The sequence below is a fragment of the Elephas maximus genome, chromosome 23 (genome assembly GCF_024166365.1).
Source record: "Elephas maximus indicus isolate mEleMax1 chromosome 23, mEleMax1 primary haplotype, whole genome shotgun sequence".
NCBI lineage: Eukaryota > Metazoa > Chordata > Mammalia > Proboscidea > Elephantidae > Elephas > Elephas maximus.
Genome location: NC_064841.1, coordinates 8,127,058 through 8,271,236, shown reverse-complemented (window position 1 = coordinate 8,271,236; position 144,179 = coordinate 8,127,058). Strand labels below are relative to the sequence as shown.

At 38.1% G+C, this 144,179-nt stretch overlaps 4 protein-coding genes across 4 annotated transcripts; all 4 read left to right on the top strand.

Moving 5' to 3' along the window:
• The first annotated feature begins 18,991 nt into the window (after nucleotides 1-18,991).
• LOC126066410 (arylacetamide deacetylase-like 2) lies at nucleotides 18,992-39,764 on the top strand. Its single transcript, XM_049867439.1, has 5 exons — nucleotides 18,992-19,261; nucleotides 20,154-20,376; nucleotides 23,527-23,596; nucleotides 26,348-26,519; nucleotides 39,162-39,764. The coding sequence occupies exons 1-5, from the start codon at nucleotides 19,226-19,228 to the stop codon at nucleotides 39,762-39,764; spliced, it is 1,104 nt and encodes a 367-aa protein (XP_049723396.1). The 5' UTR covers nucleotides 18,992-19,225.
• A 22,323-nt stretch (nucleotides 39,765-62,087) lies between these two features.
• AADACL2 (arylacetamide deacetylase like 2) lies at nucleotides 62,088-87,109 on the top strand. The gene is made up of 5 exons (XM_049867438.1): nucleotides 62,088-62,317; nucleotides 64,943-65,165; nucleotides 70,105-70,174; nucleotides 71,905-72,076; nucleotides 86,507-87,109. Exons 1-5 carry the CDS (start codon nucleotides 62,177-62,179, stop codon nucleotides 87,107-87,109), a joined length of 1,209 nt encoding a protein of 402 aa, XP_049723395.1. The 5' UTR covers nucleotides 62,088-62,176.
• Nucleotides 87,110-92,958: 5,849 nt separating this feature from the next.
• Nucleotides 92,959-100,995, top strand: LOC126066223 (arylacetamide deacetylase-like). The gene is made up of 3 exons (XM_049867094.1): nucleotides 92,959-93,096; nucleotides 99,903-100,125; nucleotides 100,985-100,995. Exons 1-3 carry the CDS (start codon nucleotides 92,959-92,961, stop codon nucleotides 100,993-100,995), a joined length of 372 nt encoding a protein of 123 aa, XP_049723051.1.
• A 16,738-nt stretch (nucleotides 100,996-117,733) lies between these two features.
• Nucleotides 117,734-129,573, top strand: AADAC (arylacetamide deacetylase). Its single transcript, XM_049867469.1, has 5 exons — nucleotides 117,734-117,930; nucleotides 120,759-120,981; nucleotides 123,957-124,026; nucleotides 127,210-127,381; nucleotides 128,977-129,573. The coding sequence occupies exons 1-5, from the start codon at nucleotides 117,793-117,795 to the stop codon at nucleotides 129,571-129,573; spliced, it is 1,200 nt and encodes a 399-aa protein (XP_049723426.1). The 5' UTR covers nucleotides 117,734-117,792.
• The last annotated feature ends 14,606 nt before the right edge of the window (nucleotides 129,574-144,179 follow it).

Below are 144,179 nucleotides of genomic sequence, written 5' to 3'. Positions count from 1 at the left end.
CATACTTGATGCCGGCCAGATGTCCAAGGAAACTCCCCTTTAACCGATTGGCTACTCACAGCAGATCCCATCGTGGGGTGATCACATATCAGATTTCAACAGGGAAGTCACCACAACCATCGCAGGTCTGCCAAAACACTGAAAATCATGGCCCAGCCAAGCTGACACACAATCTTCACCATCACACAAACTAAGACATACAGGTTCATGTCTTTTATCAGTTTTGGAAATTTCTCATTCATTAACACTTACTTTGCTTTTTCTCCATTTCTACTCTCCTATCCTTGTAGAAATCCAATTAGACATATATTTGACCATTTGCTGTCATGTACATGTCTCTGGTGCTTTGTTACATTAAAAAAAAAATTCTGAATTTATATGATTCAGTGTAGGTAATTTCTATCAGCATGTCTTCAAGTTTTTTATTTTTTATCTTCAAGTTTACCGTCTTCTTCTGAATCCACCCAATGAATCCTTAATTCCAGCTACTGTATTTTTGAACACTAGAATGGCCATTTATTTTCTTTTCTCTGATGGAGTCATGATTTCTTAACATATTTTATCTATCTTTTTCCCTGCCCTAATATATTTAATATATTTAAAATAGTTATTTTATTTCTTGAGTCAAAACTATCCCATGAAGTCATTTTTTTTTTTTTTAACTAAACAACAATTTAGCTCAATAAATAAAGACTATCTGGCTTGAACATCGTGCCCTATTGAAGAATTACCTATATGAGATTGCAACAGTAACTCTAAAGCACAGATGAGAACTTTAAGGGGCAGATAGTTTAAGTTAACAGTGGTGAAAACAGTGGGGCAGGGAGAGTGAGAATGGTGGCAAAATGTGAAGACTTTAACCTTTGTCAAGGAACTGTACATGTAAAAATTGTTCAACAGGTATGTATTTTGTTGTGTTTATTTTCACCAAAAGAACCCGAAGTTATTTTAATATCATTTTGCTGCTGTTAATTCAAACATCTGAGTTATTTGTGCACCCGCTTATACTGCATTGTCTGTGCGTGTGTATATACTAGGCATTGCCTTTAGAAGAATTATAGAAACAGAAGTAATTTTTGATTTTTTTTTTACAAAGAAAGGGCACATCCTTACCTATAGTTTGCAGCTCATGTGAATGACTGATCACTTCAAACCAATCAGAAATTGACCTGGGTTGTGGCTGGGTGGCCTCTGTTTCTGAAGTTTTGAGACTGAGCTCTGTCTCATGCAGTTGGAAGACTCATTTTTGTTGTTTGTTTAGCATGAATTTGATACACAAGTGCTGTGAAACAATGGTCATTACTGCAGTGCTTTCTCACCTGGCTAAAGCCCCTCTTGCCATTCCATGTGTGAAAGTCTCGTAGAAAACACTGCCAGCCAAGCAGGCAAATGTCGGCATTTAAGGTCCTCCTGGTTTTAATCAATCACACAATATCATGTCTTTGCCCAGAGTGCTTTCCAATGGTGTAAGTACTTAAAATTCCAAATGCAGAAGGTATGAAAAATTTCTATTTCTCTTTTCTGAAGGCATTCTATCCTGGAGAAAATGTGCAAAAAAGAGCTTAGCTGCCTGAATGGGAAGAGGGGCAGGGCCAATGAGGGAAAATTTCCATGTAAAGGTGAGATGACTGGGAAGGCAGAGAGCACACAATTGGGTTAATACTTCAAAATGTTGACTATTCATTTTACTCATGTTGGGTTGTTTATATTTTTCTTGTTTTCAGCCTCCTTATCCTTTTCCATCCATATAGTTTTTATTCCTTAACAGTTTCAGAAGAGTTGCCTTGTTTCCTGCCAGTCTGTGGTTTGGATAATCAGGTAAGGTTGCAGTAAGAATTTATGGCACAGGAATAAAATAGCTATTAGAGCAACAATAGCAGCAACTTCTGCTGTAAAATTAGCAGAGAAAATTGGGAAGGGCACCAAATGAACAAACCCACCTACGACAAAATTGTGCTCATGTGGAACCTGTACGTGGATCAAAAGGCAGTCGTCAGAACAGAACAAGGGGATACCGCGTGGTTTAAAGTCAGGAAGAGTGTGCATCAGGGTTGTACCCTTTCACCACACTTAGCACATAATCCAGAAAGTTTTTCACACGGAGTGTGTAATTAATTCCTGGACCATTTACTGTTATCACTGATAATCTTGGATCTGAACAACAGCTCACTGTTGCTGATGTTATCATATTACTTCAGATATTTTGCAATCTCCCTTCATCCTATTACTTATTTGTTGGTGTATATGGAGTGACATTTAATCATTCCGGCACAGACAATAGGAAAAGAATATCATGGGGTGCAAAATTCTGTGCTTTGGACTGGCCTGTGTCCTTTTTGCTTATTGCTTTATACACCCATGCCAGACAACCTTGAAGAACCCTGGAAAGTAGCCATCATAGATGCTGCTATAAAGACTACTTCATTTGTGGTAAGATTTCCCTCCACCCTCTTTCATGATATTGGACTGTCTTGTTATGGGTCCAAATAAATTTTCAATTAGTATTTTTTAAAGAAACTTTGGTTTTCTCTTAGAATAAATCAGCTAAATAGTATTAATATGTTTAATTTAATTAATCCGTGAATATGTTTACTTGTAAATGTGCAAAGCAGGAGACGCAACCTTTGCTAATAAGAGCCTATGTATATGAAGATAAAGACACCACTTATTGTGATAAAAATTTAAAAAATAATATTGTCTAAAAGGAATGTTTTGGAGATTGTTAAAAAAAATTAGATTTGACATTCCTGAGAAAACTTAGTCTCAGACATTCTCTTAAACTTGTAAGGGTTTGAGGGGCAAAGGGAGACCCAATGCTCAGGGGACACTGAGCTTCTTTTAAGGGGGAAGAAAAATCTGGGAACAGTTAATAGTGCTGAGACCTGCAAGGGTCCCAAGACCACACTTTTAAATCCACTGCTCCTGTTTATCTTCAATTGTAAATTGCAAGATTTTAGATTTTTTTTCCCCTCACTTGTAGTATTAAAAAACCAAACCAAACCCGCTGCTGCTGAGTCAATTCCGACTCACAGCAGAGAAGAACTGCCCCATAGGGTTTCCAAGGAGTGCCTGATGGATTCAAACTGCCAACCTTTTGGTTAGCAGCCATAGCGCTTAACCACTATGCCGTCAGGTTTTCCAGTTTGTAATATAAGGTGTGGTTTAAGGTTCATGTAAAAAGTGGTCCTTTGTAAGGCACGGTGTAGTTTCTATATTCCATTCTGGAGATCTTTCAGTATACTAGGCTTTCTGTAATATGTGCCTCCTTTTATTCCCTACTAACCACCAACAAATAAGGAAGACCAAAGAAGAACTGATGCCTTTGAATTGTGGTGTTGGCGAAGAATATTGAATATACCATGGACTGCCAACGAATGAACAAATCTGTCTTGGAAGAAGTACAACCAGTAGTTTTTGAGCAAGGTGTTGTTCGATTTCCATGTATTTGATTTTTTTTTTCCTTGATTTTTCTATTATTGATTTCTACTTTTATGGCCTTATGGTTAGAAGAGATGTTTTGTAATATTTCGATGTTTTGGATTCTGTTAAGGTTTGCTTTGTGGCCTAATATGTGGTCTATTCTGGAGAATGTTTCATGTGTGTTGGAAAAGAAAGTATCCTTGGCTGCTGTTGTGTGGAGTGTCCTGTACATGTCTATAAGATCAAGTTGGTTGTTGTTGCATTTTAGATCTTCTGCGTCTCTATTGAGCTTCTTTCTGTACGTTCTATCCTTCACCAAAAGTGATGTGTTGAAGTCTCCTACTATTATTGTAGAGCTGCCTGTTGCTCCCTTCAATGCTGTAAGAGTTTGCTTTATGTATTTTGGAACCCTGTCATTGGGTGCATAAATATTTATTATGGTTATGTACTCCTGGTGTATTGACTCTTTAATCATTATACAGTGTCCTTCCTTACCCTTTGTGGTAGATTTTGCTTTAAAGAGTATTTTGTCAGAGATTAATATTGCCACTCCTGCTCTTTTTTGATTGATGTTTGCTTGTTACATTTTTTTCCATTCTTTGAGTTTTAGTGTCTCCGAGTCTAAGGTGTGTCTCTTGTAGGCAGCATATAGAGGGATCGTGTTCTTTTAATCTGTTCTGCCACTGTCTGTCTGTCTATTGGTGAATTTAATCCACTTACAGTCAGCGCAATTATTGATAGGTTTTATGTTTAGTGCTGTTATTTTGGTGTATTTTTGTGTGTGTTGTTGACAGTTTTTTGTTCTACTTAATTTTCTGTGCTGAGTTGTTTTTGTTTTATGTATTTTCTCTTCATCTTTCTCGTTGTTGATTTTGAGTTTGCTGCGTCTTTATGTTTTTCATGTTTTTTGTCTTGATGTGTAGGATTGTTAGTTTCCTTTACAGTTACTTTAATATTTACCTCTATTTTTCTAAGTTTAAACTAACTTTTATTTCTTGATATTGCCTCGACTTCCTCTCCCTATGAAAGTTCTATGACTACATTATTTAGTCCCTCTTTTTTGTTTTAATCTTGTCATCTTTTACGTATTGATGTCTCTGTTTCCTTATTTTCAGTGTTTTAGCTTTATTTTTGTGACTTCTCTATCTGGGTTGAGATCTGGTTTTTCTGTCCTGTTTTCTAGCCTTGGGTTGTTATCTAATGTTATTGATTTTCTAACTGGAGGACTGTCTTTAGTATTTCTTGTAGTTTTGGTTCGGTTCTTACAAATTTCCTAAACTTCTGTTTATCTGGAAATGCCCTAATTTCTCCATCATATTTGAGAGACAGTTTTGCGAGATATATAATTCTTGGCTGGCATTTTTTTTCCTTCATGGCTGTATATATGTCATCCCATTCCCTTCTTGCCTGCAAGGTTTCTGCTGAGTAGTCTGTGATTAGTCTTAATTGACTCTCCTTTATAGGTGACTTTTCGTTTATCCCTAGCCACTCTTAAAATTCTCTCCTTATCTTTGGTTTCGGCAAGTTTGATTTTAACATGTCTTGGTGACTTATCTTTTAGGATACGCTGTGTGGGGTTTGATGAGCTTCTTGGATAGATATCTTCTCATCTTTCATAGAATCAGGGAAGTTTTCTGCCAACAATTCTCTCTGTATTTTCTGTTATCCTCCCCGTTCTGATATCCCAATCACTTTTAGGTTATCCTCCTTGATAGAGTCTCACATAATTCTTAGGGTTTCTTCATTTTTTTTAATTCTTTTATCTGATTTTTCCTCAAATAAGTTGGTGTCAAGTGCTTTATTTTCAATCTCACTAACTGTGACTTCCATTGCCTCAGTTCTGCTCTTATGACTTTCTACTGTGTTGTCTAATTCTGAAATTTTACTGTTAATCTTCTGGATTTCTGTTTGCTGTCTCTGTGGATTCTTGCATTCTGTAAATTTGTCATTTATGCTCTTGCATAACCTTCTTAGGTTGTTTTGTCTGTATTTTCCTTGAGTTGGTCTGCATTTTGCCTGATCTCCTTCCTGATATCTTGAAGAGCTCTGTACATTAATCTTTTGAATTCTGCTTCCAAGAAATTATCTTCCTCTGGTTGGTTTCTTGGGTCTTTGATCTGGTCACTTCCTGAAGCCATCACAGTCTGCCTTTTTATGTGATTTGATATTGACTGTTGTTTCCAGCCATCAATAAGTTATTACATTTATTTAATGTTTGCTTACTGTGTCCTAGCTTCTTGTTTTGTTTTGTTTTGGTATGCCCAAATAGGCTGGTCATATGAGCTACTTTGATTATCAGAGTGTTTGAAGCTCTAAAGCCCTGTCACCAGGTGGTTAGAGCTGTTACTAGGTATGTGAGCCCAGGAGTCTGTTTACTTTTCTTGTGTGGATTCAGCTCAGGTGTTCAGGTTGTCAGTTACTGAGTGCATGGTGCAGGGCCTCACCTATAGTTCTAGATCGGCAGGGGTGATTGCAGTAGGCACAGGTATCTGGCTGCAGTAGGGGGTCATGTGCTGAGTAAGGCAGGGGACTGATGGCTGCCCCTGAGTGCCTGGGTGGAAGGCATGTCCTTGTTCTCTACAGCACATAGGTTGGTGGGTTTTGCAGCTGGACTTTTGGTATTTTAGGCACCCACTGCTGTTGGCTGTAAGGACTGGGAGGTGCCACTTATTCTCAGACCACTGTTGTGGGTTGGTAGGTGGCATGGGTGGAGCTGCCAGTCCTCTGGCCCCTGATGTGGGTAGGTGAGGACCCTGTTTAATGGGCAGGGTGGTGTCAAAATATCACAAATCTGCCATTCTCCCTTAGGTGTTGCAGTTGAAAGTAGACTTCAGGCATATACCCTGTTGTACTGTACTAATGAGCCTACACTGTTGAAATGGGCCCACACAAATCTAGGGAGGGGTGAAAGGCATTCAAACTCTGTGGACCCCTTAGGCCTGTGCCTAGCAAAGGGGTTGTGCCTGCCCTGAGTTCCTGGCTTAGGGGAGCCGGCAGATTATTTTTTCCAGTTTGTTAATTTGTTCCCTCTCTAAAGTCAGGAGAATGGCTCGGGATGTGCAACGGGTCCTACTTCTGGCCCAGGGGGTGCAGCAATTGCTGAAGCCAGACCAGGACCTGGAGCAGAAGAGGGGAGGGGCAGTTAAATTGGAGAGAGGTACTTCCCAAAGAGGGGAGCGTTTTTTTTTGATGCATGCAATAGGTTAAATGCTTGTACTTACCTTTTGCTGATTCGGTGCCACTTCTCCCTGGCTCCAGAAGCCTGAGCCGACTCTCAGCTGCTCGGTTTCTTCTAAAGTGGAAAAAATGCCCCAAGCACTACTGCTTGCATCGGCCCGTGTGCACCAACCAATCCAGCCTGCAGGGTGCTGGCCAGATCAGGTTTGGCAAATCCTTGCTGCCATTGAACTGTCTCTCCCTCCCGCTTCTACTCAGTCTGACTCCTCAACTTTGTCTTTGATGTTTAGGGTTCCTAGATTGTCATAGGTAATCGATTCACTTGTTTCTTTAAGGGTCTTTGTTGTAAGAGGGACCACAGGAAGTGTCTGACTACTCTGCCATCTTGGCCCTGCCTCACCCAAAATAAATTATTGACTTATGCATTTGATTATATATATTTGTATGTATCTAAAAAAAAACTTTTTTCTTTATAGGAGCCTTGATGACCCTATGGTTAGGCGTTTGGCTGCAAACCAAAAAGTCGACAGTTTAAATCCACCAGCTGCTCCTTGGAAACCCTATGGGGCAGTTCTACTCTGTCCTATAGGGTCACTATGAGAGTTGAAATTGACTCAACGACAATGGGCTTGGTTTTGGTTTATATATGTATATATATGCACTATAGATATACATGCAATTGGAAACGGAATATTGAGAGAATCATTTAAGGATTATGCTAGTAACTGATCAATCTCTACCTGTTCTTGTCATGACTGAATTACAGTAACTCAAGTGATTCCAGGAGAGATATTAATATTTAATATATGTCAGAGAGGCAAACATCAGAGTTCTTGACAAAATGGTCTAGAAAAAATTTCAAACTGTAATTACACATGTATGAGCTTTGGAGCCCGTGAGTCAGATCTTGGGAGTCTACTCGATCCCCTTGTTGTTCAATTTTTTCACCTGTAAAATGGGAAATCTAGCACATGTTATAGATTGCTAAAAAATTGGAGGATGTGTGTTCCAAAATATTGCTTAATAGGGTCTATATGGTAATTTTTATTATTCAGAAGAGAGCTTGTCAGTATTGGCTCCATGATAGGAACTATGAGAGAAGAGAAGCAAACCAATCTGCCAAAACTCTACTTCTAAAAACTAATTTTAAAATGACACATTTACTAAGTTGAAAGAATATTCAACCTGATTATCTTCAACTGGAGCCCTGTGGCACAGTGGTTAAGAGCTCAGCTGCTAACCCAAAGGTTGGCAGTTCGAATCCACCAGCTGCTCCTTGGAAACCCTATGGGACAGTTCTACTCTGTCCTGTAGGGTCACTATGAGTGAGTAGGAATCGACTGATGGAAATGGGCTTGGGTTTTATCTTCAACTTGCAATAAAAATATACAAGAATATATTAAGTATGTATTAATAATGTAAAAAGCTAAAATTTATTGAGCAATTACAATGCATCTGGTCTTATTTTACTGTTTTAAATGTATTAACTTATTTAATCTTTACAACTACACTTTGAAGAAGTGGCTGTTATTATACCCATTTTATAAATGAGGAAAACGAGGCACACGAAGTAAGTAAACAAAGGTAATGCGGTTAATAAGTTGTAGAATTGTACTCAAACCCTAACAATTGAGATGCAGACTCTCATTTTTTAAAAATCATTGCACCTATTTTTAAATTTACATACAATAATATTCAATTGAGCCCTGGTGGCGCAGTTGTTAAGAGGTAGGGCTGCTAACCAAAAGGTTGGCTGGCAGTTCGAATCCTCCAAGGGCTCCTTGGAAACCCTGTGGGGAGTTCTAGTCTGTCCTATAGAGTTGCTATGAGTCAGAATTGACTTAACAGCAACGGGTTTGGTTTAGTTTCATTTTGGGTGTATAGTTCTATGAGTTTTGACATATCCCTAGATTGATGTAACCACCACCACAATCAATATATGGAAACATAACTCCCAAAACCACCTTCATGCTGCCCATTTGTGGTAAACACTTCCCCCACCCTTAACTCCTGGTAATCACTGATCCATTCTATGGCCTTATAATTTTACCCTTTCCAGAATGTCAGATAAATGGAATCATATTGCATGTGGCCTTTTGAGTCTGACTTCTTTCACTTTTCACGATCCATTCAAATGTAATCCGTGCTGCTGAGTGTATCAAAAGTGTACCCCTTTTTAAAGCTGTGTAGTATTCCATTGTATAAAAAAACCACAGCTTATTTGCCCATAATAACCCATTGAGGAATATTTGGGTTGTTTATAATTTTGTGTGGATGTGAATAAAGCTAATAAAACATTCATGTACAAGTTTTTGCATGAACATAAATTCTCATTTCTCTGGAAAATGCCTGGAATTAGATTTGCTGGGTCATATGATAAGTGTGTAGTTAACTATAGGATCGATATGAGTCAGAATCGACTCGAAGGCACACGACAACAGCATATTTAACTTTAGTAGAATATGCCAAACTGATTTCCAAATTAGCTGTCCCCTTTTGAATGCACACTTATTGCCATTGTATGTTTTCTGTGCAAATGTGTATGTTCAAATCTTTTGTTCTTAAAAATTGAGTTTACTTTCTCTTTGTTGAATGTTGCAAGTTCTTCATATTCTCAACACTAGTCATTTGCTAGATAAGTGACATACAGATATTTTCTCCCAGTGATTTCTTTTTCCATTCTTAACAAGTGACTTTTGCAGAGAAGAACATTTAATTGTATTGAAGTCTTATTTCTTTTCTTCTTTTTATGTCAGACCTAAGAACTGTTTGCCTAACCTAAGATCACCAAGATTTTATCTTATGTTGTCTTCTAGAAGCTTTGTAACTTCAAATTTTAGATTTATTTGTTGGATCCATTGTGAGTTAATTTCTGTGTAAGGTGTGAGGTATATAGATTAAGGTACATTTATTTTTTGCATATAGATGTCCAATATTTCCAACACCTTTCGTCGAAATGTCTACCTTTCTTCCTTAAATTGCACAGCACCTATATAAAAAATAAAGGGACATATTTGTATTGATTTATATGTAGACTTTATTCTCTTACTTTGATATAGGAGTCCAGCGTTTCACTAATATTACACTGTCTGATGACCATAAGTAAGTCCATTAATAAATCTTGATATCAGGTTTTGTGAATCCTCCAACTGTGTTCTTCATTTTCAGAACTGCTTTGGCTGTTCTAATTCATCTTCCTTTCCATAAAAAATAAAATAAAATCAGATTATTGGTATCTATAAAAGTTTCTAGGATTTTGACTGGAATTAGGTTGGATCCATAGATAAATTTAGAAAGCACTGATATTTTAACGATAGTGACAATATTGTCATTTCATGTAAAAAATTCCAATCCATGAACAATGCATATCTCTCCATTTATTTAGTTCTCTGTTGATTTCTTCCATCACTGTTTTGCAGTTTTCAGTGCACAAATACCAGACTTATTTCATGATATTTATAATTAGTTAAAAATTTGGTGCTGTTATGATTAGTAATAATTTTAAATTTTGAGTTCCAATTTTTCATTATTAAATCAGAATTACAATGATTTTTTTTTATATTGACTTTGTATTCTTTGACCTTACTAAACTCATTTATTCATTTTAGGAGTTTTTTGTAGACCCTGATGTATTTTCTCTATGGACAATTACGTTGGATAGGAATAAGAGCTACTTTTATTTCTTTCTTTCCAAACTGTTTAACTTTTTTTTGCCTTATTGCACTGGCTATGATTTCCAGAATTATGTTGACTAGGGGTGGAGAGTGCAGGTATTTTTGCCCTTTTCCTTCTCTTAGGGGAAAGCATTCATTCTTTCACCACTGAATATGATATTGTTTTAGTTTTTCTGTAAATGTCCTTTATCAGGTTAAGGGAGTTCCCACTATTTTAAGTTTGTAGAGAGATTTCATCATGAATACGTGCTGGATTAAGTAAATTCTGCATCTATTAAGAGGATCATGTTATTTTTCTTGTTCAGTTTGTTAGCATGAGAATTACATTGATTGGTTTTAAAATGTCGTACTAGTCCTGCATTCTTGTGATAAACATAACTTTGTTGTGATGTGTTATCTATCCTTTCTGTATATTTTTAGATTGAATTTGTTAATATTCGTTGAGGATTTCTGCTTCTATATTAGTTTATAGTTTTGGGTTTTTTTGTGGTAATGTCTTTCTGATTTTGGTAATAGGATAATACTGTTTCAATAAAATCAATTAGATAGTATTTTTTTGTGTTTTATTTTCTGCAAGCTATTTTATAGATTTTTTTATTGAATTGGTATGATTTTTTTCCTTAATGTCTGGTAGAATTTGCTTGGGAATATTTCTGGGACTCAAGTTTTCTTTTTGAAAGTTTATCTTCTGCAAATTCAGTTTCTTTATAAAACAGAATATTCAAGTTATCTATTTCTTGTTGAGTAAGTTGTGGAAAGTTATTTGTTTTAGTGTTCAATTTTTATTTTTCTATTACTTTTTTGGCTATATTTTTATACTATTTGAAAAATGGTATTTCTACTACGTAGAACATGCACTCCCAACTTTTCACGTCTTACAAAGGTTTAATAGTTTAGCTTCTTAAGTAGGACATAGATGTTTTAAACTATGACAGTCCCCTTACCATTAACCCTTTGCGTTATAGATGTTTTAGGTATTGTACATTAACCCTTCCCAGGCATATTAACAATTTTTTTTAACAGTAGTAAATATTTCATATTGTTTTAGCCCAGAATATTAACCTATTGTATTTTCCTGGTTGTTCGTCCGTGATTTCTGAAGTTTTACTTTCTCTGGTATAATTTCATAGCATTTCTTTTTACCACATGTCTGCTGGGGATGAAATTGCCAAGTTTTCTTCATTTGATGATGTCTGAATGTTGCCTACATTCCTAAAGCATATTTTCACTGCATATAAAATTCCAGAGTGTCAAGTCTTTTCTTTCCGTACATATTTAACTGTTATGGTTTGAACTGTATCTTCTCAAAATATATGTTGAAGTCCTAATTACAGTACCTGTGAATGTGATTCTATTATGAAATATGTTTTCTTTTTATGTTAATGTGGCCGTACCAGAGTAAAGTGGGTCCTAAGCTTAATCCCTTCTGAGTGGTATCTTTAAAGGGGAGCATAGACACAGAGAAACACACACACAAAGAAAGACGTCATGTGAAGACAAAAGCAGATATGTCTTCACGGATTGCCAGGGTCACCAAACACTAGGAGAGAGACCCCCCAGAAGAAATTAACTATGCTGAGATCCTGATTTGGACTTTTGGACCCCAGAACCGCAGGAAAGTAAATTTCTGTTCTTTAGAGCCACCACTTTGTGACATTTTTTGTTATGTCAGCACCGTTGTTGTTAGGTGCTATCAAGTCAGTTCCAACTCTTAGCGACCCTATGTACAACAGAAGGAAACACTGCCCGGTCCTGTGCCATCCTCACAATTGTTATGTTTGAGCCCATTGCTGCAGCCACTGTGTCAACCCATCTCTTTGAGGATCTTCCTCTTTTTCAATGACCCTCTACTTTACCAAGCATGATGTCCTTCTCCAGGGGCTAGTCCCTCCTGATAACACGTCCAAAGTATGTGAGAGCAAATCTTGCTATCCTTGCTTCTAATGAACATTCTGGTTATACCTCTGCAGTGCATTGTATATTCAACATTATTCACCAACACCATAATTTGAAGGTATCAGATCTTCTTCAGCCTTCCTTGTTCATTGTCCGGCTTTCACATACACATGAGGCAATTGAAAACACCATGGGTTGCATTAGGTGCACCTTAGTCCTCAAAATGACATCTTTGCTTTTTAACACTTTAAAGAGATCTTTTGCAGCAGATTAGCCCAGTGCAAGGCATCATTTTATTTCTCGACTTCTGCTTATATGGGTGTTGACTGTGGATCCAAGTAAAATGAAATCCTTGATGACTTCAATCTTTTCTGCATTTATCATGATATTGCTTATTGGTCCAGTTGTAGGAATTTTTGTTTTCTTTATGTTGAGGTGTAATCCACACTGAATGCTGTGGTCTTTGATCTTCTTTAGTAAATGCTTTAAGTCTTCTTTACAGTACAACAAACTGACAGACACATAGTGAGTTTATGTCAGCACTAGTAACTAATACTTCAACTCTTGTGTGGTATCCATGTTCTCTCATGAAAAATCGGCAGTCCTTTTAATGTTCCCATGTAGGTAATGTGGCTTTCTTTCTCTGGCTACTTGATTTTTTTCCCCCCTTATCCTTTTTTTTTTGTTTTATCATAATTTTTCTGGGGGTAGTTTTCTTTGACTTTATCCTGTTTGGGGATTGCTAAGCTTCCTGAATCTGTAAATGATATTTGTCTCTCAATAAATTGAGAATATTTTCAGTAATTATTTCCCCAAATATCTTTTCTGAACCCATCTCTTCTTTCTCCTTGGGCTCCAATGACATAAATGTCTGACCTTTTTTTGCCCCATAGATCCCTGAAAAATCTTTCATTTTATTTCAATTATTTTTTTCTACATTTTAAAAATTGTATAATTGGTTTTGATCTATCTTAAGTTCACTGACTTTTCTCTCTGTCATCTCCATTCTGCTATTGAGCCCATCTAGGAAATTTTTTGTTTCAGATATACACATACATATTTTTTTCAGTTTTAATATTTTCCTTTGGTTCAGTTTTACACTTTTTATTTCTGTTTTGAGAATTATTTAATAAATTGCAAGAGTATTCATCTTATTTCATGGAGGATGGCTAAAATGTCTACTTTAAAATTCTCGTCTGAGGTTTCCATATATAGATTTTCTCAAGTTTGGTATCTGTTGATTACCTTGTCCATTGAAAAATGTTTTCATTTGTCTTGTTTTTTTAATATCAATTGATTATTGATTGTGTCCTCAACCTTTTGAATACTTTGTTGTGAGACTATGGATCTCTTTAAATTTCTCTGGATACTATTTCCTTAATTTGTTTTGGAAAGCGATCAGTTGGGCTATCTTTAGATTGAAAGATCTGCCTTTCTGTGTGTAGGCAGTTGTTCCAATGTCAATTGAGTTTTCTATGCATTTTAATGCTGTGTTTGCTCAGGGACACACCACTCAGGTGTTAGTCTAGGGATTTGGCACTGGTTTATACTGCAGTTCAGTTGTGAAAGCCTTTTCCAGGCTTTCTAAATACTTCTTAACACATGCACAGTTTTCAGATGAGCCCATGACTTAACATTTCTCATTTACAGAATTAAGGAATACCCTTCTCCAGCTAACTCCTCTCTGTGATTTTCCCTATACTCTCTAGATCCCATGATTCTTTTTCTTCTTTCTGTGTTTCAGTGCTTCTGAACAGAAAGAGTATTTTACTTAGAGTTTAGTCACCCATGAATAGGTGCAGTTCCACATAACTGGGCCCAGCTTCGGGGTGGAGCTTTGAAAAAAAGAAAAAAAAAAAAAAAAAAAGGAGGACTCCTTCAAGCTCTTTGGACAACAGAGACCACTTTTTACAGTTTCTCTGATCAGAGAGATAAGTCTTCCCTCAGGGTTTTATATTCCTGCACCTTCGCCACTGTGAACAAACAGTTCTGCAAATGGAGCATAATGGGAGGGAAAAAGAGAGAAAATAAAGGAAAATAAAAGGTGAATTCTCCTGGTCCCCACCCACTGCATTCTGGTGCACAGGATAAGTGTTTCCTGGGCCTCTGTTGAGAATAGTGGATTTCTCCTGGAGTATTTCCTTTTGGTTCCCAGTGTGAGGTTGGAATCAGCCTGCTCTCAGTTCAGGCTATAAGACAAAAGAGAAAAAAACGTGACACTCTCCTTCTTTTATGGATCCTTACTTGAGTTTTGACTTCCTTCTCCAATCCAGCTTCTTTAGCTTATTTTTCAGAGTCCCCAAGTAGTGTCTTTTGTATTCTTTGAGAGATTTTTTTTTAGTTTTAATCAATAGGAGGGACTTGCTTCAGTGAGCTTACTCCATGTTGGCCAGACTGAAAACCACCGGAAGCTATAATTTTAACTACTACATTATGAACAAGAAGAAATAATGTTTACCACGAGTATATTATCCAAGATTTCAAGAAGAATAAATTAATGAGAAAATATTAAAATTTATAAATATATTTATAGAAAGTGCATTTATACCTTTGAACATATTTTTTAAAAAATCATATAAAACTACAGTGAATTAGAATTTTTTTACTCCATGAGTATATTCTTCGGCAAATTTCCTTTGAGAAGTTGATTATTCAATATTTTGATTCAAGAAAAATGGATTCAGAGTTTATGACTGTCCAGGAAACAAAGTGAATAATTTATTGGATCTACATTCAAAATGTTTTTCTCAAACAAATGAGTAATTAATAAATAAATGAAGTGAGGGAAGGAGAAAATTAGTATCTTCTTCCATTTCTTGCCAGAACCTTGAGTCTGACAATTCATTTCATCACCTGAATTGTCTGACTTTTGTCTGATAATAAGTGTAACTATAATTGAAGTAAACAACAAGTGGAGGTAAAATAAGTAATATATTTGGAGCTTGTGTTGAGAGCAAGCTGAAAATCAGCAGGTGGATTATTAAAAAGTGAAATAACTCACCTCCTTCATTTCCCAAATGATTCACATCAAATAAATTTTCATTACATCTTCATTTTCTCTGTGCGCGTCCTGCAGTCGTATCTCATTAGTCTGCTTCAGAGTGACCTGGAAAACCTATCTGGATAATGGGCATGTAATGTTTATCTGCAGGCCTTTTGACTGGGGACTGTTTTGGCACGGCATAAATTTTTCCCTTTCAATATTTGGAACTCCAGCTATTTGATAAAACTCCTCTCCTTACACTGTGGAAGAACTTTACCTGTTATGAGGGCTTCCAGGATGAAATTAGGGTCAAGCAGGGGGTGAGCGATGAGGATGTTTGCTGCCTATGTTATTTGGATGAAAACGTTATTTTATATTTTGTCATCAGTATTTAGATGTGTCTTCTTCAAAATTCTGCCTCGAAAAAGATTGTGGAAAATATTCTTGTTTCTAGAAAAAAACCATCCAATCCAGAGGAAGAATATTTATAAACCAAAGGTGTTAAAAAAATTAACATTTAATGACAGAAAATAATTAGATGTTTTAAGATAGAATGAAAGATATGTGTTAGAAACTAAAGGCAATATGTTTGAGGAAGTATTAAAATAACACCTTAAGGAGGATCTTGAAAATTGGTCTGAGGAGTTAAATTTGCTAAGCCTGGCAAAGCAAATTCCCAAAGTTTTGTGACTAGATGAGTGACAGAAGCCAGAAAGACAGAGACCAGCTATAATTTTCATTCCTGGTGCTGCCTTTATCTTGGGAAGTTGTAGTAAGTAGATTATGCATCTAAAAGAAAAAAAAAAAAAAAAAAACACCCCCTGCCGTCAAGTACAGTCAAACACATAGCTACCGTACAGGACTCAGTAGAAGTGCCCCATAGGGTTTCCAAGGAGCAGCTGGTGGATTTGAACTGCCTACCTTTTGATTAGCAGCCATAGCACTTAATCACTATATATTACATTATATATATTCTTATTCAAGTATATTATATATTCCTAGTTGGCAGACTTTGTTGGTATAAGATATTACTTATATTTGTGTGTATGTATATGTATAATGGCAGGGAGACAGTAGACCATATCAGAGAGGCAGTCTGGTATCAGAAAGTGCCATCAGCCAAATGTGAAGGTCTTTGCTCAGGCACTGCCTGAAGTTATTTATTTATTTGACCTTGGGCACATCATTTCAACATTTAGGTAACAGTGTTTTTTTAACTATGATTAGGAAATTAGACTAGGTGTTCTCTGAGGCTGCTGTCAGCTCTAACAGAAGAGAGAAACTCTTGAGTCAGGCACATCATTTATAAAGAAGGGTGTTTTGAAGAACAGTTCTTTCTGGAAATATTTTATTCTGCCTCCATCAATATCACAGATAAAACATGGCATCACTAGTTTTGCAAATGACAATCTTTCATTACCTAAACCAAAAGCCAAGCCCATTGTCATCGAATTGATTCCGACTCATTACGAGCACGTAGGACAGAGTAGAACTGCCCCACAGGGTTTCCAAGGAGCAGCTGTTGGGTTCGAACTGCCAACCTTTTGGTTAGCAGCCAAACTCTTAACCACTGTGCCACTAGGGTTCCATTACCTAGTAATGTGAAAAGAGACAAACCTCTCAGTTTAGCACTAAGCCCTCCCGGTGTATTGATTTTTTCCCAGAACAGGCTATATTATGTAAAATTTTTTGGTTTTGTTTTGTAGTGACAAAACAAATAAATAAATAATTTGAGAGAATAACAATAACGGAATTGAAGGAAAGTTGAAGTTCTAGTCTCCACAGAAGTCAGTAGCCTGGAATAAATGGTGTCTACTTTTTTTTTTTTTTTACAGGGTGCAATTGTGGGTATAATTATTCTCCAATTGTTTTCGTTCTTTTTGTCTTTCTTCTTGAGATTCAGTTTTCACAGAGGGTGCACTTGAGGTGTCTAGTTTGGATATACTTCTCAACTCTTGCTCGTCTCCTTGCTCAACTGGTCCACCAAAGTCTTCAAACAATGGAGAGGTGAGAGACAGTAGTTTAAGCTGAATTGGAACGATGTTACTAAAAGAACGGGTACTTATGTTTTAAAAACAACAGGAGTCTATTATATGAAACTTTACATCATCCCTCAGATCTAGCCTATTTCTGAGCCCCAAACACCAGTTTTGGAGATTGGATGTTGCCATATACTTTATAAATGCTTGGTATATATATGTATATGCATGTGTGTGTATATTTCAAATATGAGTGTGTTTTAAGTTTAATGGTACTTTAAAGATACTTAAAAGTGTCAGTATGTCAAAATGGCTGCTTCAAGGCCACATCCCATAAAACATGTCATTTCTCATGCATTATTCCTCATTTAACAGTTCTAACCTTAGTAATTTTTTCAAGTTCAAAGTCAAGTTTTCCTTTCTCAAAATCTGTTCTAATTGCTCTATCCCTTAATAATCTCTTTCTTTTGATTTCTTTCAGTGTTTTTTTTTTTTTCTCTTTCACATAATCTAGGAATAATTTATATGTAGTTGTTGTCGTTAGGTGCCGTCCAGTTGGTTCCAACTCATAGTGGCCCTATGTACAACAGAACAAAACACGACCTGGTCCTGCGCCATCCTCATGATCATTGTTATGTTTGAGCACGCTGTTGCAGCCACTGTGTCAATCCATCTCATTGAGGGTCTTCCTTTTTTTTGCTGACCCTCTACTTTACCAAGCATGATGTCTTCCAGGGACTAGTCCCTCCTGATAACATGTCCAAAGTATGTGAGATAAAGTCTCATCATTCTTGCTTCTAAGAAGCATTCAGGCTGTACTTCTTCCAAAACAGATTTATTCGTTCTTTTGGCAGGCCACGGTATATTCACTTTTCTTCACCAACACCACAACTCAAAGGCTTCAATTTTTCTTGAGTCTTCATTATTCATTGTCCAGCTTTCATATGTGTATGAGTTGGTTGAAAACACCCTGGCTTGGGTCAGACACACTTTAGTCCTCAAAGTGACGTCTTTGCCTTTTAACACTTTAAAGAGGTCTTTTGCAGCAGATTTCCCCAATGCAATGTGTCGTTTGACTTCTTGACAGTTGCTTCCGTGAGTGTTGATTGTGGATTCAAGTAAAATGAAATCCTTGACAACTTCAATCTCTTCTCCATTTATCATGATGTTGCTTATTGGTCCAGTTGTAACGATGTTTGTTTTCTTTATGTTGAGGTATAATCCATACTGAAGGCTGTAGTCTTTGATCTTCATCAGTATGTGCTTCAAGTCCTCTTCACTTTCAGCAAGCAAGGTTGTGTCATCTGCATAACACAGGTTGTTAATGAGTCTTCCTTCAATCCTGATGCCCTGTTCTTCCTCATAAAGTCCAGCTTCTCGGATTATTTGCTCAGCATTCAGACTGAATAAATATGGTGACCATCAATTGCTCATATGCAAGTTCAAGTTGAAGCTGAAAAAAATTAGAACAAGTCCACGAGAGCCAAAGTACAACCTTGATATATCCCACCTGAATTTAGAGACCATATCAAGAATAGATTTGATCCATTGAACACTAATGACTGAAGACCAGAGGAGTTGTGGAATGACATCAATGACGTCATACATGAAGAAAGCAAGAGGTCATTAAAAAGACAGGAAAGAAAGAAAAGACCAAAATGGGTGTCAGAAGAGACTCTGAAACTTGCTCTTGAATATCATGTAGCTAAAGTGAAAGGAAGAAATGACAAAGTAAAAGAGCTGAACAGAAGATTTCAAAGGGCGGCTCAAGAAGGCAAAGTGTAATAATGACATGTGCAAGGACCTGGAGTTACAAAACCAAAAGGGAAGAACACACTGCATTTTCAAGCTGAAAGAACTGAAATAAAAATTCAAGTTCGAGTTGCAACATTGAAGGAGTCTATGGGTAAAATACTATGGGCAAATACAAGGTTGCTATGAGTCGGAATCTACTGGACAGCACCTAAGAACAACAACAACAAGGGCAAAATAATGATACAAGAAGCATCAAAAGAAGGTGGAAGGAATAGTCACTGTAAGAAGAAGAATTGGTCGATATTCAATCATTTCAGGAGGTAGCATATGATCAAGAACCAATGGTACTGAAGGAAAAAGTCCAAGGTGCACTGAAGGTATTTATATGGAGAGGAGCGTATAAAACACTGGCTGAGAAAAACGGGGCTTAGATCTTGCTTTGACACTTACTAGCTGCCCAACTTTGGTCAACAACTTGGACTCTTTGAGCATCAGTGCCCTCAATAAATGTGCAGTACCATTCTATTGTCCACATGGTGTTTCTGGTTACCTTTTGCACGAGCTATTCAGTGACGTGTTACAAAGCTGTTAGAAAGCTTGACAGAAATACTAAACCAAAACCAAACCCACTGCCGTCGAGTTGATTCTGACTCATAGCGACCCTACAGGACAGAGTAGAACTGCCCCATAGAATTTCCAAGGAGTGCCTGGCAGATTTGAACCGCCAACCTCTTGGTTAGCAGCCGTAGTACTTAACCACTACACCACCAGGGTTTCCAGAAATACTAAAGAGAACTTTAATTCAATGGGATAAAATGACAAAGTTATTATTTCTTCATGTCTTTTTAAGGAAAAGAAAAAGAACTTATTTGTCGTTGAAAAAAATGGATATTCAGGCTACTAGTAATGTGATAACCAGATGATTTTTAAATTCTTGAATTAAATTGAATGACTAATGGAATAATATCAAAGTATTGGAAACATGTATATAAAAAGTGGTATAAACCTGTTATTTCTCACATAACATGTCAGATAAAAGTTTACATTTCAGAGATAACTAGGCCAGACATGAAACAAGCTGCCAGTAAATTGATGACTTTAAAGGAGATTTCCTTTATTCTAAAAACTACATATGAGATTTCTCTAGAAGCAACAATAATGTGTCTTTTAGGATGTACAATAAAACCTATAAACTTTTATTATTTATTCTTTTTGATTTTTTGTTATTACAAATCAAAATGTTCAATATTTTAAATCTTGTTTTGACAGGCTACGTTATTTGAAAATATAGGTCTTATGAGATATGAAGAATTGTTTTCCATGTTACTGGAACTGGACTACACACAACCAATTTCAGATGAAAACATCACAGTGACTGATACAACCTTTAGTGATATTCCAGTACGTTTGTACTTCCCAAAGAGGGAGTCAGAAACCCCGAGACGAGCTGTAATTTTTGTTCATGGTGGAAACTTTGCTTTGGGAAGTTATAGTAAGTGGATCATATATGTTACATTGTATATATTCTTATTCAAATATATATTTATTATTGGCAGACGTTTGTACCCTGGTGGCATAGTGGTTAAGTGCTACAGCAGCTAACCAAAGGGCCAGCAGTTCGAATCCGCTAGGCGCTCCTCGAAAACTCTATGGGGCAGTTCTACTCTGTCCTGTAGGGTCGCTATGAGTCCGAATCAACTCGACAGCACTGGGTCTGGGTTTATGTTTGTGCGTATGTGTATGTATCTTGGCGGGGAGAGAGTAGACTCTATCAAGCAAGGTTCATATATATTTCTCGATACACATCTGGCAAACAAAATAAAAAAAATTAAATGAGATTTTCATTTTGAAAAAAAAAAAAAAACTTTAGTACTAAACAAGCTTTTATTAATTGGCAGTGTAGAATGTGAAGTTTAAGGAGTAAATGTGAAACTTAAGTTTATAATTACCGAAGGACCTGACTTTAGGTTCAGAAAAACTGAAGTCGAGAAGATGCTTTCAATGTTGTATCAGAAGTGATGCTATTTGTAATTTCCAAGTAGCACACACATGTTGAAATTGTAGACTGTGAAGCAATCATACTTATAATGTTGAGGGTTAGAATTCAATGCATGATTTTAACAAAATGAAAACATAAAATAGGACTGTGTATCAGTCTTAAGGTCTATGTTCCTTTCTTATTTACTCGAGATCACATTTCCTTCTATTTCATTAGTTGGTTTTATCAGTATTTCTCTTACCTTCTTCTACCTTCAAACTTGTCCTCTCTATGACTCCTAAAGACACACAATCTCTTCAATATTAACCTTTCTTGGTTCAACATCCCTCTTTGTACTTAGTGGTCTATCATCAATATTCTTCCTTTCTCTGACTAATTTCTTTAAACTGTAGACTATTTTCCCTCCTCTTTAATTAATTCTTCAAGGCATAAAATTTGCTGCACTAGAGGATGACCTCTCTCTTCTGCTCCCTTGGTTTCTATACAACAAATTTCCCTTTGACTTCTTTAGGCCTTACCCCTTCCTTTCTTTTGTATCTCCCCCTTTAAAACAAAACAAATACAAGCCCACTCACGAACACAGGTTTTTCTGTCTTTACGTTTTATAAATGTTTATGTTCCTCGGTATCCCTTTCTTTAGTTTGTGAACCTACATGCTCTTTTATCTAGACCCGTATCCTCTCCAACCCTACATCACCCCGAGGATGCTGTCGTCCAGCTCTATATCTCCAACTCTAGTAATATTCCTGAGTTTCCATTAATATATGCAACTGCTGATGAGGCTACCACCTGGATGAACTGAAGATAATTCAAGCTTAACATAACAATACAGAATTTACCATCTCTACCTTCAAAGAGTTTTAGAGAGAGAGAGAGAGAAAAAAAAAAAGCAAACAAACAACAAAAGCAACAAAAACCAAGCCAGGAAAAGGCTTTTCAGCTTGTATTCTTTCGGTAAATGACCACAACGGTCACTTACTTATTGTCCCTTAGCGTCTATATTTCGTAATCAATTCTGTATGTCCTGCTTCCAAAATAGCCTCTTTTCTGTCCGCACTACAGTCGTTTAGCCCATCATTAGTTATGATTTAGATTCCTTTATAGTGTTTCTACTCTTTATTCACCGCTTCCTCTTCTATTTCACACTCTTTCTGATTTTCCCATTATATACGCAAACAGGACCATATAACTTCTTATGGAATTCTTTAGTAACATCCATCCATTTCTTAAAAAAGAAACCCTTAGCGAAGCATCTAAGTTATGATAACTTACCTATACCCAAATTGTCTCACTTTATACCCCTTCTCCCCTGTCAGTTTTTTGTTTAAACTGTGCTTAGTTACATTTATTTTCCTGAGTTGTCCATGCATTCTCATAACTGTTTGTCTTTGAATATATTTTTCCTGAATTGACATTCTCCACTTGAAGGCCATCACTGCATCCTTTATCTTTGAATCCCTGGTATCTAGCAGAGTGACTTCTACATAATGAATGTACAATTAACGTCTTTTTAATGCATGAATAAATAATGAATGACTGAGAGGAATTTTAGCATAGATTTCCAATGGGAATATTATCACAAAATTTTGCATGAACCTTATCTATCCACCATTTAAAAATATCCAGTAATTAGATTTGATCAATAATTAATTTCTATTTCAGGTACTAGAATGGCGTTATTATCCTGTACCCTGATTTAGATAAAAACCTAAATTTTCACTTCTTATTTTACATGTCTATTAAATATTAATATTATTAAATGTTAAATATTAATTTTTACAGGTAATTATTGTATGAGACTTCAGTTAGCAGAAAACTCATTTTGTTTTCATTACACACAGAAGTATTTCTGACTGTTAGATTACTATCCCTATCATTGATTAGGACTGATATTGACCAGTAGTTTACAAAAAAAAGTACTACGGTTGAACCTCTGAATACATGAAATTCATAATGCTCATCTCAATTCCAGAGTTCTTGTGTATTCTAAGCAGATGGAACTTTTGGGAAGCCATGGTAATGAGTGTTGCAGGTTTAGAGAGTCAATACGTACACTTAGTTTCTTCCTCTCTTTAGTTCTGCAACAGTTGAGATATAACAGGATTCACTCAGGCAAAGGTCTAAATATTGTGCTTATTACTAACAAATCTTTGAAGAATGTGTCCTGAGCTTTTGATAATGGATCATCTTTGAATTAAGGACACTTAGTCATAGTTACTACCAGTACTGCACAAAAAAAGGCCTGCTCCGTTTGATACTAGCTGTATGCAGAGCAGAACATGACACATCAGGGCTATCCTTGGTGAACAGTGCCCTCTGAAGTACACCATACAGTGAACCTGGAAGGAATGTTCTGGTGGAAAATGAAGAGGTCAACAGGACATGCTGAGCTTCTCCCATTGTCACCAATCAGAGAAGTCACGTCTTTGACTTTGGTTAGGAATGATTTAGTAGATAGAGGATTCGGCAGTTCTTGTTACTCTTATGGAAGCTCCTTCAATGGTAAGAGAGGTCGGGAATATAGATCCTTATTTAGCACCAATGAATCACAATCCATAGGTCTACCACATTTCACAGGTGTGGGTGGTTTTCCATTCTGTTTATTTGTAGCGTACACCTTTATATTTATTTCTTTCATTCCAGAGCTCACATCCTATGACATGCTGAACAGATGGACGGCAAACAAACTTGATGCTGTTGTTGCGGGAGTGGAGTAAGAGAATTATTATTATTATTTTTTAATACTGTGATTCTTACTCTCATGACTTAGAGGTTTAGTTTCCAAATTAAGTCATCCAAGCCTCAAAAAAGATTGGGATCTTAGCAATTTTTGGTGTATTACGATGTTTTTTATTGACATTATAATGCCCATAATTCCTCAAAGGGGCCCAGTTTCTCTTTAATCTCTGACATAATAGAGACTTCTGAGAGGCACTTGGAGTGAGCATGTTTGGCAACGCAGCTGTGATAATCTCTAGGGACATAAATTTGAGGCCTGGAAGGACCTAACTTAATCCCCAGGTAACGTACTTAGAGGGAACTTAGTTACCTATTACGCATTTGGGATGTTGAGTTTTGTTTGAACTGGTAATTAAAAAAAAAAGAAAAGATTAGTTAGATATAGATATATTCTTGGTTGTAGGAACATCCGGTAGCAAATGTTGGAGGCATCTAAAAATTTTAAGTCACTCTCAAAATGAGAGATCTCAGATGCTATTGATATTTGCCTCAGTTTCCAAGAATATATCAGCAAAACTAGTACATATCCAGTATGATGTGGAACTACATAAATGTACTCTGTACTTCCTAAGCTATCATTCTCAGGATAGAGTTTTTTTTTTTCCATCCAAAACAAACCAAACGCAGTGCCGTCGAGTCAACTCCGACTCATAGAGGCCCTATAGGACAGAGTAGAACTGCCCCTAGAGTTTCCAAGGAGTGCCTGGTGGATTTGAACTGCCGACCCTTTGGTTTGCAGCCGTGGAACTTAACCACTACGCCAGCAGGGTTTCCAATAAAAAAACCCAGTGCTATCAATTCCACAGTGCAGGAATATACTTACAGACTTCTAGCCCAATACTGAAAAGAGGACATAGTGGAATTTCTTGACTAAATTAGAGCCTAGGGAGGTCAAATAGAACACGAAACGAACCAGTGCTATCCTAGTCATGATTACTGCTTTAGAGCAACCAAAAGAACTCATTATATCTTCACAGACACTTCTACTTTATAATAACTGGGATGTTCTCCCTTTCATTTTATAGTTTTGCCTAGTATACTATATCATTTCAACCATACTTTTTTAAAAGTGGTGATATATGCAGGTACCTGATTTAAGGGTTCTAATAAAAAAAAAAAAATTTTATTTTTTTTATCACTTACTTTTTCGGCTCTGGTGGCACAGTGGTTAAGCGTTTGGCAGCTAACCAAAAGGTCGGCAGTTTGAATCCACCAGCTGCTCCTTGGAAACCCTATATGCGACAGTTCTACTCTGTCCTATAGGGTCACTATGAGTCAGAATCAACTTGATGGCAATGGGTTATCACTTACTTTTAAATCAGGTACACGCATATATCACCATTTTAAAAGTATGGCTGAAATGATACAGTATATTAGGTAAAACTATAAAAAGAAATGGAGAACATCCCAGTTATTATAAATCAGAAGTATCTCTGAAGACACGATGAGTTCTTCTGGTTGCTCTAAAGCAGTAATAGTGACTAGGATAGTACTGGCTTGTTACGTGTTCTATTTGAGAGTTCTGTCACTTACTTGGAAACCTTGGTGGCATATAGGTTAAGTGCTATGGCTACTAAGCAAAAGGTCAGCAGTTCAAATCCACCAGGTGCTCCTCGGAAACTCTATGGGGCAGTTCTACTCTGTCCTGTAGGGTCACTGTAAATCGGAATCGACTTGACGGCAGCAGGTTTTTTTTTTTTTTTTTCTTTAATCACTTACTATATGTGTTGATTTTTACACTAGATAATGTTTTAGTATCAGTTACATTTTTGATATGTTACCTTGTTTAAATCACACTATATTTCAGATATTTTAGATATAGATTGCAGTATGACAAATTGCAAGGGCCCTGTGGTCAACATTTAATGTTTAGTATTGATATATGAAAAATTCACCAATTCTAATAGACATTGAGATTACTACTATAGATTAAAAAAAGACAACCCAATTGAGGTGCATTCCTATATTAGAAAAAAAAAAAAAAAAAGAAGGCTTTATATATAAAAACCCCATAGTGTTTCCAAGGGGTAGCTGGGGGATTCAAACTGCCGACATTTTGGTTAGTAGCCAAGCTCTTAACCACTGTGCACCAGGGCTCTCTCTCTCTCTATACACACGCATGTATATTTGTAACATGGTTGTACACACTGAAATATGCTATAATAATTTTCCCTACAAATTAAAACAATTAGGCAAGCTTCTTTACTTTATCAAATGTTGTTTATATTTCAGTTATAATTTGAATCAAGTTTTCAGGTAGTGCCAATGACACAAAGTGAAACATACGATTTTGTAGAATTTTGGCATAAATGAATTTCTAATGTATCATCTACAAATTATTGGTTCTCCAATTTGCTGCTTGTAAAATCCCTTGTGCCCTCCCAACAATTGTTCTGAAAATTTTCGTGTCACTGGTTTCATCTAGAATCTGAGGAACGACGTCGGAAATTTCCACTACTAATTTCTGTTTAGATGAAACTTTTACACACAATTTTATGCATTGACTAGACAATGTCTCCCATTTCCTCATAGACCCAAGATTTAAACATCATTATATCAGAATTTACTTTTCATTTTTGAGCAAATCAAGGTTTGACTGGTATGAGCAGTAAACCCTGCCCCGATTTTGTTCGATAGATTTGACGGTTAAAATGAGAAATACCTGGCCGTATATGAGCAATATTTAATCGTAAATATTTTGTTGCTTTTTTTTCTTTCTTTTAAGTTATCGACTAGCTCCTAAATATCAATTCCCTGTTGCTCTGGAAGACGTCTTTGCTGCAGTTAAGTTCTTTTTACAAGATAAAATTCTCACAAAATATGGAGTGGATCCCACCCGAATCTGTGTTTCAGGAGACAGTTGTGGGGCTTCATTTGCAACAAGAGTGATTCAACTGGTATGTTTTATGTTTTGCATACGTTTACGGTACACACACTTATAATAATTCTAACACAACCGAATTATTTTAGTTACAATATTTTTATTGCTCTTATATTTTAATATGTGAAAAGGGAGGAAAACAAACCTTCAGTCATTTTTGCATAATTTTACCTTTAGATAAATGTTGCTTTGTAGGCATTGGAGCTATAATGCTAAAAAAAAGCTCTTACTTATCCTGCCAATTTTAAGAAACAGTTCTCTATGTTTCAAAATTACCATTTAATATGACAGCTGTCGTTGTTATCTTTAGGTATTTTATAATCTGCCAAGCATTTGAGAGTATTGTAATCCCTTTTATGTACCATGTAGAATGCCATCACATAACATGTGGGCCAAGTATCATGCTCATATGGAAGAATCATTATGGTAACAGAAGGTAAAATTGGTCTCATGTTAAAATCCTTGCTGTGTGCAGTTAAATATTAACTTTCCAAATAGTTAATACATTTGCGAACTAGATTCAGTCCATTACATAATTTCCAACTCCCAAACCGCTGTTTCCATACAAGGAAATTAGCAGAAGCAGGTGGGTACCATTTTTTTTTTTTTTAAATAACTTTTATTAAGCTTCAAGTGAACGTTTACAAATCCAATCAGTCTGTCACATATAAGTTTACATACATCTCACTCCCTACTCCCACTCGCTCTCCCCCTCTTGAGTCAGCCCTTTCAGTCTCTCCTTTCTTGACAATTTTGCCGGCTTCCCTCTCTCTCTATCCTCCCATCCCCCCTCCAGACAAGAGTTGCCAACACAATCTCAGGTGTCCACCTGATATAATTAGCTCACTCTTCATCAGCGTCTCTCTCCCACCCGCTGACCAGTCCCTTTCATTTCTGATGAGTTGTCTTCGGGGATGGTTCCTGTCCTGTGTCAACTGAAGGTCTGGGGAGCATGGCCGCCGGGATTCCTCCAGTCTCAGTCAGACCATTAAGTTTGGTCTTTTTATGAGAATTTGGGGTCTGTATCCCACTGATCTCCTGCTCCCTCAGGGGTCCTCTGTTGTGCTCCCTGTCAGGGCAGTCATCGATTGTGGCCGGGCACCAACTAGTTCTTCTGGTCTCAGGATGATGTAGGTCTCTGGGTCATGTGGCCCTTTCTGTCTCTTGGGCTCTTAGTTGTCGTGTGGCCTTGGTGTTCTTCATTCTCCTTTGATCCAGGTGGGTTGAGACCAATTGCTGCATCTTAGATGGCCGCTTGTTAGCATTTAAGACCCCAGACGCCACATTTCAAAGTGGGATAGGGAATGATTTCATAATAGAATTATTTTGCCAATTGACTTAGAAGTCCCCGCAAACCGTGTTCCCCAGACCCCCGCACTTGCTCCGCTGACCTTTGAAACATTCATTTTATCCCGGAAACTTCTTTGCTTTTGGTCCAGTCCAATTGAGCTGACCTCCCATGTATTGAGTGTTGTCTTTCCCTTCACCTAAAGCAGTTCTTATCTACTGATTAATCAATAAAAAACCCTCTCCCACCCTCCCTCCCTCCCCCCCTCGTAACCACAAAAGTATGTGTTCTTCTCAGGTTTACTATTTCTCAAGATCTTATAATAGTGGTCTTATACAATATTTGTCCTTTTGCCTCTGACTAATTTCGCTCAGCGTAATGCCTTCCAGGTTCCTCCATGTTATGAAATGTTTCAGAGATTCGTCACTGTTCTTTATCGATGTGTAGTATTCCATTGTGTGAATATACCACAATTTATTTACCCATTCATCCGTTGATGGACACCGTGGTTGCTTCCAACTTTTTGCTATTGTAAACAGAGCTGCAATAAACATGGGTGTGCATGTATCTGTTTGTATGAAGGCTCTTGTTTCTCTAGGGTATATTCCTAGGAGTGGGATTTCTGGGTTGTATGGTAGTTCTATTTCTAACTGTTTAAGATAACGCCAGATAGATTTCCAAAGTGGTTGTACCATTTTACATTCCCACCAGCAGTGTATGAGAGTTCCAATCTCTCCGCAGCCTCTCCAACATTTATTATTTTGTGTTTTTTGGATTAATGCCAGCCTTGCTGGTGTGAGATGGAATCTCATTGTAGTTTTAATTTGCATTTCTCTAATGGCTAATGATCGAGAGCATTTTCTCATGTATCTGTTGGCTGCCTGAATATCTTCTTTAGTGAAATGTGTGTTCATATCCTTTGCCCACTTCTTGATTGGGTTGTTTGTCTTTTTGTGGTTGAGTTTTGACAGAATCATGTAGATTTTAGAGATCAGGCGCTGGTTGGAGATGTCATAGCTGAAAATTCTTTCCCAGTCTGTAGGTGGTCTTTTTACGCTTTTGGAGAAGTCTTTAGATGAGCATAGGTGTTTGATTTTTAGGAGCTCCCAGTTATCGGGTTTCTCTTCATCATTTTTGGTAATGTTTTGTATTCTGTTTATACCTTGTATTAGGGCTCCTAGGGTTGTCCCAATTTTTTCTTCTATGATCTTTATCGTTTTAGTCTTTATGTTTAGGTCTTTGATCCACTTGGAGTTAGTTTTTGTGCATGGTGTGAGGTATGGGTCCTGTTTCATTTTTTTGCAAAGGGATATCCAGTTATGCCAGCACTGTTTGTTAAAAAGGCTATCTTTTCCCCAGTTAATTGACACTGGTCCTTTGTCAAATATCAGCTGCTCATACGTGGATGGATCTATGTCTGGGTTCTCAATTCTGTTCCATTGGTCTATGTGTCTGTTGTTGTACCAATACCAGGCTGTTTTGACTACTGTGGCTGTATAATAGGTTCTGAAGTCAGGTAAGGTGAGGCCTCCCACTTTCTTCTTCTTTTTCAGTAGTGCTTTGCTTATCCGGGGCTTCTTTCCCTTCCATATGAAATTGGTGATTTGTTTCTCTATCCCCTTAAAATATGACATTGGAATTTGGATCAGAAGTGAGTTAAATGTATAGATGGCTTTTGGTAGAATAGACATTTTTACTATGTTAAGTCTTCCTATCCATGAGCAGGGTATGTTTTTCCACTTAAGCATGTCCTTTTGAATTTCTTGTAGTAGAGCTTTGTAGTTTTCTTTGTATAGGTCTTTTACATCCTTGGTAAGATTTATTCCTAAGTATCTTATCTTCTTGGGGGCTACTGTGAATGGTATTGATTTGGCTATTTCCTCTTCGGTGTTCTTTTTGTTGATGTAGAGGAATCCAAGTGATTTTTGTATGTTTATTTTATAACCTGAGACTCTGCCAAACTCTTCTATTAGTTTCAGTAGTTTTCTGGAGGATTCCTTAGGGTTTTCTGTGTATATAATCATGTCATCTGCAAATAGTGATAACTTTACTTCTTCCTTGCCAATCCGGATACCTTTTATTTCTTTGTCTAGCCTAATTGCCCTGGCTAAGACTTCCAACACGATGTTGAATAAGAGCGGTGATAAAGGGCATCCTTGTCTGGTTCCCGTTCTCAAGGGAAATGCTTTCAGGTTCTCTCCATTTAGAGTGATATTGGCTGTTGGCTTTGCATAGATGCCCTTTAGTATGTTGAGGAATTTTCCTTCAATTCCTATTTTGGTAAGAGTTTTTATCATGAATGGGTGTTGGACTTTGTGAAATGCCTTTTCTGCATCAATTGATAAGATCATGTGGTTTTTGTCTTTTATTTATGTGATGGATTACATTAATGGTTTTTCTGATATTAAACCAGCCTTGCATACCTGGTATAAATCCCACTTGATCAGGGTGAATTATTTTTTTGATGTGTTGTTGGATTCTATTGGCTAGAATTTTGTTGAGGATTTTTGCATCAATGTTCATGAGGGATATAGGTCTATAATTTTCTTTTTTTGTAATGTCTTTACCTGGTTTTGGTATCAGGGAGATGGTGGCTTCATAGAATGAGTTGGGTAGTATTCCGTCATTTTCTATGCTTTGGAATACCTTTAGTAGTAGTGGTGTTAACTCTTCTCTGAAAGTTTGGTAGAACTCTGCAGTGAAGCCGTCCTGGCCAGGGCTTTTTTTTGTTGGGAGTTTTTTGATTACCGTTTCAATCTCTTTTTTTGTTATGGGTCTATTTAGTTGTTCTACTTCTGAATGTGTTAGTTTAGGTAGGTAGTGTTTTTCCAGGAATTCATCCATTTCTTCTAGGTTTTCAAATTTATTAGAGTACAATTTTTCATAATAATCTGAAATGATTCTTTTAATTTCATTTGGTTCTGTTGTGATGTGGTCCTTCTCATTTCTTATTCGGGTTATTTGCTTCCTTTCTTGTATTTCTTTAGTCAGTCTAGCCAATGGTTTATCAATTTTGTTAATTTTTTCAAAGAACCAGCTTTTGGCTTTGTTAATTCTTTCAATTGTTTTTCTGCTCTCTAATTCATTTAGTTCAGCTCTAATTTTTATTATTTGTTTTCTTCTGGTGCCTGATGGATTCTTTTGTTGCTCAGTTTCTATTTGTTCAAGTTGTAGGGACAGTTCTCTGATTTTGGCTCTTTCTTCTTTTTGTATGTGTGCATTTATCGATATAAATTGGCCTCTGAGCACTGCTTTTGCTGTGTCCCAGAGGTTTTGATAGGAAGTATTTTCATTCTCGTTGCTTTCTATGAATTTCCTTATTCCCTCCTTAATGTCTTCTATAACCCAGTCTTTTTTTCAGAAGGGTGTTGTTCATTTTCCAAGTATTTGATTTCTTTTCCCTAGTTTTTCTGTTATTGATCTCTAGTTTTATTGCCTTGTGGTCTGAGAAGATGCTTTGTAATATTTCGATGTTTTGGACTCTGCAAAGGTTTGTTTTATGACCTAATATGTGGTCTATTCTAGAGAATGTTCCATGTGCGCTAGAAAAAAAAGTATACTTTGCAGCAGTTGGGTGGAGAGTTCTGTATAAGTCAATGAGGTCAAGTTGGTTGATTGTTGTAATTAGATCTTCCGTGTCTCTGTTGAGCTTCTTACTGGATGTCCTGTCCTTCTCCGAAAGTGGTGTGTTGAAGTCTCCTACTATAATTGTGGAGGTATCTATCTCGCTTTTCAATTCTGTTAAAATTTGATTTATGTATCTTGCAGCCCTGTCATTGGGTGCATAAATATTTAATATGGTTATGTCTTCCTGATCAATTGTCCCTTTTATCATTATATAGTGTCCTTCTTTATCCTTTGTGGTGAATTTAAGTCTAAAGTCTATTTTGCCAGAAATTAATATTGCTACTCCTCTTCTTTTTTGCTTATTGTTTGCTTGATATACTTTTTTCCATCCTTTGAGTTTTAGTTTGTTTGTGTCTCTGAGTCTAAGGTGTGTCTCTTGTAGGCAGCATATAGATGGATCGTGTTTCTTTATCCAGTCTGTGACTCTCTGTCTCTTTATTGGTGCATTTAGTCCATTTACATTCAGGGTAATTATAGATAAATAAGTTTTTAGTGCTGTCATTTTGATGCCTTTTTATGTGTGTTGTTGACAATTTCATTTTTCCACATACTTTTTTGTGCTGAGGCGTTTTTCTTAGTAAATTGTGAGATCCTCATTTTCATAGTGCTTGACTTTATGTTAGTTGAGTCGTTACGTTTTTCTTGGTTTTTATCTTGAGTTATAGAGTTGTTATACCTTTTTGTGGTTACCTTATTATTTACCCCTATTTTTCTAAGTAAAAACCTAACTTGTATTGTTCTATATCGCCTTGTATCACTCTTCATACGGCCGTTTAATGCCTCCTGTATTTAGTCCCTCTTTTTGATTATTGTGATCTTTTACCTATTGATTTCCATGATTCCCTGTTATGTGTGTTTTTTTTTTTTAATTAATCTTAATTTGTTTTTGTGATTTCCCTATTTGAGTTGATATCAGGACGTTCTGTTTTGTGACCTTGTGTTGTGCTGATATCTGATATTATTGGTTCTCTGACCAAACAATATCCTTTAGTATTTCTTGTAGCTTTGGTTTGGTTTTTGCAAATTCTCTAAACTTGTGTTTGTCTGTAAATATCTTAATTTCGCCTTCATATTTCAGAGAGAGTTTTGCTGGATATATGATCCTTGGCTGGCAGTTTTTCTCCTTCAGTGTTCTGTATATGTCGTCCCATTCCCTTCTTGCCTGCATGGTTTCTGCTGAGTAGTCAGAACATATTCTTACTGATTCTCCCTTGAAGGAAACCTTTCTTTTCTCCCTGGCTGCTTTTAAAATTTTCTGTTTATCTTTGGTTTTGGTGAGTTTGATGATAATATGTCTTGGTGTTTTTCTTTTTGTATCAATCTTAAATGGGGTTCGATGAGCATCTTGGATAGCTATCCTTTCGTCTTTCATGATGTCAGGGAAGTTTTCTGTCAGGAGTTCTTCAACTATTTTCTCTGTGTTTTCTGTCCCCCCTCCCTGTTCTGGGACTCCAATCACCCGCAGGTTATCCTTCTTGATAGAGTCCCACATAATTCTTAGGGTTTCTTCATTTTTTTAAAATTCTTTTATCCGATTTTTTTTCAGCTATGTTGGTGTTGATTCCCTGGTCCTCCAGATGTCCCAGTCTGCATTCTAATTGCTCAAGTCTGCTCCTCTGACTTCCTAGTGCGTTGTCTAATTCTGTAATTTTATTGTTAATCTTTTGGATTTCTACATGTTGTCTCTCTATGGATTCTTGCAACTTATTAATTTTTCCACTATGTTCTTGAATAATCTTTTTGAGTTCTTCAACAGTTTTATCAGTGTGTTCCTTGGCTTTTTCTGCAGTTAGCCTAATTTCATTTGTGATATCATTAAGCATTCTGTAAATTAGTTTTTTATATTCTGTATCTGATAATTCCAAGATTGTATCTTCATTTGGGAAAGATTTTGATTCTTTTGTTTGGGGGGTTGGAGAAGCTGTCATGGTCTGCTTCTTTAAGTGGTTTGATATGGATTGTTGTCTCCGAGCCATCACTGGGAAACTAGTTTTTCCAGAAAATCCACTAAAAAAAAAATGCAGTCAGATCCTTATCAGAGTTCTCCCTCTGGCTCAGGCTATTCAGATGTTAATGAAGCCGCCTGGGGAGGGTGGGGGAGGGAACAGAGAGATAGGAGAGTAGCACCTCAGAATATAGCCAGAGTTGCTTGTCTTGCTTGGAATGACTATTATATCTGAGATTCCCGCGGGCGCGTCGCCTATGTGTGCTGGCTGTGCGGAGATTGCCCCCGGCGGGTCTGGCCCGCTGGAGTCACGGTCAGATCCTCCGCTTCCAGCCCCACGCCCAGCGTCAAGGCTCCCCTACTGGGATGGTGCACTCTCGACTCCAAAATCAGTCGCTGCCTCCCGGGGACTTCTCGTCCCTCCAGCCGCGTGGCCTTGCCGCCCCGAGAACCAGTTGGGCCTCCTCCCAGGGTTAGTTCAGATGGGTGGAGCAGGTCCCTGTGCTTGTGCCGTGACCGAGTGTCCCGGCTGGGACGCTGTTCTCCCCGCTCCAATACCAGTCGCTGCCTCCCAGGGACTTCTCCTACCGGCTGCATCCCACGCCGCCCGCGCGACCCGGCTGGTCCCCTTCCCGGGGTTAGTTCAGGGGGGTGGAGCAACTCTCTGTGTTTATGCCGTACCTGCGTCCAGTCCAAATCCCTGTGGGACGGTTCCCCGGCTCAGACGCTGCTCTTTCTGCTCCAAGACCAGTCACTGCCTCCCGGGGACTTCTCCTACCGGCTGCGTCCCACGCCGCCCGTGGAACCGGCTGGTCCCCCTCCCGGGGTAAGTTCGGGGGGTGGAGCTGCTCTCTGTGCTTGTGCCGTACCTGACTGGTACGCTGGCTCCAGGCTCTGGAAACAATCGCTGCTTCCCCGTATTAGTTCATTCTCTGTCTCTAAATCTGTGTTTGTTGTTCAGGGTTCGTAGATTGTTATGTATGTGATCGATTCACTTGTTTTTCCGTGTCTTTGTTGTAAGAGGGATCCGAGGTAGCGTCTGCCTAGTCCGCCATCTTGGCTCCGCCCCCTCTGTTCGGGTACCATTTTTAATGAGCGTGCTGACCTCTACATGTCAATTAGATGTGATCTTCTTAAAAGTTAGTTTGCAATTCTGATTCCACCTTTCAGTAAAAATAAAACAGAATTTAAAAAGTCATTCACCGTGGTGACTTTTTGGCATTTGATTTAGCTTTTAAGAGGAGGACAGTAAGTCCTAAATCCTGTCCCTCCCCCCTAAGTCTTTCATGATCTCAGAGCTCCCCCCTTGGTTCTAAGACTTGAGGGCTTATGTGTCTTCAAGCAGATGGGCAAGTTGGGTTTTGGTCATGGATTAAAACCTTCCCTGTCTGCACCTGGGAAAACCTTCAGCAGCAACAAAGGGAGAAGTGGAGAGGGAGTTCAGGAGATGGACTTTCAACACAGAGAATAAGACAGATGATGTCTAGAAGAACTTTCCAAAGAACAAAGCAGTGAAGACTGTGGGGTGTGGAGATAGATTCTATGTTCAGTAATTCCTAGGTCTATGGGCAGAAGTTCTCCATATAATAATTTTAAAATAAACTTTTTTTTTTTTTTTTTTTTTTTTTAGTATTTTGAAGGTGATTTCAACAGAGCCAATACTGTTCATTAACGCTCTCTCAATGAGTGCTTCCATATTTAAAGATAACTTCCTTTCTCATTAACAAGTAATAAAATTCTGGCTAAATTAATAACAGAAAATCTTAATATAACCACCCATACAAAGCTCATCAACAGGGCAAACTTTTGTGCATTATCTTATTGTTCTATTTCATGGCATCATCATCACACAGAGGCTCAATAGGATGAGAAGCTTGATTAGCTAATCTCCAGAGCAGGAAGTGTTTTGTTTGTTTACATTTAGAAAATTTCAAACTAATGACTGGTAAAGCCTTTTTTTTTTTTTTAAATGTTTTTTCATTATTATTATTTTTTATTGTGCTTTAAGTAAAAGTTTACAAATCAAGTCAGTCTCTTATGCAAAAACTTATATACACTTCTCTATGTACTCCTAACTGCTCTCTCCCTAATGAGGCAACACACTCTTCCTCTCCTCCCTGTATTCCTCGTGTCCGTTCAACCAGCTCCTGTCCCCCGCTGGCTTCTCATCTTGCCTCCAACAGGAGCTGCCCATGTAGTCTTATGTGTCTGCTTGAGCCAAGAAGCTCACCCCTCACCCGTATCAATCTTGTCTTTTAAAAAAATTTCTTCTATTACATTTAAGAATAAAAAAAGCTTTAATTTTTAGGAATTTGATAGAGTTATTTTTGAATATCATGTACGTATTTCTTCTCTATATGATCTGTTCTACTTCTGAAATTATTAAGGCTCTAATATCTGTGTTATTCACATTGTGTTTTTAAATGTGCTTTAATATCTTGTAGAATTATTGTCCCCAAATCATTGTTCTTATTCTTTTAATTTGATATTTATCATATTTTTTCATTTGCCACACCACATCAGACTTCACATATGCCTCTTCAGACAAAAATGGAGCTAAGGCAATTGTTCGCATGCTCATTGTTGTTATTAGGTGCCGTCAAGTAGATTCCGATTCATAGCACAACAGAACAAAACACTGCCCAGTCCTGTGCCGTCTTCACAATTGTTACTATGTTTGTGCCCATTGTTGCAGTCACTTTGCCAATCCATCTTGTTGAGGGTCTTCCTCTTTTTCACTGACCCTCTACTTTACCAAGTATGATGTCCTTCTCCAGGGACCATCCCTCCTGATAACATGTCCAAAGTATGTGAGATTTAGTCTTGCCATCCTTGCTTCTAAGGAGCATTCTGCTTGTACTTCTTCCAAGACAGATTTGCTCATTCATGTGGCAGTCCACGGTACATTCAATATTCCCTGCCAACACCACAATTCAAAGGCATCAATTCTTCTTCTGTCTTCCTTACTCATTGTCCAGCTTTCGCATGCATATGAGGCGATTGAAAACACCATGGCTTGGGTCAGGAGCATCTCAGTCTTCAGAGTGAAAAGGTCTTTTGCAGCCGATTTGCCCAATGCAACTCATGTTTTGATTTCTTGACTGCTGCTTGCATGCTTGTTGATTGTGGATAAAAGTAAAATGAAATCCTTGACAACTTCAATCTTTTCTCCATTCATTGTGATGTTGCTTATTGATCCAGTTGTGAGGATTTTTGCTTTCTTTATGTTGAGGTGTAATCCATAGTAAAGGCTGTGGTATTTGATCTTCATCAGAAGGTGCTTCAAGTCCTCTTCACTTTCAGCAAGCAAAGTTGCCTCATCTGCATAACACAGGTTATTAATGAGTTTTCCTACAATCCTGATGTCCCATTTTTCTTCATAAATCCAGCTTCTTGGATTATTTGCTCAGCATACAGATTGAATAGGCATGGTGAAATGATACAGCCCTGATGCACACCTTTCCTGACTTTAAATCGTGCAGTATCCCCTTGTACTTTGAAGAACTGCCTCTTGGTCCATGTGCAAAATTAAGTATTCTGGAATTCCCATTCTTTGCAATGTAATCCATAATTTGTTATGGTCCACACAGTTGAATGCCTTAGCATAGTCAATAAAACACAAGTAAACATCTTTTTTTTTTTTTTTAAACATCTTTCTGATATTCTCTGCTTTCAGCCAAGATCCATCTGACATCAGCAACGATATCCCTGATTCCAAGTCCTCTTCTAAATCCTGCTTGTTCTGGCAGTTCCCTGTCGATATACTGTGCAGCTGCCTTTGAATGATCTTCTGCAAAATTTTGCTTATGTGTGATGTTAATGATATTGTTTGATAATACCTGCATTTGGTTGGATCACCTTTCTTGGGAATAGGCATAAATATGGATCTCTTCCAGTTGGTTGGCCAGGTAGCTGTCTTTCAAATTTCTTGGCATAGACAAGTTAGCACTTCCAGCACTGCATCCGATTGTTGAAACATCTCAATTGATATTCTGTCAAATCCCGGAGACTTGTTTTTCACCAATGCCTTCAGTGCAGCTTAGACTTCTTCCTTCAGTACCATCGGTTCCTGATCATGTGTTACCTCCTAAAATGGTTGAATGTTGACCAGTTTTTTTTGGTATAGTGTTCTGTGTATTCCTTCCATCTTCTTTTGATGTTTCCTGCATTGTTTAATATTTTGCCTGTAGAAGCCTTCAGTATTACAACTCGAGACTTGAATTTTTTCTTCAGTTCTTTCAGCTTGAGAAATGCTGAGTGTGTTCTTCCCCTCTGGCTTTCTAACTCCAGGCCTTGCAAGTCATTATAATACTTTACTTTGTCTTTTCGAGCCACCCTTTGAAATCTTCTCTTGAGCTTTTTTACTTCATCATTTCTTCCTTTTGCTTTAGCTACTGGGCATTCAAGAGCAAGTTTCAGGGTCTCTTCTGACATCCATTTTGGTCTTTTCTTTCTGTCCTGTCTTTTTAATGGCCTCTTGCTTTCTTCAGGTATGATGTCCTTGATGTCATTCCACAACTCGTCTGGTCTTCGGTCATTAGTGTTCAAGGTGTCAAATCTATTCTTGAGATGGTCTCTAAATTCAGGTGGGATATACTCAAGGTTATACTTTGGCCCTCATGGACTTATTCTAATTTGCTTCAGTTTCAACTTGATCAGTAATTGATGGTCTGATCCACAGTCACCCCCTGGCCTTACTCTGACTGATGATATCGAGATTTTCTGTTGTCTCTTTCCACAGATGTAGTCAATTTGATTCCAGCGTATTCCCTCTGGCGAGGCCCACGTGTACAGTTGCTGTTTATTGTGGTGAGGAAAGGTATTTGTAATGAAGAAGTCATTCCTTGGTCTTGCAAACTTCAATCATGCGATCTCTGGCGCCGTTTCTATCCTCAAGGGCATATTTTCCAACTACCGATCTTTCTTCTTTGTTTCCAACTTTCAAATTCAGATCACCAGTGATTATCAGTGCATCCTGAGTACATGTTTGATCAATTTCAGACTGCAGAAGTTGGTAAATATCTTCAGTTTCTTCATCTTTGGCTTTAGTGGTTGGTGTGTAAATTCAAATAATAGTCGTATTAAGTGGTCTTCCTTGTAGGCATGTGGATATTATCCTATCACTGACAGCGTTGTACTTCAGGATAGATCTTAAAATGTTCTTTTTGATGATGAATGCAACACCATTCCCTTTCATGTTTTCATTCCCGGCCTAGTAGACCATATGTTTGTCCAATTCAAAACGACAAATACCAGTCCATTTCAGCTCCCTAATGCCTAGGATATCAATGTTTATGCATTTCATTTCATTTTTGACAATTTCCAATTCCCTAGATTCATACTTTATTCATTCCAGGTTTCAATTATTAATGGATGTTTGCAGCAGTTTCTTCTCATTTGGAGTCTTGCCACATCGGCAAATGAAGATCCCCAAAGCTTGACTCCATCCATGTCATTAAGGTCACTCCAGCCTCTGTCTCTAACTTCATATCACCTTCTCCTCTCTGTGTGTGTCAAATCTCCCATGCCTCCCTCTTAGAAGGAGACATGTGATTGCATTTAGGGCCCACTCAGGTAATGGAGGATAATCCCCTCATCTCAAGATTCTTAACCACACCTGCAAAGACCATTTTTCCAAATAAGATAACATTTGTAGGTTCCAGGGCTTTGTGAGGCCATTATTCAGCCTGTTCTGGTATTGCTTCAATTTGTATGCCTTTATTTACCTCATAAAGATGGAAGTAAACCTTTCTCTCCCAACGTTTAGAAACTTTTGTATGACTTACTTCATTTTTCAGATGAAGAATAATCCAGAATTCAAAATTAAAATTAAGGCACAGGCTTTAGTTTACCCTCAGCTACGGACACTTGATTTATACACACCATCTTTTCGAGAAAATGAGCATGGTCCATTACTGTCAAGGGATATGGCACTTAAAATTGGATGTCTATATTTGACCACGGATGAAGTGTGTTTCCGGGCACTTAAAGCAAACCAACATATGCCACAGGGATCAAGACATCTGTTCAAGTTTGTCAACTGGAGTATCTTCCTTCCCGAGAAATACAGAAAGAACCAAGTTTATACTGAACCTATTCTTAGAAGATTTGACTTCTCACATCCAGGACTTATGGATGATAGGTTATCATCCTTGTTGGTTAATGATACCCTGCTACAAAATTTGCCATTAACTTACATCCTTACCTGCCAACATGATGCCGTAAGAGATGATGGCCTTATGTATGTCACACGGCTTCGAAAAGTTGGAGTTGAAGTTGCTCATAACCATATAGAAGATGGAATCCATGCAGCAATATCATACTTGGGACCACCATTTTATTTACATCTAGGAATTAGAATAAGAGATAAGTATATTAGTTGGCTAGACGAAAATCTATAAATTCTTCTTACAGACTAAATATTTGGCCCTTACTTAAACTTGTAGCAAAATCATCCTTAAAGGTAGGTGAGATCACAGCATTCATTGTTAATAACTGATTATTCATCCAAGAAGTTCCTTAGTCTACTACACTTGGGAGTTGGGATTATTTACTCTATTATTTTGAACTTCTGGAGTGGCAAAGAGCTTGCCCTCACAGGGGCTACATAACTACCTAGATACTTAAGCTGATGAGTTCCAGATCGACTGTGATGATGGGACCCAAACTCAGCCTGCATCAACTTCACAACCAAAATATGTTCTGACTGTGTTGACGTTCCTGTGGTATTGCTATTTGTGTGGTGTTCTTTCCCCTGTTCTGTGTCTTTTCTTAAAGATAAGGAAATTTGCTGCTGTGATTGTCCAATTGTGTTATGGGTGTGTGATTGAAAATCTGATCTCAAAACACATTTTGTTTGTCTGCAGCTTGATGTTTGCCTTTTGGTTATCACAACATATAATCTTTTCTTGAATCCTTAAGCAGATTTCACCATAGAAAGGTCTTCCCTGAAGTTCGAAGACTGAGCTATTGCATCAACTCCAGGACCTATTGATTAGTGTTTTCTTTGCTGTTGGTTGTCCCAGAATATTTGTGAAACTATAATATCTTATGCAACAAGCACCTGGCTGTTTCATTTATAAAACAGGATGGAAATTGTGCTACTCATCTTTAAACAGAATTGACAAAAATCATTTTCCTGAATTAACCACTAATCAGACTGATCATGTGAGTTGGTAGTGTTTATGTTCAAGATTTGCTTTGTAAACATCATTCACTAGGAAAGGTCTCTAGGCTAATCCCAGCATACATGAATGCATTTGCTTATTGATTTATTTACAAAACTCTTAAGTATGCTTTATAAGTATTCAATTTCAAAGAATCTACAAACATGGACAAAGGGTGAGAGAATGGGGCCATTTTCTCATTCATAATGGAAATGTTTTGAAGTAAATATTCATAGAGGATTGAAAGTAAAAAAGTATGCCAGAATTAATTGTGTTTTGTTTAAATCCATCATCATTCAAATGATCAATCTGTCTTACCATTAATATAAAAAAATAAGCTTTGATAGTCTTATTATAATATGTAGCATATTTCCACAGATACTTTTAATAAAATATTAAGCAAAGTGCTTGTGACAGTGTAATTTTGTACACGTTATATTTTGGATCCAACCGAATGTGGAAATTACCGAACAATATCATTAATATCACATGCAAGCAAAATTTTGCCGAAGATCATTCAAAAGTGGTTGCAGCATTATATCAACAGTGAGCTGCCAGAAATTCAGGCTGGATTCAGAAGAGGGCATGGAACCAGGGATATCATTGCCAATGTCAGATGGATCCTGGCTAAAAGCAAAGAATACCAGAAGAATGTTTACTTGCATTTTATTGACTATGAAAAGGTATTCGACTGTGTGGATCATAGCAAATTTATGGATAACATTGTAAAGAATGGGAATTCCAGAAAGCTTAATTGTGCTCATGAGCAACCTGTGCATAGATCAAGAGGCAGTTATTTGGCTAGAATAAGGGGATACTGAGTGGTTTAAAGTCAGGAAAGGTGTGTGCCAGAGTTGTATCATTTCACCATACCTATTCAATCTGTATGCTGAGCAAATAATCTGAGAAGCTGGACTTATGAAGCAGAACAGGGCATCAGGATTGGAGGAAGATTCATTAACAACCTGCGTTATGCAGATGATACAACCTTGCCAGCTGAAGGTGAAGAGGACTTGAAGCACTTACTAATGAAGATCAAAGACCACAGCCTTCAGTATGGATTTCACCTCAACATAAAGAAAACAAAAATCCTCACAACTGGACCAATGAGCAACATCAGGATAAACAGAGAAAAGATCGAAGTTGTCAAGGATTTCATTTTACTTGGATCCACAATCAACAGCCATGGAAGTAGCAGTCGAGAAATCAAAAGAAGCATTGCACTGGGCAAATGTGCTGCAAAGGACCTCTTCAAAGTGTAGAAGAGCAAAGACGTCACCTTGAAGACTAAGGTGGGGCTGACCCAAGTCATGGTATTTTCAATCTCATTGTACTCATGTGAAAGCTGGACAATGAATAAGGAAGACTGAAGAAGAATTGATGCCTTTGAATCATGATGTTGGTGAAGAATATTGAATATACCCTGGACTGCCAAAATAATGAACAAATCTGTCTTGGAGGAAGTACAACCAGAATGTTCCTTAGAAGCAAAGATGGCAAGACTGGGTCTTACATACTTTGGACATATTATCAGGAGGGATCAGTCCCTGGAGAAGGACATCATACTTGGTAAAGTACAGGGTCAGTGGAAAGAGGAAGGCCCTCAATGAGATGGATTGGCACGGTGGCTGCAACAGTGGGCTTAAGCATAACAACGCTTATAAGGATGGTGCAGGACCAGGCAGTGTTTCGTTCTGTGGTACATAGGGTCACTATGAGTTAGAACTGACTTGGCAGCACCCAACAACAACAACAACAACAACAACATATTTTGGATATAGGTATGGAATTAACAGTTTACTTTCTTGTCTGTGTAAAGCAAAATATAAATGATACCTTTTCCTGTATAGAATACGAATACCAAAAACACAAAAACAAAACCTGTTGCCATCGAGTCAATTCCTACTCCTAGCAACCCTATAGGACGGAGTATAACTGCCCCATAGGGTTTCCACCTAGTGGATTTGAAGTGCTGACCTTTTGGTTAGCAGTCATAGCTCTCAACCACTGTGCAACCAGCACACAAATAGTAAATGAAAATATACATTAAAAAGTCATTTTTGAAAATATAAAGAGTAAAAGGAGGTAATATTAGCAATAAAAAAGGACACATTACCAGACAATCAGTAGAAAGAAATAGAATTAAATGAGTCGTGCATGTAACTCGAAGTTTAAAAACACAGAGGAAGTACACCAGTGTTAGTTGCAGCACTTTTCATAATAAAATAGCCAAGTGGTGGAAACAACCGAAAATCCATCAGCAGATGAATGGATAAAAAAAATGCAGTATACACATACAATGAGATATTATGTAGCCATAAAGAGACATGGTGTTCTGATGCACGCCACGACATACATTAACCTTGAAAACATTATGATGAGCCAGATAAGTCAGTCACAAAAGGACAAATACTGCATGAATTCGCTGATGAGAAATAAATATATAGAAACCAAAGCTAATTAGTGGTTACCAGGGATGGGAGGGAGGGGGAAAGAAGGAGTGTTCTTTTGCAGGGCATTGAGTTTATGTTATGGTGGTGGAATACTTTAGAAAAGGATAGTAATAATGGTGGCACAACAGGAAAAATGGAATCAATGTCACTGAACTGTAAATTTGGAAGTTGTGTGGGTGAATGTTTCGGTGTGTATATTTTCACCACAATTGAAAAAAAAAAATGGAAAGAGGGATAAATTTTCTAGCCAGACATAAAAGGGTCATAAAAGAAGCCGAAATGGAAAAAAATAGAATAGAGTGATTAGTATAGAAGTTATTGGAAAATTAAGAGTTTTTTAAAAAAGACACCTGGTGAATTCATAGCCAAGTTTACCTAATGTTGAAAATCTGCTTATATAAGTCTTTATGAGAGTATTTGGGTGAAATCAAAAGTTGAAGGCTATGGAGTTTATTTTATGAATTCAGCATAACTTCCATACCAAACCATGATAATGATAATAACACAACAACAAAAACGCTATTATAAATATAAATGAAAAAATCCATATAAAACTTTATTAAAGAGAAATCAATAATAAAGCAAAAGAATGATACACTATGATCAAGCTGGGTTTATTTCTGAAATGTCAGGCAGAATCAATTATAAAATATATCCAATAACCAATTATATTTTTAAAAAATCAAAAAGAAAAAACAATATAATTAAACCAATAGATGATGAATAAATATTTGATAAAATTCACTCTATTCTAAATTTAAATACAACCCTAAAGAAAATGGATGGGAAAACCTAAATATTAAAATGTCTAATTTTCAATATCCAACAACAAATCTATCCAAAATGGTGAATCACTAAGCAATTTCAACTAAAATCAAGATACATATATATATTTAAAAAACGCCTGTTATCACCATTGCAAGGAGCCATGTTGCTTAAAACGCTAGGCTGGTAATCAGAAGGTTGCGGATGGAGCCCATCAGCTGTCCCAAGGGAGAAAGATGTGGCGGTCTGCATCTGCGAAAGGTTTACAGCCTTGGAAACCTACGGGGCAGCCCCACCCTGTCCTATAGGGTTTCTGTGAGTGAGGAATTGACTAGATGGAAATGGGTTCAGTTTTTTGGGGTTTTATTACCATTACTCTTTAATGTTAACTTAGAAGTTGCAATAAAAATAGGAATTTAAGATAAGCAAATATCTTATGTAAACAATGAGGGAAGAAAAAGATAAAACGATCCCTTTCGGCTATGCCATCCCTGTGTGGGTGCTACACATGGTTAATTTGCTTGTCTGTTAACTGAAAGTTTGGTGTCCACTCAGGCTCCTCAGAAGAAATGCCTCGAGTCTATTCCTGGAAAATCATTCATTGAAAACGCCGTGGAGGACAGTTTTACTATGACACGCACGGGGTTGCCATGAGTCGGAATCGACTTAATTGCAGCCAGTGGGTTCCCTAATGTTGTTAATGCTTATTTACAGAACTTTAGTTAAAATGTATATGAGTTAACAAGGGACTTTGCTAAGGTAATTCAACTGCAAGTTAAATATAAAGAGATGGATAATTAGCTGATAAGAACTGCTTTAGGTGAAGGGAAGGACAACACTCAATACATGGAAGGTCAGCTCAACTGGACTGGACCAAAAGCAAAGAAGTTTCCGGGATAAAATGAATGCTTCAAAGGTCAGCGGAGCAAGGGCGGGGGTTTGGGGACCATGGTTTAAGGGGACTTCTAAGTCAATTGGCAAAATAATTCTATTATGAAAACATTCTGCATCCCACTTTGAAATGTGGCACCTGGGGTCTTAAAAGCTAACAAGCGGCCAACTAAGATGCATCAATTGGTCTCAACCCACCTGGATCAAAGGAGAATGAAGAACACCAAGGTCACATGACAACTAAGAGCCCAAGAGACAGAGAGGGCCACATGAACCAGAGACCTACATCATCCTGAGACCAGAAGAACTAGTTGGTGCCCGGCTACAAGCGATGACTGCCCTGACAGGGAGCACAACAGAGAACCCCTGAGGGAGCCGGAGATCAGTGGGATGCAGACCCCAAATTCTCATAAAAAGGCCATACTTAATGGTCTGGATGTGACTAGAGGAATCCCGGCGGTCATGGTCCCCAAACCTTCTGTTGGCACAGGACAGGAACCATCCCCGAAGACAATTCATCAGACATGAAAGGGACTGAACAGTGGGTGGGAGAGAGATGCTGATGAAGAGTGAGCTAATTATATCAGGTGGACACTTGAGACTGTGTTGGCATCTCCTGTCTGGAGGGGGGATGGGAGGATAGAGAGAGTTGGAGGCTGCCAAAGTTTTCACGAAAGGAGAGACTGGAAGGGCTGACTCATTAGGGGGAGAGCAAGTGGGAGTAAGGAGTAAGATGTATATTAACTTATATGTGACAGACTGACTTGATTTGTAAACGTTCACTTGAAGCTCAATAAAAGTTAAATAAAAATAAATAAATAAAGAAATAAATAAATTCTTCCGTGTTTTCTATATAAAAAATAAAATAAAGAGATGGGGTTTGTCTATTCCAGCAATGCAACCTAAAAATTACATTAGAAAGTATTCCATTAACAACAGAAAAAGTAAAATTAATAGGTAAGAGTTTCAAGAGAGGATATAAATCATTTTAAGAAACAATAGCATCTTTTTGAAGGATAAAAAATGAGATATGGAAAACTAGAAATACATATGATGTTCTTAGACAAAAAGAAACTATCATAAAAAGTCCATTTCTTGCTGATTTCACAAACATATACTGAAATTCATATTCAATCTTTTGCTGAGGATTTTGTCTTTATTGTTTTAGTGTTGGATAAAACAATCTTAAAGGTTATGTTGTTGTTAGGTTCTGGCTAGTCGGCTCCAACTCGTAGTGACCCTGTGCACAACAGAAGGATACACTGTCCTGTCCTGCCCCACCCTCACAATCATTGCTGTGTTTGAGCCCATTGTTGCACCCACTGTGTCCATCCATCTTATCGAGGGTCTTCCTCTTTTTCACTGGCCCTCTACTTTACCAAGCATGATGCCCTTCTCCAGGGACTGGTCTCTCCTGATAACATGACCGAAGTACTTGAAACAAAGTCTCACCATCCTCCCATCTAAGGAGCATTCTGGTTGTACTTCTTCCAAGACAGATTAGTTCATTCTTCTGGCAGTCCATAGTATATTCAATATTCTTTGCTAACGCCATAATTCAAAGGCATCAGTTCTTCAGACTTCCTTATTCATCATCCAGCTGTCACATGTACATGAGGCAACTGAAAATACCATGGCTTGGGTCAGGCACACCTTAGTCCTTAAAGTGACATCCTTGATTTTTTAACACTTTAAAGTGGTCTTTTGCAGCAGATTTGCCCAATGGAATATACTGTTTGATTTCTTGACTGCTGCTTCCATGTTGATAGTAAGTTCAAGTAAAATAAAATACTTGACAACTTCAGTCTTTTCTCTGTTTCTCATGATGATGCTTACTGGTCCAGTTGTGAGGATTTTTGGCTTCTTATGTTGAGATGTGATCCATAGTGAAGGCTGTGGTCTTTGATCTTCATCAGTAAGTGCCTGAAGCCCTCTTGGCTCTCAGCAAGCAAGGTCATGTCATCTGTATATCCAATCCTGATGCTGCGCTCTTTTTTATATAGTCCAGCTTCTCGGATTATTTGTTCAGCATACAGATTGAATAAACATGGTGCAAGGATACAACCCTGATGCACACCTTTCCTGATTTTAAACCACACAATGTCCCCTCGTTCTTTTCCAACGACTGCCTCTTGGTCTATGTACAAGTTCCTCATGAGCACAATTAAATGTTCTGGAATTCCCATTCTTCACAATATTATCCATAATTTGTTATGATCCATACAGTCAAATACCTTTGCATAGTCAGCAAAACACTGGTAAACATCCTTTTAGTTATAAAAAAAAAAAGCTATAAAATAGGGAAGGAAAAATCTTGAAAAATAGTCAAGAAACTTCTTCAAAAGAAGATCACTAGGATTGATTGGCTTTCCCAGAAATCACAACATTCAAGGCGATGAGAAAAGGAAAAAACACATTCAAAAACAAAATTATTTTGCAACCAGGTTACGAATGAACATGTACACATGAATTTTTAGAGGTTTACTTATGTTTCTCTAAATCCGGTTGTACAAACACATTGTCAGAGTTTCCTATGCACTAGTTTTTGACACCTGTGCTGGTATAAACAGATGGACCAGAAGGAGTACATTTCCAAAGACAGAACACAGGGCTGCCACATGTGTCTGAGAAAGTTCTAATTATAGCTTGGTACCGTTCAGTGAAATCCCAGCAAGTGTATAGGTAGTTTCAGCCATGAGATAGGTGTGCCTCAATCCACATCCAAAAAATTCTTCATGAGCCCGGAGACGTAACTTACTACCTTTCCTAGCTCCCGGCTTTGAGGGAAGCAAATGATGTGAATCAACACACCACCTGATGCAGCTCTAGAGTCACAACGGACAGGAAGGTGACTTTGCAGATTGCCTCATGTTCAGAATGAGGATACATTTTATCAAGATGGACAAACGAATCTTTACAACAGTCATCTATGGAGCACTGTGAAACCAACATGTCCCATCCCAATGAAACACATAAAGGGATGTCAAAAGTTCAATCCTTTTTTTTTTTAATATCATGGTCCCTGGTTTTTGGCAGACACTTTTTTGCAGACAACACTGTAACAGGTACTACATATCTGGACATGCTCATGGAGTCATTGGTCTCCACAGCTGCAGGAAACTCTGGCCACCTCAGTTTTCAACAGGATATGTTTTCCGCTCACTCTACCACGTAGTGAGATCTTCTTCAATGAGTGTCGTCCATAGGCCTGGATATGACATTTTGTATAATGTTGTCCTTCCTCCACAACAGTGGCTATTCAGATCCCCTGACATCACAACATACAGCTTTCTGTGGGGATACGTCAAGAGCCTCGTTTTTATACAACTATGTGTTGAAGTGTTGAGTAAATAACGGAAGGCAGTGTGATCCCAATGCCATAGAGAACCTGGGATGATTTAGGCTCTTGTGCTTTGGCATTCTCTCTGACATGAAGGGCACATGCTAAGCTGATTCCGACTCATAGCAGCCCTGTAGGACAGAGTATAACTGTCCCATAGAGTTTCCAAGGAACAACTGGTGGATCTGAGCTGCCACCCTGTTGGTTCACAGCCATAGCCCTCAAGCACCACGCCACCAGGGTTTCCAAGTATGATGAGCTTATAGGTTTAACTCTGATAGTTTCTTTGTAAGTTGGGCTTTGACTACACATTCACATAGGATACAGTTAGAGAGTAGTAAATTTATAAAGCTGTTTAATATTTTTGAATTATTCTGTAATACGAAGTTACATAACTCTATCAGTATTGGTTCAATCTGGGAAAAGACAAATATAAGCAGTGAAATAGAATCCAAGTGTACACAATAAATTATTAAAAATATTGTGTAATTCTGAATAACTTTCTGTTTGGGAGAGACAAAAGTAGAAACCAATTTTGCTTTATAAACATAATATTCTGTAACTACTAGTGATGTTAATAATTTACCAAGAATAAATAAAAATATGGCAAGAAGTCTTAGAAACTGAGTCTGCCTGACTTGCCCTATGGTGATAACCAGGTAGTGACTTCCATTGCTCTTCCTAAGATTGTCCCTGTGCAGGCAATATAAAGCCTCCTACTGTTGACGCCCCATTGAAAAAGACCCTCATGGGAAGTCATGGTCTTCAAGCATCTCTGAAGGAGCTGGCCTATGAAACTTAAAACCTGTAATGTATATACATATACACATATGATTATATACATACATGTATATATGTACATATAACCCAACCCAGTGCCGTCAAATATATATACAAATGAAAAAATATTTCATAAAAATGGAGTGCAGTTCTAAGATCCGCTTCCAGAAATGTAATGGTTGGTTCAAGGTGGTATAAGCATATTATTAGATATTACCAAATTTTCTTTCCTATGAAATGAACTATTCGAGTCTTTGGTTTCCTTATTTCTCTTTTACTCTGGATGAGTAGAGGCCAATAGCAAAAATTGTTAATTTTGACAGAGTGTAATTTATCAGCTTATCTATTTTGTTGACGTTTGCTTTAGGTGTGTATAAGAATCCATTGCCAAATTTGAGGTCATGAAGACTTATGCCTGTTTTCTTTCAGGAGCTTAATAGTTTTAGCTCTTATATTTAAGTCTTTGGTTCACTTTGAGTTAATTTTTGCATGTGGTGTGAAGGAAGGGTCCAACTGAATTCTTTCACATGTGACGACTCATTTATCCCAGCACCATTTTTTGAAAAGGCTATCCTTTCTCCTGTGGAGTAGGCACGGTGCACTTGTTGAAAGTTTGATTTTAACCTGGACTTCGAATTTAATTCCATTTATGGGTATAACTACCATAAGCCAGCACTATACTGTCCTGATTACTGTTGCTTTGTATTAAGTTTTGAAACTGGGAGGTTTGAGTCCTCTAACTGTATTCTTCTTTTTCCAGATTGCTTTGGATATTCTGAGTTCCTCGCAATTCCATATGAATTTTAAAATCAGCTTGTCAGTTTCTACAAAGAAGCCATCTTGGATTCTGATAGGATTGCACCAAATCTGTAGATCTTTTTAGGGAATATGGTCGTCTTAACATATTACATCTTCCAAACCATGAACACGGGATGTGTTCTCATTTATTTAGATCTCTGATAATTTGTTTCAACAACGTTTTGTAGTTTTCAGAGTAAAGTTATGCACTTCTTTTGTTATATTTATTCCTATTATTTTTGATGCTATTGTAAATTAAACTGTTTTCTTTAATTTCATTTTTGGACTTGCAGTGCAGAGACATGCATTGGACTTTGTAAATTGATATTGTACAGTGCATTCTTATAAGCTAGTTTATTATAGCTAATAGTTTTTAATTTTTATGTATTTGGGTATAGATTCCTTTCGACTGTCTATATACAAGATTGTCATTTAGAGTAGAGATATTCTGTTTCTTTTCTATTCTGAATGCCTTTTATTTCATTTTTCTTGCCCAATTGAACTGGCTAGAATATCTACTATAACGATGAATAGTAGTGACAAGAGTGTTATTTTTATCTTGTCCTGATATTAGGAGGAAAGTTTTCAGGCTTTCACCATCGAGTATGATGTTAGCTGTGAGTTTCTCATATGTGCTCTTTACCGGTTTGAGGATATATCTATTACTAGTTTGCTGAATGTTTTTATAATGAAAGAATATTGTATTTTTTGTCAAATGCTTTTTCTTTTTCTATTGAGATGATTATGCATTTTTTATTCTATTGATAGGGTATGTTTACATTCTTGATTTTCCTATATTAAATCAATCTTATTTGGTCATGGTATGTACTTTTTTTTTCTTTGTCGTGTTGTTGGATTCAGTTGCTAGTACTTTGTTGAGGATGTTTGGCAACCAATTTACAAGAGATATTGTTGTTTTTAGGTGCCATGAAGTTGGTTCTGACTCATAGCAACCCTGTGTACAACAAACGAAACACCGCCTGGTTCTGTGCCATCCTCACAATTGTCGTTATGCCTAAGCCCACTATTGCAGCCACCGTGTCAATCCATCTCGTTGAAGATCTTCCTCTTTTTCCCTGGCCCTCTACCAAGCAAGATGACCGTTTCCAGGGACTGTTCCCTCCTGGTAACATGTCCAAAATATGTGAGACAAAGTCTCGCTGTTCTTGCTTCTAAGGAGTACTCTGGCTGTATTTCTTCCACGACAGATTTGTTCATTCTTTTGGCAGTCCATGGTATATACAATATTTTTCTCCAACACCACAATTCAAAGGTGTCAATTTTTCGGCCTTTCTTATTCACTGTCCAGCTTTCACATAGGAAACCCTATGTGTAGTGATTAAGTGCTACAGCTGCTTGATAAACAAAAGGTCAGCAGTTCGAATCCATTACGTGCTCCTTGGAAACTCTACAGGGCAGTTCTACTCTGTTTTATAGGGTCACTATGACTATGAATCTGAATGACTCAATGGCAGTGGGTTTTTTTGTTTTTTTTTTTTCTGGCTTTCACATGCATATGATGCGATTGAAAACACCATGGCTTGGGTCAGATGCACCTTAGTCTTCAAGGTGAATCTTTGCTTTTCAACACTTTAAAGAGGTCCTTTGCAGCAGATTTGCCCAATGCAATGGGTCTTTTGATTTCTTGACTGCTACTTCCATGGGTGTTGATTGTGAATCCAAGTAAAATGAAATACTTGGCAGCTTCAATCTTTTCTCCATTTATTGTGATGTTGCTTATTGGTCCAGTTGTGAGAATTTTTGTTTTCTTTATGTTGAGGTGCAATGTATACTGAAAGCTGTGGTCTTTGATCTTCATCAGTAAGTGCTTCAAGTCCGCTTCACTTTCAACAAGCAAGGTTGTGTCATCTGCATAATGTAGGTTATTTCTGTTTAGGGTTGAATAATGTTTCAGTGTCTACATATAGCACATTTTATTTATTAATTTATTTGTTGGTGGGCTCTTGGATTATTTCCACTTTTTGACTATTGCGAACAATAATCCACTGAATATTGGTGTACTAGCATCCACTTGAATTTTGGATTTCAGTTCTTTTTGACTTGGTGAGTTGTATCATAGTTGTATGTTCAACTTTTTGAGGAACTGCTATACTGTTTTCCACAGCGGCCGCACCGTTTTGCATTCCCTCCAGTAAAAGATGAATGGATAAGAGTTATAATTTTTCCACATCTCCACCAATACTTGCTGTTTTCCATTTTTCTGTTATCAGCCATAATGTTGAGTTTGAAGTGGTATCTCATGGTGGTTTTGATTTGTATATCGCTAATTAATAATGACAGTGGGAGAAAGATGTAGCAGTCTGCTTCGGTAAAGATTACAGCCTTGAAAACCCTATGGGGCAACTCTTCTTTGTTATACAGTGTCCGTATGAGTTGGAATCAACTCAGTAGCAAGAGGTTAATGACTAATGATAGTAAGCATCTTTTCATGTACTTATTAAAGATTCGTGTAATTTCTTTGGAGAAATGTCTATTCGAGTACTTTGCCTTTTTAAAAATTAAATTGTCTCTTTGTTGTTGATTTGTAGAAGTTGTTTTCAGGTATTAAATCATTATTATTAAACCTTTCTCAGATATGTACTTGTTTTTGCTTAGCTTTTAAGAACAACAGGTGTCTACTATATGGAACTTTATGTTATCTCTCAGACCTAGCCTATTTCCAAGCCCGAAACCCCAATTTTAGGGGTTGGATGATGCTGTATGCTTTACAAATGCTTGATATATGGACATATGCATCTACATGTGTGTGTGCGTGTATTTCTAAATATGTGGCCTAGGAAAAACATGTTTAGACCTTAATTTGCCACTTACTAGCTGCCTAACTTTGGTTAGAAACTTGGGCTCTTGGGCATCAGTACAAAAAAAAACCCCAAAACCCACTGCTGTCGAGTCGATTCCGACTCATAGCGACCCTATAGGACAGAGTAGACTGTGCCCTTGATAAATTCTGTATAGCATTCTATTGCCCACACAGTGTTTCTGGCTACCTTTTTCATGAACTATTCAGTGACATGTAACAAAGCTGTCAGAAAACTTGCCAGAAATACTAAAGGGAACTTTATTTCAATGGAATAAAATTAAAAAGTAGAATTTTTTTCCATGTGTTTTTAAGGAAAAGAAGGAGCTATTTGTAGTTGAAAAACAATGGATATTTAGGCTACTACTGAAATGGTAACCAGATACTTCTTAATTTTTTGAATTAAATTGCATGACTAATGAAGTAAAGGCAAATTATTGGAAATGCGCATATAAAAAGAAGTATAAAATCTGTTGTATCCCAGGTAATTTTTCAGATAAAAGTTTATAGTTAAGAAAGAGCTAGACAAGATATAAGATAAGCTGCTAGTAAATCGGTGGCTTTTAAATCAGATTTCTCTTATTCTGACCACTATATATTCGAATTTCTCCAGGAGCACAATGTTTGTTAGGACGTGTGATACACCTGTGAATTATTATCATATTATTTATTCTTCCTTTTTGATTGCACATTTGTATGCATTGGACGCTATTAGGAATCAAAAAGTTTAATACTTAAACTTTGTTTTTTTGCTTTGACAGTGTAGGTTATTTGAAAATACAGGTCTTATGAGATACGAAGAATTTTGCTTTTCATGTTAATGGATCTGGACTATACACAACCAATTTTGGATGAAAACATCAGCGGCTGATACAACCTTTAGTGACATCCGGTACATTTGAACTTGGCAAGAGGAAGACAGAGACCACCTGCCAATTTTACTGATGGTGGTGCCTTTGTTTTGGAAGTGGTAAGTGCATTTCATATGTGCATTTTTTAAACAATATTGTATATATATATAATTGGCAGAACATTTATTGATAGAAATATCACATATTTGTCAGTATGTGTAGGTATCTTTGCAGAGAGATAATAGACTATTTCAATCATGGTTCATATATATTTCTTGATACACAGCTTGGCAAATAAAATTTTTAAAAATTAGATGAGATTTTTGTCTTGAAAAAACTTTAGTACGAAATAAACTTATATTAATTGGCAGCATAGAATGGGATGTTCAGTAGTAAACACGAAACCTAAGGTTATAATTACTGATGGACCTGATTTCAGTTCAGAAAAACCAAAGTAAACATGGTCCTTTAAATGCCAAATCAAAAGCAATGCTATTTGTAACGACCAAGTAGCAAACACATGTTGAAGTTGTCAACTGTGATGCAATAATACTCAAAATGAGAGGTTAGAATTCAATGCATAAATTTAACAAAAATAAAATAAAATAGACGTGTTTAATTTGCCTTAAAGTCTATGTTCCTTTCTGTTTTTTGGAGATGATTCCAAGAGGTGCACTGGAGTGGCTAATACACACAATACACACACACACTTTCTTCACACACACACACACACACACACACACACTTGCTTTTAGACTGCCAGTAAGTATCTTGGGGTGACCACATGGCACGAAGTAGAAAGGCTATTTCACTAGCTATTGAGAGAATGTAAGAAGCAAATGATAATACTCCTTTCCTCAAAGAACCTACAGCCTGACTCAGTGTACCCAGAATTTTGACTCCATGAGCTGTTAACATTTTAAAACAGACATGAATGCTACTGAAATCAAGTAGATGGTCAACTTTTATTTTGCCAAGTAAGCACATCCAATTATTACTACATTTTTAGAGGTGAAGAAATAAACAGAGATTAAGTAGGTTGTTTGAAGTCCTACTGTTAGTTAGTGGTGAGTCCAGTAGTCTAACCTAGGCCTGGCATCAGGACCCACTGGCTTAACCATCACACACACTGTCTGCAATGAGCAGCCCAACCACGCCCTCAGCATGGCCCCAAAATGTTGCCCGTTGTATGTAGTTTGCACATGTCCTCCATATCAATGACATTTCTAAACCTTCAGCACTCTTGCAATCTGCCTGCCTTCTTCAACCCCTCCCCTCATGCTTTCTTATAAGTTGATGTTCTGACTCATAGCAGTCCCATGTGACAGAGTAGAACTGCTCATAGGGCTTTCAAGGCTGTAATCTTTACTGAAGCACATCTTCTGGTCTTTTTTCTGGCAGAGTCGCTGGGTGGAGTAGAACTGAACATTTCAGTTAGCAGCTGAGTGCTTAACAGTTGCACCACCACAGCTCCTTAAAAAATTATTGGCACCATATTAAGCCTTATCTTTCTTATTTCTACTATCGAGAAAAAAAATTTTTTGTCTTTTGGCAAAGTTTAATAGCTCTAGTTTACTTGAGATCATATTTCCTCCTATTTCATTATTTGGCTTTATTAGTATTTCTGTCTTATTCTTCTGTCTTCAAATTTGTCCTCTCTATTGGAGCTCTGGTGTTGCAGTGGTTAAGAGCTTGGCTGCTCACCAAAAGGTCAGTAGTTCAAATCCTCTAGCTGCTACTGGAAACACTATGGGACAGTTCTACTCTGTCCTATAGGGTTGTTACGAGCCAGAGTCGATTTGATGGCAACAAGCTTGGTTTTTGGTTTTATTGACCCCTAAAAAAAAAAAAAATATGTTGCAGTCTCTTCTACCTTGACCTTCCTTGACTCCATATCCCTCTTCTAGTTAGTGCCTACCATCATACTCCGTTTTTCTCAGACTCATTTCTATAAACTGTAGACTCCATTTTCCCCTCTTCGATGAATTCTTCAAGCCAGAAAATCTGCTGCATTAGAGAATGACCTCCCCCTTCTGCTTCACTGAACTCTCTGCTCCCTTGGTGTCTATGGAGCATATTTCTCCAATACTTCCTTCTGCCTCACCTTTCACTACCTTACCATCTCCCTCTTTAAAACAAAACAAATAAAACTACTCATTCCAGCACACATTACCTGTCTTTATATATAAGTGTTAAAGTTCCTCAGTACTCCCTTCATTAGCTTGTGATCCTACATGCTCTTTTATCTAGACACCTATTCTCTCCAACCGTGCCTTACCCCCAAGCTGCTGTCAGCCAGCCATGTATTTCCAAATCTTACAAAATTCCTTAGTTTCTATTAATATATGCAACTGTTGATGAGGCAACCATCTGGGTGCATTACAGATAATTCAAGCTTAACATTACCAGACAGAACTTATCATCTTTACCTTCCAAGAGGTAAAAAATAAATAAATAAAAATAAATGAACATAACAATCAAGCTAAGAGAATGCTCCTCGTCTGTGTTCTTTCAGTAAAAGGCCACAATGGTCACCTCCTTATTATGTCTCAGTTTCCACGTTTAATAACCAATTCTGTGCATCTTCCTCCCTAAAGTACCTCTCCTTTCGGTCCACACTTGAGTTTAGCCTGTCATTATTTATCGTTAGAGTTCCCTTATGTCGTTTCTTCTCTGCCCACTCACCACTCACTCTTCTGTCATACTTTCTGATTTTCCCTTTAAAGTATGCAAATCTGATTACGCAATTTCTTACTGAATTCTTCAGTAACATCCATCATGTGTTGAAAAAGAAATCCTTAGCATAGCATCTACATTCTGATATCTATATTCCTATACTACCTCGCTTTGTACCCTTTCTGTCCTCAGAATTTTTTTGTTTAAGCTTCACATAGCTACATTCATTTGCCTGAGAGCTCTGTGCATTCTCAAGACTTTGTCTTTTAATATATTTTTCCTGCATTGACCTCCCATATCTAATGGCAGTCTTCAGAGCCTTTGCTTTTAAATCCCTAGTACCTCACAGAGTGTCTTCTGCATAATAGATGTCCAATCAATGTATCTTGAATGAATGAGTGTATATTGAATGGCTGAGCAGAATTTTGGCATTGACTTCCAAACAGAATGTTATCACAAAATTTTACTCTACCTTTTTTATCTTTCCACCTCTCTTAAGTACACGGTAATTAGATTTGCTTCATAATTAATTTCTGTAAGGCATGAGAATGGCCAGTGTATCTTGTCCCCTGAGTAGACAAAAATATACATTGCCACTTCTATTAAGAAAGATGTCTTAAAATTTATTTGACATCTGTTAAATATTAACGTGCTTAAGTAATTATTATCTGAGACTGGTAAGGGGAAAATCTTGCTTTTAATTACACATAGAAGTATTTCTGATTATTAGATTAACATTCCTTTCACTAAAAATTAAAATGATGTTGGCTAATAGTTTCTGATGCATGTTACAACATGGATGAACCTTGAAGAATTATGCTGAGTGAAATAAGTCAATCATAAAAGACAAATATTATATGGTATAACATATCAAATGACAAGAATAAGCGAATATATGAAAACAAATGGTTACTAGTGGCTACCAAGGATGGGGGGGCAGGGAGGAAGATGGGGAACGATTCCTTGGGAAGAACTGAATTGCTGTCTATGATGCGGGAAAACTGGCATCAGCTAAGGGTAACGGATACACAACTTCACTTTTGTAGCCAATATTATTAACCTATATATGAGGGAGACATAAAAAAAAAAAGGGAAAAATGGCAAATAGAAAGTTATGTATAATCTTACAACAAAAAAAAGTCAAAAAAATAAAAGATGTAGCTTTCAATACTACATAAGAACAAATAAACACCGCATGGGAAAAATTTTCTTGGTTCAAAGGTTTAGGGGCATGGTTTTGTGGGCCTTTCCAGTCAATTGCCCTAATACCGTATTTTTAGGCAAATAACACATACCTTCTATGTTCGTTTGCCAACTGTTCCCTTTCCCCGTGAGGTATTTTCATAAGTGTGCTATGCTAATTTTTTTTTTTACAGAAACACATTTTTTAAAAAATTGGCACAGCAGCGCTATGAAAATACCTTACAGGTGGAGAGAGCAGTTGGCAAACAAACATAGAAGGCTCAAGTTATTTATGTAAATATATGGTAATGTTTTTGGAGTTTCTGTTCTACTTCTTAGTTCAGTGAGTAATGCCTGTGGTGTCGAAAGCTTGCCAGTAGCCACCCAAGATACAACGATTGGTCTCAATTTGCATGGAGCAACAGAGAAACAAGGTGACCCAGGGATTGAAGAAGGAAATGGTCTGCAGTTCTACAGCCTTCATGAAGGAAACCTGTTGCCATCCAGTCAATTCTGACTTGTAGTGACCCATGGGACAGAGTAGAACTGCCCTCATAGGGTTTCCAAGGAGCGGCTGGTGGATTTAAAGTGCTGACCTTTTGGTTAACAGCCATAGCTCTTAACAACTGTGCCACCAGGGCTCCAAACTACAGCCTTGTTTTTCATGAGACCAGAAAAAATGAATGGTGCCTGGCTACCGTTACTGAATGTTTTAATCAAGGACCCAATATTTGAATCTTGATCAAAAGGAAGAAAAAATGTGGAACAGAAGTTTAAATTCTTATTGGAAACCAGATTTACTGGATACATTGAGACTGGAGGAACCCGCAAGTCTGTATAGCCTGGAAACACATTCTAAGCCTTGAACCAAAAATATCCCGTGAAGTTATCTTTAAACTAAACAACAGTTTAGCTCATTTCATAAAGAATGTTCACCTTGAGCATTGTTCTCTGTTAAAGGTTTATCTATATGAGGTTAAATGGACAGCAGTAACTAGAAACACAGACGACAACTTTAAGGGGCAGAGGTCTAAGTCAACTGCGGTGAAACAATAGGGGCAGAGACGGGGAAAATGGTGACAAGGTGTGGAGACTAGAACCATTGTCAGTGAGCTCTACATGTAAAAACTGTCTAATGGGTGTATGTTTGGTTGTGCATATTTTCACCGAAAATAGATAATAATTAAAAAAGTCTATTAAAAAATAATAATAATAAAACAGTAGCTGAAATAGAGACTTTTTTTTCTGACAAAATAATATTATACCAAGGAAGTGAGAAAAATAACCACCAACACAGAATTCCATACTTTCTGCAATATATTCTTTCAAGAATTATGGTGAAATAAAGATATTTTCATTCAAATAAAAATGAAGAGAATTTTTCACCAGCAGACACGCAATAAAAAAATTAAATTAAAAGGTGTTCTTCAGACATAAGTAAAATGATCCGAGATGAAAGCTCAGAGATACAGAAAAGAAAGAAGAGTAGGTGGGTAAATACTGGTGAATATTTTGTTTTGTTTTTCTCTGAAACTGCTTTTTATTAAGCAGCAAAGCGGAATTGCCACACAATGTTTAAATGTTTGTAAATTAGGTCACAAGAGGGATGCAGAATGTTTGCAGCATGACTGGTATGTATTCAGGCCAGAGATTGATTTCTTTTGACTGGAAAAACAAACAAACAAACAAACAGACCTGACATTTCCTGAGCATACCATTAAGAGATCAAGATTCATGCCCACGATATAAATATGGAAGCCGTGGTGGCTTAGTGGTGAAGAGCTTTGGCTGCTAACCAGAGGCTGGCAGTTTAAATCCACCAGGCCCTCCTCGGAAGCTCTACGGGTCAGTTCTACTCTGTCCTATAGGGTCACTATGAGTCGAAATCGACTTGAGGGCATCGGGTTTGGTTTTTTGGTTTTATGTAAATACAGTATGGTGTTACCCGGACTAAGATAAAATCCTAAGCCAATTCCGACTCGTAGCAACCCTGTAAGGCAGAATAGAACTGCCCCAGTGGGGTTTCCAGGAGAAACAGACTGCCACATCTTTCTTCTACTGAGCTTCTGGTGGGTTTGAACTGCCAACATTTTGGTTAGTGGCCTAGCGCTTAACCACTGCACCACTAGGGCTCCTTTGTACTGCTTTAGGAGGGATCAAAGAAGTGGAAAGTGATCTATCCCACCTGTTAGAATCACAAAAAGCTACAGAGAAGAGAGTGAGCTGAAAATGAAAAGTGGACAAGGTACTACACGAGGGAATGGAAAGAGGAAGAACACGAGGGGCAAGTTCCAGGCAGGGAGATGTGACAAGCGCCCCAGAGGCCTCCTGTGGCTTGTTGTTTTAGCAGCTGAGGTTACCTGGATTATAGGGTAAAAGAGGAAGACACTGTGCAGATAAAATTGGAAACATGCAATGCCCTCCTTAGGAATTTGGATTTTATCTTGGAGGAAAAAGGGGAAAATATCACTTACCCTTAATGGTGTTTGAGATTGTCTGACCTGGATTAATTAAATAACAGAGCTGAGGTGCAGGAAGGGCCATCCAAGACTCCACAGATATTATTGACTGATAACAACTCCATGTGGTGGAAACGGTGGGGAAGCTAAAATAAGCATACTTTGTCCTTAACTATTTGCACGGTGTTTCATAGCCTCACACCAAAAGCCAAACTTTGGGCAATAGCTACCATGTGCATAAAAGCCTTACCCTTCTCTCATTTAGTGAGGAAAACAGATAACGGCTGAAGCCAGCTATCAAACAATGCACCTGACCATTCCTGAAGGTAGGTAAAGTGCCTTAGCTATTGGGACTGTGAGTGGATGGCATCAGTTTTATCCCTCCTTCGTATCATGTATCTGATCTGTTCTTATAAACAACATGGCGGCCAGGGGGACATGACTGATGCCTAAATAATACAAGATCTTCGGAGACACCAGGACTGGACCTAGGGAGCTGCAACATGGGACAAAGTCTTTGTGTGTTCTCTCTTCATCTGTACCCCTCTCCCCAGCTCCCCAGACACTGGACCTTAGACTGCCATCTGGGGATCTAAAGCCCCCCGAGATCCCTCTACACAGATATGTGTCTTCCTGAGGGTCCCATGCCCCCAAAGTACCTCTTTTTCTTAATATCAGCAATATACAGTAAAACCTGAGAAAGCCAGAACCCAAGTAAGGCGGAAACCTGTTAGAGAAAGAAAGAAAACTCAAATATTTTCCATTAAGGTGAGTGATAGAAAAGTGGTAAGACTGCATGCTGTCAAAGGCGGAAAACTTGTGAGACTGAGAAAAACAAGGCCATCCCATCGAGTTCCAGCTATCACAGGAATACTCACTGTAATATTAACAATAGCGACAACAATAGCTAATATTTCTTGAGTATTTACTGTGTGTCGGGCAAACTGCTATAATCTGATTAAAATAATTCAGTCATTACTTCATATATCTCCACCCATCTTTCCAAATAGGAGAAAATTAGTATCAACCACAGGATATCCAGCTTTTGAAATATTCCAGACACCTTCTCTAAACTTCTTGAAATATGTGTTCTTTTCAGCATAGCTCCTAAATAATTCCGATTAAAATCTCCATCTTTATATTGCTGCTATTGTTGTTGTTAGGTGCCATTGAGTCAGGTTTGACTCGTAGTGATCCCATGTAGAACAGAAGGAAACATTGTGCCATCCTCACAATCATGGCTATGCTTGAGCCCATTGTTGCAGCCACTGTTTCAGTCCATCTCATCGAGGGTCTTCCTCTTTTTTGCTGACCTCTGCTTTACCAAGCATGATGTCCTGCTCCAGGGACTGATCCCTCCTGATAACATGTCTAAAGTATGTCAGATGTAGTCTCACCATCCTTGCTTCTAAGGAGCATTCTGGCTCTACTTCTTCTAAGACAGATTTGTTCGTTCTTCTGGTAGTCCTTGGTATATATTCTTCACCAACACCATAATTCAAAGGCATCAATTCTTCTTCAGTCTTCCATATTCATTGACTAACTTTCGCATGCATATGAGCGGATTGAAAACACCATGGTGTGGGTTAGGAACACCTTAGTCTTCAAGGTGACATCTTTGCTCTTGAACATTTTAAAGAGGTCTTTGACAGCAGATTTGCCCAAGGTAATGCGTCATTTAATTTCTTGACTGCTGCTTCCGTGGGTGTTGATTGTGGATTCAAGTAAAATGAAATCCTTGACAACTTCAATCTTTTCTCCATTTATCATGATATTGCTTATTGGTCCAGAGTGAGGATTTTTGTTTTCTTGATGTTGAGGTATAATCCATATTGAAGGCTGTGGTCTTCGATTTTCATCACTAAGTGTTTCCAGTCCTTTTCACTTTCAGCAGGCAAGGTTTGGCCCAAAGCTCAGTCCACCACAACAAGTGAATTAGTAACCAATGGTAATGACATTAGCAGGATGCCATTGGTTGTGGCATTGGGTGGTAGTGCAGTGGTTAAGCGCTTAGCTGCTAACCAAAAAATGTCAGCAGTTCAACCCCAACAGCAGCTTCATGGAAGAAAGAGAACCTGCTTCTGTAAAAGATTTCCAGCCTTGGGGGTCCTGTGGGGGGGGGTCCACTCTGTCCTCTAGGGCTGCTGTGAGTTGGAACCATCTTGACTGCAATGGGGTTTTGATTTTAATGGGTTTACTGGCATTTGACTAAATATTAGTTAAACCTTTTTTTCCCCCCAAGTTCTTATAAAACGTGCAACCAAATAATCATGGAATTTTACTTCACAGCTTACTGATTTATCATTAAAAATGCCCTCATTAGGTTCTTATTTAGCAATAGTTAGTTGTTATGGGTTTGGCTATGATATTACAGGGTGAAGAAAGACTGTAGGCATTTTCAATTCCATGACAATAAGACATGAGTAATCTGATGAATTACAACATCTCTTTCAGACAATCTATATTTCAAAACAATTTACCGCTGACTCAGAAATTTTTGAATTGGAAATTAGCTTCATGTTCTAAACTAACCACATCACCTGAGAGTGTCCTCAGTCTACATTGGCTCTGCTACTATTATTCAGTATTCATTGAAAAATACAATCTCTACACTCAGAAGAGGCTGCAACAGAGATGGTGGGATTCAAAGCACTCTGTTTTGGACTATTTTGTATCCTCTTTGCCTCTCATATTTATACACCCATTCCGGACAACATCGAAGAAAGCTGGAAAGTAATGGTCTTAGTTGCAGGTGCTAAAACTTGTACATTTTTGGTAAGATGAACTTTTTTTTTTTGCTCTTGGGATTGTCTTGTTGTCTAAGTATGAGTACTTGTGCACTTTGTATTAATTACAATTTTGAAAGAACCACTGTTTGTTCGTTAGGATAAATCAACCAAATGACATTAAGTAGAAAAAAAAAAAACACTGCATCTACCAAAAGCAGAGTGAGACAGAATTCTTGCCTCCAAGGAGTTTATGTCTAAATGGTTTGTACCTCCTTGATGTTTAAGGAGTTTATTCTTTTCAGTGGCTCCTGTTTGTTCATCTTCAATTCTAAATTGCCAGATTTCAGGGATTATCTGATTAAGGATATGCAAGGTGGTTTATGAGTTCGTGCAAACATAGTTCCTTTGTAAATGGGAGATGTGGTGAGGAACCAACCTTGTGAGCTCTTAGAATGCACGGTACGGGGTTTGTGTAGTAGATACCTCCACTCACTCCTTACTATCCTGCAATTATTTTTACAGGTTAGAGAGGAGGTGGAAAAGGTTCTGAAGAGGTCATGTAGCTAAAAGGTGACAATTTCAGAATTCGAACCCAGGACAGCCTCATTTCAAAACTCATGCTCTTTTCTGCCAAATCAGGTTGCTCCCAGAAATGTTTGATCATAGTGACAATAGCCAAAAAAAAAAAAAAACCCAAACCCACTGCCATCCATGATAGTGACAATTGGAGACGGAAAGAGAAGGCAGCAATAGCAGTAGGTGAGCAGAGAGGAGAGCAACCGTGTAGGAGGGGAAGGCTGTCCCTTGGTGCTTCTCATGGTAATATTGCTTCTGTAAAACCACAGACAGTTCCTACCAGTGTTTGCTAAGTCCTTACATGTGTCTCTAATTACGTATCACTTCTAGTTTAGGGGCATCTGGAGTATCTATGGTTGTCTCTCTAATCACCTTCTTCCTATCTCTTTCTCCAATGCGCCAATGCTCTGACTCCTTGATTTAAAGTAAAATGAAAGAATATATGGATAACCAAGTGCCAGGCTTCTCAGAAAACCTGCTGCTCTGTCTTCGTTGATTCTTTCACATGCATTTATAATTCAGAGAGCCTGGCATTGATGTCATCATCAGGATTAGAATCATCTCAGAACATCCAGCTCTACAATTATACTTTTGCATTCTCAACTACAAATTATTTTTGCCCTTGTCTAGCAATACTAAAAGTATGCAATTGATGTATTTGATATTGAACGTGGATTGCCCTTTAAAAAATAATGAGAAAAGCACCTACGTAATGACTTTAAGGATTATTCCAGTAAATTTAACAGTCTCTGGTTGTTCAAGGAGAAGCAATTTGGTTTGCTTGTTCTTGTCGTGGCTGAATTTTGTAGCTAAGCATACTGGTTCCAGAAAGAATAATCACATTTTTTAATGTAACAAAAGGAAAATAAAAACGAAGGTTCTTGACAAAATGGTCTTGAAACATACATTCTTTGCCATGTTAAATTGGGGGGCAGAATTTGGTAGAAGAATGCACATAGTTTTGGCAACAGCCCAATGCTGGAAAATTTCCTTAACTTGTTATTGTACGTTTTTTGGCCCATAGGGATACTACTAATAAATATTTTTCAGAGCTCCTCTGAAAATTAAAAATCATGTGTACTACCAGAACAGCATAAGACAATCTCTAAAGTGGTAGCTTTCATTATTGTTCAAAAATACTTAAGTGTCTACTCCAAAGCAGGAAATGTGAGAGACAAAACAATTTGCAAAACAAAAAAAATCTAATTCTTAAAAACCAATACACCAAACGACAAATTAGCTAAATTTACCTATTTACCAAAACTTGCTTTAAGAAATATTCTACTTGATTACATTGAATTAGTATGACATTCTTAAGAATTCTCATTAGTGAAAAACACTTAAATCATAATAGGACAAGATTTATTGAATATATACCTGTTCCAGGCACTACTCGCACTGAAAATCCTGCTTAAGAGCTCAGCTGTTAACCAAAAGTTTGGCCGTTCAAATGCACCCGCTGCTCCTTGGAAACCCTTTGGGGGCCATTCTACTCTGTCCTATAGGGTTGCTATGAGGGGAAATTTGACTGGATGAATGGAAATAGGGAACCTGGCGGGGCGGGGGGAGGGGGGAGAAAGGGAGCATGTTGACACATGGTAGGGCTGGCAACCAATGTCACAAAACAATTTTTGTATTGACTGTTTGATGAGAAACTAGTTGAGTCTATAAACTTTCACCTAAATCACAATAAAAAAAAAAGAAAAAAGTCATTTATTCAAAAGAAGAAGGAAGAAAATTAAAAAGGGAAATATAGCAACATGTCTACAAAAACAGAAGAGCAGTTACAAGACCTGAAATTTTTCAGATCAGACGTTAGATTCAAGAAATAATTAGAACAGGAATAAAAGAAACTCCCAGGAAATTGATGCCTTTTGAGTGAGATAAACTCTTTGTTTAAACACTGAATACCCGAGATTTTCAAAGGCAACCAGGGTATGCGATAGATCTATACAGTACTATTTGGAAATAATTTTTACAAAATATTCTATTTCTTTTAATTGACTTTGCTTGTGTTTTTTTCTTTTCTCTTTATACCAATTTTATGCTATTTAAAGACCGAGATGTTTAATTTTTCATTTTGTTTTGCCTACAGGCTTTGTTTCTTGAAAATATAGGTATTATGAGGTTTGAAGAATTTTTTTCCATGATAATCGTGCTGGATTATACTCAACCACTTTCAGATGAATACATCACAGTGACTGATACCACATTTATTGACATTCCAGTACGTTTGTACTTGCCTAAGCAGAAGTCAGAAACCCCGAGGCGAGCTGTAATTTATATGCATGGTGGCGGTTTTTGTTTGGGAAGTTTCAGTAAGTTCGTCATATTATAAAAAAAAGTGTAACTGGTTGTCTGTTTTTGATATAAGCAGTATTTTATATACATATTTATATGCAATATAACTATAAAAATTAGATATCAAAATATTAGATATTAAATAAGGATAGATACATGGGAAAATAGATCGACAGAAAGATAGATGGACATATAGATATGATAGATAACCCTAGATACAGACATATGTTCTTTGACAAACTATTTGGCAAATAATATCATTTCAGAATTCAATTTTTGTTTTGTTTCGTTCTTTGGTAAACACTTCTCAGCTTTCACATTGAACCAAAATCTATCAAATTAAAGTGAGATATGAGTTTGTCAAGTACTAACACTTTTTTCATTGGGATCAGAATATATTCAGGAGCAGAAAGAGTGACATGAAGCAGAGGTTTTAAATGACAAATCAGAAACTTATGCCATTGGATGCTACAAGATCAAGTTTGTAGTTGCTGATAACAAGACTATGAACGGTGGTCAAACTCAGAATGCATCCAATAGTATCGACTCTAAAAGTAAAACACAAAATAGCATGAGGCATAACAAACTGTTCTCATGAAGTTTAGGCTCCCTACTGACCTGTGGTGATGATTCTAAGACAGCAAGTTCAATACAAAACCAGAAAAGACTTTCACCTTTATGGAAACTTTGAAAACGCCATCATAAGATAGTATGTGGGGAGCCACTGTCCTATTTAATCAAAATAATAAAATTAAACAAATAAATAGAACTGAGGAAAGATGAAAATGTAGCAAATGAACCTTTTTCTTTTTACACCCTGTTTTTCTCTAGGCTTCATTCAACTCTAAATAGTTTGTGAACCCTGTTAAGATATATGCAAGCCCGTAGCCCATTGTTGTCGAGTCGCTTCTGACTCATGGAGACCCTATAGGACAGAGTAGAACTACTCCATAGGGTTTCCAGACTGGCTGGTGGATTCGAACTGCCGACCTTTTTTGTTAGCAGCCAGGCTCTTAAGATATATGCAGTACAGCGAGCTAAACTTAATCAAATATTAGTAATGAGGATTAGGCAAAAAGAAAATAAGCTTGGAAGTTAGTGAGGCACAAAGAGTCGGGTGGATATACAAAATGCTATAAAGGGTAGCATGCAGCTTTGGCTTTCTGGTTTTCTCCTCTCTGTCTTTATGCCAAACAACATCAGAGAAGAACATAATCAGTTACAAATTTCACATTGATTTATCAAAAGAAAATGATTTAAGTGACTCAAATAATGGTTGAAGACTTTATTCAGCTGGTGCTAAAGACCACATGGCTCCCCGCTGAAGGAGGATTATCGTATTTTTATAGGATGAGGCAATTGTGGAGGTGGCTTTACAGTTGCAGTTTAGGTAGCAGTGTTCAACATTGTGGTTGAAGGTCTGTGCTGCTTTTGTGCTCCTTGCTCAGTTTGGTTTGTGCAATCCTGATAACCATCAGAAGAGTTGTTTTTGGAAGCCTTGCAATTTGTGAGTCATGGTTCACACGGTAAGAAGGGTAGACAGCAATAAAACAAAAGTAAGGAGGCAAAGGAGAAGAAAAGTGGGAAACAGCCCTCTCTCACATGTTTTATTCCCTTTTTCTGTAGAGTAAGAGCAAAGCAAGGTAAAGAAGCAAAATACAAAACCGGATGATTTCTGATACTGAGATGAGAAATGCAGCTCTTAGACCTTAGATAAAGGCTTTTTATTATACAATGGACATCTTAAAACCCATCCTCGCGGTAAGCTGTTCATTTGTGTAAATCAGCCTTATAAGTATAGGCTGATAGCATGACACCAAGACATATAATCAGCAAAAGCAGTTCAAAGAGTAGGGAACATGATGCAATAAACATAAGGATTCTCTGCGGAGGTCTGGGATTCAGAGGTGAACTTTATAAGAACTGGAAAGTAGGTGCTCTGCAAACCCTTCAGGAAATCCATATAAAGATTGTTCTTTCTCATCTAAGGTTTTGAAAAAACCTGAAACAATACACTTTAGAGCATGCAGTCTGACAAGTAAGCGGGTGGCGGGGGGGAACAGTTGTTTTCTACTGCCATAAGGCACCATATAACTCTTAAGCCAGTGGTTCCCAAATTTTAGTGCGTCAGAATTAGTTAGAAGCCTTGTTTAACAAGAAGGGTAGAACCCTTCTGTTTAGTTAGTTCTTTGTCATTTCTTTTCCTTTCAGATCCATTTCTACAAACTGTAGGCTCCAGTCCTCCCTCCTCCCTTGTTTTCCTTCCTTTAATGAATTCTTCAGGCCCTGTCATCTGCCGCATTTGATAAGGCCACTCTCTTCTTCCTTGACGCTTGCTGCTTCTCCTTTTGTTTTCTATGACAAATTTCTCCTGGACTTCCTTCTGCCATTTGTTGTTATCTGTGCTCCACCCCAATCTAGCCCCTATCTCTTACTCAAAAAAATAAAAATGAAAGGCAAGATAATAGATTCTCCAGATTTACCTCCTTAAATGTTGAAACCAGGCAAAATAATAGTCTCCAGACTTATGTTTCTTAAATGTTCTTGTACCCCAGGTTTCTCTCCCTCCCCTGGTTTTGACTCCACATGCTCTGTTTTCCAATCCCTTATCTTCTCCAGTTTTTCACATGCTACTGAGCTCCAGTTCTGTCTCTCCTTCTCTGACATAATTCCTGAGATATAGATCCATACCTACAACTGCCAATTGGACAGGTACAGGTGGAGAAAAACAGACAATTCAAGTTCAATATGGCCAAGCAAGACTCGTACAAACACCCTCAGAAAACAAAGAAATAAACAAAAAAGAATCATCCATCCAAACCCACATCTCATTCTCTTAAATATGCTCAGTAAATGGTGAACGGCTATCCCACTCAATTCTTTACAAACTTCCCACATTTAATCATCATATCCCATTTATTCTGTTTCCAGAGCACCTTGACCTCATGAACACAATTTAGCACTTCGAGTTCTCTTACTGATATTCTTCTCTAAGGCCTCTTACCCTCTGCTTGTTAAACTTCATTTCATCCTCCACACTTGGTCCTCAGGACCCCTCTATTATGTAAATCTGATCACATGGTTCCTTTGCCCTAGATTCTTCAGGGACTCCAGTAACTTCCTGAAAATAAATCTAAAGTCCTTAGCAGCACGGCATTCAACTTTCCCACCCCTACACTCTTTAGCTTCGTTTTCTTCTGCCAGTGTTCCCTTCCATATTTTTGTTTCAACCATACTGAACAGCTTTTGGAAACCCTGGTGGCGCAGTGGTTAAGAGCCACGGCTGCTAACCAAAAGGTTGGCAGTTTGAATCCACCAGGTACTCTTTGGAAACTCTGTGGGGGAGTTCTACCCTGTCCTATAGGGTCGCTATGAGTTGGAATCAGCGGGTTTGGGAACAGCTTTTGGTTCCCTGAACACTCCATGCGTTCTCCTTCCTCCTATGACTTTGTTTTTCTAGAATGGCCCTACTATCTTACCTTAAGAAAATGTCAATCTACTCTTTGACGGTCAGCTAAAATATCAACTTTTCACATTGTCTTTTGTGACTCTAAAAAAAATTTAGCAATTTTTGGATATGTCCGTTGCAGCTTGCATATACTTTCTGCTAACAATCATTATTTTGTTTTAAAAATTATGTTCCGTGTTTGTTTTGGTAACTCCCCAGTAAGGGGCTCATCTCTTATTTTTGAATCCCTGGTATTTAGTCTTGGTGGTGCAGTGGTCAAGAGCTCAGTTGCCAACCAAAAGGTCAGCAGTTCGAATCCACCAAACACTCCTTGGAAACACTATAAGGGTAGTTCTCTTCTGTCCTGTAGGGTCCCCATGAGTCAGAATCAACTCAATGGCAACAGGTTTGGTTTTTGGTTTTGGTTTGGTATCTAGCAAAGTACTTTCCCTACAGAGACTGCTCATTAAATGTCTTTTGAAAAATAAAACAGAACACTGAATAACTAAAGGGACTTTTGGTATTGATCCTCAAAAGAGCTTTTATCCAAAATGTTCCTCCAGTGCTTTTCTCCTGTTTTTCACCTCCTTTGTGTACTCAGTAGATTGCATCCATAGTTTAATTTCTATAAGGTGTAAGAATGATCAGAGTATCTTGTTTCCTGTGTAAGATAAATAACAAGTTGGCCTCACTTATCTCCAAACATATGCATTGATTCCACTAAAGTTTTTATGTTGTTTTTATTCGGTGTTGTCCTATAGGGTGGCTATGAGTCTGAATGAACTCAACAGCAACGGACTTAGTTTTTTGGTTTGGCGTCTTCACAGAAGCAGATTGTCAAGACTTTATAAAACAAAACAAAACAAAAAACCCTAACCCATTGCCATTGAGTCCATTGCGGCTCACTAGCCCTACAGGACAGAGTGAGTTGCCCCACAGGATCTAAGGCTGTGATCTTACAGACAGAAGCAGACTGCCACATCTTACTCCCAGAGTTGCTGGTGGGTTCCAACCGCTGACCTTCTGGTTAGCAGCTGAGTGCTTAACCATTCTGCCACTAGGGCTCCTTAGGACTTTGTAAGGTCTATGAAATATCCAAGTGTTCATGTATTTATTACCTGGCATTTTAGTAAGCATCAGAGAAATCCCCACAGACGGGAAAATGTTACTTTGTTTTAAAAACACTTAGGATTCCTGATTATTAGTTTGATGTCCCCCTTCACTGACAAGGTCTGTGATTCGAACCCACCAGCCACTCCAGGGGAAAAAGATGTCGCAGTCTGCTTCCCTACAGTGCCGTGTTTCCTTGGAAACCCTGTGGGGCAGTTCTACTCTATCCTTTAGGGTTGCTATAAGTCGGAATAGACTGGACAGCAACAGGTTTGGTTTTTGTGGGTTATGTAATACTCACAAACAACATTTCTTTGCAAGTTTATAGCCGTAAGTGTCATTCCTGTTGCTTTTTAGTTACAAGGAGCACCTTTAAATTGATTTTTTTTCCATTTCAGAGCAGACGGCTTATGACTTCCTGAACAGATGGACGGCAAACAGACTTGATGCTGTCGTTGTGGCAGTGGAGTAAGAGAACTATTTTTTTTGGTTACTATGGCTTTTGCCTTCACCACATAGAGGTTCTGTTTCCACATTAAGTCAGCTATGCCTCAAATAGAATTTTTAAATATTAGTATCTTTTATTTGTCAGCATCCACCACTCCTTAAAGAGGACCAGTACCTCATTATTCTCCCACCACTGTGGGAACCCAGGGCTAGCAATTTTGGAAACACCATTGTGATATTGCTGGGCACATACAACCCAGATCCTATAAGGTCCTAGTTTTGTCTCAAGTAACATAGCAGGACTAAAGACCCAAACCAAACCCGTTGCCAATGAGTTGATTCCGACTCATAGTGATCCTATAGGACGGAGAGAAAATACTGGTGGATTTGAACTGACCTTTTGGTTAGAGGCCGAGCAAATGTGATGTTTTCTTGGGTGGTACAAACACGCTTACCTTCTAACTGAAAGGTTGGAGGTTCAAGTCCACCCAGAGGCGTCTTAGATGAATGGCCTGGTGATCTACTTCTGAAAAATTAACTATTGAAAATGCTATGGAGCACAGTTCTACTCTGACACAAATGGGCTTGTCATGAGTTGGAATGGACTTGACAGCAATTGATTTGGTTTTGCGCCAAAATACCTAAATCCACTCTATTTATAATAACACATATCAAAATACCTTTTTGGTACATGCCTATGTTTGAATTATACTTCATATAGGATTTTCTGAACATAGTTTACGATAACATTTTAAGGACCATCTGGTCAATATTTAATGTTAAATATTAAAACCCGTTGCCATCAAGTTGATTCCGACTCATAGCAACCCCTTAGGACAGAGTAGAACTGTCCCATAGGGTTTCCAAGGAGTGGCTGGTGGATTTTAACTGTCAATTCTTTAGTGGTCCATGTATATGAAAAAAAAAAAAAAATGCATTCGTACCCATTTAAAAAATGGTGATAATTTGCCTGATAAATCAATTTTCCAGAAATAAACAAGATTCCTAATCAATGCTGTTATTGTTGGATGCCATCAAGTCAATTCAGCCTCATAGAGACCCTATCTGACAGAGTAGAGCCGCCCCATAGGTTTTCCTGGCTGTGATCTCTACAGAAACAGACCTCCGGCTGAGCCTCCGGGTGGGTTCAAGCCACCAACCTTTCTTAACAGAGCGCTTAACTGTTGTTTGCACCATGAGGGCTCCTAGCAAACTCCCTGCCATATTTAAATGTTATTTATATATCAGAAGTTTTATTTGGAATTAACATCTCAAGCATTACCCGTGATGAAGACTGTGTCCTGCTAGCTTGCAGAATTTTGACCTATGTACCTTAAAAAATAAAAATAAGACACTTGCCTGGGGTATGCTTTCAGATCTGCTGCTGTTTCAAATCTGTGGTGCTTTTCCAACAATGGGTTTCAAAGCGTTTGATTCACATTAAGAATACAATGTCAGCTATAGAGCATCTCCAATCCAACATGTACATGGGCTAAAACCTGTGTGTGCAATTTCAGGGAGTCCCTAACACTCCCCTTACCCCTCACACAGTGATGTCAGAGACCTTAGATACAAGAGTCAAACATCTTTTTATCAAAGTTCTTTTTTTTTTTTTTTTCATTTTAATAAGGGGTTAGTAGAAACTCAGGTTTGATATTTGAAAGATGCAACAATTCAATTGTGTCTGTTCAGTATTTGAAATCTACCTGGACAGATACAATCATAAATGCTTTCTTGTTCTTTTTTCAAAGCTACAGATTAGCTCCTCAATACCACTTTCCTGTTCAGCTTGAAGATGGCATCACTGCAGTCAAGTTTTTTCTTCAGGATAAAATTCTTAAAAAATATGGCGTGGATCCCAGCCGAATCTGTGTTTCAGGAGACAGTTCTGGGGGTACTTTAACGGCAGCGGTAATTCAAGAGGTATATTATATTTGTCTTTATGTGGGAACAAGAAATTGAGGTTTATTTTTTCCAATACAAATATTCAGTTCTTCCAACACCATTTGTTGAAAGGACTCTCCTTTTCCCACTAAATTACAGTGGTGCTGGAGTCAAAAATCAATTGACCATGATATGGAGATCTAGTTCTGAATTCTTCCTTCTGCTCTCTTGATATGTCTGTCTTTATGCCAATACTGCACTGACTTCAACTTTCTTTTTCAAAACTTACCAGTATTCTGTATCTTTCCCATTTTCATCAAAAATATTAGGATATCATTAATTTCTAAAATGAAATCTTAATTGGATTTTGAGTGGCATTGCGATGAATCTATGGATTGGTTTGAGGAAGACTGACATGTGGAGATTTCCAATCCAGGCACATGGGTATAGCTCATGTTTTATATAGATCCTCTCCAATTTCCTCAGCAGTATTTTACTGTTCTCAGTGTAGAAGTTGTGCCAATCTTTTCTCAGTTTTATTTCTGCATTATTTTGGAACGATTTGATTTAGAATAATGTTTTCCAAGTGCTTGTTAACAGTACATAAATATATAATTGATTTTTATTTTGGTCTTTTACCATCATCTCTTTGATAAATTTACTCACAGATTCCAGTGCTTTGCTTCTTTTTTTAGTTTCCGAGGATTTTCTACATAAACAATCATATCCCCGTGACTAGAGACAGTTTTAATTCTTCCTTTCTGATCTTTGTGCCTTTCTTCCCCTCTTTCTTAATTAGCACACTGGTTAACACTTCCACTACAATATTGAATATAATCGTCTTATTCTGAATCTTAGGAGGAAAGTATTAAATATTTCACCAGCAAATATGATGTTAACTGAAGATTTTTCATAGAAGCCTTATATCATATTGAGGAAGTCCTTTCTATTCCTAGTTTGCTGATAGTTTATGTATAAATGGGTATTGAATTTTGCCAAATGCTTTTAATCCATCTATTGAAATAATCATGTAAATTTTTGCCTTTATTATTTTAACTTGACAAGTCATATTAATTTTCAAATGCTATATTACCATTGCATTTCAAGAATGAGCCTCACTTGGTCATAATTCATTAAAGTTTGTATTTATTGTTGAGTTTCATTTAATACATTTTATTGAAGATTTTGTGTTTTTTAGGGATTGACTTCTATTATTTAAAATACTCTGTCAGGCTTTGATATAAAGGTTATACAAACCTCATAAAATTATTTGGGAAGCATTATTTCCTCTTCTATGTTCTGAAAGAATTTCAATAAGATTGATTCATACACCCCTTGCCGTCGAGTCAATTCCAACTCATAGCCACCCGATAGGTCCGAGTAGAGCTGCCCCACAGGGCTTCCAAGGAGCAGCTGGTGGATTTGAACTCCAGACCTTTTGGTTAGCAGCCATAGCTCACTGTATCTCTTAACCACTGTGCCACCAAGGCTCCGAGGTTGGTTCTTCCCCTTCCTTAAGTGTCTGAAAGAATTTACCAGTGAAAAAAATCTAGGACTGGCATTGCATTTCGTAGCAATGCTTTTAAAAATACAAATTCAATTAAAAACTAGATATAAGGATATACAGGTTTTCTATTTCTTCTTGAATCGATATTCTTAATTTTTTTTTAATCCATCCACTTCACCTAACATATTCATTGGCGTAGGGTATGCATTCTCAATGAGATGATATCACCACTAATGGGGCAAAAATTGGTTCCTGGTGGAGGCAAAAAGTCTTATTCATTGTATGTATAAAGCACATGTATGTGTACAGTATATCTGTGATATTAACATTTTACGGTCCAGTGAAGAAAAAAAGTCTAAGGAGGTACTTTTGTTTTTGCTAGTTGCCACTGAGTCAATTCCTACTTATGGTGACTGAGGGGGCAAGGAGCAATAACAATACAAAGCTGAGAAACATTGGATTAGAGTTTTTCAGAACATTCCTTTATTAGCCTTTTAAAATGTATAGGATCAGTAGTAATATTCCCTCTTTTATCTGGGTATTGGTACTTTGTGGTTTTTTCTTGATTAATTTAGCCAGGAATTGATCAGCTTAGTTATTTTTTTCAAAATATCAACTTTTGGCAGTGTTAATTTTTTCCTAATATTTGTCTGTTTTCTATTTGATAGATTTCTGCTCTTATTTTTATTCTTTCCTTCTACTTCCCTTAGGTTTAATTTGCTCTTTTATATTTAACTTTTTAAGGTGCAAATTCAGATATATTTTAAATGTTCTTTTTGAATATATTTATTTGAAGCTATGAATTACCCTTAAAATACTGCTTTGACTGAATTAGTCTGATTTTGTTTTTTTTTGGTTGTTGTTGCCATCGAGTTGATTCCAACTCATGGTGATCTCATATATGCAGAGTAGAACTGCTCTATAGGGTTTTTAAGGCTATGTCCTTTTGAAAGCAGATTGCCAAGCCTGTCTTTCCAGTGGCCTCTGTGTGAGTTTGAACCATCAGCCTTTTGGCTAGTAGCCTAGTGCATAGCTATTTGCACCATCCAGGGACTCCACATTGATTTTAGTAGCTTGTGTTTCATTATCATTCCATTTGGAATATTTTCTAATTTACTTAGTGATGCATTAAAAAAAAAAAAATGCCATTGAGTCAATTCTGACTCATAGTGACAGAGTAGAACTGTCCCATAGGATTTCCCAGGCAGTAATCTTTATGGAAGCAGATCTCCAAATCTTTCTCCCATGGAGCTGTTGGTGGGTTCAAATGCCAACCTTTCTGTTTGCAACTGAGCGCTTAACCACTGTGCCACCAAGGCTTCTTTAGTGAACCATAGCTTATTTAAAACATTTTTTTTAATTGGGGGATTTTCAAAAGTTCTTATTTTTAATAATTTTCTATTTAAGTTTTTTGTGATTAAAGAATATGCGCTGCAAGACTTACAGTCCTTGAGACTTATTTACAGTCAGCTAATTTTCCAAGTGTACTTGAATAAAATGTGTATTCAGAGTATTTGCTTAAAAAAATTTGTAACTGTCAATTAGGGCAATTTGGATAATATTGCTGTTCAGATCTTCTATGTCCTTACTGATTTTTGTCTAGTTGTTCTATCAATTACTAACCATTACTAGTTAAAATAACCATTTCTACTTAAAAGCTCCAGCAATGGGGTCAATTTGATGGGTATTCTTCTTCAGAATAATACCCCACTCCACCCCAGCCCTATATATGCTGTACTCCTCAGTTATATCTGTCTGTCTATCTATCTATCATCTATTTATCTATCTACCTATCTATCATCTATCTACCATCTATCTATCTTCTTTCTTTCCTTCCTTCCTTCTTCTCAGTACTTGGGAAAACCCTATATATGATGGGAGTTTATACTACGAAAAATTAGTACATCATTTCCATAAAAACGGCCTATATTAAAGGGGTCTTTATGTGTGTTTCTAGAACCTAGCTCTTAAGGCCATATATACCAAAGTGGGGGCTGGGGCCAGGCTGTGATCAAAAAAGGATTACACAAATGAATTAAATTTATATACTTTGAGATTTTTATTTAAGTTATGGATTTCTAAGAGAATATTTTGTCAATTTTCTCCACTTTTTTTTTACTGAGAAGCTTATCAAGACTAGTCTTCCTCAGACTCATTCTTGAGAAATACTACTCTGTCCTTTTAAAAGTAAGACTTCAGTAGAAACACTTGAGGCAAAATGGTTATGCAAACTCCTGTTCCATTTATGGAAAAAAATCTCTTTCAAGCATCAAAAGACTCAGGGCTGGAGAACTTAGGAGAAGTTTATGTACATATACATATAACATACATTTATGCATATATTTGTGTTTACACATATACATACAAATATACGTATATTAAAAAAAAAACAACTCATTGCTGTTGTGTCGATTCCAATTCACAGTGACTCTGTAGGACAGAGTAGAGCTGGCCCATAGGATTTCCAAGCCTATAAACTTTTACTGAAGCAGACTGCCACATCTTTCTCCTGCAGAGCGGCTGGTGGGTTTGAACAGCTAACCCTTTGATTAGCAGCCAAGTGACTGACCACTTTACAACCAGGGCTCCATATATGTATAAATGTATATATATATATGCACATGTACACACATGCATATACGCGTATATTAATCTGTAATACCACAATTACAAAATTCTATTGTGGAACCAAAATGGCTTTTGCACTTGGGCCTTTCCTTCAACCCAAGATGCTCCACTTTAATTTCATCATGTTCAGCGTTCTGTGTAAACTTTCCTTAGAGGAAAAAGATAAAAGGTGATTTCTTTGACAAAAGGAAAGTTTGAAAATTCCTAGAACGGCTGACTCCTGAGGTCTCTTCCATCCTGAACTAATTTGCTGTGTATTGGAAATGACATGTCACTTATCTGAAGGATCTTACTGTCATAAGATGGAGAGTAAAAATTGGAGAATATCCCCACTTTGAGATTATTTTACTAACTGCCAAGCTTTACAGCAGTCCGATCTTGAATTTTACCTAAAACTGGTTTTGTAGATGTGAAGTTTCTAAGAACTTTCCAACAATCACCCAATAATCATCAAGAAATACTTTGCCATGCCTGTTATATCTGCTTGCACATTAAAATGCTTGCCTTGGCAAGTGAAGAAGGCTTGATCGAAAGGAGAATTGGGTGTAGCCATAATTGGATAATTATGTAGCCATAATTTATGTCAGTGTGTAGGCCTGATTATAGCTTTCAAGGAGGAAAAACCTAAATATTAACACAGGCGCCCAAGGCACCCCAAAAAGATGCAAGTCTCAGTAAAAGCTATAGGGCAGCACAAATTGTTCCCTTGAAGGTGAATTAAAAACTGACGTTATCGTGCTCCTTGAGTGTATTATGTGAGAACACAGAAGCTATTTTGACTTTCTGATCTGTCTGCTCGAAGGGATTGTCATAGCAGAAAATATCACATTCTTTAAAACTCCATGTGCTTAAATGACGTTTAAAAAATTGATTATCATTTCTTATTTATTTTTATAATTATATTTTAAGTTACTTGTTCTTCCTGGACTGTTAAAACTTTCTATGTGAGTTATATTTTCACCAAAACGTTTTGTTCCTTGCATCAGATTATTTTTGACCTGCGTTGTCGGAATCAACTTTCGCTTTCTAATTCTTGTGAAGCATTTTTTTCCCCCCAAAGTCTCATGACTTGGGATTGATAGTGGCTTATAGATTTATAGTTTAGAAAATTCAGTATCAATAAGAACACAACACTGAGAGTACACTGTTTTGTACTCTGAGGAAGATCAACAGGAAATTTTAGATTCGTTTTTCTTGTATGTATTAGAAAATAATGGCAGATTATTTCATATATAATTCACAATATAAAAAATATTCTTTTAGATTAGGAAAACAAATGGATTCTTCTGTAATGCTCTTTTTCCATTATATTTCCGTTATTGTGAGGGAATAGTCCTCTTCCAGCTACGATTTCTGGGTTTTCTGGTAATGTCACATTCTGTATCCACGTGATGTACTGTCAGTTATAACTATCTGGATGGTCACTATAGTCAAGGGAGCTATTCTGGACGTAAACCTGTAATCCTGAATTAAGAGGAACACATTTTTGAAATTTAATCATAGCATTTAAATCCAATTTCATGGCTATATTTTATTTTAAAGTGGTCTATAGTTTGCTTTTATTTATCTAGGGTCAGAAATGTCTTCTTAATCTCAGAAGAGAATGTGAATTGATATTTTGAAGTAATTATTAAGTTCCACTCTTCCAGATTAAAAAATATATATTTATAAGTTTTTCGGTATAAGAAAAGCCCAGGTGGCACAATGTTTAAGGTCTTGGCTGCTAACCGAAAGGTTGGTGATTCAAACCCACCCCATGGCTCTATAGCAGAAAAGACCTGGTGGTCTGCTCCTGTAAAGAGTACAGCCTAGGAAACTCAATGGGGCAGTTCTACCCTGCCACACAGGGGCACTGTGAGTCAGAATTGACTCGAAGGCACACAACATTTCAATATAGGTAACTTGAAAAGGAAGGTATGATATGCAATATCACTGTGCTTATTTAGGTTGATAGTTTTGGCCCTTTAAAATATACCACTTTGACTATTAACATGGAGAGTTTGTCATAAGGTGGTAGTAAGGTCTTGTGATCTGATTTACGATAATATTTCTATGGTGCCTTTATGCCATATTTCCATGTTTGACACGTCTTTAAAAACAGAAAAACAGACCATTCTATTAATAAAACAATAAAACTCAAAACCAAACCCATTGTCGTCAAGTCGATTCCAACCCATGGCAACGTTAGAGGACAGAGTAGAACTGCTCCGTAGGGTTTCCAAGAAGTAGCTGGTGAATCTGAACTGCTGACCTTTTGGTTAGGAGGCATATCACTTACCACTGCACAACTAAGGCTCCAACAAAACAATAGCAAGTATTTATCAGAAACTATAATTGATGATGATGTTTTAGTAAAAAAAAAAAAAAAAAATGATAGACATACATCCTTCGACATGGAATGATTTTCATTAGCATGTATGCAAGTCTCTGATATCTTGGTTTCTTTACCTCTGTCTGGAATTCCAGCATCTCGGTGTTATTCAGACCACCTGAAATTCAATGAAAGCAGGAGTATCTGTCCTCTGTTATTTTGAGTCTTGCACCACCAGAGTTCTGGAAATGTATATACTAACTGAATCAAGATGAATGGCAAACCAAAAACCAAACCCATTGCCATTGAGTAGGTTTTGACTCATGACAACCCCACGTGACAGAGTGGAACTACTCCATAGAGTTTTTTGACTGTAATCTTTATGGGGAGCCCTGGTGGGTGCGGTGGTTAAGACCAGGCCACTAACCAAAATGTTGGTAGTTCAAATCCGCCAGCTGCTCTAGTCAGAATAGACTCCAGGATAATGAGTTTGGATTTTTTTTAATCTTCGTGGAAGTAGATTGCCAGGCTTTTCTTCTGCAGTGCCACTTGTTGGGTTTGTACCACCAACCTTGAGGTTAGTAGTTGAGTGCTTACCCCATTGCACCACCCAGGGAACTTAAAAATGAATGGCAGACCTCTTAATGCTGAGGCACTGCCCTGTGTGGTGTCAGGATGGGCTTTGTCATCTGTTTGAGAGATCATAGACAGAGTAATCCTGTCCTAAGACAGAGAGATTCCTTGACTGTTCTATTACAGGGCAATTAGTGACAGAACTCTCTCCCTGTGCCTGCCTAGTGGAGTACATGTCTACAGAAAGCAATTAGTCTTGGGGTGTACTTCCTCACCTAACAGTAAAAAAAAGCTCAGTAAGATTGCTGGGTTAATTAAAAGACAATTAACTTCCTTAGGTCTGGAAAATTGAAACATCGATAGTGCAAGTTAAGCATAGAACTTATAGGGCTTTAAAATTATTATCCTTTAACACTGGATGGCTGTTAACCAGATAGAGTGTGACAAAAAGTCACCTTACCGGGGAGTGAGAAACAGAGAGATCAGTTTGGCAGGTAAGGAAGCTGGTTTCGCTCAAGTAGATAATTAGAAAATGCTCCAGGCTGACATCAGAAATCCAGCCATTGTAATTTAGTCTTTTTCGGTGTAGGATAATTGTTTTCTTCCTTACTATTGGGTACCAAAAACCTGTTGCCGTCAGGTTCATTCCGACTCATGGGAAACCTATGGGACAGAGTAGAACTGCCCCATAGAGTTTCCAAGGAACATCTGGTGGATTTGAACTGCCAACCTTTTGGTTAGCAGCTGTAGCACTTAACCATTATGCCACCAGGGTTTTCAAGCTATAGGGTACAGTAGTACATAATTACATTAATTTGCCACAGCTTTACCTTTTAACATGAACTAATAAGAGATGAAGGAAATATATTTGCCTCCATGCTACAGAGTTTTGGGTTCCAGGTGGTCCATGATCATACTGAAGATTATTTTAATGAAGCATTGTTTTTCTTAAGTAGTCATTTTGTTTAACATAGAAGTTTAAAGATAAGTGACGTTTATGTTAGCTGAATAAAGAATAACAGGTAAAGAATCTCTCTCTATCTCTCTGTTTCCTCCTCAACTCCTCTCTTCTCCCAGTCTCCAAGTCTCTTCTACAAGAGACTTTCAATTTAAAATTAGTTTGGATTCACAAATTTATTTTTAAGTCTATGATGTATAAATTCAAATATATTTTCTTTGGAAAGACAAAGGCCAAATGGCCACCAGGTAGGCACTACGTATAAGTCCTATATTATTCCCAAAACAGACAGATAAACAAACCAACCAACCACCAAACGAAATTCCTCTGCAGATGTTTACATGTTTACTGTCTTCTCCCTGTTTGTTTGATTTTCTAAGATCATCCCTCTACCTCTGCTGAATGATGTCTCTCCAAGACCCGACCTCCTCAGGGGCCTTTCTCTAACAGTTATTCCTTCTCTTTCCGGTGTCTTCTACTCTCTGCCTTTATTTCCTGAGTCACTTCAGCGTATGAGCATGTCTATACTTTCTCACTGGAAAAGAAGGGCAAAAAAGAAATGCAAAGCTAATGAGATTTTTAAAAATCCTCTATCAAATCATCTGTCTTTTCACTTGTCTTTGTTTTCATCTATAACTTCAATCAAGAACAAATTATATTCCCTCTCTTTACATACAATGCATTCCCTCCTGAGTTCTTCACTTTGTGTTCACCTGCGAGCATTCCTATTAACTCACCAGGGCTAAATTGTCAATTACCTCTTAGTTTTGAAATCTAAGGAGTTTTTTTTTGTTGTGGTGGTTGTCATTCTCATTTTACATAACTTCTTTTCATCTTTTAAAACTCTCGCCAACTTTTATCTTAGAAAATACTTTCTTCCTGTGACTTCTGTAAAAGCAGTCTTTTTGGATCCTCATCTTACCTCTTTCTTCATTATGTTCAATGTGATATGAACGACTTCCCTGTACACTCCTTTAAACCTGGTACTTCCAGGGCTTAAACTTTGGTCATCTTATTTCTTATTCTATTCTGTCTGATCTCATGACTTCTGTTCTCATTTATCTGCTGAAACCTCTTGAAGCTCTGTCTTCCTCCAAGATCACTGTCTTGAGTTAAAAATCCATATAGCCAAATGGATTTCTCCACCTGAATGTAACATAGACTCTGGGAACTCCAGCAGGTAAACTTATTCTCTATTACCTTTGCGGCTTATACATAGCTCCAGTATAGTGGTTATCTTATGTTTTATCGTGTGTGCACGTTCCCAACTATACTCTAAGTGTTTTGGAATCTAGGACAATTTTAGTTATGTATTTCCAAATTCTGGCACCATGATTGTACTCCTCCCGTCTTTGTTCTCCACCCTTCAAAATACCGCAGGGTTTGAGCTCCGTCTTTCTATTTAACCTGTTTTACTTGATTAGTAACTTCTTCTATCCTGGTCGTTGTGTAACAGAACACAGCTTGACAGATTATCCTCAATGTGACTGTGTGGGGCAAACTTAGAGATGAGAGACATTGGCACTGCACACCTGTGGAACCAGCAGCAGCTCCCTATTCATCTTTGGAATCAGGTTCTACTGTTTGCCTGAGAAAGGTGTAAGTGGATTGTTTTTGCCCCCTCCCTGCTTATGTAGTCACAGTTGGTTTAGTTCCTAGGCTATTAGTCCAAAGATACGAATGAAGTCCGTAGATGTTAAATACGAGAAAAGGAAGCAAGGATGGAGAGGGATAAGGTTTGAGAGGCTGGCAGGGGCAACTCAAGGTAGGGCTTTTTGAGATTTTTTACTTGACCCCAAGAGCACTGAGAAGTCATTGAAAAGTTTTGATCACGTTTGCATTTATTTAAAAAATAGTAATAATACTGTTGCAAAATGGAGAATAGACTGGAAGGTGGGAACGAGTGAAAAGGAGGGCATTAGAGGAAGAGCTGCATTTCTCTGGACGGCAAATAATGTGGACTAGGGTGATGTTAGTAGCAACAGAGAAAAGTGGATAGGTTAAATTAAAAAAATATATGGCATTGGCAGGGCTTGGGAACTATTGAATATAGTGGACAATGAATAAAAGGAGTCAAGTAGGGTTGATGGGAAAATGGGTATATACAAGACAAAATTAAATATAAGCCACTAATCACAAAGTCTGGTGTATAGCAAATGTTCATGGAATGTTAGAAATCGTGTTTGATATCAATGCTCACAGCTCTCTGGAAAAGTGGAATGGATTCTGATCCAAACAGCTTCTAGGAGCTAGCTTCTGGAAGCTAGGACTGTGTTTGAAAGTGGAGTTGGAGATAATCTAAAAATGACTATTCAAGACAAATACGTTAAATGAAAATAGGAGAAAATTAGATAGCACACCAGATCGAGGAAGCCATTGAAATGGCTATAAGAGGCAGTGTATGACAAAGGTGCTTTATTGTAGAGTAATACACTGCGGGGGTGGTGGCGAGGGGGCATGTTTTTCAAAAGGCTTCTGAGGTCTGAAGCATGGTATACAGGTGTTACAAAGATGCTAATTAAGTTCAGACACCACCTCTGCATTCTCAGACAAAAATGGAACTGAGCAGACATCCCTCAGAGTTTGCTTGCTTGAAAATCAACAAACATTTAAGTTTAAATAACTTAAGGTTAAGTAACTTGTCCAAGGTTGTAGAATTAATGTTATAAATCCAGGACTCACACCCAGTAATGAAGTTTTAACCACTGGGCAAAGCTGACTTCAGGTCTTCCTCCCAGTAAACTGGGTATTGCACCTGGACATGGCAGCACCATGAGTCCAACACTTTTGAGTGATACAGTTTATTATTCCTGTTTTAGGACACAAAATGGGAAGTGGACTTTTTTTGCGGGGAAGAATAAGGAGCAGGAAAGAACAGAATGAATCCATAAGAAGGAGAGTAGGTTGATCGTCTTGGGCTCTTGAAAGGCCTTGTGTGGGAGTTCTCCAGCTGCCAGTACAGTTGCAGACTGCTCCCTATAATGAGGCCAATAGACCTATCACATGGAATTCCTTTTTGGTGATTCATAATTTATTTAGATACTCACTGTCTGTGAATTGGAGGTATTGACTGTGGAACAATAAGTGACAAAAGGGAATTAGTTGAATTAGCAACCACAGTTGCTAGGAAGCTGTGTATTCTGGGTTGAAAATAGCAGATATGCTAAGTTTGGTAAACAAAACTTATCACTAGCAATGTAGAAAGTCCTCAGATAGCAAGTTACTAAGGATATCAGGCAGTTGATAAGTTGGTGGGAACTTGCAGGGCTTTGAATAACATATATCCAAACCAGGGGCTAGATGGTAGGAGCCTTTGTGAACCAGTAGTTGGGTTAAGAGGAACAGTGGATGATGACAGGCTCCATGGAGGGACTCTTTGACCAGGTTGGCTTAACCACTCTCTAAGAAAATACCGTGCCCTGTGGATCTCTCAAGGTATTTGGGGAGTGGGAGAGGATTCAGTAATGCTTCAGGCCATCCGAAGCAGGCTTTATGACAGTCACAGTTGTCCATGGAAGACTACTGCTTTGAATGAGTTTCAAAGCAGTTGGGTCAGTGGATTGATACAGCTCTCTCTGGGCAGGGCATAAATTCACAGAGTATCCCTTCTCTGATTTTGCTGCCAATCTCTCCTCAGCCACCACTTCCAACTCATGCCACAGGGGTTGGCTGTGAACAAAGAAATAGAGGTAGGTATGAGAATGGGGCTGGCCCAGAGGCTGCTGGGAGTGGAGTTAAAAGAAAGGTGGAAGACAATATGAAGACAAAGTAGAATCAAGAGCCACGCAGTCAGGGGAAAACCAACCATAATCCTGAAGGGGTCCTGATGAGGTGGCCATCACATATACCGTGGTGATGGGTCAGTAACTGCTGACACCTACACCATCATCAGGACATCATATTACTCACAAAGACATTCAAGGAATGGAGGCTAGTGTGTTCCTGAAATGCTAAAGTTTAAGTGTGAGTGCTTGGTAAAGGAAACCTGTCCATGTACTTAAAGAAGCCCTGGAGGCACAGTGGTTAAGAGCTCAGGTGCTAACCAAAAGGTTGGCGGTTCGAATCTACCAGCTTCTCCTTGGAAACCCTATGGGGTAATTCTACTGTGTCCTACAGGGTTGCTAGGAGTCGGAATCGACTCAACCACAATGGGTTTTTTGTTGTTGTTGTTGTTAAGGGTATTAGACTAGTTTGGACTCTCCTAATCATAAAATATAGTTTCTCTCTTCAAAAAAGTTTTGAGCTGTATTTTAGATAGTTGTCTGTGATCTCTCTCCGTCTCTGTCTCTCCTTCTTGCTCATCTAGTCAGTTAAAAATTACTGAATATTTTTATTTCTAAACATCTCACACGTCTTTTCTATCCTAGTCATCCCTGTTGCCTCAGATGATCCCTTGCCTGGACCTTGGCAATAAACTCTCAATCAATTCTCCAGCCTCAATCTTTAAACCCACTGCCATTGAGTAGATTTCAACTCATAATGACCCTATAGGACAGAGTAGAACTGCCCCATCAGTTTCCAAGGCTGTAATTCTTTATGGAAGCGGAGTGCCACATCTTTCTTCCTCGGAGTGGCTAGTGGGTTGGAACCACCAACCTACTGGTTAGCAACCGAGTACTATAACCACTGCGCTACTAGGTCTCCTTAAACTTTAAGCATACTAGTATTAAATATGTCCTTTTAAAATGCTTATGAGGCCATATCACTGGAAACTGTTTAGAATGGCATTAAAGGCCTTTTGAGAAATGATCTTAAGTTTTGTTCTCAAATATATAGACTTAGGAGAATTAAACGGCGCAGTGGTTAAGAGCTTGTTGCTAACTGAAACGTTGGCAGTTCTAATCCACCAGCTGCGCCTTGGAAACCCGATGGGGCAGTTCTACTCTGTCCTGTTGGGTAGCTATGAGCCGGACTCAACTCAACAGCAACAGGTTTGGTTTTGTTTTACAGTGTTAAACTACTTTTTTATGACCACAATATAAATAGTATGACCTATAACTTGAAAAATTAGAGATTCAGATTGGGTTGGTTTAATAAGAAGGAACAGAATGAATACTTTGTATGGGAGAATTATACTGTAAATATTGTAAGTTTAGGATTAATGATGTTTAAGTATGAAGGGAAAGCTCAGATGCATAATATTCATTGCTGTCTCATTGAAATAATGCTATTATTGAAAAATACTAAGAGTTAGGATAGGATGTGGGGAATCTCATCCATGATTTTTAGTTACTGATGTTACCCCCAATGATCCTGTCATTTTGAAAAAAACAACAACGGACAATCCAACTTCAGTTATCGAAGTGTCTAAACCTCATTGCCATGAGCTGAATAAGTTCTGCCAACTTTTTTGACTTTTGTACTTTATTATTACTTTAGAAATAATAACATCTTAAGATGAATATCTTATGTTTTTTGTTTTGCATTTAGGTACATATTAGTTACCCACAAAATGAGAGCTAAACATCTATTTATATGATCTCCCTGTCCGTTTTCCAAGATGATACTTTCAGGGCTTGTGATTCACTATTAATACTTATTTGCACCTTTGCACTCTGAGTACCTTGTCTTTGAATCTATGTAGTTCTAGGAGAGAACACTAAGCTACAAAAAAAAAGAAAAAAAAAGCTATAGATAGTTCATAATCCAGTTGTATGGTTGGGACGTACTTGTTATATACATTTTACTGCTTCTTGCATCCATGATTTCTGATCCCAAGGATAATGTCCTATTAAAATAATTATAAACTGAACAGCAACATTCATTCATTCATTCATCTATCCTTCTATCATTTTTTTGTACTACTCAGCATTTCACTATGTTAGGCCTATTGAGGGAAATAATGATAATTTAATATCATGTCAGTGTTGATGGAATTCAAAATCAAGTAGAAAGAGTCATCATAGACATTTTTATAAGATTTTATAAGAAAAGTAATAATTGGCCTGAGGAGGTAAAGAACCTTGGTAGTCCAGAGTTATTTAGAGAAAGAGGAGTTTGCTTTGATCAATATTTAAATGCAAAATCACACATATATGTTTAAAAGTATATGTTCAATGTGTAGTAAAAGGTCCACACCAGACTGATAACATAGCTGTTGAGACTAGGGCAAAATTGCCAGCCTTGGAGGATCCAGCCAGCAGCTTGTCTTCCATTATCTTGAAGGACATTGACTTTGCCTTGATCCTTAAAGATGCAAAAAGACAGGTAAAAGCATTGAACATGAGGCAACAAATAACATAATGCAGGCAGAGAGGTGGAAAATAGTGATACATATGTGGAAAAAGCCAGTTATTTCATATGGCATCCCAGAAGGAATGTTAGATCCAGATACTGAAATGCTTACTTTAGCTACACAGAGTCACTATGAGTAGGCATCGACTCAAAGGCAATGGATTTTAATGGGGGTGATTTCTTACATGATTCAAATTTAATTTCCTACTCCTGTATTTTGGTCGTCCTTGCCTTACAAGATACCATGATATTTTTCAGATGCAGAATGATCCTGACACAAAACATAAAATCAAGATACAAGCTTTACTTTACCCTGCCTTACAGGTAATTGATTCTTGTTTGCCATCTCACCTTGAAAACGAGAATGGCTTACTCTTGACACGGGATATAGCCATCAAACTCGTAAGTCTATATTTCACTAAGGATGAAGCACTTCCCCCGGCGATACGAAGAAACCAACATATGCCTCTGGAGTCAAGGCATCTGTTCAAGTTTGTTAACTGGAGCACGCTACTTCCCGAGAAATACAGAAAGGACTATGTTTATACTGAACCAATCCTTGGCAGACCTAATTATTCACTACCAGGACTTATGGATAATAGAGCATTACCCTTATTGGCCAATGATTCACAGTTACAGAATTTGCCATCCACCTACATTCTTACCTGTGAATATGATATCTTCAGAGATGATGGTTTTATGTATGTCACACGACTTCGAAATGCTGGAGTTCCAGTTGCTCACGACCACGTAGAGGATGGATTCCATGCAGCTTTATCATATATGACCTCACCATTTTATTTACATCTAGGCCTTAGGATAAGAGATATGTATATTAGTTGGCTGGATAAGAATTTGTAAACATGGAATATATACATACGACCATCACTTTATGGATTGTAATTTGTGATACTTTGTATACTATGTGTCCTTGAACTAGTTCTTCAGTTTTCTAACTGATTGGCTCTGTATATGTAAAATATATGTAATCCTGTCTGTGTTCTCCCTTTCTTATAATTGATTATAATTGTATTAGTCCTAACAATGGCCAACATTCATTAAAGTTGAGAAATAAGAATGGTTACTGGCAAGTTCAAGAAGTTTCCAGGCAGGCACAGAAATTGTAGTCGTGAGTGGGAAGAGGAGAAAAAAAAAAAGAAGAAAAATTGTTGCATGATAATTATATTAGTTTTCTGTGGCTACTATAAAAAATCACCAAAACTTGGTAGCTTAAAACAACATAAATTTACCTTCTCACAGTTCTGGAGATTAGAGTTCAAAGTCAATACCACTGGACTGAAATCAGGATATTGCCAGAGATGAGCTCCCTCCAGAGGCTCTGGGGAAGAATCCGTTTCTTTCCTCCCCCAGCTTCTGGTGGCTGTCAGCATTCCTTGGCTTGTGACTACATCTCTCCAGTCTTCAAGGCCAACATCTTCAAATCTCTCTCTGCTCTGACTTTACATGGCCTTCTCCTCTATAGGTCTATAGGTCTCAAATCTCCCTCTGTCCCCCTTTTATAAGGACGTGTGTGATTACATTGGACCACCCAGATAATCAAGGATAACTTCCCCATCTCAAGATCCTTAGCTTAATTGCATTTGCAAAGACTTTTTTTTTTTTTCCTACATAAAGTAACATTCACAGCTTTCAGGGATTAGGACTGGATATCGTCTGTGGCTCATTTTTTTTTTTTTTAATTTAACATTTTAAGTCAAATTTCCTTAAGAAAAAAAAAAGCAGCAGATAAAGATTACGGTTCAAGAATACAATCTAAATACACACTCAACATGAAGCACATCTGAGTATGGAGTAGAAAATTTTCCAAAAAACCCTCAAATATATCATCCCCAAATAATAAATAATTTCTGCAATCCCTTTGTTGATTGGAATCATAAACAGCTATCTGAGAATTTATTGAGGTGAAAACATCTGAAGCAGAGTAGCATGAATCTTGGGTATCAGGCATAATCAGTTGACTCGAGATCGGAAGCTGAAAATGTGGTAAGGAATTTCATTTTGTGTGTGAAAGTCTACCAAGCTAGTTGAGCCAAGAACAATGGACATCTAACTTGTTCGATTGAGACCAGACATTACACCAAACCTCCATTTTTTAGAAGGCAATTAAAGATTAAAATTCCAACAGCCCACAAAGCAAATAAAATAAAAAACAGAGAGGTTAACTCTGTTTTAAGAGCCGTTTTTTAGGCTCAAGTTCAGCACCTCAAGGGGGGAAAAAAAAAACATCCATGATAATCACAGACAAAACAAAGTGAATATCGAAGGAATCAGTTATTTTTCTCCCCATCGAGGTACTAAATCTCTGCATCTATGAGTCAGAACTGACTCGATGGCACCTAACAACAGCACAGTTTACTTGCTCCTCAATAAAATCTTTATGAAGTATGAGCACTGAACTCTTGGGTGCTTAACAATCTGAACTACCCGTATTTGTGATAGTTTCCATATCCCACTGATCTTAAATACTTCAGCTTGGAAGTGACACACATGACTTATTATCAGGTCCTTTTGGTCAGTAGTAGTCCCATATCTTCACTCGCTGTAAGCGATCTTAAATGTAAGGAGGTGCACGTGGATATTCAGTGAACAGTCACTGTCTCTACCACTGCCATTTAGTTTTGTATGACCTCAGCCAATCACTAATCTTCTTAAACTGAATTGCTTATCTGTAGTAGAAGACTAATCATATACCGGGACAAGTAAATTTTTTAATGTGATCTCATGGAAGAATGTACTGGCTTCACTACATACTACTGAATGAGCCTGTACAATTTCCTGAACTTCTTCAGTCTCAGCTTCTCTCTAACATGAGAATAACACTATTGAGGGGACTAAGATTGAATGCTTTAGTTCACTGTCCAGGATGAAAAGTGCTCAAAAACTCTTAGCTATCTCCATGATTGGAGTCCCTGGATGGTGAAAACAGTTAACTAACTTGCTGCAAACTGAAAGGCGGGCAGTTTGATTGACCCAGAGGAGTCTTGAAAGAAAGGCTGGTGATCTACTTCTGAAAAATTAGCCATTAGAAAATCCTAAGGAGCAAAGTTTTACTCTGACAAACACGAGGTTGCCAAGAGACATAGTCAGCTAGATGACAACTAGAAAAGACTGTTAGGTGTCGTCAATTTGGTTCTGACTCATAGTGACCCTATGTGCAACAGAACAAAACACTGTCCATTCCTGTGCCATCCTTATTGCAGCCGCTGTGTCAATCCATCTCGGTGAGAGTGTTCCTCTTTTTCGTTGACCCTCTACTTTACCAAGCATGATATCCTTGTCCAGGAACTTGCCCCTCTTGATAACATGTCTGAAGTATGTGAGATGCAGTCTCACCACCCTTGCTTCTAAGGAGTATGCTGGCTGTGCTTATTCCAAGACAGATTTGTTCTTTCTTCTGGCAGTCCATGGTATATTCAGTATTCTTTGCCAACACCATAATTCAAAGGCATCAATTCTTGTTCAGTCTTCCTTACACATTATCCAGCTTTCACATGCCTATGAGGCAATTGAAAATGTCTTGGCTTTGGGTCAGGTGCACTCTAGTCCTTAAAGTGACATCTTTTTTTTTTTTTTTTTAACACTTTAAAGAGGTCTTTTGCAGATTTGCCTGGTGCAATGTGTTGTTTGATTTTTTGACTGCTACTTCCATGGATGTTGATTGTAGGTGCAAGTAAAAGGGAATTCTTGACAACTTCAATCCTTTCACCACTTATCATGATGTTGCTTATTGGTCCAGTTGCGAGGATTTTTGTTTTCTCTATGTTGAGGTGTAATCCATACTGAAAGTTGTGGTTTTTATCTTCATCAGTAAGTGCTTCAAATCCTCTTCACTTTCAGGAAGCAAGGTTGTGTCATCTGCATATCACAGGTTGTTGATGAGTCTTCCTCCAATCCTGATGCCTTGTTCTTCGATTTCTCAGATTATTTGCTCAGCATACAGATTGAATAAATATGGTGAATGGATACAACCCTAACACACACTTTTCTTGGCTTTAAACCACATAGTATTCCCTTGCTCTTTTTGAACAACCGTCTGCTGGTGTAAGTACAGGTTCCTCACGAGCACAATGAAGTGTTTGGGAATTTCCATTTTTTGCAATGCTATCCATAATTTGTTATGATCATCACAGTCGAATGCCTTTGCATAGCCAATAAAACACAGGTAAACGTCTTTCTGGTATTCTCTGCTTTCAGCCAGGATCCATCTGACATCAGAAATGATATTCATTGTGCCACATTGTCTTCTGAGTCCAGCTTGAATTTCTGGTAATGTACTCCTTGCAACCACTTTTGAATGATCTTCAAGCAAAATTTCATTTGTGTGTGATGTTAATGATATTCTATAATTTCTACATTCTGTTGAATTGCCTTTCCTTTTCCAGTCAGTTGGCCAGGTAGCTGTCTTCCAGATTTCTTGGCATAGATGTATGAGTGCTTCCAGTGCTGCATCCTTTTGTTGAAACGTCTCAACTGGTATTCTTCAATTCCTGGAGACTTGCTTTTTGCCAATGCTTTCGGTGAAGCTTGAAGCACTTCCATCGGTTCTTGATCATATGCTATCTCCTGAAATGGTTGAAACTTGATAAATTCCTTTTGGTACAGTGGCTGTGTGTATTTTTTTCTACCTTCTTTTGATATGTCTTGTATCTTTTAATATTTTCTCTGTAGAATGTTTCAATATTGCAACTCAAGGCTTGAATTTTTTCTTCAGATCTTTCAGCTTAAGAAACGCCGAGCATGTTTTTCCTGTTTGGTTTTCTATCTTCAGGTTTTTGCACATTTCACTCTAATACTTTGTTTTCTGGAGCCACCTTTTGAAATCTTCTGTTAATCTTTTTTACTTCATTTTTTCCTTTCACTTTAGCTACTCTCTGTTCAAAAGCAGCTTTCAGAATCTCTTCTGACATCCATTTTGGTCTTTTCTTTTTCCCTTTCTTTTTAATGACCTCTTGTTTTCCTCATGTATGATGTCCTCGATGTCATTCCACAACTCACCTGGTCTTTGACCATTAATGTTCAATGCAGCAAATCTATCCTTGAAGTGGTCTCTAAATTCAAGTGGAATATATTCAAGGTCGAACTTTAGCTCCTGTGAACTTGCTCTAATTTTCTTCAACGTCAGCTGAACTTGCATATTGGCAATTAATGGTGTGTTCCACAGTCAGTCCCTGACTTTGTTCTGATGATACTTAGCTTTTCCATCGTCTCTTTCCACAAATGTAGTTGTGGACCTCCATCTGGTGAGGTCCATGTGGACAGTGGCCATTTATGTTGATGAAAAAAAATGTATTTGCAATGAAGTCATTGGTCTCGCAAAATTCTGTCATGTGACCTCCAGCATCATTTCTATCACCAAGGCCATATATTCCAACTACTGTTCCTTCTTCTTTGTTTCCAACTTTTGTATTCCAATCACCAGTAATTATCAATGCGTCTTGATTTCAGTTTGATTAATTTCAGCCTGCAGAAGCTGGTAAAAATCTTCAATTTCTTCATCTTTGGTCTTAGTGGTTGATGCATTATTTGAATAATAGTCGTATTAACTGGTCTTCCTTGTAGGCGTATAGATATTATCATATCACAGACAGCGTGTACTTCAGGATAGATCTTGAATTTTTTTTTTTTATAATGAACGTGCAAGGCCATTTCTCTTCGATTGGTCAGTCACAGCATAGTAGGCCATATGACTGATTCAAAACGGCTAAAACCAATCCATTTCATCTCACCAACATTTATGTGTTCCATTTCATTTTTGACAATTTTCCTAGATTCACACTTCTGACATTCCACGTTCTGATTATTAATGGATGTTTGCAGCTGTTTCTTCTCATTTTGAGTCATGCCACATCAGCAAATGAGGGTCCCTAAAGCTTGACTCCATTCAGGTCATTAAAACTGACTCTACTTTGAGGAGACAGCTCTTCCGCAGCCGTATTTTAGTGCCTTCCAACCTGAGGTGCTCATCTTTCAGCACTAGATCAGACAATGTTCTGCTGCTAGTCACTGGCTAATTTCTTCAGAAGTGGACCACCGGGTCCTTATTCCTAGTCTATCTTCATCCGGAAGCTTTGCTGAAACCTGTCCATCAATGGTGACCCTGCTGGTATTGGGAATACCATTATGTGTCTGTCAGTTTGTCATACCGTAGTGGCTTGTGTGTTGCTGTGACACTGGAAAAACTGGTATCGCCATGATTATTGCATAATATTAGCATGATAACTGTAATTATGGCAAGAGAATAAAAGTAACATATATTAAGTGTGGCCACACCCATCTTACTTCATAAAAGCTCTCAATACTTTGAAAATATTTTGTTCATTCTCCTCTACACTAAAATTTGTTATTTCAGGCTTCCTGTATTTTCCTATGGTCTTTCTTTTATATAAAATATCTGCATCTAGAAACCGGGCAATAAATGTTTGTCCAGCTGCCTACCTAGTGACATAATAAGGCTGTTGGTTTGACAGAACTTGCAGACAAGAAGTGGTCTTTGTTTTGCAGTGATTTCTCCTTTTATTTTTACTAAATATAATTATTTCTGGACAGCCTATGAAATGACAAACTGTGCAGTGGACTTTGTATTCCGGAAGTTAGGTAGCACTTTATGGCTGGCCTTGAACCCACTGCAATTAATGTGTCCAAGTGCATCTGCTGCGTAGCCAAAGTAGAAAGAGCAGAAGGAAAACATCATGGGAAAGAAGACTCTTTTGCTTCTGACGGTGGGAGTCCTCCTGGCATATTATGCTTACATACCTCTCCCGGATAATTTGGAAGAGCCGTGGAGACTGATGTGGACAGCCACCTATATAAAAACTGTAAAAAATCTGGTAAGTTCAGAATTTTGTCGACTCTGGGTGTTTAACAGTTTGATCAGGAGAAAAGAAAATTTACCTGTTTTACTTTTTGAAAATTTCCGTTTTCTTCGAATGTTGGATCTCAAATTTTACTTGCTGGCTTTTTAACCCCTTTATGTCTTTAACCTTTAATGCAGACCCTTAACAGAATGAATTTGGAGGAGTGAGTTTTTATTTAAAACATTAAGCAATGCAATGTGCTAGCTTATAAAAATAAAAATTCTTAGGAGTTTCATAGCATGAATAGTGTTAGAATAAAGACAGGGGATGAACATATTTTGAAGCATGGAATTTAGAAATGGTAGGACTGAGTAGCCCTGTGATTGGTTATAGCATTTTATGTAGTAATCTACATTTTATGTAGATTCAGATGCAAAAATGAATTCTTACTTAAATAGTAAGTAACAGACCAGTTGGTACAGCACCAGAGAAAACTGGATCAGTACAGTTTGCAGTTGTGAAGGGTGAGATGCTGTGGTGACAGATCAGCTGGGAGGACCTGTCACCTGTTGGTTTCCATGGCTGGCCCTCAAAGACCTGTGGTTCTTCTCTATAAAAACCAAACCAAACCCATTGCTGTCAAGTCGATTCCAACTCATAGTGACTCTATAGGACAGAGTAGAACTGCCCCATAGGGTTTCCAGGAGTGACTGGTAGATTCGAACTGCTGACCTTTTGGTTTGCAGCAGAGCTCTTAACCACGGTGCCACCACGGCTCCATTCTTCTCTGGTGAGGCTCATTACTTGGAAATGAAACCATGCTGTATCTCTTTTAACTTTCTCTATAGCAAACTGCTTCCCTGTAGCAAAGCAATCTGAAGGCCCATCTTCTTGAGGGTTCCGTGCAATTATTTTCTGGAGCAGGAAAATGTTAGTAGTAAACTTAAAAGCCAATAGCTGAACACTGGGACTAGATAAACATTTCTACTGATAGAGAGCTGACTATTTCACTAGGTGGCTCATTCAGGTTTTTTTTTTTTTTAAGTTTTTAAATGTTTTTAGGAATATAAAAAAAAGCATATGGGTTAAGAAAGAAATCTGGCTTTCATTCTAGTCACTGTCCAAACCACTTCTACTACCCATTTCCTCTAAGTGTATATCTATTAGTGCCTCAGGAAAGTTTACGCATTTATCAGTACATTTTTTTTTAATTTTTCACCTTTATGTATATAAAATACAGCATACTACTTGATTCTAAATTCCTTAAAATTTTTTTTCACTTAATATATCCAAGAGATCAGTTCATTATCAGAATGCAGAAAAATGCCCCATTCAGCTTTTTAAAAATGTATTGTGTGAATGTACACAGTGGTTTTTTTTTTTAAAACTCGAACTCTACTGGAAGTCAAGTAAATGCTTCCAGACTTCTGGTAATACAAGCGATGCTGTCATTAATATCCTAATGCATTTTTAATTTCATATGTGTACGAGTGTATCTCTAGGGTAAACTACCTGAAATTATATTGCAAAGACAAAAGTTAAATGCGTTTGTAATTTAAAGTTCTTCCCAGATACTCTCCTTAATGACTGAACCATTTTGCACCATGCCCTAAACAATATATGAAGTCCTGGTGGCCCAATGGTTAAGAGCTACGGCTGCTAACCAAAAGGTCGGCAGTTCAAACCCACCAGCCACTCCTTGGAAATCCTATGGGGCAGTTCTACTCTGTCCTACAGGGTCGCTATGAGTCAGAATCAGCTTAATGGCAATGAGTTTGGTTTAGTTTTTGAAAAATATATACAGGCGTCTGTATTCTCCATACCTCAACAATAGAAGTGACAAACCTTGCCTATTTTTCACTTGATAGGTGAGAGATTATATCTTCCTTATGAGTTATTTTGGACGTATTTCCATGAGACTATTTGTTTGATTTTTATAGAACTATGTGTTCAGGTAAAAAACCCTGGTGGCATAGTGGTTAAGAGCTATAGCTGCTAACCAGAAGGTCGGCAGTTCAAATCCACCAGGTGCTCCTTGAAAACCATATGGGGCAGTTCTACTCTGTCCTATAGGGTCACTATGAGTTGGAATCGACTTGACAGCAACGGGTTATATGTTCAAGTACTTAATTTTTTTTTTCTAAAGGGTTGTAGGCCTTTTGCTATTCAATTTCTTTTAGCTCTGTTCTGCTATTATAGATGTTTTCCCCAGTTTTCTATTTGTCTTTTGACTTATGCTGACTTTGATATTCAGAAGTTTTGTCATATTTAGTCTTAACGTGTTTGAATTTACTAATGTTATCTTTTATGGTTGCTGAGTTTGAATTAAGTTAGACAGATCTTTTCCACTCTGTGTTTATAAATTACTTCACCCATGTTGCTTTCCAGTGTTTTTATGGCTACTTTTTTATATATTTAAACACTTGATTCATTCTGATTTTGTCTGGTGTATGATATAGATACATTTTGATCATTCTCCAGAAGTAAGATTTTCAGATTTAGCAAATAAAATAGAGGATACCAAGTATATTTCAGCTTCAGCTAAACACATTCTTTTTTTTTTAAGTATAAGTATGTCCTAGGCAGTATTTGGTGCCTATTTGTCCAAAAAATAATTTGCCATTTATCTGAAATTTAAATGGAAGTGGGTATTCTATATTTTATCCAGCAACTCTATCCAGAAGTGTACAGACTTGAAGTAAAAAGATGATGTGCGGTTTTCCTTGCTAACTGCAAAGGAGGGGGAAAAAACAAACAGAACAAACAACCAAAACAACAACAACAAGAAGTCAGGAGCTGCGTACTAGATGCCAGGGACTGTGCCGATTTACTTCATTAATGAAATCACATCTGGAAGACCAGCTGCTATTGGATCCACCACCTGAATAAGTTTAGGATAAGCCCATTACCGTTCTCAAACATTTATTTGTCCTCTGCACGTATCACCAACACGCCCTTTAGGATCGTGACAGAAATGACCACCTCTGAAGCTTTCAGATCTTTGCTGTGGCATTCATCTTTGTGATTGTCTGGGATGCACAGTTGCTTTCATTTTACTGTTTTAGTGGGGAAGAGGCATTTCAGGTGTTTTTACTTGGCTTTTACCTCCATGATATTTCTCAACTGATAGAACCAGGAGCCATCGAAGATACTATTAGTGGCCAAGTACGTCTATTTCAACTACTCAGTGAATGCAATGGGAAATAAATACTGTGGATTTTCAGACCCAATGGGCCCATTTTAACGTGAAACCAGTCTAAAGCACCATTTCTCACCAGATATCCTTAAGCCCTCCACTCACCCATGGTAGCTTTGATATCCTGATGAATTAATATCACTTCAGAAACCATGTCCAGTAACCCTCCCCCCACCCAAAGTCTGGATATTTCTCTTTCCCCAGTAAAGTCATTTAGGCAAAAAGTCTTGGTTCCTTGTAGGAATGCAAGGAGGCAAGTTGTAGTACGTTTGTGATAGGGTTATGTGAGTCTCCCTCTTGGTGACACTAGCTCCCCTTCGTTCAAGGGATTCTGGGTCTGTGAAGTGGCTTATCTTTGGGAATTGGATGAGAAGATATGACTTAATAGAGATAAGTCAGATTCTATCCAGTTGGCCAACCTTTTCAGTCTTCTAGACGTCGTGATCACTTATTCATTGCCAGAGATCTCTGAGATGCCTGTTTCACTACTGTTGCTCTTTTCAGTAATGCCACCTACTTTGTTGCTGATAGTTAATCCCTGCCAATTGACCTCCACCACTTTAGGATGTCATTGTCTCTACTGAAATCAGAAGGCCCATGTAAATGACGGCCCCTTCCACTGTCATCCCTGGAAAGCAGATGACTGTCACTACAGGTTTTTTAATTAAGCTGGCGTTCCACCCATCAATATATTCCTCAATGTCTTGGTATAGAGGGTATCCTCTGACTTTCCTGAGACACACAGTGAGGGAATAGGACATGAGTTACAATAGTAAATTAGCTCCAATATGACTATTTTTCTAATATGTGGAAAATTCTGGCATCTAACCTCATTAGATGTATCTATGGCTGAGACTGGTTGCTACTGCTGGTTTGGGAGAATTGGTGAGATCTTGGAGTTCAGGGTGTTTAGATGCATCAGAAGCCCTACAAAAGTTTCTATCCAATACTCAGGATATCGCTTAGTTAGACTAAACTTTCAACTAGGACACCTGACAGGACTGTGAATTCACTTTGTGTTGTAATTCCACAATCTGTAAGATCAAACTTTTTTTTTTTATTTTCAGACAGGTATAAAAGATAAGAAATGTCTTTCAGGGCAGTTTTAGAGGGTATCTGCTTTTCTGACTATGATTTGAGCTGAAAAACTAAAGGTATAAAAATATAATTTTCTCTCTGTAAACTTTCAAGCACATTCTATACTTGAACTCATCAATTTCACCCGAATATTTTATTGCAACAAATACTTAGTCTCCCAAAACTCTCCCTCAATAGGAACTACTCCCAGTGTTGAATTAAATGACTGTTCTGCTACGTATTCTGTGCATTACCAGGGTTCCATTTTACATTGGCGATGAGTCAATACTGTCTTTAAATCTAACCAGGCCAGGTACGGTGCCTAATTTAGCACTTCTTAAGTGTTTTCCTTTCCAAGAACTCTTTCCAGACTATATTCTCCATCAGTCATGGTTGTGTCACAACACAAACGCTACAACAGGAATAGATTAAGGATAGAGATTTCGATATACACAATCTTTAAATGGGGGAATGAGGAGAAGCCACCAGTAACTCTTGGGACCTTCATCACTGAAGTGTAGTTCTCAGGAGGTCATGTTTTTCAATGTCCATAGGAATGCACACAGTGGTTTGTCAAAAAGAATGACTTTTCTTTATTTCCTGCCCTTTCAGTCTTAAAAGAGTGTGTCCTTGCAGCACTGTTTAATCTATACTCAACACTGGCAAGGAATTCTGGGAAATATATTTCTCTGACTTCTCTTTTTGATAATCAGTGACCTGTTAATTCCTTTTTGTAGTCATTTAATCTCAATATGAAGTCCCTGGGTGGGTCAAATGGTTAATGCACTTGGTTGCTAATGGAAAGTTTGGCAATTTATCCACCAGTGTCCATTCAGAGGGGCCTTGGAAGAAAGGCCTGGCAATCTACTTCAGAAAAATCAGCCATTGAAAACCCTGCAGAGCACAGATTTATGCTAACACCCATGGTGTCAGCTTGAGTCAGAATTGACTCAAAGGCAACTTGTTTTTAGTTTTTAATCTCAGTTAATGTGGAAGAAGCTCAGTAAGCTGTTAAATTGATTACTTGGGATCATAGTCCATATGTGTTCAATTTAAGTTTGGAAAACAAATCTTTTTTTTTTTATTGTGATAATTTTTTATTGCAGAGTAAATTAGTTTCTTATTAAGCTGTTAATACACAAATTGTTTTGTGACATTGGTTGCCAACCCCACAATGCATCAACACTTTCTCCTCCATCCCAGTTTCCCTGTTTTCATGTGTCCAGTTTTCCTGTCACTTCCTGCCTTCTCTTATTTGCTTTTGGGCTGATGTGCCCATTAGTCTATTATACATGATTGAACTCTGAAGCACGTTCCACATGTATGTTATTTTTGGCCCTATAAACCTATCTAATCTTTGGTGAACCTCAGGAGTGACTTCAGTAATGAATTAAAAGGGTGTCTGGGGGCCATACTCTCATGGTTTCTCCAGTCTCTGTCAGACCAGAAATCTGATCTTTTTTGTGAGTTAGAATTTTGTTTTACATTTTTCTCCTGCTCTGTTGGGACCCTCTATTGTGATCCCTGTCAGAGCAGTTGGTGGTGGTATTCGGGCATCATCTAGTTGTTCTGGGCTCAGTCTGGTGAACGTTGTGGTAGTTGTGGTCCATTAGTCCTTATGTCTTTGGTCTTCTTCATTCTCCTTTGCTTCAACTGGGATGGATCCAGTAGATGTATCTTAGATGTATCAGAAGCTTTTAAGACCCCAGTCGCTACTCACCACAGTCAGATGTAGAAAACTTTCCTTATAGACTTATTACTCCGATTGAGCTAGATCTCCCCCTGCTCCCTCGAGACCATGGTCTCCAGCCCTGAGCCCCGTAACTCAGCCTCTGAGGAAGTTTGGATGTGTCTGTGAAGCGTCTATGACTTTGCCCTGGTCAAGTAAATCTTTTGAACTTTTAGAAGTGCAACATTACAGCTCCTTTATCATCTGGCTCAGACCTCATGTCTTGATGCTCCTTTTCTTTCCTGCGCCCCCTGCGGACCTGGCTTTACAGCTTCACCAAATAACCTGCATTTTTCTGATTACAATAGGAGTTTCCCCGTGGCTATTCCTTCCACCTGGAATGAATTTTCCTCCTTTGTTTGGGCAAACATTACTCCCTTTTCAATACTTATATCAAAGGTCTTTTATTATTTGAAAACTCCTGCCCATTCTTTGTTTCCAGGTAATTAGTTTATCTCCCCGTTGAGTACTGCCAAAGAAAGTTCTTCGCACATATCTAAGAGACATGCAGTTATGTTGTTTCATAACTGCTTATGTGTCTATGTCTCCAACTCGATCTGAGCTTCTTTAGAGTCAAGAACTTGCCTTGTTTTTGCACTAACAGTACTTGCCACTTGTAATGTAATTGTAATAGCTCAGTAATTCTTTAGGTGTCTTTTGTGCTTGATGTATTTGAATCTCCAGTGTCGCTCACTATGTCATTCAGATTCAGCTATGAGAGTGTGGCACCACATCACTGGTTGAATACTGAACATTTTTGTATAATTCTATGTTTGTAAACAACTTTGGCATTTGATATTTTTAATCTGTTGGGTTCTTTCCCCTCTTTTTTTTTAGGCTATATTTGCTGAACTATTGGGAATCACCAATTTAATGGACGCTGCAAAGTTCCTTATAAGCCTTCAAGAAGTCCCACCCATATCTGATGAAAATGTCACTGTGACAGAGACGACTTTCAGCAACATTCCTGTTCGTGTATATGTGCCAAAGCGAAAGTCAGAAAAACCAAGAAGGGGTTTATTTTATATTCATGGTGGTGGTTGGTGTTTCGGAAGTGCTGGTACGTTCCTCTTATTGAAAAATTTTCCCCTTATTGAAAAATGTAATTTCTCATATAAGAAACATTTTATTAAGATTTCATTTCTGACATAGCAATGTATATGTTAAGCATTATCACAGATAACAAAACACTTCAGCTGTTTGAAATTGATTTCTTTCGTGCTGTGTTAGTTTAAAGGAATTATTTTAAATCTTTCTTAAAAATAGTATTATATTGTATTTAAGGTAAAATTTTACACGGCAAATTAGGTTACCATTTAAGAAGTTCTACACAATTTATTCAATGATATAGGTTGCATTTTTCACAATGTGTTATCATTCTCACTCATTCTGTTCTGTTTGTACCATTTCCAGTACTCTAGTTCCCTGCCCCCTTACTTTCTCATCTTTGCTTTGGAGAAATTTTTGAACATTTGGTCTCATATAGATCATTTTTTAAAGGAGCTCATTACTCATGGGTGATATTTTTTATTTTATGAGCCAATCTGTTATCTAGCTAAAAAGATGACCTCAAGGAATATTTTGGATTAAGGTTTAAAGAGTATCTGAGGGTGATAGTCTCTGGGAGTCTTTTATTTTCAACTGGTCTGATAAATCTGGACTTTTTTAGAATTTTGGTTCTATTCCACATTTTCCTCCTGTTCTGTCAGGATTCATTCTACTGTGGCCCTCATCAAAACGATCTATCAATAGTGGTAGCCGGGCACCATCTAGTTCTTCTGGTCTTATGGTAGATGAAGTCCTGTTAAATCTCTTTCAGAAAGAGGGAATAGTCAATGTCAAAAACTGTAGCCAAAGTAAGGTAAGAAAAGAAAGTGTTTCATGAACTTACAAGTTTATATTAATCTTGTTAATTTCAGATTTGATGTAGTGAAAATCAAAATGAAATTAGTAGTGGATAAGAAGTGAGGAAATGGAGATGGTGATTCCTGTCTTCCAATAAGCTTAGACGTGAAGGAAATCAGAAAGCAGGTGTTAGATGGAAAAGGAAGGAAAAGTTGAGTAAGGGTATTTTATTTCCATTTTACATATGAGAGCTCTGTAAACATGTATGGAAACCCTGGGGGCATAGTGGCTAAATGCTACAGCTGCTAACAAAAAGGCCAGCAGTTAGAATCCACCAGATGCTCCTTGGAAACTCTATGGGGCAGTTCTACGCTGTCATATAGGGTCGTGGTGAGTTAGAATGGGCTTTAACGGCAATGGGTGTGTGTGTGTGTCTTTTTTTGTATGAACATGCTTATAAGCTCAAGGTAAAGATGGCAGTAATAGAGATGCATTAAAGGAATATACAGGGCCTGGGGGGTGGGATGGAGTTTGACTGACCTAGGGGATATGGGGAGATAATTGGGCTCAGAATGAAGGGGAAGGCTTAGCAAGACAAAGAAGGTGGAACAGGCCCCTCTCTGCGGTAGGAGGTAAAGAGGTATTGATTGGGCATTAACGTGGGTTGGAATATAAATTGAAGCAGATAAGTGATGGTACTGTTTATCATTTTCGGGCAATTGAGTCACCACTGACAATAAAGTAATGTTTCTAGAGTAAAATCTAACCATGCCGCATGTACCTCAGTTAGTTACCCATGAATTCTCACTGCCCAAGTTGATGCTTTGCAAACTTTTCCAGCAAAATATCCCTGAAGAATGGAAATATTTTTATGAAGGTAAAATAATTAAATGAAGGTAAGCCCTGAAACAAAGAAAAATTACCCTGATGCTTCTAATTTTAATATTAAAGAAGAAAAAAGAAAGAAAATGTGTATTCTAATCCAGCATAGAAGTATGACATTTGACAATAAATGTTTGTTAATTTAAAATTTAGTGAATATTTGACATTTTAAGAACATTCAGCCCTTGGTTTTAGAAACATCACAAGATAATATAGGCTCCTTTTATCATGGCATAAATGGCTCCTCAAAAAATGGCCCCATTAGAACCGCGTGTCCCAGGACGTTCTCTTTAGCACTTGGTGATTTTTCCCACCTCTCCTTACTGACAAATTCTATTTTGTCTTCTTAAAATGTTCTTATTCACAATTGGGACCCCTTACCCAAGCCCCATAGAAAACACGTGTGGCCCAACCCCACCCCAAACAAATATCAAAATCAACCTGAAAACAGTATTTCTGGTCCTTGTTGTTGTTGTTAGGTGCCATCGAGTCAGGTCCGACTATAGCGACACTATGCGCAACAAAACGAAACTCTGCCTGATCCTGAGCCACCCTTACAATCGTTGTTATGCTTGAGCTCATTGTTGCAGCCAGTGTGTCAGTCCACTTTGTTGAGGGTCTTCTTTTCTGCTGACCTTGTACTCTGCCAAGCGTGATGTCTTTCTCCAGGGACTGATCCCTCCTGACAACATGTCCAAAGTATATAAGACACTGCCTTGCCATCCTTGCCTCTAAGGAGCATTCTGATTGTACTTCTTCTAAGACACATCTGTTCATTCTTTTGGCAGTCCGTGGTATATTCAATATTCTTCACCAACACCACAATTCAAAGCCGTCAATTCTTCTTCGGTCTTCCTTATTCATTGTCCAGCTTTCACATGCATATGATGCGATTGAATATACCCTGTCTTGGGTCAGGCGCACCTTAGTCTTCAGGGTGACTTCTTTGCTCTTCAACACTGTGAAGAGGTCCTTTGCAGCAGATTTACCCCATGCAATGATTCTTTTGATTTCTTGACTGCTGATTCCATGGCTGTTGATTGTGGACCCAAGTAAAATGAAATCCTTGACAACTTCAATCTTTCCTCCGTTTATCATGATGTTGCTCATTGGTCCGGTTGTGAGGATTTTTGCTTTCTTTACATTGAGGTGTAATCCATACTGAAGGCTGTGGTCTTTGATCTTCATTAGAAAGTGCTTCAAGTCTTCTTCACTTTCAGCAAGCAAGGTTGTGTCATCTGCATAACGTAGGTTGTTAATGAGTCTTTCTCCAATCCTAATGCCCCCTTTGTCTTCATATAGTCCAGCTTCTCGTATTATTTGTTCAGCATACGGATTAAATAGATATGGTGAAAGAATACAACACTGACACACACCTTTCCTGGCTTTAAACCAATCAGCATCCCCTTGTTCTGTCCGAACAACTGCCTCTTGGTCTATGTAAAGTTTCCTCATGAGCACAGTTAAGTGTCCTGGAATTCCCATTCTTTGCAGTGCTATCCATAATTTGTTATGAACCACACAGTCGAATGCCTTTGCATAGTCAATAAGACACGGGTAAACACTCTTCTGATATTCTCTGCTTTCAGCCAGGATCCATATGATATCCCTGGTTCCACATCCTCTTCTGAAACCGGCCTGAATTTCTGGCAGTTCCCTGTCGATATACTGCTGCACCCGTTTTTCAATGATCTTCAGCAAAATTTTGCTTGTGTGTGATATTAATGATGTTGTTCTATAATTTCCACTTTCAGTTGGGCCACCTTTCTTGGGAATAGGCAAAAATATGGATCTCTTCCAGTCAGTTGGCCAGGAAGCTGTCTTCCATATTTCTTGGCATAGACGAGTGAGCACCTCCAGCGCTGCCTCTGTTTGTTGAAACATCTCAATTGATATTCCATCAATTCCTGCAGCCTGAGAGAAAAAAAAACCCAGGGACCAAAAATCCATCCCTAATTGGACTAAAAACAGAACCAGCTACAGCCAAGCATATATGATCCAAATCTCGGACTTTCATCCTTACAGGGAACAAGGTGGCGGTTATACTCCAAAGGCAGTTCTGATAGGGATCTGACTGCATTTTTTTTAGTGGATTTTCTGGAAAAACAAGTTTCCCAGGTCTGATATCTCTGCTTATTCAGCAGAGCCCTAACTGACCCACAACAGGGAACTGAGGGCTGAAGCTCCCCCAAGACCACCTAGCCTCCTGCCTTAGGGGTCTAAGGAGGGTGACACCTACCAGTCAGTAGAGGTACTTGCATTGGGGGCCTAAGGTACAGCTGCAGTGCCCTCCACCAAGGTGCTACAGGAATAGAGACACACCTACCTCACTGACACTTGGGGGAAGCCTGTCAGCATCCTGTCCCCCTGGAGGGTGAACCCCAGCTGCTAATAAAATCTGGTGCACACAACTATCACCACTACTTCTTGAGGTGGATAGGTGTTAGGGTGCAGCACACACTTGATGACCCAAAATCAGATTCTACTCAAGAATAGTGAATAGACTCAGGCATATATATCTGGCAACAGCCCAAACCAGCTGGTAATAGGTCATAAGTAAGTCAAGGGCTACAACAAACAAGACAGCACAATCTAGCAGCCCATCCACGTATATTGAAAGAAAACAAAACAAGATAAGACTCAGTGAGCATTATAGAATAAACTGGCTCAGAGACAGCAGTCGATATCAAACCACATAAAGAAGCAGACCATGACAGCTTCTACAACCCCCTAAACAAAAGAATCAAAATCTTTTCCAAATGAAGATACAATCCTGGAATTATCAGATACAGAATATAAAAAACTAGTTTACAGAATGCTTCAAGACATCACAAACGAAATAAGGCAAACTGCAGAAAAAGCCAAGGAACACACTGATAAAACAGTTGAAGAACTCAAAAAGATTATTCAAGAACATAGTGGCAAAATTAATAAATTGCAAGAATCCATAGAGAGACAGCATGTAGAAATCCAAAAGATTAACGATAAAATTACAGAATTAGACAACGCAATAGGAAGTCAGAGGAGCAGACTCGAGCAATTAGAATGCAGACTGGGAAATCTGGAGGACCAGGGAATTAACACCAACGTAGCTGAAAAAAAAATCAGATAAAAGAATTAAAAAAAAATGAAGAAACCCTAAGAATCATGTGGGACTCTATCAAGACGGATAACTTGCGTGTGATTGGAGTCCCAGAACAGGGAGGGAGGACAGAAAACACAGAGAAAATAGTTGAAGATCTGCTGACACAAAACTTCCCTGACATCATGAAAGACGAAAGGATATCTATCCAAGATGCTCATCGAACCCCATTTAAGATTGATCCAAAAAGAAAAACACCAAGACATATTATCATCAAACTTGCCAAAACCAAAGATAAAGAGAAAATTTTAAAAGCAGCCAGGGAGAAAAGAAAGGTCTCCTTCAAGGGAGAATCAGTAAGAATAAGTTCAGACTACTCAGCAGAAACCATGCGGGCAAGAAGGGAATGGGATGACATATACAGAGCACTGAAGGAGAAAAACTGCCAGCCAAGGATCATATATCCAGCAAAACTCTCTCTGAAATATGAAGGCGAAATTAAGATATTTACAGATAAACACAAGTTTAGAGAATTTGCAAAAACCAAACCAAAGCTACAAGAAATACTAAAGGATATTGTTTGGTCAGAGAACCAATAATATCAGATACCAGCGCAACACAAGGTCACAAAACAGAACATTCTGATATCAACTCAAATAGGGAAATCACAAAAACAAATTAAGATTAATTAAAAAAAAATGCTCATAACAGGGAATCCTTGAAGTCAATATGTAAAAGATCACAATAATCAAAAAGAGGAACTAAATACAGGAGGCATAGAACTGCCATATGGAGAGTGATACAAGGCGATATAGAACAATACAAGTTAGGTTTTTACTTAGAAAAAGAGGGGTAAATATTAAGGTAACCACAAAGAGGTATAACAACTCCATAACTCAAGATAAAAGCCAAGAAAAACGTAACGACTCAACAAACATGAAGTCAAACACTACAAAAATGAGGATCTCACAATTTACTAAGAAAAACGTCTCAGCACAAAAAAGTATGTGGAAAAATGAAATTGTCAACAACACACATAAAAAGGCATCAAAATGACAACACTAAACACTTATTTATCTATAATTATGCTGAATGTAAATGGACTAAATGCACCAATAAAGAGACAGAGAGTCTCGGACTGGATAAAGAAACACGATCCGTCTATATGCTGCCCACAAGAGACACACCTTAGACTTAGAGACACAAACAAACTAAAACTCGAAGGATGGAAAAAATATATCAAGCAAATAATAAGCAAAAAGGAAGAGGAGTAGCAATATTAATCTCTGGCAAAATAGACTTTAGACTTAAATCCACCACAAAGGATAAAGAAGGGCACTACATAATGATAAAAGGGACAATTGATCAGGGAGACATAACCATATTAAATATTTATGCACCCAATGACAGGGCTGCAAGATACATAAATCAAATATTAACAGAATTGAAAAGTGAGATAGACACCTCCACAATTATAGTAGGAGACTTCAACACACCACTTTCGGAGAAGGACAGGACATCCAGTAAGAAGCTCAATAGAGACACGGAAGACCTAATTACAACAATCAACCAACTTGACCTCATTGACTTATACAGAACTCTCCACCCAACTGCTGCAAAGTATACTTTTTTTTCTAGTACACATGGAACATTCTCTAGAATAGACCACATATTAGGTCATAAAACAAACCTTTGCAGAGTCCAAAACATTGAAATATTACAAAGCATCTTCTCAGACCACAAGGCAATAAAACTAGAAATCAATAACAGAAAAACTAGGGAAAAGAAATCAAATACTTGGAAACTGAACAATACCCTCCTGAAAAAAGACTGGGTTATAGAAGACATCAAGGAGGGGATAAGGAAATTCATAGAAAGCAACGAGAATGAAAATACTTCCTATCAAAACCTCTGGGACACAGCAAAAGCAGTGCTCAGAGGCCAATTTATATCGATAAATGCACACATACAAAAAGAAGAAAGAGCCAAAATCAGAGAACTGTCCCAACAACTTGAACAAATAGAAAGTGAGCAACAAAAAAACCCATCAGGCACCAGAAGAAAACAAATAATAAAAATTAGAGCTGAACTAAATGAATTAGAGAACAGAAAAACAATTGAAAGAATTAACAAAGCCAAAAGCTGGTTCTTTGAAAAAATTAACAAAATTGATAAAACATTGGCTAGACTGACTAAAGAAATACAGGAAAGGAAACAAATAACCCAAATAAGAAACGAGAAGGACCACATCACAACAGACCCAACTGAAATTAAAAGAATCATATCAGATTATTACAAAAAATTGTGCTCTAACAAATTTGCAAACCTAGAAGAAATGGATGAATTCCTGGAAAAACACTATCTACCTAAACTAACACATTCAGAAGTAGAACAACTAAATAGACCCATAACAAAAAAAGAGATTGAAACGGTAATCAAAAAACTCCCAACAAAAAAAAAGCCCTGGCCCGGATGGCTTCACTGCAGAGTTCTACCAAACTTTCAGAGAAGAGTTAACACCACTACTACTAAAGGTATTTCAAAGCATAGAAAATGACGGAAAACTACCCAACTCATTCTATGAAGCCACCATCTCCCTGATACCAAAACCAGGTAAAGGCATTACAAAAAAAGAAAATTACAGACCTATATCCCTCATGAACATAGATGCAAAAATCCTCAACAAAATTCTAGCCAATAGATTTCAACAACATATCAAAAAAATAATTCACCACGACCAAGTGGGATTTATACCAGGTATGCAAGGCTGGTTTAATATTAGAAAAACCATTAATGTAATCCACCACATAAATAAAACAAAAGACAAAAACCACATGATCTTATCAATTAATGCAGAAAAGGCATTTGACAAAGTCCAACACCCATTTATGATAAAAACTCTCACCAAAATAGGAATTGAAGGAAAATTCCTCAACATAATAAAGGGCATCTATGCGCCAACAGCCAATTTCACTCTAAATGGAGAGAACCTGAAAGCATTTCCCTTGAGAACGGGAACCAGACAAGGATGCCCTTTATCACCGCTCCTATTGAACATTGTGCTAGAAGTCCTAGCCAGAGCAATTAGGCTAGACAAAGAAATAAAGGGCATCCGGATTGGCAAGGAGGAAGTAAAATTATCTCTATTTGCAGATGACATGATCTTATACACAGAAAACCCTAAGGAATCCTCCAGAAAACTACTGAAACTAATAGAAGAGTTTGGCAAAGTCTCAGGTTATAAGATAAACATACAAAAATCACTTGGATTCCTCTACATCAACAAAAAGAACATCGAAGAGGAAATCACCAAATCAATACCATTCACAGTAGCCATCAAGAAGATAAAATACTTAGGAATAAATCTTACCAAGGATGTAAAAGACCTATACAAAGAAAACTACAAAGCTCTACTACAAGAAATTCAAAAGGACATACTTAAGTGGAAAAACATACCTTGCTCATGGATAGGAAGACTTAACATAGTAAAAATGTCTATTCTACCAAAAGCCATCTATACATACAATGCACTTTCGATCCAAATTCCAATGTCATATTTTAAGGGGATAGAGAAACAAATCACCAACTTCATATGGAAGGGAAAGAAGCCTCGGATGAGAAAAGCATTACTGAAAAAGAAGAAGAAAGTGGGAGGCCTCACTCTACCTGATTTCAGAAGCTATTATACAGCCACAGTAGTCAAAACAGCCTGGTATTGGTACAACAACAGGCACATAGACCAATGGAACAGAATTGAGAACCCAGATATAAATCCATCCACATATGAGCAGCTGATATTTGACAAAGGCCCAGTGTCAGTTAATTGGGGAAAAGATAGTCTTTTTAACAGATGGTGCTGGCATAACTGGATATCCATTTCAAAAAAATGAAACAGGACCCATACCTCACACCAAACACAAAAACTAACTCCAAGTGGATCAAAGACCTAAACATAAAGACTAAAACAATAAAGATCATGGAAGAAAAAATAGGGACAACCTTAGGAGCCCTAATACAAGGCATAAACAGAATACAAAACGTTACCAAAAATGACGAAGAGAAACCAGATAACTGGGAGCTCCTAAAGATCAAACACCTATGCTCATCTAAAGACTTCACCAAAAGAGTAAAAAGACCACCTACAGATTGGGAAAGAATTTTCAGCTATGACATCTCCGACCAGTGCCTGATCTCTAAAATCTACATGATTCTGTCAAAACTCAACCACAAAAAGACAAACAACCCAATCAAGAAGTGGGCAAAGGACATGAACACGCACTTCACTAAAGAAGATATTCAGGCAGCCAACAGATACATGAAAAAATGCTCTCGATCATTAGCCATTAGAGAAATGCAAATTAAAACTACGATGAGATTCCCTCTCACTCCAACAAGGCTGGCATTAATCCAAAAAACACAAAATAATAAATGTTGGAGAGGCTGCGGAGAGATTGGAACTCTTACACACTGCTGGTGGGAATGTAAAATGGTACAACCACTTTGGAAATCTGTCTGGCGTTATCTTAAACAGTTAGAAATAGAACTACCATACAACCCAGAAATCCCACTCCTCGGAATATACCCTAGAGATACAAGAGCCTTCACACAAACAGATATATGCACACCCATGTTTATCACAGCTCTGTTTACAATAGCAAAAAGCTGGAAGCAACCAAGGTGTCCATCAACGGATGAATGGGTAAATAAATTGTGGTATATTCACACAATGGAATACCACGCATCGATAAAGAACAGTGACGAATCTGTGAAACATTTCATAACATAGAGGAACCTGGAAGGCATTATGCTGAGCGAAATTAGTCAGAGGCAAAAGGACAAATATTGTATAAGACCACTATTATAAAATCTTGAGAAATAGTATAAACTGAGAAGAACACATACTTTTGTGGTTACGAAGGGAAGAGGGAGGGAGGGAGGGAGAGGGTTTTTTACTGATTAATCAGTAGATAAGAACTGCTTTAGGTGAAGGGAAGGACAACACTCAATACATGGAAGGTCAGCTCAATTGGACTGGACCAAAAGCAAAGAAGTTTCCGGGATAAAATGAATGCTTCAAAGGTCAGCGGAGCAAGGGGGGGTTTGGGGACCATGGTTTGAGGGGACTTCTAAGTCAATGGGTAAAATAATTCTATTATGAAAACATTCTGCATCCCAATTTGAACTGTGGCGTCTGGGGTCTTAAATGCTAACAAGCGGCCATCTAAGATGCATCAATTGGTCTCAACCCACCTGGATCAAAGGAGAATGAAGAACACCAAGGTCACACGACAACTAAGAGCCCAAGAGACAGAAAAGGCCACATGAACCAGAGACCTACATCATCCTGAGACCAGAAGAACTAGTTGGCGTCTGGCCACAATCTATGGCTGCCCTCACAGGGAGCACAACAGAGAACCCCTGAGGGAGCCGGAGATCAGTGGGATGCAGACCCCAAATTCTCATAAAAAGACCATACTTAATGGTCTGACTGAGACTAGAGGAATCCCGGCGGTCATGGTCCCCAAACCTTCTGTTGGCACAGGACAGGAACCATCCCCGAAGACAATTCATCAGACATGAAAGGGACTGAACAGTGGGTGGGAGAGAGATGCTGATGAAGAGTGAGCTAATTATATCAGGTGGACACTTGAGACTGTGTTGGCATCTCCTGTCTGGAGGGGGGATGGGAGGATAGAGAGAGTTGGAAGCTGGCAAAATTGTCACGAAAGGAGAGACTGGAAGGGCTGACTCATTAGGGGGAGAGCAAGTGGGAGTAGGGAGTAAGGTGTATATAAACTTATATGTGACAGACTGACTTGATTTGTAAACGTTCACTTGAAGTTCAATAAAAGTTAATAAAAAAAACAGATTTGTCTCATTAAACACTAATGACTGAAGACCAGATGAGTTGTGGAATGACATCATACATGAAGAAAGCAAGAGGTCATTAAAAAGACAGGAGAGAAAGAAAAGACCTAAATGGATGTCAGAAGATACTCTGAAACTCGCTCTTGAATATAGAGTAGCTAAAGCAAATGGAAGAAATGATGAAGTAAAAGCGCTGAACAGAAGATTCCAAAAGGTGGCTCAAGAACACAAAATAAAGTATTATAATGAAATGTGCAAAGACCTGGAGTTCGAAAACCAAAAGAGAAGAACATGCTTGGCATTTCTCAAGCTAAAGGAACTGAAGAGAAAATTCAAGTCTCAAGTTGCAATAGTGAAGGATTCTACTGGGAAAATATTAATCGACAAAGAAGCATCAAAAGAAGATGGAAGGAATACACAGAGTCACTGTGCCAAAAAGAATTGGTTGATGTTCAAACAATATCAAGACGTAGCATATGATTAAGAACCAATTGTACTGAAGGAAGAAGTTCAAGCTGCACCAGAAGCATTCGTGAACAAGGCTCCAGGAAATGATGGAATACCAACTGAGATGTTTCAACAAACGGAGGCTGCGATGAAAGCACTCACCTGTCTATGCCAAGAAATTTGGAAGACAGCTACCTTACCAACCAACTGTAAGAGATCTATATTTGTGCCCATTCCAAAGAAAGGTGATTCAACAAAATGCAGAAATTATGGATAAACGTCATTAATATCACTCACAAAACAAAAAATTGCTGAAGATCATTCAAAAGCAGTTGCAGCAGTACATCAACAGGAAACTTCCAGAAATTCAAGGCAAATTCAGAAGAGGATGTAGAATGACAGATATCATTGCTGATGTCAGATGGATTCTGGCTGAAAGCAGAGAATACCAGAAGGATGTTTACCTGTGTTTTATTGACTATGCAAATGTATTCAACTGTGTGGATCATAAAAAATTATCCATAATAATGTGAAGAATGAGAATGCCAGACACTTAATTGTGCTCATGCAGAACCTGTACCTAGACCAAAAGGCAGTCATCCAAGCAGAACAAGGGGATACTGTGTGGTGTAAAGTCAGCAAAGGTATGTGTCAGGGTTTTATCCTTTTACCGTACATATTCAATCTGTATGCTGAACAAATAATTCGAGAACCTGGGTTATATGAAGACGAATGCAGCATCAGGACTGGAGGAAGACTCATTAAAAACCTACTAGATGCAGACAGCACCACCTGCCTTGCTCAAAGTGAAGAAGACTTGAAGCAGTTATTGATGAAAACCAAAGACTATAGTCTTCAGTATGGGTTACACCTCAACATAAAGGAAATAAAAATCCTCACAACTGGACCAATAAGCAACATCATGTAAGCAGGAGAAAAGTTTGAAATTGTCAAGGATTTCATTTTACTTGGATCCACAATCACCACCCATGGAAGCAATGGTCAAGAAATTAAAGGAAGCATCGCATTGGGTAAATCTGTACAAAAGGACCTCTTTAAAGTGGTAAAAAAAAAAAAAAAGTCACTTTAAGGACTAAGGTGCACTTGACCAAGGCCACGGTATTTTCAGTTGCCTCATATGCATGCAAAAGGTGGACAATGAATAAAGACTGAAGAATTGACACCTCTGAATTGTGGTGTTGGTGAAGAATATTGAATATACCACGACTGCCAGAAGAACAAATGTGTCTTGGAGGAAGTACAGCCAGAATGCTCCTTAGAAGCAAAGATGGCAAAGCTGTGTTTCACATATTTTGGACATGTTAGCAGGAAGGACCAGTCCCTGGAGAAGGACATCATGCTTAGCAGAGGATCAACAAAACAGAGGAAGACCCCCAACAAGATAGATTGACACAGGCTGCAACCATGAACTCATTCATAATGTAGGGTGGGGCAGGACAGAGCCACGCTTTGTTCTGTTGTACATAGGGGTCACTATGAGCCAGAACTGACTTGATGGCACCTAACAACAGTAACAGGCCATCACAGTATGAGAAGCCGAGAGACTTGTGGGGATATTGGTCTGTAATTTTCTTTTTTTCTTGGTGTCTTTTCCTGCCTTTGGTATCAGGGTATGTTGGCTTCATAGAATGAAATAGGTAGTATTTCTTCCTTTTCTATGTTCCCAAACAGTTTGAGTAGTACTCGGTGATTTCTTCTCTGAATGTTAGTCGGAATTCTCCAGTGAAGCCATTAGGGCCAGGGCTTCTTTGGTGGAGGTGGAGGGAGCTTCTTTTTATTACGTCTTCGATTACTTTTGTTATGGGCCTGTTCAGATTTTCTCTCAGTTTGCGTTAGTTTAGGTAGGTAGCGTGTTTCTAGAAATTTGTCCATTTAGTCTAGGTTCTGAAATTTTGTTGGAGTACAGTTTTTCACAGTAATTTGCTTTGATCCTTTTTATTTCAGTTGGGTCTTTTTTATGTCCCCCATCTCATTTCTTATTTCAGTGATTTCCTTCCTCTTCTGTTTTTCTTTTGTCAGTTTGGCCAACGGTTTGTTGATTTTGTTAACCTTTTCCAAGAACCAACTTTTAGTTTTGTTGATTCTTTTTATTGTTTTTCTGTTCTCTATTTCTTTTACTTCTGCTCCAGTGTTTATTGTTTCCTTTCTTCTGGTGCCTGTGGACTTCTTTTGCTGTTCTCTATTAGTTTGAGTTGTAGCGCTAATGTTTTAACTCTGGCCTGGCCTTCTTTTCTGATGCATGCATTTATTGCTATAAATTGGCCTCTGAGCACCGCCTTTGTTGTGTCCCAAACGTTTTGGTATGATGTGCTTTGATTTTCATTTGATTCTAGGGATTTTTTGACTTCATCTTTGATTTCTTCTATCACAATAAGTTGTTTTTAAACAAGGTGTTGGTAAGTTTCCTCGAATTTGATTTTTTTTTTTCTTGATCCTCCTGTTATTGATTTCTACTTTTATGGAGTTGTGATCAGAGAGAATGCTTTGTATTATTTTGATGTTTTGGATTTTATTGGGGGTTGCTTTTTGGCTTAAAATGTGGTCTAGTCTGGAGAATGTTCCATGTGCCTTGGAAAAGAATATTTTGCTGCTTTTGAGTGCACTGTTCTATATATATGTATATATATACACACATATATGTATATATACACACGCACACACACATATATATATACACACATGTATGTATATATATGGTCAAGTTGTTTGATTTTGGCCTTTAGATCTTCTGTATCTTTGTTAAGTTTCTTTCTAGATGTTCTGTCCTTTAGCAAGAGCGGTATCCTGAAGTCTCCTACTATTATTGTAGAACAGTCTATTTCTCTTTTCAGTGCTGCTAGAGTTTGTTTTATGTATTTTGAGCCCTGTCCTTGGGTGCATAGATATTTATTAGGGTTATGTCTTCTCGTTGGATTGTGCTCTTAATCATTACGTAATGTTCTTCCTTGTCTTTATGGAGATTTTACCTTAAAGTCTGTTTTATCTGAGATTAGTATGGCCACTGCTGCTTTTTTTTTTTGGTTACTGTTTGCTTTATGTATTTTTTCCATCTTTTGATTTTTAATGTATTTGTGCCTTTGTGTCTAAGGTGTGTCTCTTGTAGACAGCATATTGATGGGTCAGGTTTTTTTTCATTCTTTGTGCCACTCTGTCTCTTTACAGGTGCATTTAAGCCATTACATTCAGCGTGATTATCAATAGGTATGAATTTATTGCTGTCACATTATTGTTTTTTTTTTTTTGTGGTGGTAACATTTTCTTGTTTCTCTTACTTTCCTATGCTGAGTTCCTTTCGTTTTTGGATTTTCTTTTCTTTCATTATTATAGACTTTGTGTTTACTGTGTCTTTATGTTTTTATTTTTTTTTTATGTTGATGAGAAGGTTTGTTAACTTTCTTTGTGTTTACCTTGACGTTTACCCTTATCTTCCAAAGTATGAACCAGTCTTTTATTACTTGACATTGCCTGGACTTTTCCATTTGAAATTTCTGTACCTACACCATTTATTCCCCCTTTTATTGTTTTGATGTTATTGTCATTTACAGGTCAACATCCTTGTTTTAAGTTTCTTAGCTTTGTTTTGTTTTTGAGAGTTTCTTCCCTTGGTTGGTATCTGTCCTGATTTCCCCATAGTATTGGAGAGAGAGTTTTGCAGGATGTATTATTCTTGGTTGGCTGTTTTTTGTTTTTTTTTTCAGCTCAAGGTTTTATATGTCATCCCATTGCCTTCTTGCCTGCATGGTTTCTGCCAAGTAATCAGAGTTTAGTCTTATTGTTTCCTATTTGTAAGTGACCTTTTGTTTTTCTTCAGCTGCTCTCAGGATTCTTTCTTTGTCTTTGGTTTTGGCAAGTTTGATTAGATATGTCTTGGTGACTTTCTTTTGGAGTCTATTCTATATGCAATTCTTTGGGCTTTTTGTACGGTCAGCTTTTTACATTTTATGATGTTTGGAAAGTTTTCTGCCAGCAAATCTTTAACAATCTTCTTTGTGTTTTCCATTTTCTCACCTGGTTCTGAAACTCTGAACACACACAAACTTTTTCTTTGATTGTGTCCCACATAATTCTTAGGTTTTCTTCATTCTTTTCTCTGATTTTTCTTCAAACAAAGGGGTATCCAAGTATTTGTCTTCAATCTTTCTGATCCTGTCTTCCATTGTCTCAAATTTGCTCCTAAAACCTTTGTCAGGTTTAAATTTATGAAATTTTGTTTTTTATCTTTTGGATTTCTAGTTGCTGTTTTTGTTTGATTGCTAATTGTTCATTTAGTTTGACATTTTGTTCTTGTATTATTTTCCTGAATTCTTCTATTGCTTTGTCTGTGTTTTCCTTGATTTTGTCTATTTTTATCTTGGTGTTGTCTGTATTTTCCTTGATCTCTTTCCCAATCTCTTGAAGAGCTGTAAACATCAGTGTTTTGAATTCCATAGCATGTAGTTTCACTGCCAGAAGGTAATCTGATTCTTTATTTTGTTCACTTGCTGGAGTCATTTTATCTTGCCTTTTTTGTATTTTTTGATATTGTCTGCTGTCTCTGAGATATTAAGGTATTGTTTTCTTTATTTATTGATTGTAAGTTTGTTTCATCCTGCTTTTTTGTTTTGTTTTATTTTATCAGGGTGGGAAAGCCAGGTATGCTTTGCTGCTTGCTTGTCTGTGGGCACAAGAGTTCTCACCACCTTGTCTGATGAGCAGGGAAGCAGCAGACAGGGCAAGTTTTCTGTGCTATACACTGGTTTGGTGAGGTGGCTGAAGATGGACTGGGTGGGCACTGTCTGCCTTTTGTTGTTTGTCCTGCAGTGTGGATTCACAGCCCCTCAACAGATGGTCAGGTGTCAGATGTGGAGTGCTACAGGTGCACTTACCACCGTTCAGCAGCTGGTCATTTGAAGTGGGTAGGGGTTGTGTGGGCCTGAGTGCCAGGGATGCTCTAGCTGTAGCAGCATGACAGGAGCTGGAGGCAAGGGGGGAGGCGGTGTATAGGATTAGGTGGGAGGGAGAAAGAAAAGGAATAAAGAGCAAAAAAGAAAAAGGAAAAGAATGCCAGCATGGTAGAGCCTGGTGAATGGGGGCATGGCTGACCCAGGGGCTGGTATGAAGGGAGGCAAGGAGATGTGCAGGGATAGCTGGGAAGGAGAAAGAAAAGAAAGAAAGAAAGAAAAGAGAGAAAGAGAAACAACATGGCAGCCTGTTGGGGGCCAGCAGTGTTGCCAGGGCAGACACAGAGTAGTGGTGGGCCTGTGCATTGGTGACTCTCTAGATGCAGCAGTGTGGCAGTGTCTAGTGGGAAGGGAGGGAGGTGGCATATGGGGCTAGGTAGGAGGGAGAAAGAAAAGGAAGAAAGAGGAAAAAGAAAGACAGAAAGAATAAAATTGGTGGTGTGTTGGGGGCCAGTGAGTGAGAGTGGGGTGGACCTGGGGACTGGTGGGAAGGGAGGTGAGGTGACACACAGTACTAAGTGTGCAGGATAAAGAAAAGAAAGATTTTAAAAAAAGGAAAAAAAGATCCTAGATGGAATGTTTTACTATAGACAGATCACTTGAGAAAGCCATGTTTTCCAACCAGTATATACTTCTAGAATCAAGTCCATCTGTTCAGATTTGCTAATTGGAGTTCATTGCTCCCTGAGACGTTTAAGAAAGGTCATATTTATAAGAATCCAACTCTCAGTAGATCTGAACTAGCTACAAAATATCCAGGGTTCCTTGATGTGAGAGCTTCACCCTTGTTGGCTGATGGCAGAAAGTTGCATGGTTTACCCCCCTGACCTGTGTCATCTGTGTCAATATAATGTCTTAAGCAATGGCAGGCTCACGTACATCACCTGACTTTGGAATGCTGGTGTTCAGGTGATCCATAACCACATAGAGGCTGCATTCCACACATCGTTCTGTCATGACTGTTATCATTATTTTAACTCCCCTGTCAAAAAAATGATTGGACTTCATTGCTAATATGCCTCATATTCTGCCTGATAATGTAAAGTCTGTAAGGGCAGAGACCATGGCTACCTTGTTTCCTATACTGTCAACATTTTAAAATTATGTCCATTTGTTTTATTCTAGGACAGGGGCCTGGTGGTGCAGTGGTTAAGAACTTGGCTGCTAACCAAGAGGTCAGCAGTTCAAATCCACCAGTGGCTCCTTGGAAACCCTACGGGGCAGTTCTACCATGAGTTGGAATCTACTTGATGGCAACAGATTTTTTTTTTTTTTTTTTGGTGAGCTAGGATAAGTTAGAACAAGGATTATACATCCTGTATATTTTCTCTTGACAATTCTCTTACAATTAAAGTATTCTTTACTCAGCTATTGCTCAATATATGCTTGTTTACTGGAATAAAATCAAGAGTACAGAAGATTAAGTGTCATGTTACTCATTGAACTTTGAATTTTCACTCAGCGTGGATTTCTTTGAACAGCCAATGAAATTTTAGCTCGAATGCTAATCCTAAAACTAAGTAAGAGACTTTGTATTCAAAAGGTAAGCTGGAGCTGAACACATTGGCTATTCAGGTACACTGTTCCAGCATATCCAGTTTTCTTTGCGTTTCCAAAGAAGGCAGCACGGAGGCACCAAGGCATGGGAAGGAAATCCCTGTACCTTCTGATTGTGGGGGTCCTTGTAGCATATTACGTTTATACACCTCTCCCAGATAATTTTGAGGAGCCATGGAAAGTGATGTGGTTGGACACCCAAATAAGGACTGCAGCACATTTGGTAAGTGTGGAATTTTATTGATTCAGATGTGCGTATGTAACCACGTGAGACGGAGAGCTAAGTTCTCCAGAATTCTGTTCCTCGGTTATTTTGTGCTATTAATCTATTTACCTTTTAAAAACGAGTGCTGCAGTCTTTGTCTTTTTTACTGTTAAAACTTTGCTTGTTTATTTCTCCCCTTTCGCTTTTTATTTTATAAATCAGAATCATGTTAAAAAATACCGAGAAGAACAAACAAGGAGGCATTTGAGTAGGTTTGACTAAAAACGGCTTTTTCAGGTGTCATTCATGTCATGAGGAGGAGCTCTCGTGGTGCAGTGGTTAAAGTGACCGACTGCTAACTGGAAGTTCAGTGGTTCGAAACTACCAGCGGCTCTGCAGGAAAACGATATGGCAGATTGCTGCCGTAGAGATTTACAGCCTTGGAAAACCTGTTGGGTCACTATGAGTCGGAACTGACTCCAGGGCAGTGGGTTGGTATTCATGTCATGAAAGTGGGAGGTGTTTGACAGTCTTGTCTTAGATCTTGCTTGGTATTTAAAGTCATAAATAAATCAAGATCATTTGATTGCGTAGCACTCTGTAGGCTACAGACTTTACGGTGTCTTAGATTCAGAGCCTAGAAGGAAATGCTGTGTTGGTGGGCTGATCAGCACATGCCCAGGATTAGCCATGAACAGCTGGATATGCAGAAATGGAAGGGTGGGTGCTGGGTGTCATAGCAACTGGGCTGCCTACCAGAGAAGCTCTAGTGTTGACTTGAAATAAGGTGTGGCTCTATCAGGTGCTTTGGGAAAGTTTTTATATTACTTCTTTGATTGTATCATCCCCTCCATTTTTCTATTATCACTTTCTAGAACTTAAATCAGACAGATTATGTGATTCCCAGATCCCTCTTTCATTTCTCATTTATTCAACAATTCAACTCTCTGTCAAATTCTATTAGGTGAACAAGGACTCTGTTTCTGTGGAACTTACATTCTAGTGACAGAGAAATAGAACAAAGCAGAAGCAAATGCTTGCATTATTTCAGAATGTGGAAAGTGCCTTGCAGAGAAACAGAATGAAGAGAGTAGTGTGGGCAGAAGGCAGGAGCGAGGCTACTCATGTTCTCATGAGAAAGCCTTTCTGAAGAAAAAACATCTGCCTGGAGACCAGAAGGTTGAAAAGGAACCAGCCACCTTAGGCGCTGAAGAAAAAGCTTTCCAGTTAGAGACAGTAACAAGTGCAGAAGTCCCAGCTGCAGAATATTGCCAAATTCAAGAAATCATATGAGACATTTAGGACTAATGGGGCAAGTGTTGCAATTTAATTTGTAAAGGCTAGAGGTATTAGCATACAGCACTTTGTGACAATGGTTGTAAGTTTAATTTAGTTCTGTCTTTTAAAGTTTAAGGCTTTAAAGAAGGGAGCCTTTTTTTTTTTTTCACATAGTTTCTCTTTTTGATCTACAATTTGAGAGAGGTCCTTCATTTTATTTTCCTTTGGGTCCTGCTATTACTTACTTTTAAAAATGTATTTAAGAAATCATATATCTAATCTTTTATTGTCAGTTTTTCTTTTTTCTGGTTGCCTTTTATTGCAGCCTGTCCAGGATTTATGAATGTAATATATCTTCAGAGCTCTCAAAGAATACAGATATTTAAAATTATGTTAATATTTTTCTCTTTCCTGAATTATCTGGATTTTACTTGTGGTCACTTATTCTCTTGCTTTATGCTTTTTTTCCTGATGAGTTTAGCTAACTTCCCTCAAATGACTGGCCATCTTTGAGTATCTAGATTTATTGAAAGATTATGCTATGAACATTAAATCAAGACTAAAATGGCTAGATTTGCGGTCTTGTTACTAGCTTGTTCCTGCAATTATTTTTCTCATTTCTGAATTGGATGTGGTTATACTGCATACCTCATAGGTAGGTGAGCCACTACAAGGATAGAGATTAATTCGAGATTAGAACATACCAAATGCTTAGAACACTGACTTGTAGCGTGAAAGGACAGGACGCAGTCAAGTAGACTGGCCCTTCCTTTTGCTCCCACCCATTCCTTTCACTCCCAATCCTGCCTCCCAGACCCTACTTGCACATAGTCAGATTGAGCTGTATCAACAGGACCCTCCCCGCCTTCAAGCTAAAGCACGGGCTCTGCTAGGAAAGATAGCTCCTTCTTTTGTTGGTTAGTCAAATTCTTCAGAAGAGATCTTACTTCCAAGACCCATTAAACTGTACTTCCTGCTTGAAAACTCCTTTTTATTTGCTACTCCCTGGGAGCTTTTGTGGAAACCCTGGTGGCGCGGTGGTTAAGTGCTATGGCTGCTAGCCAAGAAGTTGGCAGTTCAAATCCACCGGGCGCTCCTTGGAAACTCTATGGGGCAGTTCTACTCTGTCCTGTAGGGTCGCCATGAGTCAGAATCAACTCGACGGCAGTGGGTTTGGGTTTGGTTTTTGGTTCGGGAGCTTTTGTAATTACTCACCCTGTGCTCCCAAAGTAACTTGGCAAGCACTCTATCGCAGCAACTACCTTGTTTTCTAACTGTTGACTTGTTGTCTTCCCCACGTAAGTCTCAGAATCTTGAAAAAAATATTTTGCTTGTTTATTTGTGTGACCTTAATGCTTTAGTAGAGAACCTGACACTTACAGACAACAGGGGTGTTCGTTCTCCTTGTTACAACCACAAGAGGCTAAAATGACCACAATGCCGTTTCTTCTAAAAAGACTGAAGCAGATTCACTTGTGAGAGATTAGTTGATTGGTGTTTATTAGAAGTGAATATGTACTTTTATGGCATAGTCTTTTTGAAATTTGACATTTGAATTTCGTTTTTAGGCTACATTTCTTGAGCTTCTAGGAATTGGCCATTATATGGATTTCCTGATGTTCACCTTAAGCTTTGCTGAAGTCCCACCAACCTCAGACGAAAATGTCACCGTGAGCGAGACGACTTTCAACAACATCCCTGTCCGTGTGTATGTGCCAAAGAGGAAGTCCGCAGCACTAAGGAGGGGTTTGTTTTACATTCACGGTGGTGGTTGGTGTGCGGGGAGTGCTGGTAAGTGACTGCTTTGAAGGCTCTTTGTCACTGTGATAGTTTGCAAAAATTCTACAGGAAATTCTGAAGTCCTTAGTCATTATACAATGACCTTCTGCTGGGACACTGCAATCTCTTTCTCTTGGCTTGTTCTTCTGGCAAAGTTTTACTCTGCTTAGAAGGTTCAAATCACCCTCTTCCATACGTGCTTCTCTTATCAGCCTTGGTAGAGTTGAGACGACTAAAGTTTGCCTGTTTTTTGCAATCAGCCTAAGAGCACATAGCTTACTATTTTCTGTTTCTCTCCATTTCATATCACAGGACTCCTTGATGTGTTAATGCATTTACTGACAGATCTACTAGGTGCCAGGCAATGTTCTAGGAACTTTGGCTATATCTTTGAAAAGATAAAAATCCTTTCCTTCTTGGAGTTTACATTCTAATGGTCCACTGCTAATCCACTGACAAATACATAAATCATGCAGTGTTATAAACTGATAAATGTAGGAAATATTAAAAAAAAAAAAAAAAACTGCTATAAAGTCAATTCTGACTCATGGCCAGGGTAATCAAGATCAAGCATGCAGGTTGCAAATTTCTTGAAGTATAGTCTCAGAGTAGAAAGAGGAATGTATTTAGAAGTGGAAGGATTGTGATAACTGCTCCAATTGTTTGACTCTGAGAAAATCTCCTAATCCTCCTGATTCCCAGATTCCTTAATATTCATTTCTTTATTTCACATGAATGGAATATTGAGAATGTAGAGATTGACCCATTGCCATTGAGTCAATTCTGACTCAAAGCGACCATATAGGACAGAGTAGAACTGCCTTACAGGGTCTCCAAGGAGTGGCTGGTAGATTTGAACTCTTGACCTTTTGGTTAGCAGCCAAGTTCTTTTTTTTTTAATTGTACTTTAGTTGAAGGTTTACAGAACAAACTAGTTTCTTATCAAACAACTAGTATACACGTTGTTCTATGACATTGGTTAGCAACCCCACGACATGTCAGCACTCTCCCTCCTCAACCCTGGGTTCCCTATTACCAGCTTTCCTGTTCCCTCCTGCCTTCCAGTCCCTGCCCCAGGGCTGGTGAACCCCTTTAGTCTTGTTTTGTTCCATTGGCCTGTTCAATCTTTGGCTGAAGGATGAACCTCAGGAGTGACCTCATTACTGAGCTGAATGAGTATCCGGGGGCCATACTCTCAGGGTTTCTTCAGTCTATGCCAGGCCAGCAAGCCTGGTCTTCTTCTTAAGTTAGAATTTTGTTCTACATTTTTCTCCAGCTCTGTCCAGAACCCTTTATTGTGATCCCTTCAGAGCAGTCAGTGGTGGCCAGGCACCATCTAGTTGTACTGGACTCAGTCTGGTGGAGGCCGTGGTAGATGTGGTCCACTAGTCCTTTGGACTAATCTTTCCCTTGTATCTTTAGTTTTCTTCATTCTTCCTTGCTCCTGAAGGGGTGAGACCAGTGGAGTATCCTAGATAGCAACCAAGTTCTTAACCACTGTGCCACCAGGGCTCTGTGGACATTGAATTGGGATTTAAATTAAGAACACTGAACACCACATTGAATTGGGATTTAAATTAAGAACTCTGAAGCCAGAGAGTAAGAATGAATTAGTCTGGACAAGAAATGTTACAAGCTTGAAATTAAACAAAATATGTCAATTGTTATGGGAAGTTAGCAGACAGGGAGAGATTAGTGGGTTCTAAAATGATTGTCTTATTTGCACTAGGATAACTGAGAGGGTGAGGGTAGATCCCTGGGCAACATGGACATAAGATTTGGGTGGAGGACTAAGCTACCAGCAAAGTGCTGAGAAGAAATGATCAAAGAGATAACAAACTGAAAAGAAAGCGAAAGAAGGTGAGTCTCAAGAGAGACGAAGCAATAAGAAGTACTAAATGATATAGAGATGTTAGGTAAGATAAGGATGGAAGCACGTCTCTTTGAAGTTGAATCTTTTATGTTGATGTTGTTGAGGAGCAATTCAAGGGAATATTCACATAGAAACACATTGCATCAGGCAAAAAGTGAGAGTGAAGAATGTGGAAAGATTGATTGCTGTCCTTAAAGGGATTTAGTTTTGGAAGGATTAGGCAAAAGGATAATAGATTGACATAGATCGAAAGGACAGTTAAGTAAGAGCATTTTATTTTATTTTTTGAGGGACATGAACTGCTTGGAAGACTGAAGGAAATGGAGGAAATAAACAGAAATGTGTTAGAGAAATAGATGGGCTGGGAGTGCTGACTGATGGAGGAATATACCAAAGGAATAAAGGAAGGAGATTCAGAGCATGGGTAAAAGATCAGGTATGGATAAGAAGTTTGGAAATGGATGAGAAGAGCCTCAAGTCTTCCTCCCAGACAAGAGAAAAAGAGGCAAAGACAAGCCTGAGCCAGATACACTTTTAGGATAACAGTGCAGATGTGAGCAGTAAATGAGAAATCCCAGCTTCGTGTTTTCTGTATATTAAAAAAAAAAAAATTTTTTTTTTTGAAGCGTAATTCTATCCCAATTACTTTCAGAAGCTTTTTTCTATTATCCTCATGCAGACTGAGTTGGTTCTTCTGTTATCACAGTTCCTTCTATATCTTCTTGTGCATTTATCTGACCATACGATGGTCAAGTCGGGGGCATGCCCTTTCATCTTTAGATCCTTATCACCTAACACAGAGCCAAGTCAATATTTCTTCCGTTAAGGGAGTTGGGGCTAGTCTTGTTGAGAGCAAAACTAGTTTAGAAAAGCCAATGAGGAGAAAGAAAGGAAACAAAGGGCAATTAGAAACTCACATTTCGCTGAATTGTGGATGGTGGTTTCTCATGGATGCATCCAGTGTTCTGAATATGTTTCCTGAGCATTTTAATGTGGTGCAAGTGGAGAACTGCAGGAACATAAAACAAGTACAGTAGAATTTCAGTGGAGAAAACATCCTTCTTTTCATTTGTTCATTCTCACTAACATCCTGCTTTCATTCCTTTTATTTCAGCATTACCTAGTTACGACATGCTGTCAAGATGGACAGCAGACAGACTTGATGCTGTTGTCATATCAACCAAGTAAGAGTGCTGTTGGTTTGTTTATAGACCTGACATGTCACGATGCCCTCAGCTTCTTGGTGAATGTACAATTATCTCAAAAATAAATGATTCCTAGATGAGACAAAGTAGGTGACAGAAAGTAAAGAAAGACCTACCTTGCTTAGAGTCAGAGAAAACAAAGACAAAAAGCCTCCGTGTGTGTGTTGGTCAGGCAGGAATGAAGAGCTGAGAGTGAAGAGTTTTCACGTAAACTTCAACTGTATCACCCATGGGCATAATTACATTTACTGGATTTTCTCCCAATCCTTAATTTGCATTGTCTTTATGAATAGCTGCCCTGGAGTCAGAAGGCAATGTATAAAAGTGCATCATAAATAATTCTTACCTCTGAGTCATTACAAAGATTACATGATAACATTTCTGAACCGAACTTAGCCTTGGGGTCTGCCACTTGATGAGTCTAGAACATTAACATTTATTATCAGATTAAAGAAACCCACAAAATCAATGAATTAGTGTCAAGTCGTGTTAGATCAGCAATCAGCGTTCGAAAAGCACTCTTAGGGAAAGATTAAAAAATAGGATGGGGTTGCTAGGTGGACCAATTCAAAGCTACATGCACCTATTTAAACTTCAGATGATGCAGGAAAAGTTAAGAAGTACTCATTGTCATAATCATTTGTCAAGTTAAAGTATAACTATAAAGTTAAAACATAGTCACACTCAAAATTTGCCTGTGAGTGTTCACTAATAAATATAGTAATTAGATAGAATGACATTTTGAAAAGTTATTAGAAAATCTAAGCTTATCCTAAGATTTGCAAATGAACTTTATTTTTTAAAGATGACAAGTCAAATGACATTGAAAGACATAAACCTGTGTTGATTCATTGAAACAGCTAATAAATAACATGTACTTAAAAATAAAACATATTCTTAAATTTTTATGCAAGCACATACCTTGTCTTTGAATATATTCTTACGTATTTAAATCAAAGATAAATTATTTAACTCTAATTGTAAAAATTGGTAATTATGACTATACTGGCATTAAGAAGGCCAATAAGTACACACATAAAAATGCTCAATATATTAACCCATTGCCGTCGAGTCAATTTCGACTGATAGCAACCCTATACAACAGAGTAGGACTGCCCCATAAAGTTTCTGAGGAGTGCCAGGTAGGTTCCAACTGCCAATCTTTTGGTTAGCAGCCGTAGCTCTTAACCACTACACCACCAGGGTTTCCTGAATATCATTAGCCAAATGCAAATCAAAATCACAATGAGATACTACTTCATACCCACTAAAAAAAAAAAAGGGTAACTATAATTCAAAAATAACATGTGTTGGTGAGGACATGGAGAATTTGGAAGCTACCCTACTGATGGTGGGAATGTAAAAATGGTGCACTTATGTTGGAAAACAGTTTGGTAGCTCCTCAGAAAGTTAAACATACAGTTGTTACATATAACCCAGCAATTTCACTCCTAGGTATACATTCAAGAGAAATGAAAACATATGTCCCTACAAAAGCTGGTACGTGAATGTTTGTAACAACATTATTCATAAAACCCAAAAAGAGGAAACAACCAAAATGTCCATCAAGTAATAAATGGCTGCATAAACTACAGTATATTCATACAATTGAATATTATTTGTCAATAAAAAGAAATGCTGGGACATGAATAAACCTTGAAATTATTATGCTAATCGGCAGAAGCCAGTCACAATATTGTATGATTCTATTTATGTGAAATATCCATAATGATAAAATCTATAGAGACAGAGCCTGAAAACCCTGGTGGCACAGTGGTTAAGAGTTACAGCTGCTAACCAAAAGGTTGGCAGCTGGAATCCACCAGGCGCTCTTTGGAAACCCTATGGGACAGTTCTACTCTGTCCTATACGGTTGCTATGAGTCGGAATCGACTTGATGGCAAAGGGTCTTTTTATCTTTGGATAGAGACAGAAAGTAGATTAGCCTAGATCTGGGGGTGAGGAGCAGGAGGAAATGGAGAGTGGCTATTAGTAGGTACAGGGTTTCCTTTTATATAAAAACATTCTCAAATTGATTGTGGTTATGATTACACAACTCTCTTAATATGCTAAAGACCATTGAATTGTACATTTTAAATGAGAGAATTGTATAGTATGTATCTCAATGAAGTGGTTATATAAAAATATATAAATACATGAGTTAAAATGCATAATACATATGGATATATGAATCTATATGTATTTCTCTACCTATCTATACTGTTATCTACAAAATATAATCAACTACTAATTTGTTGAAATACAGGAAAAGAAAATTATAAAAGGCATATTCAAATGGCTAATAAACACAGGAAAAGTTCATTTACATTAGGAAAATGTAAACGAAGGCCACAAGGAAATACCTACATATGCCCAATATTAGAGCTAAAATGAAAAAGACATAAAATGCCAAGTGTCAGTGACGATAGGGAGCAACAGGAACTTTTATATAGGGCTGGTTCAAGAACACATTGGTACAACAATTTTGTAAAACTCTTCAATGATGTTAGCTAAAGTGAAACATATATGCATAGCTCTGTGACCAGCAATAGCATTCATAGGTATATATCACCAGAAATACATATTTTTATCACAACACATACCAGAATGTTCATAGCAGCACCCTGTGTGAAAACCCAAGATTGCCAACAGCCCAGACGCCCACCATCATTTTAAGGGATAAATGAGTTGTGGTATACTCAGACAATAGAATAAATACAGGAATAGAGCTACATACTGAATGTATACATGAGTCTCAAAGGCATAATGTTGAGCATACAAAACCAGACACAAGGAGTACAGGCCATATGATTCAATTTATTTCATGGGCAAAAATAGGCAAAATTAACTTATACCGTTAGTGGATACTTCCAGGTTTGGGAAGAGTAACAAGAAGAGACTGTAAGAGAGATTTCTGGGGTGTTGGTAATGTTCTGTTTCATTATCTGGGTGCTGGCTACACAGCTGTGTTCAGTTTGAAAATTAATAGTGCGGTATGCTTATGATATGTATGTTTCTGGAATGTATAACATAAAAACAAAAAGAAAAAAACAGTTGCTGAAGAGTATTCTGACCCATGGCCATCCATGCGTAGTATGCTTTCATAAAAAGTAAGAAAATAAAACAAGTAACGTAAAGGAAAGCCATGTTTTCTCTCCACAGCTACAGACTGGCACCTAAGTATCACTTCCCGATTCAATTTGAAGACGTATATAATGCCTTACGGTGGTTCTTACGCAGAACAGTTCTTGCAGAATATGGCGTGAATCCTGAGAGAATTGGCATCTCCGGAGACAGCGCAGGGGGAAATTTAGCAGCAGCCGTAACGCAACAGGTATGACATCCATCATTTTTTAAAAAGTACTCTACTTATAAACATATTTAATGCATTATTAAAATATAAATATTAGTAGTTACTTTTGGAAATATCAGAGAATATTGAGAAGAAATGCCGAAAATGTCAAAAAGTCATGTTTATAACAATCCAATTTATGCTAATTTCAAGTTATTGAAAGCATTTGAAGCCTATCCAGTAGTACCTGCATTCATATGTAAAACGTCTGCATGTATAACTTTTGTGTTTGTTTTACGATATAATATGGATTTTGAAAACATATACAAGCTTTGTATTTTAAAGATATGTTTTCACAAATTAAAACATCTTTTATAATGTTTTGTTCCAACTTATATTTTTCTTGCCTATTCTGGTGTTTGCGTACCCTCTTTGAAGGCCACTGATCTTTATAAATATTAGCAAATTCGGCCTGATATAGCTAAGGGTGATGCTAATAGAATGTTTTGCTCAGAGAGCCTGCCCAAATCACCAAAGATCACATTTCGCTTTGGCTCAGAGTCAGCAGAAGTTCTTATTCATTGATCCTTCCTCTTCATTGGTTGGCCACGTTTGAAAACCCACGTTTATTCACAGCTCCTCAATCACATATATGTATAACCCTGTTGCCACTGAGTCGAATCCAACTCATAACAACCCCTCTTCATGGGGAAACCCTGAAGCTAGGGCTGCTAACCAAAAGGTCGGCAGTTCAAGTCCACCAGGCGCTCCTTGGAAACCGTATGCGGCAGTTCTACTCTGTCCTCTAGGGTCGTTATGAGTCTGAATCGACTCGAAGACAGTGGGTTTGGTTTTTTTTTTCCTCTTCATATCAAAACTTATTGGTATGTCATTGTTGTTAGGTGTCATTGAGTCGTTTTTGACTCATAGCTACCCCACCTAAGAGTAGCACTGCCCCATGGGATTTTCTTGGCTATAATATTTAGGCAAGATCGACAGGTCTTTCTCCCACAGAGCCTCTGGGTGGGTCCAAAGCAACCTTGGGTTAGTGGCTGAGTGCTTAACGGTTTGAGCCACCTGGGCTCCTAGCTTGTTGGTATACTAGGATATTTAAGCAAATTCTTTTGTGAACAAAGAGAATAATATGAAAGTCAAGTTTATGAAGTTCTTCTGGTTGTCATTCTTGGTAGTACGGGGAATGTTAACTTTTTAATTATTGATTAGATTCTTTTGCATTACCCATGAGGAAAACAGGAAAGATGATTTTCTTTAAATTAAAAGTATCTTTTAATTAAGAAACATCTCATTACAGAAAAGGTCCTTAGGTGGAGCAAAGGGTTTGCTCTTGGGGAAGAAAGGCCTGCTAGTCTGCTGGGTAAAGTCTGCAGCCAAGTAAACCTTATGGAGCTCTGTTCTACTCTGTAACCACGGGGTTGCCATGAGTCAGAATCTCAACAGCAATGGGTTTCAGTTCTAGAAGCCCATTATGAGTATTTGAAAGTCTGCTGAGATGGTGTACTTCATTTATCACTGAAAAGCTTTGAGATTATTAATTTATATAGAGACTATCTTGTTATAATTATTTTATAGTTTTAATATGAACATAATTTGCATAAGTTATCTTGATTATTTTTCAGCTCTTAGATGACCCAGATGTCAAGATCAAGCTCAAGGTCCAGTGTTTAATTTATCCTGCCCTTCAGCCCCTCAATGTAGATTTACCATCTTATCAGGAAAACGCACATTTTCCAGTTCTGCCCAAATCATCCATGGTCAGGCTCTGGAGTGACTATTTTACTACAGACAGATCACTTGAAAGAGCCATGCTTTCAAACCAACATATCCCTCTGGAATCAAGTCATCTATTACAATTTGTTAACTGGAGTTCTTTGCTCCCCGAGAGGTTTAAAAAAGGACATGTTTACAAAAATCCAATTTATGGTAGTTCTGAGCTATCAAACAAATATCCAGGGTTCTTAGATGTGAGGGCAGCCCCCCTGTTGGCTGATGACAACAAATTGCGTGATTTACCCCGGACCTACGTCATCACCTGTCAATACGATGTCTTAAGAGATGATGGTCTCATGTATGTCACCCGACTTCGCAACGCTGGAGTTCAGGTGACTCATAATCATGCTGAGGCGGGATTCCATGGCGCATTTGGATTTCTGGAATTGAAAATTAGCTCCAGGATGATAAATCAATATGTCAGTTGGCTAAGTGAAAATCTATAGCAAAATATTTATCAATGATATGTTTTAAAAATAAAGTTAATATGAAAATATCAGAAGATTCAGATATTAGAAATGGGTCTTTCTTGGAAATGGTATATACTTACAGTCCACATATACATAATAATTCTTATTGTAAATAGCCACTTTGCTACTTTGTACTTTGAGGGATTTCATTCAATTTTCCTCATTGTCTATCTGCTATTTCTATTAGATTTTTTTCCTCTTATATTTTTAATCTTATTTTCTTATATACCCACTCTTGTGTGTTGACTACTATTTGCAATTGTAGGAGGATAAATATAAGCAAATATTGCCTGCCTGGGTAATGTCAAGGTCTTAATCAGTGTACAGCAGAGCTCCTAACCACTGTACCACCAGGGCTCAATGACCTGCATAATATGCCCTAATTATGAAGAAACAGAACCAGAGGCAATCTTCAGGTGTGTAGGGGCTCCACTTAGCCATCAGGAACCAAGATTCCTTCTCTTTGTTCTCCATCTTTCTTAGTATATATTTTTTTGTCTTTAAGCTCATAATAAAATTATTGTACATCTGGGAACCACCTGAACAATCTGCGTAGGCAGAAATAAAGTTTGGCAAAAGATGGGGTTACACTGGAGGCCATTCCACTTTATCAGAAAACGGTAGCAATCTCAGAAACTCCGGCCAATAGACTTATCCTTACAGCTCACTTTCTAGGAGTATGTCACATGGCCAGCACTAGCTATAAGGAATTCTGAAAAAGGGAGAATTTGTAGTTGGGCTACTTGGATTTTCTTACACTAAAAAAGAAGAAAATACCAGATAAGCAACTAACCCGTTGCCGTCAAGTAGATTCTGACTCATAGCAACCCTACAGGACAGAATAGAATTGCCCCATTGGATTTCCAAGGAGTGGCTGATGGATTCGAACTGCCAACCTTTTGGTTAGCAGCAGAGTTCTTAACCACCTATACCACCAGGGCTTCAGGCAACTAACAGAACATGCAAAAAAATCTGTAGCAGTAGATTTTTAAAAATAATTGTGGGAGAATTATTTCCTGAGTAAATAAGTAAGGAGACCTGGATATTAGTATTAAAGGTAATAAATAGACAGGTAAATTTAATAGATAGCCCCAATGGATCATCTTTGTTCCATGTACAAATTATTAAAAAAAAAAAAAAAAAAGTGAGTTGGTTGCTTTGAAATAAACTCTTGAATCCATCCAGGGCTGGTACTTGTTGTTGTTTCACCTGGTTCCTTTTCGAGGCTAGGGGCAATGACACTAACCTGGATTTTGCAATACACACAAACATCTTCTTGCCCAGAAAGGTGGGCACTCAAATATCACCTATGATATTTTCCCATGAAACAAATACTCTGTTCAACAGTTAAAGGCGTGGAGGCATCAAGCACCTAGGAGCGGGCCAGAGAGTCACTTTACTGAGGTCTGTGAAATGAACTTTTCAAAAGTTTGAACCTTGGTAAGGGTGATAAAGTTTTTAGAATAGTGTAATTTTTACTAAAATTGAGTAACAGTGATGCAATTTCAAAACAGAATGACCCCCCTTTTTGTTAGAGGGAGAACCTCCAGAGATGTAGCAATTCCACTTTCAGGTATAGTCTCAAAAAGAAATGAAAACGTCAGTCCACACAAAGGCTGGTACAAGCATGATCATTTTAGCTTTATTTATAGTAGCAAAAAATTGGAAAAAAATTTTCCTGGACTTTTAACTCTACATTTCCTTCAACTTCCAAGTGAAACCTAATACTTACTAGAGGGCTCTGCTTCCCTTATTTTTCCTTCTACCACAAGACCTGGAGGTGAATTAGGGGTTTGCCTTAGTTACTGTTCCTCACAGGCCATTCCCTCTACAACCTTGTCAGGTGTCATCAAACCACAGCCTGGGGCCAAATCTGTCCTATAGCCAATTTCTGTACAACCAATAACTGTGCCTGCCGACCATCTCAATATCAAACACTGCAGCTCACTCCCACTTGGTCCCCAATTTCCATAATATTGGGAATATACTGGTACTTCGAATACATTCACTATGCTAACATTTCTCTTTTCCTTACTCCTCTCATGTAAGTTCTTCACTTTTTTTTTAATTTAGGAATTAATTAATTAATTAATTTTTATTATGGTAAAAATATATAAAACACAACATTTGAAATTCGACATTTTTTAGGCTTATGATTTAGTGGTGCCAATTACATGGATCACGTTGTGCAACCATCACCCATAGTTGTTGCCAAATTTCCTGTCGTCGTAAACAGAAACTCCCTGGTTCTTGAACGATGGTCTCCCGGTGGCCCAGTGCTTAAGAGCTACGGTGTGCTACAGGCTGTTAATCAAAAGGCCAGCGGTTCCAATCTACCAGCTGCTTCTTGGAAACCCTATAGGGCAGTTCTACTCTGTCCTGTAGTGTTGCTGAGTTGGGATCGACTCAATGGCAATGGGTTTGGTTTTTTGCTTTGGTTTCCATCCCTGGTAAAAAAAAAAGTAGTCACTAATAAATACTGGTTTCTATACATTTGCCTATTCTTGTTATTTAGCATAAGTAAAATCATATGATATTTATCCTTTTGTCACTGACTTATTTCGCTTAGCATGATGTTTTCAAGGTTCACCAACATTACAGCATGTATCAGGACTTCGTTTCTCTTTATGGGTGAGTGGCATTTCATTGTACAGATATACAATATTGTGTTTATCCATTCATCTGTTGATGGACATCTAGATTGTTTCCACCTTTTGGCTATTATGAATAGTGCCCAAATGAATACTAGTGTTCATGTGTCTGTTTGTGTAGCTGGTTTCCAGTCTCTTGGGTATATACCTAGAAGAGGAATTGCTGGTATGGTAGTTCTTCATTTAATTTTTTGAGAAACCATCAAACTGTTTTCTACAGCAGCTGTACCATTTTACCTTCCCACCAGCAATAGATCAGAGTTCCAGTTTCTCCACATCCCTGCCAGCATTTGTTATTACTCATTTTTGTTTGTTTGTTTTAATCTTAGCCATTCTAGAGGGAGTGAAGTGCTATCTCATTGTGGTTTTGATTTGCATCTCTCTAATAAAATTTTTTATTTTTAATGGTTAATGACTTTTTTTAGTACTGAGTTTAATGGTTAATGATGTCGAGCTTCCTTTCATGGGCTTTTTGGTCATTTAAATATCCTCTTGGTTGAAATTCCGTTCAAGTCCTTTGTCCATTTTTTGATCAGGCAGTTTCTCTTTTTGCTGTTAAATTGTAGAATTTTTTTTTTTAATATGTTTTGGATATTAGACCCCTATCAGATACATGGCTCCCAAATGTTTTCTCCCAATCTGTAGGTTGTATTTTTACTTTTTTGATAAAATCTTTTGACGAACAGAAGTATTTAATTTTCATGAGGTCTCACTGGCCTATTTTCTCTTTTGCTGTTTGTGCTTTTGTTGTCACAGCTGAGAATCCACCATTATAAACCAGGCCCTACAGCCACGCCCCTATTTTTTTTTAAATTGTGCTTAGGTGAAAGTTTACAGCTCAAGTTAATTTCTCAGTTCAAAATTTATACACATAGTGTTTTGTGACATTAGTTGCAATCCCCAAAATTTCTTCACTTCTTTAACCAAAATATGCTCTGTGGTCAGTGTAATCTCTTTCTTGTAACATCCTCCCCTCTCTTGACTCTCTGTCTGCTTGTTTGTCAAAACCCCAATCCTGAATAAATCCATCTCCTCGCTAACTCTTCGCTTATCGTTGAGCACCAGAACATGGTTTAAGAAAAAGAAAACAAAACAAAAACGCATGCTGAAGTTTCTCACTTTAATTCAAGACTGCCAACCTCAAGTGTGTCCTTAATGAAATCGTACTACGTTTTTCCATTCAGTTGAATCTCCTGCCCCCTTAACCTACTCAAATCCCCAACATCTCCTCCACCATCCTTTATCATAGCTGAGAGAATTGCTCCCTATTTCATGGAGAAAATAGGAACGACTGAAGAAAACTTCCACAAGTTCTTGCCCTACATTGGTCCAAACATGAATATCCTCATACCACCTGTTCTCATAGACGAACTATGTTCCTGTGTTCCAGTGTCAGGGTTGTTTCCTTCTCTGTGTGCCCTTGGTTCAGTCCCCTTTTGTCTTCTCAAGGGCGTGATTCCAGGAGTTCTCCCTTTTTCTCCTGTGTCATCAATTTCTCCCTCTCTATTTGACCATTCCATTAACACACAAATATCATGCTTTTCTATTTTTAAAAACATAAACAAAAACGTTTTCAGCTTCATTTTTCTTTCCAGCTTCTTCCCTATTTCTCTATTTTCTTTTACAGCAATACTCTTGGAAAGAGTTGTCTATACTTGTTATCTCTGCTTCCTCTCATTGCACTCTCTCATCTGTCCATTCTGATCAATCTTTCTACAGGAACTATCAAGTTGTTCTTGTTCAGTTTAACAACGACTTCCACACTGTGAAATCCAAGGGTCCAGTCTCATGTTACTGGCCCTAGAAGCAGCATTTGACTTAGTCATTCACCCCTTTTCCTTGAAAAACTTTCTTCACTTCACTCCAAATCACCACGCTCTACTGGATTCCCTCCTACCCCTTGGGCCTCTAATTCTCAGTCTCATTTGCTGCTTCCATCTCTGTTCCCTGATTTCTTTTTTGAGTGGAGTGCCCCAGCTCTCAGGACTCAGGCCTCTTCTCTATCCACACTCTCTTCTGTGATGATGCCTTCCAGTCTCTTGGCTTCTAATGGCTTGTATGATAAAAATCTTACACTCATGTCTCCAGTCTGGACCTCCTCAACTCCAGATTAGTATATATGCAACTTCCTGCTTGACAACTCCATGTGAATGTAAGTAGACATCTCAGACTTAAACTTCTTCCACTAAGCAACCGTCACTCACAGACTTTCTCATTTCAGTAAATAGTAACTCCATAATTCCTCCTGCTCTCAGGCTGAAAGAACCTTAAAGCCAAACTTCTCTGTTACCCATCAAATTCTCTTTATTCTATCTTCCAATCATTGGGGGGATTCAGCCATTTCTTAACACCTGCACTGCTAATACTCTGGTACCATACAGAATCCGTTTTCACTTTCATTGTTGCCATATGGCATCATGATTGGTCTTTCTGAGTTTACCCTGCTCCCTTCGAGATTGTTCTTAGCACATCAGGCTGGATGATATTTTTAAAATGAAAGTCAGATCGTGGCAGTCCACTTAAAATTCCCAAAAGGCTTCTCACCTCATGCAGATTGTGAACAAAGTTCCTAATGGCCTTCTATGTCTTACACATAATCTAGGCTACTATTTCTCTTTAATTTCCCCTCACGTTTTCCTGACTTCTGTACTTCAACTACTCTGGGCTCTTTGGTGATCCTCAAACTCAAGCTTCAGGGACTTTCCACATTCCATCTCTTTGCTTTCAATGCCTCTCTGTCAGATAGTCCTCTTCTCAAATGTTACCTTCTCGCTGAAGTCTTTCATCCTCAGTCTATTAAAATCGCATCCATCTGCCCTGCATAGTGCCTGACCTGCTTCCTGTTCTTCAAACAGGCCAAGTTTAATTCCACCTATTTTATTTTTCATAATACCCATCACTCTCTGAACTTATCTTGTTCCTTTATTCATTCAGATTAGTGTCTTCATCATTTACCAAAAAAGAAAAAACCAGATAGGCAACTAACCCATTGCTGTCGAGCCTATTCCAACTCATAGCAACCCTATAGGACAGAGTAGAACCAACCCATAGGGTTTCTAAGGAGTGTCTGGTGGATTCCAACTGCTGAATTTTTGGTTTTTAGCTGAGCTCTTAACCACTGTACCACCAGGGCTCCTTATCATTTATACACCTCAGCGATTCTTTACAAGATAGAAAGGAAGACAAAGAGAGAATTAACACATCGTTATATCTATTCTTGTTCAGATTAGGCTGTGACTAGACACACAGAAAAACAAATCTGTTAGATAATCTCTGTTTTCTCCCCAGTCCCTTCATTTGGCAAGCAAGAAAACTGAGCAAACAATTCAAACGAAAAAACAAACAAAAATATTGTTAACAAACATATCATTTATTAAGTTAGAAATTTCCCTAAGACTTGTTTCTTAAATTGGTTACAATTAAAGAATAGATTATGAAATACTGACTAAATTGTTGTAATACCGTCAAAAGTTGGAGTAAGCATATAAAATGGAGCCCTCATGGTCAGCCATAGTAAACTTTGGTTACATGGCCCCCATCCAAAGGAAGCCAGTACTTATTAGTTCTCTCATCTATTTCAGAAGAGCAAACAAGCAAAGTTGCTCTTGCAAGATAAAAAAGAAGCAGCAGGAGCTTTATGCAGGAAACTCCTCAAGCTGTGCCGTAGTTTACTCCCTTAGGGTACTTGTAGATCCTAACATTTTGGAAGAGGCATAGATAGGGTCACTATGAGTCGGAATTGAGTGGGTTTATAGATATTTAGCCTGTGTTGCTAAAGAAAAATAGGAGTCAGCCAGTCTGATAACTGCTTACTTTTTCTAAAAAGGAAATATTTCAGACCATGTTTAGGGAATTTTAGTAGGTATCTTCCATAACAAAGAGTTAAATAAACATTCTTTGGACGTAACAGGGTTTTGTCAATCTTACTCTGCCAGTTTTTGTGGTTTCTTTGGCATTTTCTTGCTAGTTTCTACCCAAATATTACCCCTAATTTCAGTTCTAGTTTCCCTTAAAAAAAAAAAAAAAGCTTTTATAAATCAAAATATTCTGTCAAGTATTGGTGTTGAAATGCAGATGAGACAGATAGGGAGTTCTCAACCTTCAGCATCAGAATCACCCAGAGAACTGTTAGGCGTGTATCCCTGACTCCAATCCAGGGTCTCTGACCCAGTAGGCCTGGGGTGGGGCCCAAAAGTTTGCATTTCTAAATTCCCGGGTGATGCTATTAATGCTGGTCCAAGGACAACACTTCAGTGACTACTGATCTCAATTTTCCTCAAATTCAATATGATTAAGAATCAAATGAGAGAGTTCTTTTAAAGAACAAAATCTCAGGTACCAGAAGCCAGAGATATTCTTTCTCAGAAGCCACCTCATGTGATCCCAAACAAAGAACGTTTTGAAATAAAACCCATTTTGTGACAGGGAGAGGTAAATATGTCAACAACTTTCACTTTTAATTGCAGATAAGAATTTTGTTGTTCAGGCTGAAGAGAGTGCAGGAGGCATGTTGCCAAGGGAAATCTTCACAGGAGACTTGACACTTGCCTTGAATTTTGAGGAACAAACGAGAGTTTACATTGAGAAGGGCTGTTGTGGGAAGGCATTCTGGGCAGTAGAAGCAATGCTTTGTACAGCCTGGCAGCAAGGGAAAAAGAACCTACAAAATTGATTTCATGCATCGACATCATCACTGGAGAGTCGAATAGAAGAGGAGCTGGGCTGGAGAAGTGAAACCCTGAGGAGTGTGGACTGCTGAGTCAAATACCGTGAATGCTGCCCTGAGAGACTAGGAAGCCATGTAAGATTCTAAGTTGGTGCATGATTCGACCCCTATGGTCACAGTGTGGTGAACTGACTACAGTGATGCTAGATGAAAGCAGAGTGTGGGGTTCGCTGTTGCTACAGTGGTCTTACAGACCAAGAAGCAGCAGGAAAGCTAGGGGAGTGTCTCAGAGGAAGGCGTAGAGGTAAAGGAATTTCAAGAGGACCCAGAGAGTGGCCAGTTCTGGCAATGCCAAAGGCAAGGTTTGGAAAAGTGTCACACGGCCTACTAAAAATCTGTGTGGCTCATGCCAGATACTTTCTGTGCCTTCCTCTTCCCTTCCTTTCCCTCTCCTGAGACTTCAATCATAATGATGACATCAACCCATTTTTCCCTGACATAGAGGAGGTGGTGTCATATTATTATCACCTAGGGAACTTTTTTCCCCCCACGCGTCTGTCAGTTTGTCATACTGTGGGGGCTTGCATGTTGCCGTGATGCTGGAAGCTATGCCACCGGTATTCAAATACCAGCAGGGTCACCCGTGGCAGACAGATTTCAGCTAAGCTTCCAGACTAAGCCAGACTAGGAAGAAGGACCCAGTAGTTTACTTCCGAAAAGATTCAGCCAGTGAAAACCTTATGAATGGCAGCAGAACATTGTCTGATAGAGTGCAGGAAAATGAGCCCCCAGGTTGGAAGGCACTCAAAAGACAGCTGGGAAAGAGCTGTCTCCTCAAAGTAGAGTCCACCTTAATGATGTGTATGGAGTCAAGCTTTTGGGACCTTCATTTGCTGATGCGGCATGACTCAAAATGAGAAGAAACAGCTGCAAACATCTATTAATAATAGGAACATGGAATGTACGAAGTATGAATCTAGGAAAATTGAAAATCATCAAAAATGAAATGGAATGCATAAAGATAGATACTGTAGTCATTAATGAGCTGAAAGGGACTAGTATTGGTCATTTTTGAATTGGACAGTCATATGGTCTACTATGCCAGGAATGATGACTTGAAGAACAATGGCATTGCATTCATCACCAAAAAGAACATTTCAAGAACTATCCTGAAGTATAACACTGTCAGTGATAGGATAATATTCATACACCTACAAAGAAGACCAATTAATAAGGCTATTATTCAAATTTACAAGCCAACCACTAACACCAGAGATGAAGAAATTGAAGATTTTTACCAATTTCTGCAACCTGAAATTGATTGAACATGCAATCAGAATGCATTGATAATTACTGGTGATTGAAATACGAAAGCTAGAAACAAAGAGGAAGAATCGGTAGCTCGAAAATATGGCCTTGGAGATAAAAACAATGCCAGAGATCACGTGATAGAATTTTGCAATACCAACAACGTCTTTATTGCAAATACCTTTTTTCACCAACAGAAACAGTGACTATACATGTGAACCTTGCCAGATGGAACACAAAGGAATCAAACCGAGTGCATCTGAGGAAAGGGACGATGAAAAACCTCAATGTCATTAGTCAGAACAAGGCTAGGGGCTGACTGCAGAACAGATCATCAATTGTTCAAATGCAAGTTCAAGCTGAAATGAAAGAAAATTAGAGTAAGTTCATGAGAGCCAAAGTATGACCTTGAGTATTTAGAGACCATCTCAAGAATAGATTTGATGCATTGAACACTAATGACTGAAGACCAGACCAGTTGTGGAATGACATCAAGGACGCTATACATGAATAAAGCAAGAGGTCATTAAAAAGACAGGAAAGAAAGAAAAAATCAAACTGGATGTTAGAAGAGATTCTGAAACTTGCCCTTGAACGCTGAGTAGCTAAAGCAAAAGAAAGAAATGATGAAGTAAAAGAGCAAAACAGAAGATTTCAAAGGGCAAATTGAGAAGACAAAGAAAAGTGTTATAATGACATGTGCAAAGACCTGGAATAGAAAATCAAAAGGGAAGAACATGCTCAGCATTTCTCAAGCTGAAAGAACTGAAGAAAAAATTCAAGCCTCTAGTTACAATACTGAAGGATTCTACAGGGAATATATTAAAAAATGCAGGAAGCATCCAAAGAAAATGGAAGAAATACACAGTCACTAAAAATAATTTTTATTTTTATACCAAACAGAATTGGTCGAGGTTCAACCATTTCAGGAGGTAGCATATGATGAGGAACTGATGTTACTGAAGGAAGATGTCCAAGCTACACTGAAGGCATTGGAGAAAAACAAGGCTCCAGGAATTGACAGAATATCAATTGAAATGTTTCAACATATGGATGTAGTGCTGGAAGTGCTCACTCGTCTATGCCAAGAAACTTGGAAGATGGGTACCTGGCCAACGGACTGGAAGAGATCCATATTTATGCCTGTTCCAAAGAAAGATGACTCAACCAAATGTGGAAATTATTGAACAATAATATAACACAGAAGTAAAATTTTGTTGCAGATCATTTAAAAGCAACAGCAGCAGTACGTAGACAGGGAACTGCCAGCAGTTCAAGCTGGATTCAGAAGAGAATGTGGAACCAGGGATATCACTGCTGATGTCAGATGGACACTGGCTGAAAGCGAACAATACCAGAAAGATGTTTACTTGTTTTTTATTGACTATTTTTTTTTTTATGCAAAGGCATTTGACTGTGTGGATCATAACAAATTATGGATAACATGAGAAGAATGGAAATTCCAGAACACTTAATTGTGCTCATGAGGAATCTGTACAAAGATCAAAAGGCAGTTATTTGAACATAACAAGGGGATACTGCATGGTTTAAAGTCAGGAAAGGTGTGTGTCAGGGTTGTGTCCTTTCACCAATACATATTCAATATGTATGCTGAGCAAATAATATGAGATGCTGAACTCTATAAAGAACAACAGGTCATTACGATTGGAGGAAGACTCATTAACAACCTGCGTTATGCTGATCACACAACCTTGCTTGCTGAAAGTGAAGAGGACTTGAAGCACTTAATGATGAAGATCAAAGACCACAACCTTCAGTATGGATTACACCTCAACATAACAAAACAAAAATCCTCACATCTGGACCAATAAGCAACATCACGATAAATGCAGAAAAGATTGAAGTTGTCAAAATTTCATTTTACCTGGATCCACAATCAACACCTGTGGAAGCAACAGTCAAGAAATCAATAGATGCATTGCATTGGGCAAATCTGCTGCAAAAGACCTCTTTAAAGTGTTGAAAAGCAAAGATGTCACCTTGAAGACTAAGGTGCACCTGACCCAAGCCATGGTGTTTTCAATTGCCTTGTGTGCATGTGAAAGCTGGACAACAAGTAAGGAGGACCAAAGGAGAATTGATGCCCTTGAATTATGGTGCTGGCAAAAAAAAAAAAAAATGCTGGCAAAGAATATCGAATATACCATGGACCGCTAAAAGAATGAACAAATCTGTCTTAGAAAAAGTACAACCAAAATGCTCCTTAGAAGCAAGGATGGTGAGACTAAGTCTCACGTACTTTCGACATGTTATCAGGAGGGATCAGTCTCTGGAGAAGGACATCATGCTTGGTAAAGTAGAGGGTCAGTGAAAAAGAGGAAGACCCTCAACAAGATGGATTGACACACTGGCTGCAAGGATGGGCTCGAGCATAACAGCAATTGTAAGGATGGCACAGGACAGGGCAGTGTTTCGTTCTGTTGTACATAGCCTCGCTATGAGTCAGAACTGACTCAACTGCACCTAACAACAACAAGGTCATATGGCTAGTAAGTGGTCGAGCTGGAAATCAAACCCAGATAGGTCAGCTCCATAATCTGTGCTATCAATTATTTTCCAATATTGGAGGCTACTCTTCTCTTCTTCAGGGGAAGAGAGAGGGGAAATCCCACTCAAAGAAAACCAAGCCTAAACAGTTGCTGACAGCACACAGTAACCCTATGTATGTCACAGTAGAACTGTGCTCCATAGGGTTTTCAATGGCTGATTTTTCAGGAGTAGATTGCCAGACCTTTCTTTTGAGGGCCTATGGACAGACTCAAACCTCCAACCTTTTGATTAGCAGCCGAGTGCATTAACAATGTATATGACTCAGGTACTCCATAGAAATAACAGGTAAGTATGAAAGCAGTTAACTACCTAGGTGACAACAGCCACGTGTCCTTACCTCAGGTTCCTGGGACTGCTGTCAAAGATCCACAGCTCTATTGTGGCTAGTTTACCATGTAGATGCTCAAGAGTTAATTATGGTTGTTTAGGATAAAAATCAACCAGCACTTCTATTCACAACATATTGTTCACGGATGCACCTAAACACAGTGAAGAACATTTGGCACTCTGGAAAAGGACCACTGCAAATTCTAGTAAGCATTCTTCTGATTGACTAGGCTTAGGCTGGCCCTTACCAGGGAGGGGTGGGGAATGTTACTTAGTGTATCAAGAATGATCTCAGGTATTTAGAGGCTCACCCAACTCCAGAGGGGACATGAGGCACAGCAGCCAGAGGCCAGAAGAAAGGATTTGGCTTTCTTTGGTGTTCTGAGCTCTGTGGCCTGGTCCTGAGGAGAACCTGCCCAGCAACCAATCAAAATGACTCAGGGAGGAAAGCCACACAGTGGTGGCTGGTGGCCTCAGAACATCATAGCCCAGGGCAGCTGGTTGTGAATAAATACCAAGAAATTACCAAATCCTGTTGATTGCGCCCCATAACTTATTTTTACCTCTGTAGGGACGCTATGAATCCGAATCAACTTGACGGCAACAGGTGTAGTGTTTACAACTTCTTCATGTTTTGGCATGCTTTTTGAAAGTTCATTTTGTGTTACTGTTTAAAGTGGGGTTAAGTCTTGGTGGGTGTTTTTCTAAATAGGACTACCCTGCTAGGATGGATGTTCATGACGTCTTTCTCTTGATGTCAAGAAAAGACTGATTAGCACTGGAATTATTTCTAATGGTTTTTCTAAAATTCTCAGTGCTACATTTCCCTAGGCCATATTATAATAGGGTGGATAGGAGCTTGGCTGCTAACCAAAAGGTCAGCAGTTCGAATCCACCAGCCACTACTTGAAAACTCTATGGGGAAGTTCTACTCTGTCCTATAGGGTTGCTGTGAGTTGGATCGGCTGGATGGTAGGGTGTTATAATAAAATGAAATAAAAAAAAACCTTTTTTTGGAGCGCATAGTCCCTGGGTGGTGCAAACGGTTACCACAGTCTTTGCTAACTGAGATATTGGGTTGGAGTCCACCCAGAGGCACAGCGGAAGAATATGATCTACTTCCGAAAATCAGCCATTGAAAATCCTGTGAAGTGCAGTTATACTCTGACAAACATGGAGTCACCAGGAGTTGGAATTGCTTAACACCACTTAGAACTTAAGCCTCATACAAAAAGACTGTAAAATTCTAAGAGGAGGCTAAGGGTGGACTTCTCACTCCTCTGTCAGTTTCTTAAAAAAAAAAAAATCTCCATTTTACTACTTTTAAGGCTTTGAAGGAGACACAGTGGGTGTGTAAGAAGGCTGACTGTTTCATTCTAATGCTGTTTTCTCTCAGTGAACACCTCGTTGACTCCTTTTGGAGAATGTGCAAGAGTGAGAGTTCTTTCTCCCAGGTAAACCCTGACCAGCCAACTGTTTATTAAACAAACGTCCTCCATTTTGTCTCTTGATGGTGTGATGTGACTCTTCTCTTCCAAGCAGAGGCCTCAGACTCTCAAGAGGTCTCAACCTCCACAAAGTCATCTTGAGGTGGCTCACACTTGAATGAGTCCTACTATTACACCAGTGATGTGTCCCAGCCATCCTGCTGTCTTTCCTACTAATGAGACATGTTCCATCTACTTCTGTATGAATCAGGCATGCCAGTTTCAGTTCATGTCATCCAAATAGGAATCTCATGCTCTTTTCAACTTTAAGCTGCTAAAGCTAAAAGCTATATTCTCCTGATCCTGGCAGAGTCCCCAGAATACCCTCCCTGATGATTTAAATCCTTTCCATAAAAAGTGGCTGATCCTATGCAATGATTCGAATTTGTCAGCTTTGTCTTGGGTTTTAAAATAATATACCTGTTAAAAGACTTATAGTTTAGAAAAGGCATTTCGTCTTTTTTCAAACCCTGACCTGTTGGGTGTCTGTGGGAGTGAGCATTTCAACAGGATTACAAGTGGTTTGACCTTTCATCTATGAAGAGTTCAACTTTTGGTTCTGAAGAATACTGATTATACCAGGGACTGCCTGAAGAACAAACAAACCTGTCTTGGAAGAAGTACAGCCAGAATACTCCTTAGAAGCGAGGATGGCATTCATTTCACATACTTTGGACATGTTATTAGGAGGAAACAGTTCCTGGAGGAGGACATCATGCTTGGTAAAGTAGACGATCAATGAAAAAGAGGAAGACCCTCAACAAGACTGACTGACACACACAGTGGCTGCAACAATGGGTTCAATCATAGCAACGATTGTGAGAATGGTGCAGGACTGGGCAGTGTTCTGTTGTTTTGTACACAGGGTGGCTATCTATGACTTGGAACTGACTTGATGGCACCGAACAACAACAACAATCTGCTCCTTGTTGTTGTTGTGTGCCATCAAGTTGATTCCAACTTATAGCAACCCTATATGACAGAGTAGAACTACCCTACAGGGTTTAGGGTATAATCTTTAGGGGAGCAGATCTCCAGGTCTTTTCTCTGGAGGAATCGCTGGTGGGTTTGAACTATCAATCTTTCAGTTAGCAGCCTAGTGCTTAACCATTGCACCACCAGGGCTCCTTGTCTGCTCTTATATCCCTATATCCCTAGATTAGGATGAATTATGTTTATTTAGAGGTAGATCACACTTACATGACTTTTAAACCTTTCTTTTATACATTCAAATACAAAATTTAAATATACATATATTTTCTTTGATCTTGAACAAAAAATTGACAATGAGGTTAAATTGTGACTACCTGGAATATAGGAGACATCAACAGGTTTTTGTTTTGTTTTGTTTTATTTCTTTACTACCTGGGCTAGCACGCAACCAGTAATTTGGAATTGGAGACAGAGGCTAAGCGACTGGGAAACTTCACACTTCAGCTATAACAATTTAAATGAAACACATTTCAATATTTAAGTGTGAAGGGTGTTCAATCACTTGCATTTCTGAGAATAGATGAATTTAGAAATAATATGAATTAATGTGAAGTCTCTGGCTGGTGCAAATGGTCAACT

What these genes read in the sequence shown, in the direction of transcription:
- LOC126066410 (XM_049867439.1), top strand. Translation starts at nt 19,226, where the DNA reads ATGGTACTGAAGGAAAAAGTCCAAGGTGCACTGAAG. An exon ending in AAGTCCAAGGTGCACTGAAG is followed by an intron (nt 19,262 to 20,153) that starts GTATTTATATGG and finishes TTGTTTTGACAG; the next exon opens with GCTACGTTATTTGAAAATAT. An exon ending in CAACAAGAGTGATTCAACTG is followed by an intron (nt 26,520 to 39,161) that starts GTATGTTTTATG and finishes TTCATTTTTCAG; the next exon opens with ATGAAGAATAATCCAGAATT.
- LOC126066223 (XM_049867094.1), top strand. Translation starts at nt 92,959, where the DNA reads ATGGGAAAGAAGACTCTTTTGCTTCTGACGGTGGGAGTCCTCCTGGCA. An exon ending in TAAAAACTGTAAAAAATCTG is followed by an intron (nt 93,097 to 99,902) that starts GTAAGTTCAGAA and finishes CTTTTTTTTTAG; the next exon opens with GCTATATTTGCTGAACTATT.
- AADACL2 (XM_049867438.1), top strand. Translation starts at nt 62,177, where the DNA reads ATGGTGGGATTCAAAGCACTCTGTTTTGGACTATTTTGTATCCTCTTT. An exon ending in GCTGTCGTTGTGGCAGTGGA is followed by an intron (nt 70,175 to 71,904) that starts GTAAGAGAACTA and finishes CTTTTTTCAAAG; the next exon opens with CTACAGATTAGCTCCTCAAT. An exon ending in CGGCAGCGGTAATTCAAGAG is followed by an intron (nt 72,077 to 86,506) that starts GTATATTATATT and finishes GATATTTTTCAG; the next exon opens with ATGCAGAATGATCCTGACAC.
- AADAC (XM_049867469.1), top strand. Translation starts at nt 117,793, where the DNA reads ATGGGAAGGAAATCCCTGTACCTTCTGATTGTGGGGGTCCTTGTAGCA. An exon ending in TTGGTGTGCGGGGAGTGCTG is followed by an intron (nt 120,982 to 123,956) that starts GTAAGTGACTGC and finishes CTTTTATTTCAG; the next exon opens with CATTACCTAGTTACGACATG. An exon ending in GCTGTTGTCATATCAACCAA is followed by an intron (nt 124,027 to 127,209) that starts GTAAGAGTGCTG and finishes TTCTCTCCACAG; the next exon opens with CTACAGACTGGCACCTAAGT.